The sequence below is a fragment of the Buteo buteo genome, chromosome 9 (assembly GCF_964188355.1).
Source record: "Buteo buteo chromosome 9, bButBut1.hap1.1, whole genome shotgun sequence".
NCBI classification, from domain to species: domain Eukaryota; kingdom Metazoa; phylum Chordata; class Aves; order Accipitriformes; family Accipitridae; genus Buteo; species Buteo buteo.
The window spans coordinates 40,868,687-40,977,971 of record NC_134179.1 but is presented as its reverse complement, the minus strand read 5'-3'; the positions used below and the strand labels follow the sequence as shown (position 1 = coordinate 40,977,971).

General features: G+C 60.0%; 8 protein-coding genes and 1 long non-coding RNA gene across 28 annotated transcripts; 6 read left to right on the top strand and 3 right to left on the bottom strand.

Annotated features, from left to right (window-relative positions):
* Positions 1 to 7,589: 7,589 nt before the first annotated feature.
* Positions 7,590 to 12,075, top strand: LOC142034616 (uncharacterized). 3 transcript variants are annotated; one of them, XR_012651709.1, is made up of 4 exons: positions 7,590 to 7,726; positions 9,447 to 9,617; positions 9,959 to 10,035; positions 10,643 to 12,075. It is a non-coding gene; the product is annotated as an uncharacterized LOC142034616 (long non-coding RNA). The 3 variants fall into 3 exon arrangements; XR_012651708.1 differs by lacking the exon at positions 9,959 to 10,035; XR_012651707.1 differs by having other exon boundaries at positions 9,959 to 12,075.
* A 479-nt stretch (positions 12,076 to 12,554) lies between these two features.
* On the bottom strand, positions 12,555 to 13,910 carry HEXIM1 (HEXIM P-TEFb complex subunit 1). Its single transcript, XM_075036192.1, has one exon. The coding sequence runs from the start codon at positions 13,813 to 13,815 to the stop codon at positions 12,901 to 12,903; it is 915 nt and encodes a 304-aa protein (XP_074892293.1). The 5' UTR covers positions 13,816 to 13,910; the 3' UTR covers positions 12,555 to 12,900.
* Positions 13,911 to 15,847: 1,937 nt separating this feature from the next.
* Positions 15,848 to 24,579, bottom strand: ACBD4 (acyl-CoA binding domain containing 4). Of its 3 annotated transcripts, XM_075036188.1 has the most exons (10): positions 24,461 to 24,579; positions 24,232 to 24,352; positions 24,064 to 24,148; positions 23,871 to 23,991; positions 21,135 to 21,248; positions 19,827 to 19,933; positions 18,881 to 19,031; positions 17,276 to 17,424; positions 16,808 to 16,852; positions 15,848 to 16,455 (listed from the first exon to the last, which is right to left on the bottom strand). In XM_075036188.1, the coding sequence occupies exons 1-10, from the start codon at positions 24,528 to 24,530 to the stop codon at positions 16,345 to 16,347; spliced, it is 1,074 nt and encodes a 357-aa protein (XP_074892289.1). In that variant the 5' UTR covers positions 24,531 to 24,579; the 3' UTR covers positions 15,848 to 16,344. The 3 variants fall into 3 exon arrangements, with proteins under 3 accessions (XP_074892289.1, XP_074892291.1, XP_074892290.1); XM_075036190.1 differs by lacking the exons at positions 18,881 to 19,031; positions 19,827 to 19,933; XM_075036189.1 differs by lacking the exons at positions 15,848 to 16,455; positions 16,808 to 16,852 and having other exon boundaries at positions 17,275 to 17,424; positions 18,778 to 19,031.
* Positions 24,580 to 30,332: 5,753 nt separating this feature from the next.
* Positions 30,333 to 42,043, top strand: PLCD3 (phospholipase C delta 3). Its single transcript, XM_075036169.1, has 16 exons — positions 30,333 to 30,562; positions 33,387 to 33,548; positions 34,746 to 34,974; positions 35,063 to 35,192; positions 35,731 to 35,956; positions 36,629 to 36,830; positions 36,929 to 37,073; positions 37,154 to 37,306; positions 37,382 to 37,537; positions 37,811 to 37,846; positions 38,376 to 38,535; positions 39,327 to 39,443; positions 39,540 to 39,688; positions 40,187 to 40,322; positions 41,097 to 41,246; positions 41,329 to 42,043. Exons 1-16 carry the CDS (start codon positions 30,460 to 30,462, stop codon positions 41,415 to 41,417), a joined length of 2,343 nt encoding a protein of 780 aa, XP_074892270.1. The 5' UTR covers positions 30,333 to 30,459; the 3' UTR covers positions 41,418 to 42,043.
* Positions 42,044 to 43,463: 1,420 nt separating this feature from the next.
* NMT1 (N-myristoyltransferase 1) lies at positions 43,464 to 61,340 on the bottom strand. Its single transcript, XM_075036170.1, has 12 exons — positions 61,198 to 61,340; positions 54,191 to 54,302; positions 52,694 to 52,838; positions 50,284 to 50,402; positions 49,624 to 49,715; positions 48,845 to 48,961; positions 48,186 to 48,356; positions 47,701 to 47,809; positions 46,433 to 46,603; positions 45,975 to 46,142; positions 45,417 to 45,554; positions 43,464 to 43,812 (listed from the first exon to the last, which is right to left on the bottom strand). Exons 1-12 carry the CDS (start codon positions 61,323 to 61,325, stop codon positions 43,792 to 43,794), a joined length of 1,491 nt encoding a protein of 496 aa, XP_074892271.1. The 5' UTR covers positions 61,326 to 61,340; the 3' UTR covers positions 43,464 to 43,791.
* A 1-nt stretch (position 61,341) lies between these two features.
* DCAKD (dephospho-CoA kinase domain containing) lies at positions 61,342 to 70,969 on the top strand. Of its 16 annotated transcripts, none has more exons than XM_075036179.1 (8): positions 61,723 to 61,738; positions 62,160 to 62,180; positions 62,691 to 62,805; positions 63,555 to 63,673; positions 65,077 to 65,194; positions 67,149 to 67,352; positions 69,268 to 69,355; positions 69,889 to 70,969. In XM_075036179.1, the coding sequence occupies exons 5-8, from the start codon at positions 65,083 to 65,085 to the stop codon at positions 70,172 to 70,174; spliced, it is 690 nt and encodes a 229-aa protein (XP_074892280.1). In that variant the 5' UTR covers positions 61,723 to 61,738; positions 62,160 to 62,180; positions 62,691 to 62,805; positions 63,555 to 63,673; positions 65,077 to 65,082; the 3' UTR covers positions 70,175 to 70,969. The 16 variants fall into 16 exon arrangements, with proteins under 16 accessions (XP_074892272.1, XP_074892277.1, XP_074892276.1 ...); XM_075036177.1 differs by lacking the exon at positions 61,723 to 61,738 and adding an exon at positions 61,746 to 62,053; XM_075036171.1 differs by lacking the exon at positions 62,691 to 62,805 and having other exon boundaries at positions 61,342 to 61,738; positions 63,555 to 63,684.
* Positions 70,970 to 78,862: 7,893 nt separating this feature from the next.
* On the top strand, positions 78,863 to 86,026 carry C1QL1 (complement C1q like 1). The gene is made up of 2 exons (XM_075036866.1): positions 78,863 to 79,616; positions 85,122 to 86,026. The coding sequence occupies exons 1-2, from the start codon at positions 79,050 to 79,052 to the stop codon at positions 85,299 to 85,301; spliced, it is 747 nt and encodes a 248-aa protein (XP_074892967.1). The 5' UTR covers positions 78,863 to 79,049; the 3' UTR covers positions 85,302 to 86,026.
* Positions 86,027 to 87,585: 1,559 nt separating this feature from the next.
* On the top strand, positions 87,586 to 98,654 carry KIF18B (kinesin family member 18B). Its single transcript, XM_075036865.1, has 15 exons — positions 87,586 to 87,901; positions 90,035 to 90,192; positions 90,682 to 90,786; positions 91,039 to 91,149; positions 92,658 to 92,855; positions 93,073 to 93,249; positions 93,636 to 93,710; positions 93,819 to 93,931; positions 94,236 to 94,353; positions 94,612 to 94,727; positions 95,475 to 95,689; positions 96,462 to 96,993; positions 97,780 to 97,875; positions 98,079 to 98,169; positions 98,538 to 98,654. Exons 1-15 carry the CDS (start codon positions 87,586 to 87,588, stop codon positions 98,652 to 98,654), a joined length of 2,538 nt encoding a protein of 845 aa, XP_074892966.1.
* Positions 98,655 to 102,279: 3,625 nt separating this feature from the next.
* On the top strand, positions 102,280 to 106,972 carry GFAP (glial fibrillary acidic protein). The gene is made up of 9 exons (XM_075036728.1): positions 102,280 to 102,746; positions 103,417 to 103,477; positions 103,644 to 103,739; positions 103,836 to 103,997; positions 104,853 to 104,978; positions 105,193 to 105,413; positions 105,618 to 105,661; positions 106,366 to 106,451; positions 106,773 to 106,972. The coding sequence occupies exons 1-9, from the start codon at positions 102,280 to 102,282 to the stop codon at positions 106,812 to 106,814; spliced, it is 1,305 nt and encodes a 434-aa protein (XP_074892829.1). The 3' UTR covers positions 106,815 to 106,972.
* Positions 106,973 to 109,285: the final 2,313 nt, after the last annotated feature.

Here is a 109,285-nt window from a genome sequence, read left to right as displayed (position 1 = left end):
AGCCTGCCTCCACCTCCTTCCCCACCCATGGGTGGGTTCCCACTGAGGGGCTGAACACCCACACCTGCTCCCCTATTCCCAGCTCCACCTGCATCCAATACCCTGCCAGAGCCAACGCTCTCCCTGAAACCCATCCTGGGCTTCAGGCTTCCCTGGGTGAGCTCAGCTCCCACTTCAGGGAAGCCAGGATGAAGGTGAACGGGATGTTGCAAAACTCCTCCAGGCCTCCGAGCCCAGCAGTTTGGAGGAAAAATGGGGTTATCCAGCCTTTATCCCCAAAAAGCCGGACTGCGTGCCTGCTCTGGCACCCAGCACGCTGCCGTGCCTCAGTTTCCCCTGCTTTAAAATGGGAATAACACCGTGATTTCCTCCTGGAGCTGACTCCACACCCGGTGATGGTTCAGCGGCACAACGGGGGACCCGTCCCCCCCCCAGGGAGCCCCGTGTTACAGCATTCCCCCGGGCAGTGGGGATGTCACCCTGGTGTTACCTGCTGTCCGAAGCCAGGTCTCACGGGTGATCTGGGGCTCTGCCAGCGCCAGCAGCCGCATCACCGCCGCCGCTCCCGCACTCGGCACAAAGTCCACGGCTGCCGGCAGGGTGTCGGGGACAAGCGTCCCCAGCGCCGGGGCGGTGGCAGGGCCACCACGACCTTGCTGCTCGCCCGTCACCGTGACCTTGCCACCGGCAGGGCAGAGCCACGGGAGGGGGCTGCCGTGGTCGGGGGGGGTCCCCACCAGCACACCGTGGGCGAGGGATGCGGTGGACGCTGCCCACTCGGCGATGCCGTCAGCGCGCTTGGTTCGACCCTGCTGGAATATCGACTGCTGTGGCTGGGCATGCCGGGGACAGGAGTAGGACACAGTGGTGGCCTGGCTGGGGACAAGCAGCGGGGTGATGATGGAGTACAGCTGGCCGTATCCTGCCTGCCCGGCGAGGGGTGATGGAGACCCGGTCGGGCTGACGTCTGGCACCGCCGGCCACGGCTCCTGACCCCGCTTGGCTCTGAGTCCCTCTCTGGGGCAGGATGAGGCCGTGCGGGTGATGCTGGGCTGCTCCCAGCACAGGGAGAGGCAGGATACGGCCCAGGCGTGCGAGGGATCCCAGCAGCCACTTGATGTCAGTATTGGCCTGATGCTCGTCCTGGTGATGAGCAGCAAAAATGAGCAGAAAAAGGCCAGGAGGGGAAAAAAAGATTGGGGATCTGGGGGACCTGTGGAGGGGTGGCAGAACCCACCATTCCTGGGAGGACACGCTGGGATGCAGCGCTTGGCTGGAGGGTGAATCCCTCAGGAGCTGCTTCCCACCCCACCCCTCTGGATGGAGAGTCGTATCCATGGGACAGCCCCACGACACCAGCCCGGACTCCCTGGGGATGCCATGGGCCACCTGGCTGACCCCCCACAGCGACAGGCCACCACCCTGGGCACCATCCAGACTTGACTTCTTGCCACCAACAGACATAGATATATTTTTTTTCCCGGCATCCAATGAGCATAACGAGTGGGTCGAGGCCAGGCACAGGTCTGGGACAACATGGCCTTTCCCAGCTCCATTCCTCCATTGCGCAGCACCAGTGGTTATCCCGCTCCCAGCCTTTAATTCCCATGGGACCAGAGCCTGGTTCAGCCTTGCCCAAGCCCACATAAGGACCGTGTTTAATTTTCAAGCTCTAACCCAAATTTCCCCTCAATCTCATCTACTGGAGCATCCCCAGGAGTTTAAGGTCAACAGCGGGAAAAGCTGAAACAATTTTAAGGAGTGAGGGTAAATGAGCCAGTCCAGGGATGGACGAGGAGATCCATCCATGCTTCGGTATTTTCCAGCCTTCAAGATGAACGTCATTACTGACAGCGCTTCGTTTAACAGCCACCGACCCCCCGCACTTTCTTGCACCTTTGCTTTCAGGTTTGGGAAGGTGCCCTATCCGAAATGTCTTGCGGTGCATTATCTGCCACAGACATCCTCGTCTCGTGCCTCATAAAATTAATTAATATAATTCATCATTAGCACTCATACCCAGGCTTCCATGGGTTCCCACTTGGGTGATCAAGTTGTCTCCATCTGCCTGGAGGACCCTCCAGCAAAGCCAGGATGGGATTTCCAGGTGACCCCCGCCATCCCAAACCCCATCCTCCCCATGGGGTGCCCCACCAGAACCCCCAGTTCACCCTGACCCCCCCCCCCCAGCCCTCCCAGCCTTTGGGCTGAGTCAGGCCCCCTTTGTGCGGGGCGCTGGGCAGATTTAGCTGCCCCTGCTTTTTTGTAGACCCTACAATAAAGTGTCGCCGCAGGGTTCAGCCGATGGAACTTGACACTGGGTGACAGCGTGGCTTGGGGGGACAGGGTCACCTCACTGGGTCCTGGATCTGGGTGTCCGTCTGTCCATGATCCCATCGTGCCTGAGGGATGGGCTTGATGTCTCCGGCGGGGGGACACAGCCCCTGCTCCCCATCACCCGGGGAGGGATGGACATGGTCCCTATTCCCCATCGTCTGGGGGGGACACTGTCCCTGCTCCCCATTTCCCCAGGGAGGGGGGGCCAGTCACCATTCCCCATTGTCTGGGCACACAGCACTCAGCGTGTGCACCGGAGCCAGGCCTGTGGGGACATGGGTGACATGGGTGCATGTAGGACATGGGGACATGGAGGACACAGAGGACTTGGGGGGAACAAGGGTCATGGGGGGACATGGGGTGCCTTGGGGACCTGGGGACACAGGGAGGATATGGGGACACGGGGGACACCATGGACATCGGGACACAGCAGGGGTACTCAGAGGACACGGGGGACACCAGGGGGAACATGGAGGGGACACAGGAGAGGCAGGGGATGCTGGGGTGGGGGGGACATGGGAGCCACAAGGGCCCACAGAAGTCATAGGGGGCAGATGAGGGGATGCAGAAGACATGAGGGACAGGGGGGACATGGGAGGAACATGGGGGGCACAGAGGACATGGGGGCACCCAGGGGGACGCAAGAGACACCGCCAGGGACAGGGGCATGTGGAAGCCACAGGGGATCTGGGAGGGTCCGGCGACACCTGGGGGACACAGAGAGACGCGGGGGGGCACACGGGGGACCTGGGAACACAAGGGGGGACACAGGGGATGTGGGGAGCACTCAGGGGACCTGGGGACACACAGGGGGGCATGGGGACACCCAGAGGCCATGGGGACACGTGGCGACTTGGGGACAGGGCGGGCCCCAGGGGACACGGGGACACGCGTGGGCCCCGGGGGGGGGGGGCTGGGCCAGGCACGGGGGGCGCCGCTTGTGGGCGGGGCCGGCTGCGCACGCGCTGTGGGCGGGGCTAAGGGGGGCGGGTCACTAGAGCGGGGCGGGGCGGGGCCAGGCCGTTGCGCAACGCAGTGGGCGGGGACAGAACCTCGTTCGCCGCGGTGGGCGGGGTCATGCCCGGCAGTGGGCGGGGCCAGACTGTGGCACACGTGGCCGGCTCTGGCGCCCCGCTGCGCTCGGGGGGGGGGTGGGAGCAGCTTGGTACTGGGAGCACTGGGAGGACTGGGAGCGGGGTGGTGGGGAGACGGGTGCTGGTAGCGCTGGGAGCTGGGAGCTGGGTGCTGGGAGCTGGGTGCGAGGTGCTGGGAGTGATGGGTGCTAGAGAAACGGGTGCAGGGAGTGCTGGGATGCTGGGAACTGGGGTGCTGGATGCTGGGAGCTGGGTGCTGGGCACTGGGATGCTGGGTGCTCAGGTGCTGGAGAGCTGGGTGTTAGTCACTGGGGTGCTGGGAGCTGGGACCTGGGTTTCTAGGACCTGGGTGGTGGGATCTGGGCGTTGGGTGCTGGGCACTGGCTGGCCTTGCTGTGGGAAGTGGGTGGGAACGCCGTGCCGGTGCTGGGGGATGTTTCACATCAGCTTCGGCTTAAAGAGAGAAATAGAGCAAAGCCAACCGCACAAGGCCACAGCGGGGTTACAGGCTGGGCTTTTGGATGCCCTGGGGACAGCACCAGGAGACCTGAGGGCAGCCAAGGGCACCCAAGAGCAGTGTGTAGGCAGAACGTGCAGGCTGTCCTCAGGCAGGGCTTCATGTCCCCGCCATGCCACTGGCTCCCACGGCACCCGTTTGCCTGCGCCAATACCAGGAGAGGTACATCTGGGAGCTGGCTCTGGGCTTGGGCCTGGGTCTGGGGTTGCAAGGGCTGTCTGCAGACCTCGGTTGCCAGCGTTGGGCTCCCTTCTCTCCACTCCTGCCCCAGCCGCTGAAGGCTTTGCTCAAGCTCGGGCCCGTCTCAACAAGCAGCTCCCTGCCCCATCCAGCCCAGCAGCCGCCCTGCTTCACCTAGGGCAGCACTATCCCGGGACTACAGTGTGATAAACCCCACTCCGACTACAAATCCAGACCCAAAACTGCTCTGGAAGGAGACACCCCCTGCCATGTCCCTGGTTTAAATCCAGCCCACAGCATTTCTCCCCCCTGCAAAGCCTGCCCAGAGGCTGGGGGCAAACCCAGCCGGGTCTGCCATCCCGTGGGAAGCCAGTTCTGCAAGATCAGAGTTGTACAAACAACATCTGGTGTCCCCAAAATATTCCTGAGAGGTGTGGAAAGGGTCGTGGCACCCAGGCTTTTGGGTGCCAGGAAGGGCGGGAGGACCCATGGGTAGCAGATGGGACAATGTCTGTGCCCAGGCCTGGCTGGTCATGCTCAGCTGGACACCCTGGAGCATGGAGGAGGCTGGAAAACACCCAAATACATGGAAAAAATAATCAATCTGGAGCTATAAACCACAAAAACCTCTGGCACCAGCAGCTCGGGGATCAGCCTGTCCCTGCACGGGGTTGATTGCCAAATCCTCCGGCTCCTCCATGCAGCCTTGAGTCCCCAGCACTGCTGGGACCTTGAACCTGTTCCTCCAGCCTGGGGAAAGCAAAGCAGCTCAGGGACAGGACTGACGGCACTTTCATGGTGCACAGAGCACCCCGGGGGAGCAGGATTGCCTCCAGATCCTTACAGCAACCCCATGGGCCAAAAGATAATCGCACTTGGTGACCTCAGAGAGCTTCACCGACACTCCTGCTGTTAAATACGCCGCGTATAGCGTGACCAAGGGGCCGGAGCTGGGCACTGGCTGGTGTGTCTGTGTGGCTCAGCTATGCCGGGACAGCCATGGGCTGAAAGATAAGTTCAATACCCCAGGAGGTGTGTGGGGCTTATCAGCACGCCAGGCTGTTCCCCTGCTCCTGCAAACCCCTCTGTGTCCACGCCTTGCACTCCGCTTGGGGCAACAGCAGGCAAGGGAAGGGCAGGAGCAGGCAGGGGTGTCCCACAGCAGACACTCATGACCTGTTGTCAGGCTCTGACCCTCTGAAGGCACAAAAACCCAGGAAATGGGACATGCAGGGAGTCAAACCCCATCTGCACTTGCTGGGCACTGTCATGTCCTTGAGTTGCCAATGTCACAGCTACCAAAACCTTGCTCCCAACACAGAAAACCCCCAGAACAGGGGGGTTCCTCTGGCTTGTAGGGATAGGCTGGCACCGGGAGCGCATCCAACTGCTCACCGTGAGCTCAGGGTGTGCCGAAGGGGTACAAGGAGCAACGACCATCTCCGAGGAGCATCCCGACATCTCCCAGACAGGGAGGGGACAGGGACAAAACACTCCGGAGGAGGCAAGGGGCTGCGCCAGAGCCCCTCCTGCTCCCTGGCACCGTGTCAGCCATTGCCACCACCACTGCTGCAGAGCAGGGCAAGCCCGGGCCTCTCGCTGGCTGCTGGCCCTGCCTGCACCTCCCGGCACGGCCTGGCGCTGCCTCCCCGGCACGGTGCCCGTTGGGGACAGGGAGAGTCCCAGAGGGGCTGAGGGCACCCAGTCCCACGCCAGAGGTGACGCCGGGGAGCTCCCTCCCCAGAATGTGGCACCAACGTCACCAGCCTCCTTCACAGCCCCCCTGGGTCTCTGCAAAAGGGGTTTCTGCCCCCCCCCCCCCATCCCCAGTATCTACAGCAGGGTCATACTGGGACAGTCAGAGGGGGAGAGCTGGATCTGTCCCCTTTCTCCCCACCCAAATCCCAAGATTTGGCCCATTTTACACCTTCCCCATCCCCTTTTCCATTCAGGAACAGCCAGACCATTTCCAGCACCAACTCTCCAGCTGGAAAATGTTCAGCACAATTAACTCCCACTCGTTAAAATCATAAACAACCCAGGGGGCGGGGGGTGTTTGCGATTTTGGGGTTTAGCAGCCCAGAAGAAAAACCTCCTTGTCTTTTCGTAACAGCAGAACTTGATTCAAAAAGCTTCAAGCAGCTGCGCAGGCTGATTCGTTGCATCGTTCTCCCCAAAATCAGAGGGACATGGCCAGGGCCCAGCCTGCCCCACGCTTCCCTCTGAGAAAGGAAAGTCCAAGACATCTGCCTCCGTATAGAGAGCCTTTTTTTTTTTTCCCCTTTATGCAGGATTTGTTGCTTATTTTTTGCCTTTTATGTGTCCTGATCCCCAAAATACACATTATTCCCTTCCATACTTGCAGACTGAAAAACCCATCTGTAACACCCACGGCTCAGCCATCAAGGCTGCCTGCGAGGAGTGTTACCAGTGCCAGAGGTGAGAACGGCGGCTTTGGGAAAAATCTGGGGGAGACGCTTGAGAAAGCTCATCGCCTTTGCTCTTTGGGTCGCTCCTCTCCTTGAGATCCAAGATGGAGCCTAAGCTCACCCTGGGAGGAGGTGGCAGAGCTGGAATTGGGCAGAGAGGCAATTTGGGGTGAGAACTGCCACCTCGGGAGTACACTGAGCTCTCGCCGGCCAAAGGGGCCACGCTCCCCACGGGCAGACATGTCCGGTAATTGCCATCCGTGTCTGCTAATTGTGATCCGTGTCTGCTAATTGCCATCCGGGAACAGTTCTGAAGGAGGAGAGAGGCATTAAAGAGTTAAGCGCCAGACGGCTGAAGCAGAAGGCCTGGCCTAGAGCTGGGGTCCCCCCATTTGGAGCCAGGCACCCCCCATTCGAGCCAGGCACCTTCCTGGAGCCCCCCCCACCCCCGCACAGGCCGCTTGAGCAAGGTCTCGGCTCCCTGTGCCACCGCCGAGCCGGGCCGCAGCCAGGGCCGGATTTCAGTGTCTCTATCCCGGCCAATAAACCTCCTCCCTTGGAGCCCGACGGGTCCTGACCGCCCAACCGAGGCGCTGCCCCCGCCGAGGGGCTCCGGGGAGCCCGGGCAGGGCCCACAGCGCCCGGCCCCCGCCGCTCTGCAGGAAGCCCGGTGGCACCGGGGCCTGGGGGAGCTCGCCCTCGGTACCGGGTCCCCCGCCCCCGCGGCGGCGGCTGGGCCGGGAAACGGGGACCAGGAAACGGGGACCGGGACCGGCCCCCTCCTCAGCCCCCGGGCGGCCCCGCCCCGCCCATCGCCATGGCAACGCGCCGCGCCCGGATGCGGCGCTCTCGGGGTGGGGCCACTCGGCATCATGGGACAGCGAGTCTGCAGCCGCCCTGTGCCGGCCGCCCTGCCGCGGCGGGGGACTACAACCCCCAGAAGGCCGCGCGGCGGAGGCGCGCCCCTCCTCTTCCTCTGCGCTCTCCTTTCTATTGGCTCCGCCAAGCCGTCAAGCAGCGGCACGGCGGTACGTGATTGGCGGAAGGGCGGTAGGGCCGAGGCGCCGGCTATGGCGGTCGAGCGGCGGCCGCCATTTTGTGTGTGTGGAGGCCGGCTCCGGGCCTCGCTGCCCGCCGCGGAGGCGGGGGTGCGCGGCGCGGCGAGGCCGGTGAGCGGCCGGTGGACCGGCGGGGGGGGCTCCTCCGCGGCGCCGAGCAAGGGAGCGCGGGGCGGCCCGGCCGGGTCTCCCTTTCCCCGGGAGTGGAGCACGGGTTTCCCCGCCGGCCCCGAGGTGGGCGGCGGCGGCGGCACCGCGCCCGTCACCGGCCGCTCCCCCTGTTAGGGCTCCGGGGACGGGGCGGGGGGGACCCCGTCCACTGCCGGGAGCGCCTCGTCTGGAGCCGGGGGAGGCTCGGACCGGCGCCGGGGCCTCGTCCGGGGTCTGAGTGCGCGGTGGGGCGGGGGGAGGCCGGGCCCGTCCCGGGCTGCGCGGATTTTCACGTCGTGGCTCCGCTGACAAGCGTCGCCTCGGCTGCGGCCTCACCTGTAATGCTCTGTGTGTGTGTGGGGGGGATGTTTTTCTAGCAAAACCCGCGTTAAACAGTAGTATTTGAACGTTGCTCGACAGCAGCAGCCCGAGCTCCCGGCAGGGCTGGTTTTATGACGGACCCCCAGTAGGCACAAAGTGGGGAGGAGCAGCGCAGTTTTATATTGAAAGTGAAATTTGGGTTAGGAAACACATTTCCTGGAAGGCTGAAAGCTGCTTGTTGTCTGCCGTGCCATCGCACAACAGCCTTTTAATACACCACGTCCGGGGAAAAAGATACTCCCTCGAATTTAATCCTTTGTTTCACACATTTCAGCCAAACCACGGCTGGATTCCCGGAGGGGGTTCTCCCTGGCTGGATCCAGTGGATCGCAGTTAATATGGCCTCCCCTCGCCTGCTGCCATCTACCAAGGCAGCAGTTACTGCTCTGGTGCTTGGAGACACTTAAAAACAAAAGCGTTTGCCTGTTGCCAGGGCCGAAGGGATAACTTTTCAGGCTGATAATAAACTGGAGTGAACCTTGTCTTTGAGTTATAAATGCCACTCCTCTGGCTGGTGGAAATAACCGAGTGGGTTTTTTTCCCTGTGCAAAGTCAAAAAAAGCCCGTTTTTTTAAAAAAAACAACAACAACAACACACCTTTTTTTTAAAAAAAAACAACAACAAACAAACAAAAAAACTCAGCACCAAGGAGTTTTTTGAGCTGACAGCAGCCTCTGTGCTCAGTTCTCTGATGAGCGGTGAGGCTGGGGGCAGCTGGTAGCCTGGGTTGAGTTCCTGGCTGCGTTACAGGCCGAATTTCTTTAAGCGAGTGACTCGGCCACGTTTTCTTCCCTCTGTGAAAGGCAGATAATGCCAGCTCATCCCCTGGTATTAACAGGACTTGGTTTAGATGTAAAACAGTGAGATTTTGGAGGCTTCTGGTATAAGCGCGGATTGCACTGTCAAATGTGGACTTTTCCAGTTAAAAACCAGATTATTTTACATTTATGCTCTTGGTGTTCTTTTTTTTGAAGCAGATGCTTTGTTGTTATGACTCTGCTGACAATTTTCAACTCCCACATTGCTTTATTAGGTCCTGAACTCTGAAGCTTCATGTTTTTATAAATTGCTGCGTTGTAAAGGCTGGGAGGTTTATTGTCGTGTGTGTCTCTGCACGCGCACGACAGCTGAAGATCTCATTTCAAGTTGATTTTGCCAAACTAATCAGGGCTATGCTTCATTCAAGCTGCATGCCTTGGCACCTACCTGGGTTGTTAGAGGGTTTTTTGTAGGGTGGGAGCAGGAAGGGAGCGAACATGATGGGCCTGATCCTAACAGCCAGGGTTTGGTGTGTTGCAGATGGACCAAAAGCTGCCAGCCTTTCGTCAATGGCCTCGTTGGTGAGCACCGTAAAACCTCTTCCGTGTGCAGGGCTCACTGTGCCGCAGATTCTCCTCTTTTTTTTTTTTTCAACAAAATGCTGCTTACCTTGTGACACAAGAGAATCACCAGGATATCCCAAACAGCTGTGTAAGTATATCCTCAGAATGTAAAGCTAACAAAATTAAATGCAATTAGTGCAAGTTAAGTTGTAGGCAGGACAACAGTGTTATTGTCAGCACCATGTCCCTGCTTTATAAAACCTGGAACATCAAACGGCTGGGTTTAACGGACTTCAGGACCTAATTGCCATGCCAGTGAGTACCAGCAACCTGCTCCTTGAAACTTCTTCAGACCGTGAGGGAAGGCAAGCTGCACGTTCTCTTCAACCAGTGTTAAGGGGCAGGATTTGGGTTTCACTTCACACCAATGTTGCAGCACTAACGGGCTGTTTAAGATGGACTACTTCCTTTTTTTTAATTTTCTTGCAGCCAGCAGTGTTTTCAGGGAACTGGTCTGTCCATATGCCGCTTCGCCCCGCATCGAAGAGGAATGGCCGTAACCACTGGTGGGATGTTTTAGTCCCCTTTTCTTTTGTATTAGTGCAATAATTTCTACCTCTCCCTAGGACAGAAATGCAGTCTTTTCCTCAGCAAGTGGGAAACCCTTTAGCCAAGAGGGTCTCTATACACCGCATGTTTCTGAGGCTGCTTGCTGCAAAGCTGGCGTTGGTGTTCTCCTACAGCCAGCAGAGCGGCAGCGAGCCTCTTCCTACTGCTCGGCCCCACAGTCGGGACAAGCAGGAGCTCCGACAGGCAGATTCCTGCAGCCACGGGCTCTGCGCCAAGGCGCAGCCCGTTCACGGAGATCGGAGGGGTGCTGCTGTGCCAGCGGCATTCCTGGGCTCACTGGAGGAGCCGGAATAAAGGCCAGTTGGCTCTAACAACCCAGGAAAGACCAAAGTGTGGCAGCGAGAGAAGGGATGTGCTTCAAAGGTTTGGCAGGCGAGGCTGCCTTACCCTCCAGGGAGGTACTTGCCCTCAACTAGTTAAGACAGCGCGCTGCCTTCTTGTCAGGAGGGACTAATTGCTGCCCTTTGATACCACATCACAGCCAGCTCTTCGGCACCTTTATCTCTGACGATCTCTAAGATTTCATTTGTTCCTCTCAAACAGTTGAGCTGCAGTTGAACTCGTCTCCTCCGGACCAACTCTGAGCCAGGCTCCAGAACTCACAGGGAGACTCAGGCAGGCAAGCTCTTCCCTCGGCTGGGAAGGCGAAGTGGGGACGAGCTCCCCATCTGTTACTGATCCACTCAGAGGTTTCAAAGGTCCCGAAATGCCATCGGTCTACGTCTGCCAGGAGGTTTGGATGCAGGAGCTGGAACGAGCCTATGCTGGGAGACCTGCCGTTCTTAAACACCTCCTGAAGTGGGGATCGGAGGTAACCTGGTTCATATGAAGACTCATTCTCATTAGAACAGAGCACAGAATAAAGTAGAAAAAGTTGGTGGAGTCAAAGCAGGTTGGAGAGTTGATCATTATGGTATTTTGTTTTGTTTTTTTTTTTAAAGTTCTGTTTGTTAAAGCATTTGCAGATAAATGATTTATTCTTAGGAGTTAAATGTAACAAGTTTGGGGTAAGTAGATGGAGGGCAAACCCTGTGGGTGTGCTAAACTTGGTAACAGCCATCACTCTGTAACAACCACCATGCTACATTTGACTAATCATATTTCCTTGCATTAAGTTTTTCACATTCACCAGGTGCTAAGAACTACATTTCATGGTACTTGTGAAGTGTAGCACCCACCGCCGGAGTTAGTGCTGCTGGACACACGCCTGCAGTTGTCCTGCCCCAGAAGAAAACGAGAATCGCGGGCAGGACGGATACAGAGGGGGAATCGCTCATTTGGGAAAATATATCGCTGGAAAGAAGTGCCTGGGATGAACGAGCAGGACGCAGGGTTCGGCGCTGCTCTTCCCAGCCAGCGAGATCCTGATTAACTCGTTACCTCTCGCCGTGCCTTGCCGCTGGTCTGGCTCGGGGCGGCGCGGCAGTGCCTCCCTCCGCAGCCGCACCGGGCGCTGGCTCTGCCGGATGATGTCATGGCAGAGGGGAAGGGAGTGCGGGTGGCTACTGGGCTCTTGAGTGAGTAGCCCTCGAATAGCTTCCTTTTTTCCTGCCCGTCGATGCCAGCGTACGCCCAAGAGCAGGCTGCTTTTTGCCAGGCTCGTGTTAAAAATCTGGCGTATCTGTATTCTCCTCCCCCAGATCTCAACTCCTCTATTTTTTTCATAAAAGGCCATTTTTCCCTCCTGCTGTAGCCTGAAGCGGGGGGTTCCCCCAGCTGATCCCCTGGCTCTCCAGGTACAAGTTTCATTAACGCACACTCCCAGTTCTGAGCCCGACTGCCATTGATTACACCACAGCACAAACCAGAGCAGACTCTGGCCCCTCCATTATTTTGCCCTTTGAATTTACCTGTTTTCCCTTCAAAAAACCCTGCAGCTGCCTAGACCTTCTCCTGCTTTTTTTCTTCTCCTTCTCAGGTACAGCAGCAGGGAAGTAAAAGGTTGAGCTGTCACATTCACCTTCCACTGATCCCTCCTCGTCAGCCATTTCAGAGGCCAAGTGCTGACTACCAAAACTTTTCCCTGGGCTGCTCCAAAACTTTTAAGTTTTTTCCCCTCACTTGTAGCTTAGAAGTATATTTTTAGGCAGTTTTTGCCCAGATCTCAGTTAACTGACCTGGGAGGAAAGAGAGTGAAGTTTAAGCAAGCCTTTAGGCAAAGAAACATACTTTGGCTTAATAGGTTAGAGAGGTGTCAGCAGCATCCATCATACACATTAAGAGCTGTTATCGCTTTTTCCAGGTATTTTTAACCATTGCAGCTGACTGAGCAGGCTTAGAATTTAAAATAAGCAGGGAAAAAAAATAACAAAAAGGGTTAAGTGAGAAACTACGGCTAGTTTTAATCAGACACCACCATAGACCAGTTATAACATCACAAAAATAACTCAAAATATATTCCCTTCTGGAATGCCATTCTGAATATCTTATAGAAATCACACCAAAACCGTTACAGTTACAAGTAATTAAATTTATTAGACCTCTATAATTTTTTATAGTGAGTTTTGGCCAATTTACAGCTTTCCTGGGGATCTTTTTTTGTTTGTTTTTGTTTAGACACAAAAAAAATAAATCATAAACCAAGTATCACCGACACATCAACCCCCCCCCCTCGCCCCCTCACAGCCACCTAAAAAAGAGGGGGGGGGAGGCCTCGGCAGCTCCCGGGCCCCCCGCTCCCCAGCTGCGCTTTCTTCCCGTTAAAAAGGGTCCGCGGCGTCTCTGTACAGATGTATAGAATGTTACACCCCACCACTGTAAAAAGCCCCCCCCCATACCCCCCGCCCCCCCACCCCCCAGCGTCACTCCCCCAGCTTGCAGGGGCCTTTCTCCTGCCGGGGCAGGTCCTTCTCCTTCAGCAGCTGCAGGTTCTCCGCTCGCAACCTGTCCACTTCCAGCTCCAGCTGCCGCAGCCGCGCCGTCTCCGCCGTCTCCCCGCCGTGTTTTTTGCTCTCCATCCTCAGCCGGTTGTTCTCCTCCTCCATGCGGGAGAGGCACTTCTCCAGCTCCAGGTACTCCTTCACCAGCTCCTGCTTGCTCATGTTCTGCAGGCTCTCCACATGGTACCGCTCGTAGGTCTCCGAGAAGTCCCTCTGCAGAAACTCGCTGCCGTCCCCCCCCATCCCGTCGCTGCCCCCGTCCTCCTCCGCCGCCTCCTCCAGGAAATCCTCCTCGCTCGTGTCGTCCGACTTGGCGGCCGCTCGCCGCGGGTACAGCCCGGTTTTCAGGTCGGGCTCCTCCTGGTCGTGGTCCTCCATCAGGAACTGCGTGGTGTTGTAGGGAGCCACCGGCTGCCCCTTGGCGAACATCTCGGCGCGCAGCCGGGAGGCGCGGAGGCTCTGCCGCTCGTCGAACTGCTGCTTCTCCTCCCAGCTCAGCTTCGAGTAGGGCTTCCAGCGCCGCTTCTTCTTCGACGGCCGCCGGCGGTGCTTCTTCTTCACCGGCCACTCCTCGGTGCGACCCACGGACGACCGGTACCGCGGGCCCAGGCCGGGACGCGCCGCTCCGCCCGCCGCCGGCCGCCCCTCGGCGCCGCCCGCGCCCTCCGCCGCCGCCTCCTCCGCCCCGGGGGGCGGCAGCCGACCGGCCTCCCCGTCCGCCGCCGGCGCGTCACCGCGCTCGGGCTCCGGCTGCGGCTCGGGCTCCGGCTGGGGCTCCGGTTCGCTCTGGGGCTCCGGCCCCGGCTCCGGCTCGGCGGCCGCCGCCGCGTCGGCCATGGCTCTCGGCTCCGCTCCCTCGGGGACGGGAGCTACCCGCGCCGCATGGGGCCGCCGCCGACCCTCGGCCCCCCCCACCCCCGCCCCTTACACCCCCACTCCCCCTCAGGCCGCCCGGGCCATGGCTCGGGGCCGAGGCCCCGAGGGGGGGGGGGGTCGTCACCGCCGCCGGTCGCCGAGGGGTTAACGCCGCCGGGCCCGCCCCCCCGCGCGCATGGCACGCGCCGCCGCCGCCGCCGCCTCCTCCCCCCTAGCCGCACCCCTCCCCGCGCCTCCACCCGCCGCCGCTGCCGCCTGCTCCCGACTGCCGCTCCCCGCCCGCTCCCCCGCCTTATGTACCCCCGCGCGCCCCGCCCCGCCCCGCGCAGGCGCGCTGCCCGCCCCGCCCCGCGGCACGCCGGGACCCGCAGAGCCCCGCCCCCGCCGCTGCTCCGCCGCGCGCCCGCCGCCGCCACTACGGCTCCCCGCGCGCGGGCGGTGCCGGCCCGCGGCCCAATCGGCGGGCGAGGAGGGCGGGTCCGCCCGCCAGCCACCGCCCCCTGGCCGCCGCGAGGGGAGGGGAGGGGAGCCGCGATTGGCGGCGCCGGACGTCACTCGCGCGCGGCGGCGCCAATCCGGAGGGGCGGGGGCGGGGCCGGGCCGTACCACGAGCGGAGGGGCGCCCCCGTGCGCGGGGCCGCGCGCGCCTCGCGACCTTCAGGGCCGCGCCGAGGGCAGCGCCCCCGCCTCCCCCCCCCGCGGCGAGCTCGTGGGGCGGCCCGAAAGGAGTCCCCGCGCCGCGGAGGGGTCGCCGGGCGGTGCCGCGGATCCTCCGCCCCGGCCGCGGCCCGGCCCTTGGCCGGTGGGGCCGTAACGGGCCGGGCGGCGGGGAGAGGGGGGGGGCTGAGGGGGAGGCCTGAGGGGGGAAGGGGGCGGGCGGAGGAATCCCGGAGCCGCGCTGGGTGCGGCGGTACTGCGACCGCGCGGAGGAAGATGTAAACAAACCTGAGCGGAAAGAAGTCCCTCCTTAAAGGCACCGCGTCCTTTTTTCCAGGGGCGGCGCGGAGCTGCGCTCCCGGACGCCTGGGTCCGCCCGCGTCCGCGCTGGGAGGGGGGTGACGGGGGAGGAGAAGTGGGGGGCAGGGCGGCCCGCGGCCTGGTCCTGGTCCTGCCACCCCCACAGTGTCGCTGTGCCCCCCCGCCACGGTCCCTGGGGCCCCACGGCCGGGGGCGGGGCTGAGCTATGGGGGAGTCATGGGGGGGGGGCAGCCCCGGGGGACCCACGGCCTTGAGGGGGGCTACGGGGATCCGTGGCTGGGGGGGGGTGGGGGCCATGGGGGGACCCACAGCTGCGGGGGGGGCCATCGGGGGGCTCCCCTGTGGGACACGCGACCTGGGGACCCAGGGAGGGGGTGGGTCAGTCCACGGGGGATCCGTGGCCAAGGGGGTGGGGGACAGGCCGCCGGGGGGGGGGCCATGTCACCCTCTGTGGCAGCAGCACGGGGGCGGGGGGCCCGGCCCTGCCCAGCCCCCCCACCCCCTGGCCCGACGGCGGCGGGAGGGCCTGGGGGAAGCGGCCGCCGGGGACCCCCGGGGTGGCACCGCCGGGGCGAGGGGGGGTCCCCGGCAACCACCCCCCGGGGGGGCAGGAGGCCGCAGCCTGCCCGGTCCAGAAGCGCGGCCCGGCGGGGTGGGCCGGGCGGAGGGTCGCCCCGGTGACAGCCACCGGCGGCTGCTCACCCGAAGGGGACGGGAGGTGCTGCCAGCGGCCCAGCGGCACCAGAGGCCTCGGCCTGCGGGATCCCACCTGCGCCGAGAGCCGCCCCCACCCGCGGTGACACTGGTGACAACGTGGGGACGGGGACCGGCGTGGGAGGAGTGGTTGGGGTCTGGGGACAGGGCCCCCCCCCCTCCTCCGCCGCACCGGGGGGGGGCAGGGACGGGCAGCTGCCACCTCTGCCCGCTGCGGGGACAGCGGGGTGGCCAGGCCGGAGCGGGGTGACCCTGGTGACGGCTGTCCCCTCCCCACGGCAGGGCGGCAGGCAGCCCGGGCTGGACTGAAAAGGCAACTTTAATTCAGGCAGGTTCAGACGTTCAAGCACTTCATGGAACTGGACTCTGGGGACAGGGACGGTGGCTGCGTTGTCACCCCCCCCCCCAAACTGCCCAGCACCGGGGCGGCAGTGCCAGCGGGCGACCTGTCCGTCTGTGCGCGGTAGCGAGGGGATCCCCCGGGATCCCGGTTGGGGCACTGGGGCGATCCCATGCCCCGCTCCCTGTGGACGGCCGGTCCCTTTGCCATCCCGGCAGTGCTGGCGAGACCCTGAGAGTGACGGTGGCTCTCGGCGGTGCGCGGTGGCTCCCCTTCCCTCGGGGTTGGGGTCCCGGCCTGCAGGAGACCCCGTGGCTGGGTGAGGCTGTTCCCTCGTCGATCCCATGGTGCTTCCCCAGCTCATGCTAAGCAGGATGGGGAAGGAGGGGTGGTGGTGGCCCGGCGGGGCTGTCCTGCGCCTCGTCTCGGGGCCGGCAGTGGCAGCAGGGACACGGCGGTCACCTCTTCCTGCCCTGCCAGCGGCGCAGCAGCCACTGGGTGATGAAGGGCCAGGTGACGAGGAAGAGCAGAGTGCGTGGGGAGACGGGCAGGGGCCACAGGGACGTTGCCTGGGGAAGGGAGGGAGAGAGAGAGAGAGGCAGCGTGGGGAGGGGGACAAAGGTGTCACCGGTGTGACCAAACATCCCCCCAGCCCTCTGCTGAAAGGCAGGTGGCAGCAGGCCACTGTCACATCCATCATCCTGTGGAGATCTTGCATCAACGCCGTCGTCCTTGGTGCCCAGACGCTGGGGACGTGCCAGGGATGTCACCTGCTTCCCAGCTGAGGGACCTTTCCCTGACCTGCCCCCCTCCACGCTGCATCTCCAGGCCCCCAGGGGCCATCGGGCAGCCAGGCCCCTTGGGGCAGGCAGTGTGGGGCAGCATGGCCACCACCCAGCGCCGCCCCCACCTCCAACTCACCTGCGGGGCAAACGGCTGGCCAGGGTCAGTCCCAGCTGCGTCCCCCTGCAAGACAAGAGAGGGTTTGGGGTGCAGGTGGGGCTGGGCACCTCCCTCTTCCAGCCCCCACGTCCCTGTCAGAGGGAAGGAACGGGGAGAAGCGAGCCCACTTAGGGCTCCTGCGAGGGATCCGGACACTGCAGCCAGGCTGGGACCCCAGGGGCAATGGGAATGACGGGGGCAGCGGCTCCCTGCCTGCACCTCGGCTCCCTGCCTGCACCTCGGGGCAGATCAGAGCAGCACCAGCCTCCGCCCTGCCAGGATATGTCACCAAACCCCGAGGTCTCTCCGCACCTGGGCCACCCCAGGCTGCTTGTTTGCAGGGACCGGAGCCAAGCCCTGCTGGCTTGGGCTACACCAAATCGGGGAATCACGGCCCTGCCAGCCAGTGTCGGCGTGCGGTGGCTCCCTGCATGGCACGGCACGTACCTGTGCGGATGCGAGCATCTCCAGCTTGCTCAGGCGCTCCAACACTCGACGCATGTCATCCTGCAGGGCTCGGACGGTGCTGGCCACGCGGGCATCCAGCTCTGCCGGCAGCCCCAGGGCGTCCTGCTCTCCTCCGGCGAGGCGGAGATCTGTGGGGCACAAAGACGGGCACTGCTCAGAGGTGGCGGGGCAGGCACACAGCACACGTGGCAGTGCTGCCTGGATCGGGCAGGGCAGGCTGAGCACGGCCTCACGCTCCCTGAGGACCTCCAGGCCTGGCATGGCTCGCTCACTACGCCGTCGCCCAACGGCCAGCAATGCATCTCCTCAGGTGCCTGCACCGCACCGTGGGCTGCCCACGCGCTGCCGGCTCTGCCCACACCGCAGCTGCTTCAGGCAGAGGTGGGAGCTCCCAGCCCAGCCTGGTGGCCCACATCCCCCTCCACCAGCCGGCACCGGGCCTGTCCCTGGGGACACGGACCACCATGTCCCCCCAGCGCAGTGGTGGTGGCAGTGGGGGACCTCTGGCCCACCGATGCGGCAGTGCACGTGGGTCACCTCGCTTCACCTGGCGAAGGCGGGATGCTGAACGCCAGGCAGGATGCCTTGCCTGCGCGGCTGCCTCCCCGCCAGGCCCTCGGGCTCAGCGAAGGCCCCAAACCAGCCTGGCTGCAGCCCGGCAAACACCCGGATAATCCGCCCTGCGAGCGGGAGGCAGGCAGGGGCTCGCTGCCAGGCCCTGTGCACGCCGGCACCCCAGGGGACAGCCCAGCCCGGCTTTATCGGCCTCGTTACAAGTTAACTCCCAAGGTCAAGCAGCCCAGGATGGTTTGCAGAAACGTCAACGGGGGGAAGATAAGGGTGAGACTGGTGGGCTGTGCCCAGGTGAGGTGGTGGCAGCACCTCTGCCATCCCACGGGTGAGAGTGGCGATGCCACCCTGGAACAGAAAGCCCCCCAGGACGTGTCTGGGGAGAGCCACAGAGGTTGGCAGGAGGCTCCTCGTCGCCGCTCCGCAGCGGTGCAGCTCGGGGCCTGGTTGTCCCCAAACACCGGCAGCAGCAGCGGGTGGTGTTAAGCGAGTGGTACCGCAGGAGCAGGGCGTCCCAGGGACCCGCACCTCGAGGGCCCAGCTTCACCCGCTCCCCTCCCGAGGAGAGCTCACCCCCCACCCAGCACCACCCGCATCCAAAGGCACCAGGCAGAGATGCGGGCAGCAGGGACCACGGGCAGGAGCTGGGCACAGGCAGCCGGGGACCTGCACGCCCCACCCAGCTGCTGGAGAGGAGCCAGCAGAGCGTCCTCCAAATTTAGGCAGTTTAGCAGCATCGCGAGAAACAGGCAACACGAGGGATGTGTCCTGGAGGGGAAAAGAACCCAAACTGCTTGGGGACCAAGGGGTGAAGAGAGGGGACGCTCAGGACTTCTTGTGGCTACTGAACGATCCCCCCCCCATGGGTGCTGGAGCCAAACTGTTCCCTGTTGGTGGTCGCAGACCCTCACCTCTCCACTCAGCCCCTGCACAACGCCCGATGTCCAGCCCTGCTTGCCGGGAGGTGGGGAGGGAGCAGCGGGAAGGCGCGCAGGAGCCAAACGCTGCACCCACCTCTCTCGGAGCCAAGGGCTGTGAGGCCAGCGCTGCTCCTCCCCTCTAGTCTTCTTCCTTCACCCCGCTCTCCCTGCCCAGCGCTGCGGGGCATTGGGGGCTCAGGCCCGGCCTGGACGCCATTCGGGGAGAGACCCAGCGGCTGCCCAGCCTGCGCGAGGGGAGAGAAGAAGGGCCCTGAGACCCTCGCACCCCTCCCCGGGGGCTGCGGGGTGACGGCAGGTGATGCCAGGGCAGTGGTGGCGTCTCTCCCCCTACCCCTGGTGGCATTTTTGCTGGTGGAGGGTGCACGGGGCTGAGCAAAGCCAAATCCCACCGGCAACACCAGTCAGCACCCGGTCTGGGAGGCAACAGAGCTCTAGAACCTCAGAGGGAAGCGAGGTGCCCAGGCTTGAGATGGCAAAAGAGCTCCAGGAAGAACCCAGGCAGCCAGGCGGCTTCCTCCCTCCTGCCCACCGGATCCGCCAAGCCTCACCATAGCACCTCAAATGCTAAGCACTGCCAGCGGCAGACGAGTTGCCCGGTAGCAGGGAGCAGAGAGCGAGTGGCAGGGGTGCAAGTGAGGCGCCTGCACCAGCCCCGCTTGGGGCTACCGGCCTTGCTCAGCCCTGGCAGCCCACCAGTGCCCCACTGGAGCCGCACCGCAGGAACGAGGGGGGCCACGCGTGGTACCGGGGTGCACCACAGGCTCCTCAGCCTCCCCTCGGTGACAGGGACCAGGCTCCAAGAGGGACACAAAACACAAAGGGGTGCAGCCAGGTGGCCCCATAGGTTCTGGGAGTCTCACTGGGCTCCCAGGATGGCAGTGCCGTGGTGGCGTGTGGAGCTGGGGGAGCTGACAATACGGAGAGATCTGCCTGTACAGTGCGGGCAGGGCAGGGCTGGCAGCAGGCAAAGCCTCCGCTGTGGTGCAGCAGGACTCCAGTGCTTCCCAGCCCTCCGTTACCTGCTCAGGCTCCATCTGCTCCAGGGTATCGCAGTACACGTCCCCCTCAGAGTCACTGGTCACCTGGCTACCCTCAAGCGCCTCGGCGGCAGGAGCCAGCCCACCTCCTGGAAGGGAAGCACACAGCTCAGCCATGGGCAGCGCCGGCAGGGCAGAGAGGCGTTCTGGCAGTGTCTGGAGGGCAGCAGAAGCTCAGCACAGCCGCAAGGCAACAGGTCCACAAGCATTCAAGAAGGCAGCATCTGCATGCATGGGGCGAGGCAGAAGGAAACAGAGGCACAGAGGGGGAAGGAACGGGCTGTTACGAGCACCCGGATTGTGGCCATGAATCCAAGGACCAAATTCCCCCTTCTCCTGCCCACGGTGTCACAGAGCCCTGCTCACAGGCAGGCATGCCCTGACACAGTGCCATTTTAGGGGGGGGTTTATCTGCCCATGTGAAGCTCCCACCTAGGGAGAGGGCTGCCAGGGCAGCCAGCCAAAACCCCAGCACAGTGGGGAGCCTCTCCAGCAGGATCCACGGCCCTGGCTCTGCTGGCAGGGAGCAGGTACCGTTCGCACAAGACCAACTGCCACCGGGGTGGCAGTGTGCCCGCTGTGCAGGCAGGGACGCTGCCCAGCTCCCTGCGTGCTGCCAGCCTGGGCACACTCAGATGGGCACAGCCTGGATGCAGGCAGCTTGCTCAGTGACTACATATGCTCCTCGGGGGAGGGCCAGGCCGGCGGCCCCGGAGCACCCTACCCAACCCATAGCACAGCGAGAGGCCCCCCGGGCCGGGAGAGCTGCCTGTGCCCTTGAGGGAGGCACACTGCCATGGGTGGGTGAGCATACAAGGGGCCGTACAAGAAAAGCCAGGCCCAAGGCGTTAGCCACAGCACAGGCAGGGAGGGCCTGGGCTAGGCACCATGGCTCCCAGTGCCGTGGAAGGGGTGGGCTTGGCTCGAGCTGAGGGAGATCATCCCCTCCCGGAACATGAACCTTCCAGGGCGGTGTTTTCCCAGTCCACAGGGAAACACCCTTGCCTTCTCTCTGCGGTTTAGCAGAATCAGGCCCCTTTGCACAGGTAAGAGCAACGCAGAGTCGAACCAACACACCCAGGGTTACCCTGGCATCGAGAATGGCGCCGAGAGCTGGACCCATAAAAAGCTCCAGCTTGCCGTGACTCAGGCAACGCCTGAAACAGCAGCAGGGTTGGACCAAAGGTGCCTGAAGCCAACAACTGTGTGGGTGGATGGAGGCCCAGCCCTGTCACTGGTGACTCCTCTGTGGGGTCTCTGCTGGCTGCTGGCCGCACCAGGGAGACCAACCTGGCACGTTCTGCCCATTCTGCTGCTCCCCAGGCAGGGTGTCTTCCGGGCGCTCCGTAGCTGGGCTGCTTGCTGGGACGTCCTGGCTGGTGTTGGCCGTCTGCTCCTGACTGCCTGCAGAGAGGGGAAGGGGCAGAGGAGAATTAAAGCGTTGTGGGTGATCCTCGCAGCGCAGGCTCTCTGCGGGCTGGGCTCAGTGCTGCTTTCCTGCCAGCATGGCTAGGGGACATGCAGAAGTGGGGCCACCTTCCTGCCAGGCAGGCTAGCAGCCTCCAGACATGCGCAGCGGCTGGCAGAGATGGAGAGGGGCCATCTCCGTTTACTGGCAGCCCAGGAATCAACGCAAACTCTACCCCATGCAGACCATCTTGCTCACCCAGGGGTGGCAGGGGACTCCCTGTCCCCCCGGCCGCTGCAGCAGCAGGCAGAGGGATCAACACTGGCCAATAGCTGGGAAAACATCAACGGGTGACAGCCACCATCCCCTGGCAAGGCACAGGGCGCACCAGCAATAATGAACAGAGCCCAACGCAAGAAGTGTTGGCTGGGGAGAGCCTTGTCTAGGCACCGCACACCGCCATCGCCTGCAAGGGCTTTCAGCAGGCAGCAGCACCCCAGAGAAGGCCTGAGACAGCTGCCTGCCCAGGGATCCAGCCCTCCCCACCGCCCCGCGGAGCCCACGGGGTTAAGCCCAGCCACGTTTCCAGCAGCCCCCAGGACTTTGCTCCCTGCTTCTGGCCAGGCAGGTATGTGGCAACGCTGCCCTGCCTGCGTCTCGCCTGCACATCTCCACCATTCCCAACCTGCCTTTGCCATGACAGCAGACCCACGGCCGTGGGACCCCCCCTGAAGCCCAGCCCAGATGACTGAATCCCCTGAGGGGGACAAGAGCAGCCCACACCCCACACAGGAGTTAGCGCCAGGGCTGCTCTGCTCGAGGACTGTCACTGTTCCCAAATCTCTCCTCCATGTGTGTGCTGTGACCCACAGGGGTGGGTGGGTACAGGCACGGTCCCGTCACCTCACACATCACCACGCCAGGGCAAGCTTGGCTTCAACACCGGCCCCTCCAGTGCCTATGGGGCTGGCAGAGCAGCACCGGGCCTGTGTGTCGGGGCTTAATCATTGATTCCCAATTGCTTCAGTGTCTTGGCCTATGTCTACAAGACACCAGTGAAAGCTCCACTGACTGGAGATCCTTTGGGACCCTGAACCATTCACGATTTGGATTCCATGTGCCACTTTACGGTGTGTAGACTTGGTAAAAAAACAAAACCAAACCTGCCCGTACTCTGCCCACGCAGCACCTCTGTCCCCCTGCCTGCCACGCTCCACTCTCACCCGCCGCAGCATCTGAAATCACCTCTGGATTATCGGTAACAAAAGCTGCAATTGCACAAAATCTGAAGGTGGGTCTGAGAACCTTTAACACAAATGACTCAACAGCTTAAGAAGTTCAGTGGTTTAAACCACCGTTTCAGGCACCTCAGGCTCATTTGCTCCACAGATGCTGCCAGGTTTAGATTTAAGTGACAGCATCATTTATAAGTGACACTAGTGCAGGAGGACACTCCCAAGTGGGTAATGACCAGGAATTTAGACCCAGATTTTACATTCCAGAGAAAAATCAAATCTATTTGCCTTTTAAAGGGATTCAGCATCAAAATGGAGAACAAAAGCGCCTGGGTACCACAGGAAAGAGCAGCCATCCTGAGGCCAAGCCTTACAGGCAAGGCGTTTTCAGCATCCTTGTTGGAAGCAGGGGGTGACAGTAGCTGTCAGACACAGGACAGATGCCTGGGGACAGTTGGGGAGCGAGTCTATTTGTCAACGCTCTTCCAACATTAGCAAAGCACTGACAATTTACACACCCGCTGTGAATATACCCTGAAAGCTCATCTGCTGCTGAGCTTATCTACTGGAGATGCGGCACAGCCAAACCTCCAGATGTGCAGCTGACAGGTTTGCTCCACAGTAGCCGACACCTTTCTGAACCACCACGTCCAGCCCCTCACTCCCTCAGATGCTTCTCATAAGTCAGACACACTGAGGACTGCCCTGCTCCAGGGGTGGGACAGGTCCCCAGCCACCACCCAGCATGAGGCGGCAGCCACAGGCATGGAAAAGGCTGGGAAGGACTCTTCTCTAGCACAGGGCGGTCTCAGTAATCCTGTTTCTCAACCCCAGTTTCTCCACATCCACTCCACTGCAAAAGCTGGCTGGCCTATCCAGATGTTTACATCAGATGACCTGGACTCCCTGTACACAGCCTGCCTTGCCCGGAGGTGGACCGGCGCCAAGAGAAAGCACAGCCTCCCCGCCGCAACACTCCACAGGAGCTGATCCCTGCTCTACCGTGTACAGGGATTTGGGCCAAGGGGCATTTGGAAGCCAAATCTCAAGCTCTCGCCTCAAAGTTTTGTGAAGAGAAAGCCCAGACTGAAGAGACAGCTGCTTCGCTTGAAGAGACACTGGTTTGGTGGTGCCCAAACAAGCACCTCTGCAGCAGCTGCGCCACGGCAGGGGAGTTGGATGGGAGGTGGTGCGTCCATCCTGTCCCCCCCTCAGGGAGCAGCAGAAGGATGCGCCCTGGGGAAAAGCAGCGCCCAGAGGTGATGGCCATACCAGTGCAGAAGCAAGCAGGGAACAGCAGAAGTGATGTGCCAAGAGAGAAGAGTGTGGCACAGAGGTGAGGGATGTGCTGGGCACGAGCAGGGAGCAGCGGCTCCCACTCACCCCCTTTCCTCTTGAAGAAGGCCTCGGGGGGCCGGGGCATGTCGTGGATCACCTCGTAGAGCGGCTCAAAGTACCCGAACATCTCCTCCGTCGTCTCATCCATGGGCACCGTGTCAATGATCTGGGGAGGGGCGCAGCTCATGACGGGCACCGCCGAGCGCCTGACCCCAGCCGCTCTCCCCCTCCCCGTTACCTTTTGGGCCACCTTCTTCATCTCGGCCACGTAAGCCGCCATCGCCTCCTCCTTGGACATCCTCCCCAGGCTGTGCCAGGCATCCCTGCGGGCGACAGCAGCCGTGAGGTGGGAAGGAGTGGGGTGAACGGGTCCCGAAGTGGGCAAACTCCCCCCCGGGGACCTTACCACTTGTACCGGCCGATGGGGTCCCAGAAGCCGGGCCTTGGGCCTTGGCAGCGGCCCGCCGTCGCCTGCTTGTAGTAGCTGTAGAAACGCAGCATCTCCTCATAGGAGGGCCGGTACGAACCTGCGACGCGACACGGCCTCAGCGGAGCCGGGAGCGGGGCCGGGGCGCTGCGGCCGCGGCCGCCGCCGCGGCCGCAGCACCCCGGCCCCGTTCCCGGCCCCTACTCACCGCTCCGGGGCAGCCCTTGGATAACCTGAACGGCGGCGCGGAACTGCGCCCCGCAACCCGCCTCCTCCATGGCGCCGGCACCGGCCCCGACACCGACACCGGCCCCCGGGCGTCCCTCCCTGAGGGGAGACCGCAGGGACCAATCAGCGCCGGCCTTCCATCGGCCCCTCCCCGCCGCTCCCAATCAGCGCGCCGCTTCCGAAACGGGCCGCCCTACCCCTTTCCCGCCTCCCCCCCCCCCCGCGCTCCCGACGCGCCGCATCCAATGGTGAGGCGTGGCGCGCGCGCCCCCTGCTGGATGAACGGAGACCGCGCCGCAGCCCGGCGGCGCGAGGGGCGGTCCCGCCGCAGCGCCCCCTTGCGGGCCGAGGGCGGAACGGCAGCGCGCGGGGACCCGCCACGGGGCGGCCGGTGCACCTGGAGGGAGCGACGTGTGCTCCGGGAGGGTGACGTACCTGCACCGCGACAGTGACGTGAGCTCCGGGGGAGTGACGTGTGCTCCGGTATCTCCGGTATCTCCTCCAGGACAGTGCACCGGCAGAGGGACCTGTGCACCGGGATGGTCGTATGTGCACCGGGATGGGAGTGCACCAGAACAGTGCACCGGAACACTGACCTGTGCTCTGCGACAGTGCACCGGGAGAGGGATCTGAGCCCTGGGACAGTGACCTGTGCACCGGGACAGTGACCTGTGCACCGGGACAATGCACCGGGAGAGTGACCTGTGCACCGGGACAGTGACCTGTGCACCGGGACAGTGACCTGTGCACCAGGACAATGCACCGGGAGAGTGACCTGTGCACCGGGACAGTGACCTGTGCACCGGGAGAGTGACCTGTGCACCGGTACGGTCATATGTGCACCAGGACAGTGCACTGGAACAGTGCACCGGTACAGTGACCCGTGCACCTGGACAGTGACCTGTGCACCTGGACAGTGACATGTGCAGCGGGATGGTGCACTAGGACAGTGACCTGTGCACTGGGGAAGTGATATGTGCACCAGGAAAGTCACCTGTGCACTGGGACAGTGCACCGGGACAGCCATGTGTGCACCAGGACAGTGACCTTTGCACTGGCAGAGTGAGCCTGTGCACTGGAACAGTGACCTGGGCACCAGGACAGTGCACCGGGACAATGACCTGTGCACCGGGACTGTGACCTCTGTGCCAGGAGAGTAACCTGTGCACCAGGAGAGTGATATGTGCCCTGGGACAGTGCACCGGCAGAGTGACCTGTGCACTGGGACAGTGCACCAGGAGAGTGACCTGTGCACCAGGACAGTGACCTGTGCACCGGGTGAGCGATATGTGCACCGTGACAGTGCACCAGGAGAGTGATGTGTGTACCTGGACAGTGACCTGTGCACTGGTGCTGTCATATGTCCACCAGGACAGTGCACCGGAACAGTGCACCAGGACAGTGACCTGCGTACCAGGACTGTGACCTGTGCATGGGAAGAGTGAGCCTGTGCACCAGAACGATGCACGGGGACAGTGACCTGTGCACCGGGACAGTGCACTGGGACAGTGCAACAGGGCAGGGCTCCAGTGCACCAGGACAGTGGCAGGACAGTGCTGCAAAGCACCTGGACAGTGCACCAGCGCAGTGCTCAAGTGCATTGGGAAAGTGCACAGGGACAGTCCACCAGGACAGTGCACTGGGCAGTGTATCGGGACAGTGCTCCACTGAGACAGTGAACCTGTGCACCGGGATGGTGCTCCAGGGCAATGCACCAGGACTTTGCACAGGGACAGTGCGCCAGTGCACTGGGATAGTGCACTGGGATAGTGCACCAGTACACCAGGATAGTGCACTGGGATAGTGCTCCAGTGCACCCGGTCAGTGCAGTGAGACAGTGCACCAGTGAACAACTGCGCGGGGCCATGCTCCAGGGCAGTGCAATGGGAGAGTGCTCCAGTGCGCCAGGGCAGTGTACAGATATAGTGCACCGGGATAGTGCAATGGAACAGTGCAACAGGACAGTGCTCTGGTGCAATGCACCAAGACAGTGCTCCAGTGCTCCGACACATCGCACCAGGGCACGGGGCAATACACAGGGACAGTGCACTGGGACAGCACTGGGGACATTGCACCGGCCCAGTACAGCGCAGCAGGACAACGCAGCCAGGCAGTGCCCTAAACAGTGCAGCAATGCCGTGGGGTGATGCAGTGGGGCAGCAGGGATGTGCCCTGGGGCAATGGGGCAGGGCAACGCTCTGGGGCACTGGGACAATCATCCAGGATACTGGGGCCACGCATGGGGACACTGGGACCATACAGTGTGACATCAGGACAATGCACTAGGACCATGCACCAGGCATAGGGACAATGTGCTGGGGCCACGTACCGAGGGTCCCAGGGAAATGCACCGGGGAACTGGGACATTGCACTAGGACACTGGGATGTTGCATTGGGACACTGGGATATTGCACTGGGACAATGTCACCAGGGTACTGGACAGGGGCACAGTCCCATTGCATGCGGCAGGGGACAGCTGGGTCTAGCAGAGCAACTGATTACTGTTAAGTATTAAAACTTTATGATAGTAAGGAAGGGGCAGAATTTGGGGTCCCCAAGTCCCCGAAGAAAAGCTCCTTCACCCTTTGCTCCAAGGACTTTTCCCGAAGGCAGGGTGCTGTGGGGACATGGGTGACCTGGAGGTACAAGGTGCCCTGGGGATCGCCTGGATCTGGCCCTCGCCCAGGGCTGGGTGCTGGGAGGGGGATGCAAAGCAGCTTTCAGCAGCCCTGTGCCATGCTTCATCATCGCCCTATGCTCCAGCTTTCCTACATTTTGGGGAATTTCCCTTAATCCTACCTCCAAATCCAAGGGGGGACACACCCCTCCCCCCCAAGCCCCCCTAATTTCCATCCCGCGTCTCCTGGGGAACCATTTCCTCTATAAATTCAAGATCCAGCAACAAAAGCAGCAAAGCTTTTTAAACCTCCTGCCATTTCCAAGCTCTGACTCAGGATTTCTGCTTGGGGACGGCGCGGCGGGGCCTTGCTGGCTCTGAGTCACTGCAAAAACCAACCCCAAATCCCGAGCGGTGATTCACTGGGACACGTGCTGTGCTATAAGTGGCCGGGAATGCAAGTTGCTGCTTTCCATGGGGCTCCTTCCAAATCGCTCGCGGGCGGTAGAAAATAGCAATGCCGCGGGAGAGGGGGAATCGCAACCGGGATTTATTTTTGCTGTGGATTTTGCAACGAGAGGTGTTTATCCTGGTTGTTTCACCGGGTCAATGCATTGTTGAATTCCTGGCAATGCAATTCCCATGGGAAGAAGAGGACTCGGAGCAGAGCCCAGTTAGGGGGTTGCACGTGCATTTTTGGGGTGGCTGCAGCTGCTTTCCCTAAGGGTTTTTGGCAAAGCAAGATACATTTTGCATAAATAAATTCAATATATTTTGCAGCTCCTGGGGTGATAAAAGCCTCGACCCAAACAGGAGGGAGCATTGCCCTGAGCTGGGCTGTCCCTGTGAAAAGTCCTTGTGCCCCATGTCCCCAAAGGATTCAGGGATGGCTGTACTCCCCCAAACAGAGCCAAGGGGCTGCCCAGATGTAGCCCCAGCTGTCCAGATGTTGTGTGTGTTGCACAGGTCTTGAACTGCAGCACCCAAATACCTCCCCAGGCTGCTTGGATGTTGCCCTGCATGTACAGATGTTGCTCTGGGATAACCAGAGATTGTCCCAGGGATGCCCAGATGTTGTTCTCAGCATCCAGATGTTGTCCCAGGATAGTCATATATCACCCAGGATGTCCAGATGTTGCCCCAGGGTGCCCATATGTTGCCCTGTATGTACAGATGTTGCTCCATGATAGCCAGAGATCACACAGGGTGATGAGATGTTGGTCTGGGTGTCCAGATGTTGCCCCGGGTGTCCAGATGTTGCGCCAGCATACTCAGATATCATCCAGGATGCTCACATGTCATCCCAGGGTGCCCAGATTTTATCCCAGGATACTCAGCTATCGCTCAGGGTGCCCAGATGTTGTCATGGGTGCCGTGGTGTTGCCCTGCATGTACAGATGTTGCTCCAGCATACTCAGATACCACCCAGGGTGCCCAGATGTTGCCCCAGGTGGCCAGACATTGCCCCAGGCTGCTCTGCTGTCACCCCTGGGTGCCCAACTGTCCCACCTAGGGTCTGGCAGCCATTGGCAGCGCTGCTGCCACCCTGGCGAAAGTCACCACCTGCAGTTGCAGTTTCCTCTCCCTGTGCTGCAGGTCCTGGTCCCCTCAGCCCAGCCAGACCTGGGGTGCCCTCCCCAGCCCACTAGGCACTGCGGATTTTTGCAAGAAGCCATGCCGGGCTGTGGAAAATAACCCCTTGTTGCAACCCCATGGCCCTATGCCACGCTATGGGCTTGAAATCAAAGCACAGCTCTGCCCCTGCTCCATCATGCATCACCCTGGCTGGGCTGCAAGGTTGGGGACCCTGAGGTTGGGGACAGGGGGTCTTCTCCGCAGCCATGCATTCCTCCCTGCTGTCAGCAAGCAGTGGCTGTGGGAAAGGTGGGGATGTATGAAAATGCAGGGATTCAGGGTAAAATTGTGCACATGCTTTACACAGGCATGTGTGCAGGTACAGCTGCACAGGTGTATGTATGGCTGCACAGATGTGTGTGCATGCAGCTGTGCAGCTACACATGTGTACATGGCTGCGCACATGCCTGCCCGCACTCATGTGTGTCTGCACACACCTACCTGCATGCATACATGTCTACATGGCTGCATACACGCACGCATGTGTGCCTGCATACACACACATGCATATGTGTGTACATGGTTGCATACACACATGCACAGAGGTGTGTGTACCTGCACACACGCATGCACGTGTGCCTGTGCACACAGAGACATATGCATACACATGTACACAGCTGTGCTCACACATGTACAGATGCACACATCTGCATGAACATGTGCATTTATGCACAGGGATGCACACACACACAGACATGCACAGGCCCACACACACGTGTGGGGCTCTGGGACTGGGGAATAACTGGAGATATCACCGTCCTCTCTGCCTGGCTCATGTTGCTGCCAGTCCCTGGATCCTGCTGCCATCCCACCAGTGGGGACGGTCACCTGGGGGTCCTGGCAGCTGGTTGAGGCCCCTCCGCCCCAGTGCCACCATGTCCCCAAGGCAGGGATGTAGAGGGCATAGCAGGACTGGGTCCCCTGCTGTGATGGCAGAGGGGGTCCCATGGGTCCCTGCTGTCCCCAGGTGTGATGGCAGAGGGGGTCCCGTGGGTCCTCGCTGTCCCCAGGCTGGTGGAGAGGGTCCCCTGGGTGCCCACCGGCAGCAGGCAGCTGTGCCCCCCGGGCAGACCAGGTCGCCCAGCGGTGACCGGGGTGTCCCCTGGGCCGGTCCCCGGTGCAGACAGACCTCCGCGGGGGAGATGGGAACCTCCGGTCCGTTCCGGGGCGGACCGGCCCTTCGAGTTATAGCCGGTGCAGAGCGGGCCCCCCCCCCCCCCGTGCCGTTCCCCCGTGCCGTTCCCCCGTGCAGAACAACTCCACAGTTCCCCGGCTGCACACCCGTTCCCGGTGCAGATCGCATCCCCGATGCAAACCCACTCCCGGTGCAGACTGGTTTCCCGGTGCAGACTGGTTTCCCGGTGCACACTCATCCCGGTGCAAGTCAGACCCCCCCCCCCCGGTGCTTACCCACTCCCGGTGCGGACCGGTTTCCCGGTGCAGACTCATCCCGCTGCAGACCCGTCCCGGTGCAGACCGTCACCGGCAGCCACCTCTCGGCCCAGGAGGGCATAAACAGTTAAACACCGTCCGGGCTGAAACGTGGCTCCTCCCGGTACTTCCCAGCGCCCGGCCCCGGTCCCGGCGGGGCCGCCCAGCCCCAGGCCAGCCCCAGCCCCGTTCGCCGCCGCCGCCCAGCCCGGCTGCACCGGCCGGGGGCACCGTCGGGACCGGGAGCACCGGGAGAACCGGGGGTACCGGGTGTACCGGGGCACCGGCCCCGCACAATGATCTGCGGCAGGAAGGCTCGTCCCGCCGCCGAGCAGCCCCGCTCCCCGTCGGACGGCTCCGGTGGTCCCCGCCGGCCCGGCAGAGCCTTGAAGAAAATGGGTGAGTCCCCGGGGTCGGTCCCGCCTGGGGGGGGGGACACACGGGGGACCCGACGGGGCGGGCAGGGGGGGACCTGGCAGAAACTCCCGGGGGAGCCGTGCCAGAGGGGGTCCCGGGAGAGATCTCCGTGGCTGGGAGTGTCCCCGAGGTGGATGGTGACCCCCATGGCAGGGATGGGGTCCCCCATGGCAGGGAGGGGTCCCCAAGAGAGCCATGGTCCCCGTGCTGGAAATTGTCCCCATGGCAGGGATGGGTCCCCACGGCCAGGAGGGTCCCTGAGGCGGATGGGGTCCCCCACAGCAGGGAAGGGTGCCCGTGGCCGGGAGGGGTCCCCAAGGTAGCCCCAAAATAGCTATGTATTGCCCCAGATGTTGGGGGGCAGCAGGGTCGGGGTTCGGCCACATGACGGCTGATGGGAGCCCTCCTGCTTGGGGGATTTATTGTCCCCAAGGCTCAGCTCCAGCTCGCTGGGACCCTCACCTAATACCCTGCCTCGGTTTCCCCACACAAGGGTGCTGCCCGCAGCGCTGTCGGCTCGGGGCCCTGCTGACCCCATAGCAGCTCGGGGCAGAGCTGCCCGTGAGGCGCGGGCAGGAGAAGCGGGTGCCCGAGAAGGTCGGGGTGCGCCTGCCGGGGCGGCCAGGCCCGATCCTGCGTGGGAGCAGTGGGCAGGGCAGGGCAGGGGCTGGCCCTGTGCCACGGAGGGAGGGCTTTGCTCCCACTGCTGCGCTGGCCCGCGTGTGCCTTTGGGCGTGTGGCCGTGTACCCGGAGCTGCACGGCTTGGTGTGGCCGTGTGCCTGCTGCAGGTCTGTGTGTCCCTGTGGCCGTGTGTCTGTTTGTCCCTGTGTCCATGCATCCATGGGTCTGTGCACCCATATGCTTGTGCACCCGTGTATCCGTGTGTCCATTTGTCTGTGTGTCCTTGCATCAGTGCATCCATGCATCCATCTGTCCCTGCATCTCTGTGTCCGTGCATCCATGTATCCATACATCCCTGCATCTTTATATCCATATCTCCGTGCATCAGTGCATCCGTATGCCCATGCATCCATGTACCTGTATGTTGGTGCATCCATATGTCCATGCACCCGTATGTGTCCGTGCATCCATATGCTTGTGCATCCATGTGTCCACATGTCCTTGCATCAATGCTACCGTGCATCCATATATCCATACGTCCCCGCATCTGTGTATCCATGCATCCATGTGTCCGTGTATCAGTGCATCCCTGTGTCCATGTGTTCATACACTTGTGCACCTTTGACCCCATGTGCTCATGTGTCTGAGCACCTGTATGTCTGTCTGTATGCCCATGTGCCCCTATCCATGTGTCCATGCATCTGTGCATCCATGTATCCATACATCCCTGCATCCGTATATCCATGTACCCATACATCCCTGCATCTCTGTATCCATGCATCCATGTGTCCACGTATCAGTGTATCCATATGTCCGTGCACCCATGTGCCCGTGCCTTCATGTGTCCATGCATCCATACACTTGTGCACCTGTGACGCCATGTGCCTGTGTGTCCGACAATCTGTGTGTCCATCCATCTGTGTACCCATGTGCCTGTATCCATGAGTCCATACATCTGTATATCCATATGCTCATGTATCCACGCATCCGTGTGTCCGTACCTGCCCTCTGAAGTTGCCCTCAATCCTGCACCGCCGGCAGGATGTGACCATGCAGGTGGTGGTGGCAGCTGGTGGCCACATCCCCGAGACCGTGGCCAGCTTGGGATGTCCCTGCTCGGCCCCAAACCTGCTGTTTCCCAGCCCAGGAGCAGTGTCTCAGCCGGAGCAGGGACACAGGTGCTGGGGCTGTTCTTTAGGAGTGGTTGCCAAAACAAAAAAGGGAGGAAATAACTGCTCTTTGGAGAATAGACGGAAAAGTCCTGGCCCTGCTGTGAGCCCGGGTGTGGGCCCGCGGGTCCCCCGAGGCCACCCCGTCATCATTCCCAGCCTGACCTCTGCTGCCGGCACTGTCCTGGCACTCCCGACGCTAGATTTGGGCAGTTTTGTGGGATTTAGCAGCTGGGCTCTGCAGTGTGAGCAGGGCTCTGCCACCGTGCTGCTGTGTGCTGTGTCCCCCCGGTCGGCCACACGGTTCCCCACAGTGGCCTGATGGCAGTGTCCTGTCTGTCCTCTCCTGTCTGTCTTGTCCCATCTCACCCCACCCTGTCTGTTCCATCCCATCCCGTCCCGTCCCATCCCATCCCATGGCATCTGTCTTGTCCCATCCCATCTGTCCCATCATGTCCCATCTTGCCCTGTCTACCCTCTCCCATCCTGTCCTATCCTGTGGTATCCCATCCCATCCCACCCCATTCCATCCTGTCATGTTTTGTTCCACCCACCCTGTCCCATCCTGTCCTGTCTGCACCACCCTGTCCTGTCCCATCCTACCTGTCCCATCTCATCCCACCATGCCCTGTCTGTACAGTCACACAGTGTCATGTAAGTCCCATCTCATCCCATCCCATTGTCCCCTCCTGTCCATCCCATCCTGTCCTGTCCCATCCCTCCATCCTGTCCCGTGCCATGCTGTGCCATTCTGTCCCATCCCATCCCATCCCATCCCATCATGTCTGCCCTGTCCCATCTGTCCCATGATGTCCTGTCACTCCCATGCCATCCCATCCCATCCCATGGGATGTGCAGGGATGTACACATGCAGATGTGCATACACATGCGCACCAAGCTCCCCCCACTCCCACCCAGTATGCCCAGTACACCCTCAGAGCCTCCAGTACCAGCCAGTGCCCCCCAGTACCACCCAGTAGCTGCCACAGGGTGCCCACGGGCTGGTTCCCTGCAGGCCTGACGGAGGACGAGGACATCCAGCGGATGCTGCGGGGCTCCCTGCTCCGGAAGATCAAGTCCCGGGGGGGCCCCAGGGAGCGGCTCTTCTGCCTGCAGGAGGACGGGGTGACTGTCTGCTTCGAGGGGCGCTTCGGACGCGCTCGCTCCCAGCAGAGCTGTGAGTGCCGGTGCTGGGGAGCGTCCCCAAGGGGCTCGGGGACCCTGGACCACATCCTGCACAGCCTCGAGCTGTCGGGAGGGGTTGGGACCTGGGCAGTGCCTCAAACCTGCCTGTGGGGACCTGGGCATGAGCTGGGACCCAGACCCCCACCCAGGATGTAGACCCCCACCCAGGATTCAGACCCCACCCCAGGACCCACATCCTAACCCAGGACCTAGCCCACAACCTGGGACCCCAGTCCCCACCCAGAACCCGGACCTCCACCTGGGACCCAGGCTGCGCCCCAGGACCTGGACCCCCATCCAGGACCCAGACCCCAACTGGGCACTCAGCCCCCAGCCAGGGAGCCAGACCACCCACCTAGGACCCAAACCCCCCTCTGGCACCCACACCTCAACCCAGGACTCAGCCCCCAACCCAGGACCCAGACCTCCACGTGCAACCCAGACACCCACCCTGGGACCCGGACCCCAACCCAGGACCCAGACCCCCCACATGCAACCCAGATGCCCACCCTGCGACCCAGACCCCAATCCAGGAGCCAGACCCCCACCCAGAACCCAGACCCCACTCTGGGACCCAGACCCTCATCCAGGACCCAGACACCAACCCAGGACCCAGACCCCCACCCGGGATGCAGACCCCAATCCAGGACCTGCACCCCCAGCCTGGGACCCAGACCCTGACTCGAGATGTGGACCCCAGTCCAGAATACGGACCCCCACCCAGGACCTGGATCCCAACCCACTGCAGCCAGGGCATCCCATTACATCCCAGTGCCTCCCAGTGCACCCCACCCTGAGCCCCCAGAGCCCACACCCTTCCCCATCCCCCTCAGGACCCCCACAAGGTCCTGTCTCCATCCCAGCCAGACTCTGTCCCTGCTCCCCAGCATCACCCGTCTCCTTCCACCCTCTCATCTGGGATGCATGCCCGGAGCTGGCACCGCCGGCATCCCCATCCCCATCCCCGCAGGGGTCAGCGGCAGTGGCTCCTGTCTCGCCTGGGATTAGTGGCTTAAGCCCAGCTGCAGCATCAATAGGAGCTGAGCCCCTGTCCCCTGGGGTGCCCCTGGGGACACGTAGGTTGTCCATCAGCAGTCAGGATGTCTTGCAGGATGCTCATGGGTGGGAGAAATGCCGAGGGACCACCTCCATCCCCGGGGTGGCCCCATCACCGCGCGTGTCCCTGCAGTCTCGGTGATGCACATCGAGGGGGTGCGTGAGGGACACCAGTCAGAGGGTCTACGCAAGTACGGTGCCGCCTTCCCCGAGCGGCACTGCTTCACCCTCGTCTTCAAGGGCAAGCGCAAGAACCTCGACCTGGCTGCGCGGGGCGAGGAGGATGCCCGCCACTGGGTGCAAGGTCTCACCAAGCTGATGGGGCGGCTGCAAGCCATGAGTCAACCGGAGAAGCTCGACCAATATCCTTTTTCAGAGCTATGGGGGTTTGGGGACAGGTTGGGGATGGCCGTGGGGGTGACGCCAGGTGGTTTCCTTACCCTGCCATAGCTGGATCCATGGGGTCCTGCAGCGAGCAGACAGAAATAAGGACAACAAGATGTCCTTCCGGGAGGTAAAGAGCATGCTGAGGATGATCAACATCTACATGGATGATGTCTACGCCTACAAGCTCTTCAAGGTACCCATCCTGTGCTCCATCACTCGCTGTTCCCCATTGCTGTCACCAGGAGGGAATGCTGGCTCCTCCTCTGCGTTCCCAAGTGCAGAGAACTGTCAAACTTGTCACACCCAAAGCCTCCTACCATCACCAGTGACTGGGTCCACCACCAACGGTTGGGTCCCCTCATGAGCAGGAGCTCATGATGTGGTGGGGTGAGCTGCCCCTGCCACTGCTCTGTGGGTCCCCAAGGTGTGACATTTTCCTCCCATGGGGTGCTGTCCCCATGGGCATCTCCCAAGGTCCCTTTCTGCCCGGGGAAACTGAGGCATGGCACTCTGCTCTACTCCATCCCAGACTGGAGGGTCAGAGGGTGGGGGGGGACAGAGGGGACATGCCCCTGCACCCCCCCTAGGCACAGCCCATCCCTGAGCCCTCATGCCCCCCCAAAACTCATCACACACGCTGCCAGCCCCAAGGGGCAGGCAGGACGAGGCAGGGGATGTCCCCTCCCCACGAGCAGGGGACGGTCCCCGAGGTTGGGCTGCGGTCCCATCAGGAGTGCGACCACTCGGGTGACGAGCGGCTGGAGGGCCGGGAGGTGGAGGAGTTTTGCCGACGGCTGCTGCGGCGGCCGGAGCTGGAGGAGCTTTTCGGGCGTTATTCGGGCGAGGACCGTGTCCTGTCGGCTGAGGAGCTGCGGGATTTCCTACGGGATCAGGGCGAGGACGCCAGCCTGCGCCAGGCCCGTGCTGTCATCCGCGCCTATGAGCTCAACGAGAAGGGTAGGGCTGAGGACAGTCACTTCGCTTCATGGGTGGTGGTTGGATGGGCACTGCTGGAGCCAAGGGAGGTCATGGATGGCGTGGGAATGGGGCTCTGCTTGGTGGTGTCACCCCCCAAGGTGGTATGGGGTCCTCCAAGGCTTGGGTGAGTGTCCCTGTGTCCCTTCCCTGGGGTGGCACCGGGTGTCAGCAGTCCAACACGTGGCCTTGCTGATCCATGGTGGATGTGGCACTGAGGGGACGGGACGTGAAGGTGGAGATGGACAGCAGGTGGACATCCATGTCTCCTGGGTGATGCAGTGCCAGCCCTAGCATGAATGTGACACTGCCAGGGGACCTCCACATCCCCTGGGTGCCACAGTGCCAGGTCTGGGGTGAACATGGCACTGTGAGGACGGAGGATGTCAGGGTGGGGACAGGGAACCTCCACACCTCATGGGTGCCACCATGCCAGGTCCAGGGTGAATGTGGCACTAGCAGGATGAGTGACATCAGGATGGAGATGTGACACTCAAGGGAACTTGCATGTCCCCTGGGTGCTGCAGTGCCAGGTCTGGGGTGAACATGGCACTACTGGGAGACAGGGGACATCCAGGTGGGGACAGTCCCCGGGGTGCCACCCTGCCAGCGGCGTGCCAGCCCTCTGCGACAGCCCGCCACTGTGTTCCTCAGCCAGGCAGCAGGACCTGATGATGCTGGATGGCTTCATGATGTACCTCCTCTCGGCCGCTGGTGACATCCTCAACCAGGAGCACACCAAGGTGCACCAGGACATGAGCCAGCCCCTGTGCCACTACTTCATCTCTTCCTCCCACAACACCTACCTGACCCGCAACCAGATCGGTGGCACCAGCAGCACCGAAGCCTATGTCAGGTGGGTGCCCCTGGTCAGATGCTCCGTGCCTGGATGGTCCCGTGGCTTGAGGGTGCCAGGGTGGTGCAGGGACTAATCCGGTGATGGTGTGGTGGCAGGGCACTGATGGCGGGATGCCGCTGCGTGGAGCTGGACTGCTGGGAGGGCTCTGATGGGGAACCTGTCGTCTACCATGGCCACACGCTCACCTCCAAAATCCTCTTCCGCGATGTCATTGAGAGCATCCGTGACTATGCCTTCAAGGTGAGCCAGGTGCCGGCAGCCCTGGGATGGGTGCTGGCTGCTGGGTGCTGAGCACTGTCGATCCCTATCCCCATCCCCAGCAATCGCCCTACCCAGTCATCCTGTCCCTGGAGAACCACTGTGGGCTGGAGCAGCAGGCCACCATGGCCTGGCACATGAAGGCCATCCTGGGAGACATGCTGCTGACGCAGCCGCTGGAGGGGCAGGACCCCCACAACCTCCCGTCCCCAGAGGTAAGGCCACCCGCCTGCCCACCACAGTGTCCCCATGTCCCTTCTGAGCCCTGAGCTTGGCCCTTCCTCCCGCAGCAGCTGAAGGGGAAAGTCCTGGTGAAGGGCAAGAAGCTGCCAGAGCCATGGCATGAGCACCAGGGTGTCACCTCCCTTCCAGACCCTGAGGAGGAGGAAGAGGAGGATGAGGAAGAGGAAGAGGAGGAGAAGCTGCAGGAGAAAAACAGCCGGCGGGTAAGGGGCTCTCCCAGTGCTATGGTGCCAGGGGATCACAGCATCCCAGGGGTGCTGGAGGACCATGGTGTTCTGGTGGTCCTGGAGGACCACAGCATGCCGGAGGTGCTGGGGGATGATGGCATCGTGATGGTGCTGGGGCACCATGGCATCCTGGTGGTCCTGGAGGACCCGGCAGTGCCACGGGACCACTGTGTCCCAACAGTGCTGGGGCCTGGGGCAGGTGAGCACTGCCAGCATCCCCCAGTACAGCCCTGCTCTCTCCTCTTCCAGTCGCTGCAGTCGCTGCAGGAGATCAAACCTCTGCAGGTGGGTCGTGTGATGGAGCTGGGTGGGCTGAGGAGTCGGGTACCACGGGGGCGGTGAGTGGCTCTCACTGGCTGGCAGAAGAGACTGAGCTTGGGGGCATCTCAGCTTTACCTCCCTCCTCCCCTGTTGGGCTGGGTGCTCCATTTCTTGGGTGTCCATCACCTCAGGGTCTCCATTGCCTTGTGGGGGGGATTCTCCATCACCTTGGAGTCTCCATCGCTTTGAGGTTTCCATCACCTTGGGTGATGGAAAGATGTCAATCACCTTGGGTTGTCCATCACCTCGGGTTCTCCATCATCTTGGGGTCTCTAACATCTTGGGGTCTGCATCACCTCAGGGTCTCCACCTGCTTGGGGTCTCCATCACTTTGGAGGCCTCCGTTGCCTCAGGTTCTCCATTACTTCGGGGTCTCCATGGCCTTGGGGGTCTCAGCGCTTAGCACCAGCAGGGTAGGGGGGTCTGTAGACCCTCAGGCAGGCAAGTGACCACCAGAGCTGGGGTGGCCCTGACACCAGGGTGGCTCCCGCAGGCCAAGGATGCATCGCAGGTGGCCCCAGAGCTGTCGGCCGTGGTGGTGTACTGCCAGGCTGTCCCCTTCCCCGGCCTGGCCCATGCCCTGCGCCACCCCCGGCCCTGCGAGATGTCCTCCTTCAGCGAGAGGAAGGCTCGGAAGCTCATCAAGGAGGCAGGTGAGGGTGACAGGACGGGGATGGAGATGGGGACAAAGTGGTTGCATGCTCCTGACCTCACTGGGATGCAGGATGGGGCTGAGACAGATGGGGTCTCTCAGAGGGGTGGCTCCAGGGGGGATGGCTGGGGACATGCTGGTCCCAGCTGGGCTGCTCTGGTCTGGTGGGGCTGGGGGCTGGTGTCAGGGTCTGGGGCCAGAGGCCAGGGTGAGGGTCACAGGTCCAGTATCAGGATCTGGGTGTGGGGTCTGGGTTTGGGATGTGATATCTGGGTCCAGGGTCAGGTCTGGGGGCTGGGGCTGGGATTAAGATCTGGATCGGGGTCCAGGGTCTGAGGTCTGGGGTCAGGGTCGGGGTTTGGGGTTTGAGTTTAGGGTCTGAGGTCCAGGGTCAGGATCTGGGGTCAGGGTCTGGGATTTGGGGTTTGGGCTCGGAGCCTGGGGTCCAGGGTCAGGAGTCAGGGTCTGGGATCCAGGGTCAAGGTCCAGGGTCAGGGTCTGGGGTCTAAATTCAAGGTCTGGGGTCAGCATCCACGTTGTGAGGTCTGGGGTCCAAGGTCAAGGTCCAGGGTCAAGCTCCAGGATTGGGGTCTGAACCCCAGGGCCCAGTTTTGGGGTCTGGGTCATGTTTCGGGCTCCGGACCCTCCCAGCCAGGCAGGCTCGGTCCACGTCCCCAGGCACATGGGTGCAGGCAGGATACCTGTCCCCACCGGCAGGACCCTGTATCAGCCCCAGGGGTGCACATGGCACCCGTGGGTGCAGCAGCCCCGCTCAGCCGTCCCCCCTCCCAGGCCCGGCGCTGGTCCAGTACAATGCCCAGCAGCTCAGCCGCGTCTACCCGCTGGGGCTGAAGATGAACTCCTCCAACTACAACCCCCAGGAGATGTGGAACGCCGGCTGCCAGCTGGGTGAGACCCCATGGCCCCCAGGGGACACCCCATGACCTGGCACACACCCCCCCCGAGGTGTCACCCCCCCGATACCCCATCCTCCTGTCCCCACAGTGGCCCTCAACTTCCAGACACCAGGCTATGAGATGGACCTGAACGCCGGGCGCTTCCTGGGCAATGGCTGCTGTGGCTACGTGCTGAAGCCCCCCTGCCTGCGCCGCCCCCCCGGAGAGGGGACCCGCCGCCTGGCGCTGCACGTCAGGGTGAGGGCACCCTGCTCCCCCCGGCCCTGCATCCCGGTGGGTGACACCCGTGACATTCCCATGCCTGGCCAGGTGCCACCTGCATCCCTTTTCCCAGGTGACACCAACCCCACGCCCAAACAGGTGCCACCCACACCCCTTCTGGGTGACGCCAACACCATGGCCAGCCAGGTCCCACCCATGTCCCTTCTGGGTGACACCAACCCCATGTCCAGGCATGTGCCACTCGCACAACTTCTCCTGGGTGCCACCAACCTCTCTTCTCCTGGGGACACTGACACTGGCCTCCCATCTCTTTGGATACCATCCATGTCCCTACTCCTGGGTGACACTGACCCCATCCCCATGCCTGACCAAGTGCCATCCACGTCCCTTCTCCTGGGGGCACCAGCCCTGTCCCCACACCCAGCCACGTGCCACCCACGTCCCTTCTCCTGGGGCTCGCCACCCCGCGGTGCCCCGTGCCGCCAGCCCCCACCACCGTCTGCCCCCCCCCAGGTGATCACGGCACAGCAGCTGCCCAAGCTGAACAGGGAGAAGGGGAGCTCCATCGTGGACCCCTTCGTGCGGGTGGAGATCCACGGCGTCCCGGCCGACTGCAGCAAGCAGCAGACCCACCACAAGCTCAACAACGGTGAGCGCCTGCCAGGCCACCACGGCCCGGCCACCGGCCCCCAGGGACACCCCAGGGCACCCAAACCCTGGGGACACCCCAGGGTACCCTGATCTCCAGGGCACCCTGATCCTGGGGGGTGGCAGAGCTCTCGGGCATCCAACACCCCGGGTACCCGCTGCCCCCTGCACCCCAGTTGCCACCCCCTGTTGAGCCAGTGCCCAGGACACCCCAGTCCCCCCAGTGCACCCCAGTCCCGCAGTGCCCCGTCCCCAGCACAGCCTGGTCCCCACCAGCGGCAGGGCCCCAGCACGTCCCAGTTCTCCCCAGTGCTGCTCCCTCCTGCCTCCAGTATATCTACCCCATTCGCCCAGTACAGCCCAGCCTGGCCCCAGTATGACTCCCATTCCCCCAGTATACCCCATCACGGTCCTAGTATGACCCCCATTACCCCAGTATACCCCATCATGGCCTCAGTATGGCCCCCATTCCCCAGTCCAGCCCAGTCCAGCCCCACTATGACCCCCATTCCACCAGTAAATCCCATCACGGCCCCACTATGACACCTCTTCCCCAGTATACCCCATCACAGTCCTAGTGTGACCCCCATTCCCCCAGTCTAGCCCAGCCTGACCCCAGTATCACCCCCATTCCCCCAGTCCCCACAGACCCCAGTGCAGGATGGCAGCTAAGCTGGGGCAGGGGTGAGCGCAGTGGAGGGTCGCGCTGGTCCCCACGCCCAGGGCAGTGGGTGGCCCTGGTGGCAGCGCCCACCCCCCCGTCCTGGTGCCATAGGCTTCAACCCACGCTGGGAGGAGACGCTGAGCTTCCAGCTGCAGGTGCCTGAGCTGGCCCTGGTGCGCTTCGTGGTAGAGGACTACGACAGCACCTCCTGCAACGACTTCGTGGGGCAGTTCACCCTGCCCTTGGCCAGCATGCGGGAAGGTGGGTGGGTGCCCACCCCGCTGCCCCCCCGGGGACGGGGACGGTCCCCCGCCACCCACTCAGCCCCCGTCTCTGTCCCCAGGGTATCGTCACATCCATCTGCTCTCCAAGGACGGGGCGTCCCTGTCCCCCGCCACGCTCTTCGTGCACATTCGATGCAAGAGCCTGTGAGGTCCCTGCGGTCCCAGTGGGAGGGACGTCGTGTCCCCGTGCAGGGGACAACATGTTCCTCCATGGGGTGGGCACCCTCCTGCGCCAGAGACACCCCGCTCCCTGTGCAGGGACAGCCTGGGGACACCGCTCACCCAGCCGCAGGGACAGCAGGGCTGATTGGGGGACCCAAGGAGGTAGGGGACCCCCTCCATGTCCCATAGTGCCAACCCATCTGCTGGCCTGCGTGCCCCGCTCCTCCCCTCCCTGGCTGTGACCCCGAGGGGACAGAGATGCTGTGACAACCAGGACGGGGTGGCTGGGCCATCAAAAGCCCAGCACAGCTCGGGGAGGGGGGGGGAGATAGGTGACAGCAACCCCCAAACGTCACCACCCCCCGGCCATACTCAATCGCAGCCCCCACTTTGGGCTGCAAGGACAGTGCCATCACCATGAGGTCCCCAAGGAGATCCTGCCACCGTGCAGTCCCCGAGGGGACCCAGCCACCATGTGCCCCATCATGCCCACAGTGTCGAGCCTCTGCTTGGCTGGGGGCCACGTTCCCAACCCCTGCTCCAGCACCAGTGACGGTCACAGATTTATACCCCAATGTCTAGCCAGTCGAATAAAGTTTTTATTTTAACAGAGCCTGTCCCCGTGTCCCTGTCACCTCCTGGGGCCCCTTGGAGGGGTGTGGGGAGGAAAGTCTGAGGGGGATAAGGGCTGAGCCCACCCCCAAACGCAGCACTGCCCCGGGGAGGTGCCAAGCACCCAGGGGTGCTGCACCCATGGGGGACAGGGTGGTGCTCATTGGAGGAGCCCGCAAAACTGCCGTGGGGACAGGGGGAGGGTGCCGCCAAACAGCCCCCCCACCCACGCTCAGCCTCCCCCAGCCCAGGACACTGGGGACACAGGAGGGGACGCAGAGGTACTTGCATAGGTGACAGGGGACCCTGAGCAGGGGAGATGCGATGGCGCTGCTGGGGGGGACACATGACTGGGCTCCTGGTCCCCCACTGAGGCCCCATAGGTCCAGACCAGGGTGGGCAAAGGCCCTCGGGGTCCATGGTGTACCACGGTGCACAGCAGGGGCACAGAGAGACAGGGAGGCGCAGGAGTGCATAGATGGGGTCTTGGTCTTGGTGCGCAGCTTTGGAAACCTTTGGCTGGGAGGGCTGGAGCATCTCAAGAGCTCTTCATGGACACGGTTCACATCACGGTAGGAGGCAGCAGGCTGCCCAGGCGCTTGTTTGCCAAGATATCTTGATGCAATAAAGGTTTTCCATGAAAGAAAACATTTCCTTTACCTCAGAGGTTCCCACAGCACAAGATGATGAGCCTGGTGGAAGAGGCACTGGGCTGGCTGGAGAGGCTGAAGCCCTGAGGCAATGCCGATGGCATGTTGCAGGGCAGTCACTTGCATGTGTATCCGTATTTCCATGCTTCCAGAGAAAAGCAGCTGAGCAGAGAGCCCTGAGGTGCAGCAGCACCGATGGATCATCCCCCCAATGCCCACAGCCCCAGTGTCATGAGGGGTGGTGGAGATGAATGACCCTGAGGAGTCCAAGCAGAGTGGGGCGTGCTGGACGAGCTCCAGAGGCAGCGAGGAGCCGAGTCCCCCCATGTCTTCGGGCGTTGCTGCTCCTCAGTTCAGCACTTGCCCCATTGAGCAGAGAGGGTTCAAGTCTCCGAGGCTGGGGAGAAGGGACAAGGCATCGCTTGCACAAATAGCCCTTAGAAATTTCGACGTGCTCCCGAGCTCGCGGGGAGGAACGGTGCCATCCTCCCTCTCCAGGCACCCGCGGGAAGGACCGAGTTTAACAGACGAGTGAGCAAACTGGGGGAAAACAGCCAAGCAGGGGACAGAGCCCAAAACACCCTCCAGGCAGGCAGGAGGGCTCGGCAGCCTGGCCACCGCATCCCGGTGCTCCACCACGCCGGTGCTGAGCCGTTCGGCGCAGTAAGCATCTACCTTGGTTGGCCCCGTTGAAAAAAGTCACGGTCCAGCAACCTGGAGGTGGCCTTCAGCAGATGAATGCAACTCATGTCAGTTTGGAACAGGAAAGATTTAAAATATATATAATATATACTTTTATTATTCACCCGTTAACTCCATTATATGCCAATCATGAGCTAGTTTCAGCAGTTACATTCCCTTGATCACGTCTTTACGAGGATGCAATTAAATCAAAACAAAGGAGACCGCTGATGCCAGCGGGGGAGCGGCGGCCGGCGCTGCAGGACACGATCGGTGAATCCAGGCGGTGGGTGGCTGTGCGGCTGGTTCAGTTCCACCTCTCCCGGCGTAGGTCTGGCTTTGGCGGAAAGGACGAGGGCAGCACCTTCACTGGGCCTGGCTCCTCAGCGGCGGCCCGCTCTCCTGGCAAGGGCTCGCTTACTGCAACACCAGTCCAACCTGGGGGAGCCAACAGAGACACCAGGTCAAGATGTGCCAAGCACCAGCATCCTCTGCCCCAGAGCCAGCTCCAGGCAGATGCAGTTCACAAGCCCTTGCCGTGCTGGCTGGGAGGGCTCAGCATCATCTGCGTCAGTTTTCCCACCAGCTTTGGGATATTTGGGAGCACAGAGAGCCCTGGTTGTGCAGCCAAATGAGTGCACAGATCCTGTCGAGCTCCAGTCTGGGGAGGTGACCGATGTTTGGGGTGTGACAAGCCCGGGCAGTCTGCAAGACAGCCTTGATTTACAAGCCAAGGTTGTTTCTAAGCTATTAACAGATCTGGGAGAAGCTGTTTCCTGAGAGCCTTGTACCAGGACAGGCCCCGCTGCAGGCAGCTGGCACTGCTGAGTGCTGTCCGGCCACTGCATGATAGGATGCACTGGTGGCCGGTCCCAGGCTCCGACCCGCTGGAGCCACTGGCAGCCTCAACACAGGGTATGGCCGGAGAGCAGCTCCCAGCACCAGGCTCACCAATCCACCACCTCTCCCAGTGAGAAAAGGGATTGCTGAAACCTTCCGGCAACCTCCTGGAGCTTTCTGAAAGGCTCAGCAGTAGGGCAAGGCTGGTTTAAGGCACGTGGGCTTGTACCCACAGAGGCAGACCTGGCTTCATGCACTCTGCAAAGGGGGAACCAAAGCCCCGTTACTGTTGTTAAAGCACTAATTAGCTGTTGTGACATAGCGCAGGCAGGCTGCAGCGCTGATGCAGCTGGGCAGCTTCTGGCTCTCAAGCACTGTCCTCTCCAAGATGGCTGTGGACTGGACAGATGCTGAACCCCATCTTCAGGGTGGAGATACAGTAGCAACCGGGTGCTGCCTAAAAATGGCCCAGGGAGGGCAGATGGGGTGTCTACAGCTGCAGCACTTGGAGCAGCTGGGTGGCGAGCGATCTGCTGGCTGTAGGGACAAGGTGACACCCCTGCAATCCCGTGGCTCAGCCCCTCTGCACATGCTACAGGCGACCATGCTGGCAGAGCTCCCCATCATCACGGGGTCCTGCTCAACAGCAGCCCAATGGCTCTTGAGCACGTCTGTTCTCTCTAGAGGGGTTGTTGTTTGTCTCACCCCACCACAACAGACTGACACGCAGGCTGCAGGGCTGCGCAGTGACATCCAGGTCCTGCACGGGCTCGCAGGGCACAGTAACCACCTCCCAGGTGACTGTCGCAATTGCTGGTGTCACATCTGTCTCCCTGCAGCCCTCTGCCTGTCTCCTCTCTGTACCTGGCCTCCTTCCACAGAGGGAAGAGGTCGTCCGTGCAGATGTGCCCGAGGTAAAGGACTCTGAACCTGCACTAGTCCAAGAGTAAAATGAGCCTGGGGAGGCAAGTGGCGAGTGCTTTTCCCCAGGGACACCCTCTGTGCAGGCATAGCGGGGAGAGCACAGAGGAGCCATCACTGGATTCACCTGTTACTGTGTGTAACACTGCACCAGACAGCAGCTGGCCTGGGAACACCAAGGTGTGTGTGACAGCAAACTCATCTCCCTGGGGGTTGTGGAGACAAGACCCCTTCCCGTGCACTGGCCGGGCTGGAGGACCCCACCACCCCAAGGCACTGACCTTCTCTGGTGCCATGCTGGGACACTTCCAATTGTACAGGTAATACTGCAGGTTCCCGTCCCCAATCCCAAACTTCAGCTTCTCCAGGAAGGTTTTGTTTTCCATGAGATCCAGTGCATTGAAGACGTCGAATCCTTTCTGCATGGGCAAGACACAAAGCCATCAGCTCCTCCTGCTTACGTGCTAGGGAGTTCCTCCCATCCATGAGCTGCTTGCCTCCTCTCCTGCCCAGCCTTGCACCCCAAGAGGGGACCGAGACCGCCAGAGAAGAACTCGGCATCGGCGTACCCACCCTCAACTGAAGTGCTACGGACATACGGCAATATTGTTCGCTGTAAGAAACGAGTAGACACCCTGAGCTCAGCTCAATGCTAGCTGGAAGGTTCAGGCTACCCCTGCGTCCCTCTCCCGGGCAGCAGATCCTTTAGGATTTGGGTTTGTACATCCTTGTACAAGCCCTGCCCCATGGCTGGCCCTCCCCACAAACCCAAGGGTGGTCAGGCGAGCGGTGAGCTTCCCAGTGCCCAGCGGTGCTGCCCCAGCCCTGCCATCACTCACCGACTTGGCGAGTATAAGAGCATCGCTCATGAGGTCGATGAGAGGCGTCTTGGTGTGAACATTGTAGAAGGAGTAAGCAGCTTTCAGGCTCTTGTGAGTAGGGTGGTTCATGATGGTGGAGGGCAGCGTGTAGAAGCTCAGGAAGTCTGTCACCTCCCCTGGGGCACTCTGGAAGCCAGAAGTGACACCGCAACACATCAGAGCCAGGATAAAGCCCGGCCAGAGCCTTACAGGGGCTCTGCCAGTCTGAGTGATGTGTGGGCTCCCTGCGAGGAGACTCGGGGCAGCCCAGAATGGAGAGGCACCATCCTCCAGCAGCTCAACCCTCCCGCCGTGGAAGAGCATTTCACTGTCCAGGGCAGCAAACTCCCCAATCACTCCCACAGCTCACTACACACTCTTCCAGTGGAGGCAGAAGCCCAGGAAAATACCCCATTGTCTTGCTCCTGCTCTCTCACCTCTACCACAAAGGTGTCAATGATGTTCTCCTGAGGTAAGAACCAGTGTTCCACCTCCTCTCGGCTCATGACGGGTGTCAGGTGGAACTGCTTCAGGTAATCGGTCAAGAGCTTGTGCACTGCAGAGATATCTCTGTTCTCCATTGGCCGCAAGCCGGGAGTCTTGGGAGTCTACAGAAAGCAGGACAAATCACTTTTGTTGGTTGCACGGTGGCTTTTATCACCCAAGGGCTCTCCAACAAGTGGCATAGAGATACTCTCTGCTTAGATCAGCCGATTTTCAGTCCCACAACCCAGCACTCTTCCCCCCAGCCCTGCTTGTCTGGCAGAAGAATGGATGCGATTGGCCATGACATTGATGGCAAAGACCACAGAGAAGCACAGCGGGTCCCAAAGCCCCACGTGCCAGGTCAAGTCCCGCTGGAAGTGGCCTCCTACCCACTAATGACACAAGATCTCTGCCTCACTCCAGGTCTCTGCTCCCGCTCGCGGCAGGGGCAGGGTGGGAGACGTGCCCCAGGCACCGCAAGGAAGCGCCTGATGTTATTTCCAGTTGGACTCGATTTCTAATCTAGGGTTGGGATCGCTCAGCAAAGCCCAGATCAAGCAGCACGCACTGCTTCTGGGTCTGGGTTTCTGCGCAGAAATCGGTAAGTACAAAACAGCAGCTGGTGCCTTTGCTGCGGCGGGAGGCAGGAGACAGGAGCCATGTGCTGCCCAGCACTGAAGCAGCGCTCTCCAACCGAAACAAGCAGCTCTGACCGACAGAAGGAAGCCAACAAGGTCGGGGAAGGTGGTGGCAATTTTAATGCTTTGTTTGTTTTTTCTCCCATATCCAGCTGGGGAACTTCCCCAGCAGGACAACTGCAGTGACAGAACCGATCAGTTTGACTGAAGAATGAGGGACTAACCAAATTCAAGGTCACTCCGAGGCTGTGTTTGGACAGATGAAGGCTGTCATATCTGCGTTCTCGTTTTACCAGGAGGACAGGATATGACTCACCATGAAACAAAAGCTCACAGGGTCCTCTAGCTGCAAGAATTTGCCCTTAAAATGCAGGTACCCAGGCAAAAATAAATAAAGATTAAATAAAGCGCAATGGCTTGACAGAGTCATTTACTACATGAAACAAACCCGAGTTCTCCAGGCAGAGGACTTGACCTCGGCCGAGACATTTCTGTCTCCAGTTCCCAGCCTCACCCCTTGCTCAGCGAAGAGCAATTCATGAGCTCTGCCTTCGTGGTTCACAGCCCCGGCTGGCACCCACCTCGGGCAACCGGTAAAGCTTCATGGTACGTTGCATAGTCATGTTCCTGCTCAGGTGAGAAAATTTGACCTCGATGAGTTTCCGAGGATTCAGGGACCGGTGCCAGTACCTGCAGAAACACACGGTGGGAGACTTGTTCTTGGGCAGCAGGACAGCTGCATGGGCACGAGGTTCTCGTAGCTGCCATGAGAGGGCAAGCGAGAACATCACACCGGCTCGTGAAGAGGCCAGCAGCTCCCGCAGCGAAAAACAAGGGCGGCCTGAAGCACTTGTGCTGCAGAAAGTCTCCTGTCTTGTGATATATGAGCAGCTTAAGCAAAGCTACTGGACTTAATCCTGGAAGGACAGTGTGGGGAGGAGAAACCTGGGCTGGAATTGATCTCTCCTGACCCAGGGAATACCACACATGCTAAATGCCACAGAATGGTTCCCAGCAAGGGAAGGTCTGCAGACAGAAATCTCTTTGGAGAACCACAGACACTCACCTGCAAGTCCCCACAGGCTTTGGCAGCACCACTCCTGCAGTGTAAACAGCCTGAAAGATCCCCTCCAGATGAACCCGCCGCGTGATCTCACGGATCAGAACTGGAGCCACCCGTTTTGAGCGCAACTTTTTGTGGACGCACAGGAAGTTTATCTCTACCATCTTCTTCTCTCTTGGGAAAGAAACAATGCAGAGCATGAGACCCAACTGTCCTGACCTGGGAGGATCAGTCCAACGCCCTGGGCAATTTACCTCCAGCCCCTTCAACAGAAAGAGGAGTCAAAGCCTTGGGGAAGGCCAAAAGGGCAAGGGCTGGGTTTGGAGAATTCTCCCTTAAGCTGTTACTCAAGGTTTTCCCAGGGAAATGGTCTCCATCCAGTCCTGGAGGATTTATGTAAGCCAGAGCTCCAAGCTGACCTCACTTGTTGAGGAAAACAGCCTTCACGGCTGCTAACTACAAGATGTCTTTGCACAGAACTTCACTGCCCACCTTAAATATCCCCCATCTTCTCCAAGCACCAAAGCATCTCCATGGCTGAACAGCGTAAGTCTGGCTTGGCTATTTGGGGAGGACAACATAGCCAGACCTCCTCAGCGCTCCCAGGAAGCCCCACATGCCATCAAGGGGCAGGATGAGAAATGCAGCCAAGCAGCACTCACGTGTCATAGATGTGGATAGTGGCTGGAATCGCGCTGATAAATCCAACCAGCTTCTTGCTGGAGACAACTCTGACTCCACAGTGCCACTGGGGCAACCAGCCTGGAGGACGCAGCGCCCTGGAGAAGAGACACACTTCAGAAGTCACGTCCCATCAAAGCTCCCCAGTGTACCTGCTCCTGCCTCCCCACCATGTCCTGGGATGCCCTGTGTCCTGCTCCAGGCTGCTCAACGCAGCTGTGGATTTGCAGGCAGGAGGACGAGAGGGTGACAGTGATGTGACAAGGCAGGACTGCTGGGATCCAGGGCAATTCCTGCACTCTGTGGCCAAGGCCAGTTTTCACTAGCGACACAGGAGGAAATAAATCCGTGTTCCTCGACTCATGAACACCCTGAGGAAACAGCAGCTCTGCTGCAACAGGTCTCCAGGTGTTATTGCTGGCAACATTACTTGGCAACCGCCTTCATCCTACAGCTCCAGGGCGCTGAGAAGTTCCTCAGCTACCGGGATTTTCACAAACTCTCAAGGGATCAAACCAGAGGGGAAAAAAATCCTGGTTTAGGCTCCCATATCTCAGAGAAGCCAGAGGCAGGTAGGGCTGGGCAAGAGACCCCTCTTGCAGTGTACCTGGGACACTGGACACACGCACGGTGACAGATGGGGAACGGAGATTTCAGAAAGAAGTGAGATGGGATAAGTAAAGGCAGCTGCAGCGCTGTCACTAGGATCAGGCTTGCCAGCATCCAACACCCTCTGCTCCGCGGTTGTGGTGCCACTCACCACAGCAGGAACTCAGGAGAGTAATCGAACCGGAACATGTTGTCATCGTCCTCCACGTAATTCTCATTCAGAAGTGTGTACAGCTCTTTCAGCTAAAGCAGGAGAGACCAAGCAGATTAAGAAAGTTATTCAGCCATCACACACCCCAGCTGCCCTGAGACAGGACTGTGAACACTTTTTGTGTGGCCACAGCAATGGGCGCCATGTGCAGCCATGTCCCTGCTACCAGCATGTTCCCCTGCTCTGGGCTCCTGAACTGGTGCCACTGCAGATGGGGGTAAGCAGCAGGACATACAGGTTAAGTCCTGCTGCCCTCAGGTCACGTCCCAGGGTGGTGGGTCACAGTCTGGAGGGTCTTCCAAAGGGAAAACTCCTGGCTTCAGGCATCCTTACACTTAAAGAGCATGTGGAGAAGTCCCTGTTCAGCCCCATGAAGAAACCAAGCCAACCTTGGATGGGTGAGAGGTAACTGCATGGTGGGGGAAGCCAGACCCACCTAAGTCCAAGGAGATGATGTGACCACTGAGCTGGAGAGTTGCCTGGTGTGGTAAGGGACATGTTCCCGTTTCCAGAAGGATCTTTGGCAGTCCAAGCATGGAACTGCCAACAGGCAACAGAGACGCCAACCTAACATGTGTGTGCCAAGCTGCTGGTACTCACCACGCCTCTATCTCCAAGGTCCAGGGCATCCCAGGTGAAGCCCTGGGGCAAGGTGTATGGCTCCTGACGGATATTGTCTTTGTCTGGCTCAACGGGACCGTGGGTGTTCACCACTTCTCCTGTGAGAGACCAGGGAGACGTGAAGATGCACTCTACTGTTTGAGGCCAAGTCCCCAACACCTCAATCTGGTGACCAACATACCTCATGTCACCCACTCCAGGTCCCTGGTGCAGGCAGCCAGTGATCACCATTGCACCCACTCAGTTTGGGATGTGCCACACATTCGCCGTGACACAGGGGCAGAGAATTCAAACCCCTTCCACGGCAATGGTGGAGCTGATCAGGCAGCAGAGAGGAGGTGACCAAACTGATCAGAGCTTCAGGGCCACCGCTATGTCCTCCAGGTCCATATTCAATGCCTTATCCTTCCCCATCCCCACAGTCCCAGCTTTGGCCAGCACTTTTCCATGAGCCACACCATCAGATGGTGGCTCTCTCCCTGCCAGCTCTGGCCTCTGCCATTTGGCAAGCATCAGGGTTTCCTTCCCACTGTGCTTAAAGAAGAGCTGCAGTGAACAAGACAACTTTTGTTGAAAAAACACTGACTCCTAAAGCCCCCAATTCAGCCAAGAGATGTCGGCTCAAGCACGAGCTTTCTTGGGGATGTCAACACAGCGGCATCACTTGAGTGCTGCCAAGAGAAGCAAGCTGTGCTAATTAGGAATTCCCTTAAAAAGGGATTGAAAACATTTCCAAGCAATGGGGAGGGGAAGAAAGCCCAGAGCAAGAACTGCCCCCATCACACCCACCAAGGGCAGCTTCCAGAAATGCTCACCCCTGGCCGTCCTCTCTGTTCTGAGCAGGTGCTGAACCGCTCTGAAATCTGGCTCTAAAAATCCCACAGCACTTTTGTTACCCGACTCTCAGTAGCCTCGTGTATGTAACACTGTGTGCCAGAGCGTGCTCCTGAGCAAGGACCACCAGAGATGCTGGGACCCAGTGAGTGGCCGGCAGCCAGAGAACAGCCAGAAATTTGGTGTGCGGAGGAGCGGGCTGTTTTGTGCCTCTCCTTTCTAAGAAGAAGCAGAAATGATGTTTGCCATGTCCAGGATCCTCTGGGAAAAAGGGCAAATGCAAGATCAGGCTTTGCTGTCTCACCTAACCCTATGCCATCTCACTATGACTTTCCCAGCACAGAGCTGAAACCATCGCTTCCAGCAAACAGTCTTTGAGACCAAAGAAAGCCTCAGACTGGTGCTGACAACATGAAAATGGAATCAAATAGCGTTTGCAGCAAGAGGGGTCGGACACAACCCCATGAAGAAAATTACTGAAGAGCAGCTAATCTGAAGCCATAACAAGCTTTGGGTAATATGGGCTCAGACTCATTCGTTAGTTCTCCTGAGCTCTGCATGGATTTTGCTGGGGGATGCAGGGGCGAAGAGACTAAGTGAAGCAATCCCGGGCACTCTAGGAGCGCTGCAGGTTTGCTCCAACTAGCTCAGGAATGAGTGCCTTCCAGCCACACAGCTCTGCGGCAGTGCACCCCTCTTCCTTTCAGATCTGCTTAGCTGCCAAGCACTGCTGCCACACTGAGAAACGCCTCGTTACTGACAGCAGATCACTTTTGATGCAGGCTGAGAGCATCAGGAGCAAACTGGAGAAAGGACTGGAGCAAGGCCTAGAGCTGGGAAGCACAGCCAGGCTGTTTGCAGGGGGAAGAGGGGACGAAGAGATAGTATTCCTGATCTTTAGATGGTCATGGCAGCTTGGGGGTGCAGATGCTTGTGAGGTTTGTGCCTCTCCTCTCCCAGCTCTCCTGGCTCAGCCCCAGTGCCTGCCCATGCCAGAGGCTGGTGTGACCCAGCAAACCAACAATGTGGCAGCTCAGCAGATGGACCTGCTTCCCTGAGTGGCTCCCCTCACTGGCTGGCCCTGTCTCGCCCCGAGTTACCTTCCCCACCAAGGACCCCTTCCTGGGAAGCTTCAACCCCCAGAAAGGGGAGAGCTGGTTAGCTCCAAGTCCCTTAGAACTTGGCAAGAGGAAGGCTGGCAACACTCCACATGAAACTTGGGCACAGAGGGCTGAGGAGACCCAATTCAAGGGCTAAAGCCTGAGATTAAGGGATGCCCAAATGCAGGAGGCATCAAATCTGATGTCTGAAATGGCTCCTCGTCCCTCTTTACCCCCCCCAGCCACCTGTACAGCTCTCCGGTGGCAGGCCTGGCCACTTAGTCCATGATGCTGAATGGTGGAGAAGTGTCACTGATGCCTTGGAAGCCCAGACAGGACATCAGTGAGAGGCTGTCCAGGGACTTGCTTCCTGGCCAGAGACCGGCTTCTTTGAGCAACCTGGGGACCACAAGGCTTCTCCTAAGGAGCACAAAACGGCGAGAGGCTATACGTACCTAGTTTGGGCACCGGCTGCGTGTCCCAGAACTGGTAGCTCCTCTTGCTGGCTTCCTCCATGGTTTTGGCAGGGCCTTGACCTACAGAGAAGAGCTCAATGGCTTTTTGAATCTCCTGGATCCTCTCAGCAGGTAAAGAGTTCACCTGAGGACAGAAAAGGAGGGCGGAAAGACAAAATGAGTAAGCTGTGCCACCAGATCTGTACTTCAGCTTCTCATTAGGGGAACCTGGAGCTAACCCTGCCTCAGGGCGCTGCCAGGAAGGGGACAGTGAGCAGGAGACTCCCTTCCCAGCCTAGGTCCTCTTGTAACCCTCTACAAGATGGATGAACCCTTTTACCAGCCACCTGCCACACACCTAGACCTGGTTTCTAGGTACTCCTGGGTCAAAGGAGATGGATGAACTGCCTTAAAATGCTTTAAGCTCCAGTTAAGAGGGTGCTGCAAGCCCCAGGAGCAAACCTCCCTGCCTCACCTTGGCTAACACCCATGCAGACACATCCTGGGTCAACCCACACCCAGCGTTTGGGCTTTCTGTGGTGGCTTTTCTCTCACTGCTTCAGCCTCCTCCATCTAAGCTGGATCTGTATCTGCAAACTGCAGCTTCCAGAGGAGTCCCTGAGCACCACAGCCCAGGACAAGGCAGAGAGGCTGAGTCAAGATGAAAGACACTTTCCTCCTCCTCCCCAGGGAGACCCTGGCAGAGTGGGCAGCTCTGCGCTGAATTCACAACCCCACCTCCTCTCCAATTCCAAGTGAAGTTGGTTTAAAACACCCAAAGCCCCAGTTTAATGCTCTGCACAGTGAGAAGGACAAAATATTAGAAATATTTGGATGGGCACTGGTCATCAGACAGAAGACAGCCTCTGTTGATGTGCAGATCTGTGTGTGTGTCCCCTGCCACAGGACCAGAGGGGACAAGAGGGGTGACTGCCAGTGCTGGGAGGGACAAACCTTGCATGTCCCATGGTCCTTCACGAAGCACCAGCTGCTAGTCAGGATGAGGCAAAGCCAAGAGGGGTAAGACAGACCCTGCTCCGACCCGGCTGCTGTTCTTATGTTAATCAAGCAAAAATCAACAACATCAGATGTCGCCCAAGAATAGCAAAATGCTTTCGTTGTGCTGGCTGTGGGCAGGAGAGGAAGCTGGCAGGTGGCAGAGTGGCGGTTCCCTGCCTGCAAGGAGGCAGCTGGTGTCTGGAAAGAATAACTTGGAGGCGCCAGTCTGACCCTTTCACCGCAATGCAGGAACTGGCTGGGATATCCAGCCAAGGACCGCATTTACCCTGGAGTGCTTCACAAACACCTTCCGCAGCAATGGGAATTCCCACGCACAGAGCCAGGCTGGGAAATTACTCTAAATCTTAAGTTTTTTGAGCAGCCAAGTGCCTAAAACCAGGAGCGGGAGACTCTTTCCTTGCCCTAAGCTATACTGGAGCCGTTCAGGATGGGGCTGACTGTTGTGCAGGGCTACGACTCCAGGAAAGGGTCGATCACCTTCACCGGCTGATCCTGAGCCTGGTCGGGCTGATCTCCTCCTTTCTCTTTCTTCCGTTTGGGTTTCTTTTTCTTCTTTTTGGCTCCGCTGTCATTTGCTGGACTCAAGCCGCTAGGGAACAAAAGAAACATCATTGGAGCCTTGGGGTTTTCTTTTGGAGAACATTTATAGGGTTTCTGAAGCTCTCTAAAGAAAACACAAGCTCCCTGCTCTGAGTCCAAGGCTCCAGGAGGCGGAATACAAGGTGCACGGGGGGTGCAGCCACGTGTCCTCTCCCTGGCATCCCTCCCAGCAGTGAGCTCCCAAAAGCAGACCAGCACCAACAACTCCCACCCTGCAGGTTTGCTCAGCGGTGGGGAGTGAGCCCCACACTGCAGGTGACTGCATTTTTGTCATCACATTACCCTGCTCAGCCCCACACGCCCAAATCCACCCCATGGAGCGGCAGCAATGCCCAGTGTAGGGATTTTCCTCTTCTCTGAGCCCAAGGATGGACATGGGAGCAGCAAATGCTGGTCCAGCCCTGGAGATAAGGCACCACAGCAGTTCCAGGTGCCATGGAGGGGCCAGTGGCCAAGGACACTGCACCAACTGTCACCCAGCCTGCAGAGGTGATGATCTAGGGAGACGGGTGGCTGTTTTATTAGAAAATTATTATATTGTTATGCTGGAGCTGGAAAATCGAGATCGAGCAGCAAATCTCTTTGGGAGCGCAGGGTGGGAAGCGCCTGCGCCAGGGCATTGCTTCTCCTTTCATGGATGCAGGGCAGCCCCAGACATCCAGATGATGACCACCCCAAAGCAGCCATAGGCATGAAACCCTGCACCAAGCCTGACCTCGCTGGTGGGCAAGTCCAGGGCAGCAACCTGACACCAAACACAGGAGAGGTGCCTACTCCTGGCATAGCATATGTGATCTCACGCGTGACTGAGATACCCCAATGCAGGGCAGGCAATGCTACTGCTGCGGAGCTGGAGGACCCCAAGCTGTGACCTGCCAACAGCCCCCAAAACAAGGTTACAGTCTCCAAGAGGGTCGTGGCTCAGGTGGAAATTCAACCCCAGAGATGGGCGAAGTGGGACGGAGCAGAGGGATGAGAGGGGGAAAGGGGGGACACCGGGCCAGGGGTGCTTTGCCAGCATCCAACACGCATGAGGGATCTTCTGCAAAGCATGTTGTGGCGGACAGTGTGTACAACACCAGTGTTGCTCAGCTCTGCCCTGCCTCTGTCAGCACTGCCAAGTTTATTTTGCAGTAAAACCACAGCACCTTTCCTCTTCTGTTTTCACTGAGCACCATAACCCCTGTCTGGCTCAACGGGGAGAGGACGGAGCCATGGAGGATCCCAGGTGGGAGCTGTTCTTTGCATCAAGCGGCACATCCACAGCACCTACAACCACAAAGCCCACCACCGGCAGGCACCATCGCCCATACCAGAGCGGGTCTGGCTGGAAACCAGTATGAGCTCTGCAGGACTGGGCCTGCCCCAGGGACGCCCTGCCAGCCCAGATGCTGTAGTATATGTCCCTGCCCTCCTGTGCCTGGGGAACCTCATCCTCTTCTTTCCCCAAATCTCAGCTCAGGGATCCAAGCCAGTATATTTTTTACTCTACAATATAGAGGTGGCTCCTTCCTTGCACCCCCAAAACGACTGCTGTTTTCACAGCAGGGACAACCGCACAGCTCTGATCTGCCCAGAGGCAGACGGTAAACTGAAGGCACCAGCCAGCCTGGAACCCCCGCTCCGAGTGCTGCTTACTCCTGGACCGGCTTAATGTCTTTACCAAACACAAGATAGCAGCGAAGAGGGTGGAGCAGGGAAAGGAAAGAAAAAACACACTGGAAAATATGTTGGAGCAGCATCCAACTATTTATTTCAGCAAGGCCAAGAAAAGGAGAGAGCCGGGAGAGGAATAAGTTTTAAAAAAATCCCTGGGCTGAGCAGCAAATGAATCTTGAAAGCAGGGAAAAGTGGATAGAGAAATGGTTTTTTTGAGGGATGAAGCTGGGAGGGGCTGGGTGTAGAGAAGCCTGCGGATGGCAAGGCCACTGACACTCACGGAGCAGAAACCTGACGTGACGGGCAGCCATCGCTCTGCGGAGCAGAGACGTCTGGTTTGCAGGACACAGAGCAGCTGAGCTGGGGAAGGCTTTCCTCCAGACAAAACCTGAACAGCAGCAGAGACTCTGCAGATGGCATTTGCTGGGGAAATAGATTCCCATCTATTGGCAGAGCCCCATGTGAAACACTGGGAAACAGCAAGCATTTGTTCACCTGCACAGGGAACAAGTAGTTGCGCAGGGTGAGCTGCTCCACAAAAGGGGGCTTGATGAGAAGCCCCCCTCTTCTCCAGAGGCACACTAAGTGCTTGCAGCAGAGCAGAGAGAGGAGCAGCCGTGAAGCCGCAGCTCTGTGCAGATCAGCATCCCGCGGCGCTGCTGAACTGTTCCCGGGGGGGTACATCTCACCTTTCCTCCCACCACCGGGAAAGGGCTTTACCTCCACCCAGTGAGACGTGAGCTCTGACATGACAGCAAAAGTAATTACGGCAAAGCGGTGCTGACACCGCTATTGATTTTAGTGACAAATGTGTGATGGTTTTTTTTTAACTCCTTGCAGAGGAGCACGGGCAAGACCTGGCAGATCCCCAACCAGCCGGGATGGCCACACCGAGGTCCTGGGATGAGCCAAACCATCCACCGCGGAGCTGCAATAAACACATCCAACTGATTTCTTGCCAATTTTAACACCACAAACTGATGGCACGAGGCAGGTTCATGAGCATATCTGAGAGCAGATGCTGGAAGCTGCCCCTTCCAAGGGGGATGGACACGTTTTCCCAGGTCACCTCCAAGTCAGGATGCTGCAGGTGTCAGATGCGACAAACAAAATCCTCCCAGCCCCTGTGTATTCAGTCGGCATTGCTTTGCTTCATAAATCAGAGCTGCCAACTCCCAGCTTGCTGCTAATGAGTTCAGCCCAACCAATATCGCTTCACCCCCACACCGGGCTTACAGGTAAAAGCGCTGAGAAAAATCCTCCCTGATTTATGAGTAAAGCTGTCGTGACCTGGAAGAAATCAGGGTGGCATAAGGTGGGATGAGGTTTTGCATTCCCAGGTGCTGTGGCGTGGGGAAGGGCCCTGCTCCAGCAGGAGATGAAAACCAACCCAGTAGAGGAATCACCAGCATGTAGGAAAATGCTGGAAAACCAGAAGGTCCAACTTGTTACACCTAGGGAAGCAACAATTATAGGTATTTTCTATTTTAAAGTCCATTTAAGAAAGCAAATATATTCTTCTTTATGCTCCAGTGTAGCTGCAGCCCCTCGGATGCTCCCCAAGTTAACGGCAATGTCCTACTGGTGTCTTGGGATGAGCCACCACCATCCAAAATCCCAGCTACCATAGCTGATGTTACCCATGAAGCTGCAAGGGCTGAAACTGGTTTCATCCCCCAGGAAGGGTTAACCGCCAGGCCAGGTCCTGTCCAGCCCACGGCCCTCCTTGGCTGTACTTATGGCTTTTTTCCTCCTGACTTTTCTCCTCCTGTATCTCCTTTCCAGCTCGAACTGCTTTGAGAGATAAAGCGGGTGGAGAAGGGCGCGTTGGCTGCGCTATGCAGAACATCTTCCGATTACCTGCAGGATTGCAGCAGTCCATTTTCTGACTAGGGAAAACACTTCTCCCTTCTCCTGGGAAAGGCATTGCTGCCATCATGGCCATTACCCTCTTCCCCACTACCGGATGGCTCCTGGAGCTCAAGTGAAAGGAGCTGGTGCTAACCATGATATAGAAAATAATACCCATAATCTGAGCAATCTAGAAAATAGACTTTCAGAAGTACCTAAATAAACCGGGTGGGCTCAGACTGACTGTCCTCCACCAGCTCAGCTCCTCTGGAGGCTGACAAACACCAGACGCATCCAGTAACAAACTGGTTCTCAGCACCCACTTATCTATCACCTGGATCTATACGTGCTCCTGCTGTATTCCCAGATCCGAGAGCTTTATTTTTGCAAGGTGGGGGAAGAAAGCACAAGGGAGGACAACTCCAGCTGCGGCTGGCTCCCCACAGCTCCCTCAGCTCCTGAAGCCCAGTGGGAAGCTCTGGGTCAGCATGGGGGGATTTAGATGGCAGAGGCTGGGAGTTATTTCCCGTAGCGTACACACTGCGGCGATCAAAAAGTGTCTTTCACTACACAAATTGAAATGCCATGCTCAGGCTCTCAGACCATCTCACACCTACGGTAGCAAATGGTACCAACCAAACACTGCTCGTTCTTCCTCAAACCCAAACTGGAAATGCAGATTCGGGCAAGGGCTTGTGCAGTTTGCAATTCCTCCACTGCACAGCCTTGCTTCCTAGCCTGAAAGGTGTCAGATGAGAAATAGTAGATCCCTGCTCCATATTTAGGTGCTGGAAAATCTTCCTGCCAAACCTGGGGCTAATCGGGTGCGGTACTTAGGCTGTAATCTCATTAGGGGACAGAGTGATGAGGGAGGCTCTGCAGATGGCAGAGCATGGGTCCTGAAGCAGAGTGTGCCATTACTGTGCTCCATATAACACCTAAAACTAAATTCTGCATGTTAGAGCACAGCGGTTGTCCCAGGAACATCCTCTCATGGTGTAAGTGCAGGCAGGGATTGCCAAACCAGGCAGTTGCCCGCTGTCCCACCAAGAAAAGCCCCTTTGCTTTCCCCACACCCCATCCAGCAACAACCCAGTTCACGACACAGGACTGTCCCCAAACTTTTTGCACCCAAACCCACTTTTCCCAGGTGGTTTTGCCAAGAACAGACACATTTCACGGGGCTGGGACACTCAAGTGACATTCACTGCCTGTGAACTGACAAATCCCACCGGGCTTGCAGCAGCTCCGGGGAGCAAAGCCCGTGCCGGTGTCCCTACCTTTCCAGTGTCTTCTATCTACAATGGTAATAAACCCTCCACAGACAGTGGAGACACAACAGAAGCCCTCTCTGCACAAAGGAAATTGCAACAAATATGAAAGTGGGATTTTTTTTCTTTGGGAAATCAACTTGGACAGCTGCAGCGGAGAGCGGTGCAGCCACTTCCCAGTGCTGACATGGGACCGAAGTGGAGGAAACTCAATTCCTCTTTCCTGTCCTTAAAAGGAAAGGAAGTATTGCTCTCGCTAAGTAGTACTTTTATGTTTTAAATCTCAGAGCCAAGATCCAGTGACGCTTAACACGAACTGGGCAGAGGCAGGACTCTGAGCATTGCTCTGCAAACCCCAGCAGCTCAAGGCACTTCCCCTGCCCCGTTTTTGGGGATGGCATTCAGCTGCGGTGACCAGAAACACTCCCACATCCCAGCATAACAAAACAGTACAAAAATCAACGGAACCAATGTGCATCAAGAAAGAAAACCACCACCTTTCCTACTGCTTGGTCTTTTCTCTCCTAGGTGGATCCTCCATTAAGTTTTGGAGAGGACAGGAGATTTGCCAGACAGCTCCAAAGCCTCCCTGGCTTGCACTCATTATCGCTGCGCCCATCAGCCACGCTTTTAATGTTATTTCCCGAGCAATCCAAACTCTCTAGGTGTATTTGTTACTGGACTTTTCCCAGGCTGCCCGGTTAGCTTGCTGCACTTCAACGCTCAAGCTAGTCCAGGCAGGTAACTGCATTTTAACTCCTCAGGGTTGCAGGTGACGCAATGCCCATGCTAAGACACGATGAGGGCTCAAGAACACACCTTTTCCTGGCAAAGGGCAGGCTGAGCTACTCGGCTGGGAAATAACGGTGATTAAGCACCGTGTCTCCTCTCTGCTTGGCTCTGGTTTCCACAAACCTAATCATGTCAGAGGGAAAGAAAAGAAAAATCTCCCCAAGCACGGCTAAACCTATTAAACTGAGACACGGTGCCACACCCGGGAGGCAAATAAAATATAAACAGGCATCTGTGCTGTCATAAAAAAAGCCTCTGTGATATTTCTTGCATGACCTTTTATTCACTTTGGTTACTGGACAGGCGGGATTGCCTAGGAAAAGCTGCCGATGGAGGGAGAAGAGCTCTTTAAGCCGACGGTCTCTGCGTCACAGGGTTGGGAAAGCAGCTGCTGGGGCATGGGGTGAGCAGGAAAAGGAGGCCGGTGAGGCTCAGGTGCGTGACACACAAGGTGCAAAACCTCTAGAAAACTCTGGAAATCTGCAATGTGGCATAAGCCACGTGATGACGTGCCCTGCTGCATGCAAAGCCAGCAGGAACGAGGACGAAGCCTCTCCTGCAAACCACAGGCACGGTGAGGCAGCTCTGTGCCTTATTAATTAAGGCAGTGAGTAACGCGTGTACTACGTTAGGGATTTCAGATCTCTCCTACGTAGACAAGGACCTGCCTCGCCGTGCGCGGTCACTCCCAGACTAATTGTTGCTGTTGCACCATTTCATACCTCTGGACACCATCGGCCGAGCTTTGCAAAACCCTGGGCTGCGTTTAGGAAAACGACGGGACGGGCGTGCAGGAGCCTGGCCTTCTTCCAGGGCGCAGGGACGGCGGCCGGAGGCCACAAGCCTCGGGGGGAGCGGGACAACGTGCCCGACCATGCCACCGCCCCGGGTACCACCGCGGTGCCGGGAGGGGGACGGGGTTCGTGCTGGAGGACCGGGGGACTGTGGGGAGACACACCCTGACGCAAGGACAAGGAGAGCTGCGAATTGGGCGCATTTCTGCCAAAAGAAGGCACTCGCGGCCGCTCTCTGGCTGCCCCGCAGACACCGCGCGGGCCGTTACCCATCCACGGCACGGACGGGCCCGACCCTGCTTAGCTTCGGGACACGCTCCCACAACAGGCGTGAATGGGAGCCAGCGGGCCCCTCCCCCCCGCCAGACCGACGGGCAGCTCGACCAATCGCAGCGCGGGATGCTGCCTGGCGGCCAATCAGCGCGCCCGTAGGGCGGGGTGCCGCTCACTTCCCGGCCGCTGCCCGCCTCAATGGGCCCGGCCGCCGCCGCGGCGGGCGGCCCCGGCCGGCGCTCACCCCCGGTTGGACCCGTGCTCCGCCTCGTTCTCGCAGTCGCTGCAGTGCTCGTGGTCGTTCTCCTCCGCCGACGGCCGCGGAGGCCTCGCCGGTGGCCGCCTCACTGCTGTCTCACCGTCGTCCGCCATCTTGAAACGGGGCCTCGGCGCCTGCCGCACCCCCGCAACAAAGCGCGCCGCGATTGGGCGGCGGGCCGCGGGGCATGCCGGGACCGGTAGTCTGCGCGGGCACACGGGGGCCGGGCCGCGCCGGGACCGGGACTGCAGTTCGCGTCGGTCCTTCGGGGGCGTCCCGGGGCGGGGCTCCGGGGGCGGAAGGGCTCGCTCACACCGGGGCAGCCGTGTGGAGCCACCCGCCGTAGCGGAGAGCCACGGCCCGGGCCCCGCCGCCGTCGCGGTGTCCACGCCCTCACCCGCTTCCTGCCCGAGGGGGGCGGGCCGAACCCAATGAGGGCGGCTCCGATTGGCTGGGAGAGGGACGCGGCTTCCCACCAGCCAATCGGCGCGCGGGATACTGCGGCGCGCCTGAAGCCCGGCCGAGGGTGAGTGGGTGAGGGCGCCGTGAGGGGACCCGCTCCGGCCCTCGCTCCCCGCGGGCGGCGGCCAGGTTCGGCCCGGTGCGGGCGGTCCCCCCGGGGCCTGGCCGGCCCTGCCCTGCTCCCCAGCCCTGCCCCGCGGCCCTCCCTCGCTCGGGGCGGCCCAGCCTGACCCACCCCCGACCGTGTCACAGGCCCCGGGTTTGGGGAGGCCGCGGGGGGTGGCCAGGAGGGGGGCCGGGTTCGGGACCACCGGGAAAGCGCCGTTGCGCAGTCAGGACCCTGCCCGGCGAAAACCATCAGCACAGGGGGATTGATTCGGTACCAGCCAGAAGGCCCGGGGGGTGGTTTGTGGTAACAGTTGCAGTGGTGGTTTTTTCCCCACCGAGGTAACGATGTATTTTATGATTTTTCCTTTTAATTGCAGCCTCCTCAAGCCAAACACCAGGTCTGTCAACATGCTGCGCCAGGCCCCAGTCAGAGCCGAGGATGGGAGCTGGAGGAGGGCTGGCTGTAGCATGGTGCTGGAGGACGCCTTTCGGCTCGGTCCTCAGCCCTGTGGCGTGCTGAATGGATGCCTTGAGGCGAGCAACTTGTGCTGTGCTCAAAAACCAGAGGAGTCGAGACACAGGGAAAATTCGGGCACCTCAGTCTTTAAAAGCCCGTTCCTCAGGGCTCTGGGTTACATCTCCCGGGGCACCATTCCTCGCAGCAGGAATAACTTGCCGAGTTTTCCACTCTGACTAGCCTCTTTGGCTTGCATTTTGGCTTTCCCCACATTTGATTTAGTTGGCGCAGGCCACATACACCAAAATATGGTGTATTTTGGGGAAAACTGGTTCTGGCTCCTTCCTGTAACATCTGCAGGAATGGGCTGGACTCCCTACCCTTGTGTACAGTTCAAACCCAAGCTCGTTAAATATTTATACCTCATACCATGGATCTTATATCTGTACAGGCCCTGTGACAGCACAAGTGTTTTCAAGCCCTGTTTGGCTGTGGTTTCTAGACTAACCCTTCCAAGTGCTTTTACCCCTGCAGTAATTCTCACAGCAAGCCGCCTGCCTGCAGAGGTATGTAACAGAGGGACAGAAATAGCAGGTTTTTTTGGGACCAAGTCCCAGCTGAGGCTGGAGGCCAGAGCGTCTGGGTTACTGCAGTTAAAACCCTGTATTTACTCTACATGGGCAGGAGAGTTTTTTATGTGTATTTTTAAAAAACACGTGAGTGGAGCCTCTACCCGTGCAAGACAACACGCCAAGGGCCTGATTCTCCTCATGCAGTGTTAGCCCTTGCAGACTGTTGCAGAGGGTGTATAAAATCCTGCCGGGGAGGGCAGAATTTTAACCTTCTGCGATAAATAGAGAAACAGCCCCTCTGTCGCACCAAGCCCACTGTAAAGCCAGGAAAGGCTCCCCATAGGCACTGGGTACTTGCTTGGCAACAGAGCTTGGGATTTACATAAGCCTCCTGCAAACCACTGGTGTTTATTATACATGCCCTTTCTGATTCCTTTTGAATTCCCCCTTGTTGTTGCTCAAGTTAACCCCATCGAGTTAACGTGATCCATTCACCTGGTGTCTTGGAATGGAAAAGAGCACGTGGTGCTGCTGCGGGCTGGCATCGGCTCTCGACAGCCATAAAGGAAAGTCACTTTGCGATGCTAGTGGCAGGTGCTGCTGGGTTTTGCTCTAACTCCTGGTTCCTCCCTCTGCTGAATTGCCTCCAGCTGCCACAGGACTTGCCCACCTCCTCTTCCAGACCGTGGGTCTGGGTCCTGTTTGTAGGATCAAGTTATGACAAAAGTGTCTTTTTTTTCTAGCATAAAGAAAGCAGTGCCGTGTTTTCGCCCATCTTCAGCCATCCTGCAGGCCCGTGTTCCTAGCTGCTGCCCTTGGGTGCAAAGTGGCACGGTCCCCATTCGTGGGGGACAGTACAGCAGTAGGTACCTGGTTCGTGTATGTACAGAGTTTTTTGGGGGCTAGTGGCCATGGTGTCTGGAGAGGGGTGTGACACCAGAACCAGGTTAGGCAGAGCAATGGTTACTGAGATCAGTGGGCTTTAGGGTATTTGGCTTGCTGGGAGAGATGGTGGGAGCTAGGTCTCCCTTCCTCTGGGCAAGAGGAAGCTGAGGGCTGTCTACCAGCAGCTTGTGGCTCCTGGCCAAAGATGGTAGAGCCAGTTTCTTCTCAGATGCAAGGGGCAACAGCCACAAGCTGGGGCTTGGGAGGGTCAGGCTTCTCACCCATGAGGGTGGCATCACCCTGGACAAGGTGATGGCAAAGTCAGGGCCTCTGTCCTTGGGGATTTGCAGAGCTTGGCTGCACAAAGCCCTGAACGCCCTTGGCTGGGGCTGATGTTGGTCCATGGAGGCTGGAGAGGGGTCACTGGGGTCTGTTCCCAGCCTGCTGTGGGTGTTGCCTTTTTGGGGATGTAGATACCACCTTGCTCACAGGGGCACCCACTCCTGTCCAGAGCTGCCTCTGTGTCGCTGAGCCTTTTGGTTTTGAAAGGGTGCAAGTGGGATTTAGAGGCTTGCGGGGTTTGGACTGAGTGGGGAGAGATCTCAGTGCAGAAACTGTGAGAGAAGTCATCTGCTCTGGGTTGGCTGGGGGGTTACCTGCGCCCTCCCAGCCTCGAGGCCATCGGCAAGCACAGACTCTGCATTTAGTGCCATATTTGCAAGCTAACAGACACAAGTTTGCTGCTCAGAGCCATGATTTCTTCTGTCCATTGGGCTGTCAATGACTGCACTGGCTTCCAAGTAGCGTGGGGATGCAATTTACTTACTGGCTTGTGTGCTTTGCATCCTGCTTATGTCAGAGGTAGCTTATCTCCTCGTACACCCTGGCTGTAGAGATCAAGCAGGGCTCTCCCTCTCAGTCCTCGTATTTCTTGGTCCGGGCTGAGATGTTGTCTGAATTCTTCCCCTTTGTCACTGATCCTGACTCGCCCTTGACAGCCCTGCCAGAAATGTCCTCTGATTTAGGGTACTGTAGGTGAGACTGTGGCTTGATGGGTGCAGATACTAAAAGGGAAACAAGTTTGGTGGAGCTGCAGGTAAACCAGCTGGAGGAACTTAGGGCTGGCTCAAGTTGCACATCCAGAGTTAGCAGGGTCCAGGGAAGCCTCATTTAACCCAACACTGCTCTTCAGCCTGTAAAACAGGGGTACCGAGCTGAGAGAGGTGCCAAAATTGTGCTAATGTCTCAGTGATGCCCTGAGAACGTATGAAAATGAGCTTTGAATGAAGTTGCCTGTTTGGGATAAATATTCGATGTGCACAGCATGAACAAAACAGCCCTGTCCTGGCATGTTTTCAAGCTCTTTTCTCTCTGTTTCAGAGCACAATGTTCCTGGTCGGACTCTCGGGTGGAATCGCATCGGGAAAGAGCACGGTGGTGGCCGTACTCCGGGAACTGGGCTGTGCCGTGATTGATGCCGATGTTATTGCCAGAGAGGGTGAGTTTTGCATAGTTGATCTTTCTCCCTGAGGTTCCCCTGACAACTGGGATTGATGCGGGGAAGCGCAGACGGCAGAGGGTGCTCTGGGTACATTAGATAAGTGTTGCCCTCCTATTCCCCAGTCGATGAGGCTGTGTGGAGCTGCTGTCTTGGGGAGGATTGGAACTAGGATATATTTTTAATAAAGAAAAAAAAAAAAAAAGATCTTGTCCTAATAACAAACACTGTCAGGAGATCTTGCCCTGAGTTTCCCTCTCCTGAAGTGCAGTGCTTCCCGGCTTTGAAAGCCAACTCTGGGCAAAATAAATGCAGTTCTCTGTAAAGCGGGTTCCCTCAGCTGATCTGATGTCCCCTCTAAGCCCCAGGACACCCATCCTGTAACTTGATTACGTTCGGTGGGATCGCTAACACACTGAAAGAGAATTTCCCTCTGTGCTGGATGTTGCTTGGTTGTAAATACTGAGAGATTGGTCCACAAAATTACTTGTGCCTTAATGCGCTCAGAAAAAAGAGGCTCCAAATATCCCAGATCAGAGGGAATTCAGTCTGTGCTTCTGCACAGCACACCTGTCTCTCACTGCTCTGGAAATGTGCTTTCCTGGCTATAGAAGAAACCCAGAAATCCAGACCCTGCCTCAGCAGGACCGGAACAGACCCTACTCTCCTCGATTACGTGTGCGATGCGGGGTGAGACGTTAATTGCTCCATACCACTGGGATAACGAGGAGAGCAGTGCTCGCTCTGGGAAGGGCTGCTGATTTTGTATGCAGAAGGTTTCGGGTCTGCAGCTGAGCAGTGGTGCAGGCGGTGTCATTTTGAAGTGCCTGCGCTTTTCTATTTGGTGAAGAACTTACTGTGTAGCCGCTCAAAGCTGTGATGCTCTTAACATTTTATTGCACTGTAATTCCCCTCAAGGTGCGGAAAATTTGCTGGAGGCGCTAAAAGCCCTCAGAGACGATAGGAAAACACTACAGATACTCAGTGTCGGTTTTCTACCAATCACTTCATTTTTCTCCAATTCCTTTTTTATATGTGTTTATTTACTATATGGATTTCACTCATCCTGAAACTGCCTCAATGTGAAATTCCACGGAAGAAAGAAATTGGTCTTAAAGACTTTTATTAGGTTGGCCTGAGGTTACAACCTGTGGCAATGTTCCTGGATTTTGGAAAGAAAATTATATACGGTCTGTCATTCTCTGTGGTTAGCCTCAGCTTGATCTTAATTATGGTTTTATTACTGCATCCTTTTTGTTGGTGATTTTTTGGTGGCTTTAAAATTATATGCTCATGTAACATCGGAGTCCCTGCAAATACCTATTGGGAATTGATCTCTTAGGTTTCTGTGTTCATTCTCATGAAGAATTTGGTGACTGAGGTGAAAGACAGTAAAAAACCTTAGTAGCAGCCAGAGCCAACTTGTAGCAGCCAGGCTGTATTCACCTAGTGCTGAAGTTTGCAGCTAAAATAAACCTGATGCTGGTCCTGGTCCCTTTAGGATCTCCCTGCTCAACTCCTCGCCCTGCAGGTGGTGGGAATCAGCTCAGCCCCATTCCTGCCTGTGCCTTGGCTGGTAGCTGTCAGTGAGTCCTCCCGCCTGCCCTGCTGACTTCTAACCCCAAGCAGCAGCACGCACGAGGGAGGGTTGTGGCGCTGAATTAATGTTTGCAGGATGCTTCGATCTCTTGGGTGTCAGCCCTCAAAGGGACCTTGGGCTGAGAGGGTTTTTTACAGATGCTTTCCTGCAGCACCAATGCCAGGTGTCTGCCGGGCTGCAGTGCTGAGCCATGCCGGTCTCGGTTCAGCATGCGCTGGCAGGCAGATGTGCTGCCCGCTGAGGAGAATAAGCTCGGTTATTTAATGAACAAAACTCATTTGAGGCCAATCGCTGATGCAAACACCAACTGTGCTGTAGAACTGGCTCTAACCTCCGGCTGTTTAATGTTATCAGTGGTGCAGCCCCACTTCAAGGCCTATCAACAGATAGTGCATTACTTTGGCACTGAGATCCTCTTGGAGAATGGAGAGATAAATCGCGAGGCTCTGGGAAACATTATCTTCTCCCACCCGGAGAAACGGCAGCTGCTGAACTCCATCACACACCCAGAGATCCAGAAGGAGATGCTGAAGCAGATCTGGAAGTACTTTGTGCTAGGTAAGAGGCCGTGTCCCAGCACACGGGGACTCTTGCTTAGGCAGGAGCTATCCCTGCTTGCTCTGCCTTTGGTTTTAAAGTGGGGAGAGGGACGGGGAAGGAGAAGGGGAGCTGACGTTGAGTGACGGCCTTTGTGCTCTGCCACCGGTGGCCTTTTGCGTCGGCGTTTGGAGGATTCAGTCCTGCCTTTCACTGCTGCCCTTCACCACCTTCTTTTTCTATGGTTCAAAGTACATCTGTAGGGCCTGAGAAAAGCATTGTGAGGCCTCTTCTGAGATTACTTGCTGGATAATGTCATACCTTCTGAAACGGCCAAATATTCTTCCCTGCCCCCAACCTCCCCGGGCTTCAGTGAAAGCTGCGGAGCCCTTTTAGTCTCGATAAGGTGAGAAATGGGCTGACAGCTGTGGTTTCCAAAGTCCTGCTTTTTCCCCTGATAAATATAACAAATACAGCTGTCAAACTTGGTCTAATCAAATGCCAGATAAGATCACCAGCTGTTTTGGAGGTCTCCATGTAGACAGAAGGATGTCTTAATAGAGTCAGTCTGGTTTCGCGGAACTTATCAAAGCTGAGCCCTGTGACAGCTGAATAGGCCTGTGCTGGGGCACTGTGGGGCCGTGCTGTGCTGCGGGGTGAGGAGGAGGAGGAGAAATCGCAGAGAAAGCAACAGGCAGGAAAGCCGGGAGCCAGAGATGGAGTCTTGAACCCGGGGCTGTGGGCTCAGGAGGCAGATGCTGTCCTGCCCCTCAGCAAGAGCGCCGTGTGTCTTCAGCAGGCTGCTTTGTCCTCATTAGTCAGGTTTTAATGATTTGGGATAGCTGGATGTTGTCTCTAAGGATCACTGTGTAAGGAAAGCTCTTATCGATCAAACCGTAGGGCAGCAAGAAGTCTCTGTGGGCGGAGATGCTGGTAAAATGGTGGCTTGTTGGATGATGATGTCTTTGTCAAGGCTTTTGTTGCTGTGGCCAGCTCAGTTAGGGGGTTTGGGTTATAAAGAGGGGACACCAGCAAAACTGGATGTGTCCCCTCGGCTGGGGGACACACAGGGGAGCGAGGTCCTGACTTACAACTTTCCCCTACCCTTGCCCGCTCCCCCAGGCTCAGCAGGGCATACCCCCACATCCCCAAATGCTGCTATCTGCCAGGGGCGTTGGTGCTCGCGAAGGGCAGAGGCACGTGGAGAACCTGGGGAGGGCTGCAGGGTCTGGGAGGATGGCAGCTGGCGGTTATGAGCTCTCCTCCACTGGCTGCTCTGTGTGGTGGCGGCAGTTTTAAACCAAACTTCGCCAGGTTCGGTGAGGTTTCAGGCCCTGGGCTGTGCCTGGAGGCACCCCTGTGTTTCAGTGTCACAGCTGTGAGAAGTCCACAAGGATTTCCTCGGAAAAATGGAACTGTTCAGCCAAAGCTTTCCATAAAGGGAAGAAAACTGAGCTGGGAAACATCGGCTCAAATGACCGCAGCCTGGCGAAGTCTTGGACAAGTGAAAGAGAGGAGAGCAAATTCTGCTGTGGGCACTGCTCCCCTGGAGAGGCCAGCAATGATAGCGCGTGACTGCTGCTCTCACCAGCCAGGCACAGGCACTTTCATTTGAGCTTCTTGTTTCAGCTCCTCATTATATTTCTGCAGCTTCACCTTTGGTCTGAGATCATCCAGGTTAGGGTTTTTTTTTGGTTTGGGTTTTTTTTTTTTTTTCCTCTGGAAACTTGGAATGAAACAATTTCCTCCCTCCGAGAGGGAGGAGGACAAACAGGCTCTGCTCTCCTCTTGGCTGTAATCGTGGAGCTGTAGAGCTCTCCCGCTTGCTTTGCTGGAGCAACTGTGGCCATGGTGTGCGTGCAGCACGAGGGATTTGGGAATCCAAGTAACGCTGTTCCCTTTTTTTTTTGGGGGGGTGGTGGTGTCATTTCTGCAGGCTACCGCTATGTGATCCTCGACATCCCTCTGCTCTTTGAGACCAACAGGTTGACCAAGTTTATGAAATACACGGTCTTGGTTTATTGGTAAGTGCCATGTGAACCTTGAGGACTGGGATGCTGCCACCTCTCTTAGAGGCTGGAGGGGACCGTCACGTCCCTCTCGCTCTGGTGAGGATTTAGCTGCAGCCCTGGTGTGAAGCCTATCAATAATGCCACATCTTTCCTGTAGGCGTGAGAAGCAACACCTTCCTTTATCCTAGTGTATGAGGGGCTCCTTACTGAGGTTTTCCTGAAACCTGGCACCATTGTATAGGGGAAATCGCTGTCTTTGGGCCATCCACAACCTGTGCTCTGTTGCCTGGGGCAGGGTTTGGGGCACTGCTCTGGTGTTACGGGCTGTGGGAACGCCAAAACCACAGTGGGGTCAGCCTGGGCAGTGCTGCAGGGGTGTCTCTGCTGACCCGAGTGCAGGATGCCTGTGCCAGATCTGAAATGAAGCGTGGCACATCTCTCCCCCTCGCTTTACCACAGCTATTGACCCTCGTGCTGAGGAAGGCAGGTAAACCCCCTCTTCCTTCCCGCACCGCCATCTCAGTGCCGCCCTCCCATCCCGGCAGCGACCCGCCGACGCAGCTGTCTCGGCTGATGAAGAGGAACAGGCTGTCCCAGGCCGAGGCAGAAGCTCGCATCGCCTCCCAGCTGCCGCTGGACGAGAAGCGCAAATTAGCGAGTCATGTCATTGACAACTCTGGGGACCGGGAGAGCACACGCCGGCAGGTCCTGAAGCTGCACGCGCGCCTGGAGGATTCCCTGGATTTCCTCTGGGCACGGCTGGTGGTGGGAACAGTTGTCGCTGGGCTTGGAGGGCTGGTGTACCTTCTCCTCCGGCGTTTCATCTCTTAATTCACCTTTTCTTTTTGTCATGGAAGAGGCCTGAATTTCCAGGTTTGAAAAGGGCAGTGAAAGGCCACCTCTTTTAATGAGCTTTGCCAGCTGAATGCAGACAGTGGGATGAGGTGTCTCCTTGCAGACTTCCCAAGGTGAGCGTAGGGGTTTTTTTCTGGCACTGTCTCCCCTCTCCTTTCTTCCTGCTCAGGTTCTTACCCACCAGCTATGCCTGTGGGATGGGACCACTCCCCTTGCGAGGCTGTGGCCTGTGGAGGGGATGAAGTCCTTGTTGTCCCCCCATGGGTCTGTACGGTGGGACTTCAGTGAATTTAGGCACTTTAATGTCTTCCAGGACAATCTCTTCACTGGGGGAGTAGGTGGCCTCTCAGGTCCTCTTTCTGCTAGCAGGTGTCCCCAGGTTGATCCCCTCCTAGCTTACAGCTCTGGCTAATCTGAATTTAGCCATGGGATTTTCCCTTCTTTCATGTTGATTTAATGGAAACATGTTAAATCTGCCTGAGTGGGGGGGCAGACAGCACCTCATTTCACATGGGTTAGGTGTTCAGCTGACTGCTTGCCCTCCTTCCTGCCCTCTATTTCTGCAATCATCACTTGTGGGTCACCCTTGGCTTTGGATCTGAGGGTCTGATACGTCCCCCGAGCTGGCTGAGACCTACAACCTGCCTCACTGAAACTCATTTACTGCTGTTTGAGTTTTCCTTCGGCGGCAGTTTCCCCGTGGGAGAGCACAAGTTGGGGCGAAGCGAGTGTTGCCTCTTCATGTTTGTTTTAATAAAGTGCTAAACAGCAGCTGGCTCCCCACGGCTCTGCAACCTGCAGGCTGCAAGCGCTGCTTTTTCCTGCCCCTCTCCCAGGTTGTTCCTGTGCCAGGGCACGGCTGTGCTCTGTAAAGTTCACCGCATGCAAGCAGAGCTGATGAGCACGCTCGTGCTTTTTCCCCGAGTACACATCCCTGAACCAGTCCCAGGGAGCTTCTCAGAGCATTGGCCCCTGCTATGAGCTTCCTTTGGGGGCGGGATATGGCTTCGTGTTGGCTCTGGGCACCCCATGGTGTGAGTCTGGCTTTCCCCTGAGGGCACCCCCCAACCCCCCCATCACAACGTTTTGAGAAAGGTGGGTGTTGCTAGCCCCTGCCCGCCTCCTGCCTGCGCACAGTGGTCCCCGATGTCCTGTGGGATGCTTGGGCTCCGACCCACCTTCCCACCCTCCTGCCTGGGCTTATTGGCCCACCAGGCAGGGATGCAGCGAGCGAGGCAGCATCCCTGCTGTCCCCAGCGCCAGCCTTTGGGCACAGGGACCTTTCCCAGGGTGTCACAGCCCTACCCAGCCAGTGCGTGCCCCTTTTCGGGACCAGGCACCCTTCCCACCCCCTCCACCCTCCTCTGAGCCCAGCTGTGCACCCAGGGCTCCCATGTCTCACTTGTCAGGGGAGACCCGGTGGTGCCTGTACAGCTACAGCCACAGGAGAGCATCCCCGAGCTGGGGTGCCCGCCCTGGGTACCCAACTTTTCAGGCAGTGGTGGGGGGAGCTGTACATAAGTGATAACACTCTGCCGGTTCCCTCCCCTCCTTTTTAATGCTCCCTTAATTGCGGTGGTGATGCCGGGAGTCCCTCGCAGCCGTCGATAAATCAGGGCTGGAGCAGGACAGTCTCAGCCCGAGATAAGCCCTGATTGCCTTCCTCCCTCCCGGCTCGCCGCCTCCGCGATAAATGGGGCTGCGATGAAGCCCGGGGGAGGGAAGAAGAAAGCGAGGGCACCGTAATTGCATTTGGCGCTTCACTCCTGCCCTGCTGACGTTTGCCAGCCGCTAACGAGTTTAGCAGGGCCGAGGGAGCGAGCGGTTTCAGGGGGACAGCGAGACACAGAGCTCCCCACAGTGCTGGCTGGGGCTGGCATGGCCTTGGGGTGCCTGGTTTGGTGCCCTGGGCTGAGCTGGAGGTCGAGCCCCCTGGGTGGGCTGTGTGCCCAGGCATCGGCACCCACTGGGGAAGGGCTCCTGACCGTGGTGCTTGGCCACAGAGTCCTTCCCGTGGGTGCCGCATGGTACCCCGCCGTGGCAGCTGCCCCAGCGCCCACAGACCTGCCCAGGTCCTGCTCCTGGCCACTCCCCAGCCAAAACCCCTTGGGGACAAGCCACCAGCATGTCCTGCATCCACGGTGGTGGCCGGGTGGCTCAGCCTGCAGCCGTTTCCCCACCGGTGACGGATGGCTCCGCTCTGTGGGCTGCTGGGTGGCATTGACAGCTCAGTCGATGGCCGTGGAGGGGACCTGAAGGGCAGCACTTATCCAGCCAGGGGGGACACCCTGGCTGAGAACCCTGTGCTCGTGACACAGATGCTGCCCCTCTGTGAGCTGCCTCCACGTGGGCTCCCATGGCCCGCAGGTGCCGGCGGAGGTCCCAGGGTGCCGCGCCACGTACCCCAGCACCGAGGCATCCCCTCGGCCCCGCGCTCCGAGGCCGCCCCAGCTCGCCGCGCCTCCCGCCATCGATCGGGTAACGTCTGGAGCAGCCGCTCGCCGCGGCCCATCCGTCTCCTCTCACCCGGGGCTGTTTGAGCAGCGAGCCAAGCCCCCGCGCCACGCACAAGCCAAATATTTAACTGCTGCAAATTGGCGGCTGGATCAATTACGCTGCGGCTGTCGGGGGCTCGTGACAGACGGCCGCCCCTCCCGCTGCACCCCCTCCCTGGAGCACCTCATCCCCAGCACCCATCATGGGGCACCCACCGGGCAGGTGGCGGGGGGGGGTTGCAGATGTCCTGGAGCTGGCAGGTCGCCCCCACGGGGCTGTAGGGACAGGGTGACATCCCCCAGTGGGGACTGTCCCCAAGCGTGGGCTGGGAGGGGGCCCCAATACCCACAAGGGAGGGACCCCTGGGAGGGACAGGCTGGGGAGCCTGAGTGTGGTGTCACCGTATGGCACTGGTGTCCCCAGTGTCACTGCATGGCCCCTACTGTCACAGGTGTCACTGTCACTGCATGGCCCCCGGTGTCACAGGTGTCACTGTCACTGCATGGTCCCTGGGGTGTGGCACAGTGTCACTGTCACCGCACGGACCCCGGGGCATCACACAGTGTCACCGTGGCTGCACAGTCCCACTCGTGTGACACGGTGCTGCCGCGCAGCCCTGCTGTATTGCGGAGCGTCACTGTTGCTCCCTGGGGTGTCACATGGTGTCACTGTCACCGCGCAGTGCACGGGGTGTCACTGTCACTGCGGGGCTGCGGGGTGCCACGCACTGTCACTGCAGCTCCCGTGGGTTGTCGCACAGAGTCACCGTCAATGCCTGGTGCATGGGGTGTCACGCAGCGCTATGTCACTGCATGGCCCATGGGGTGTCACCCCGTGTCACCGTCACTGCATGGCCTGGGGTGTCACACACCGTCACTGCGCAGGATGCTCCCCAGTGCCACCCCCCTGCACGTCCCGTGGGCTGTCACCCAGTGTCACCGCGCACCCCCCCCAGCTGTGTCACAGCCCGTCCCCACCGGCCGTGGGACACCCTGGGGACAGCACAGCAGGTCCCAGCAGCCCAAGTCCCTGGGGGGACACGACCCTGAGCCCGTCCCCTCCGCCCCCCCCTCGGCTGGATCCTGCTGCCAGCCGAGCAGCCATTTCCCATCGCTCACCAGCCGGTCCCATCAACCGGGCTCTAATTAAGTAGCGGTGTTGGCAGCCCTTAATTGCCGTGCGGCAGGAGGGTGGCGGGCCCCGCCGTGTCTGTAATGAGAGGCAGCGTGTCGGGGACGGGGGGGGGGATATGCCACCCCCACCTTGCCCCCCCTGCCTGCAGCTGGGCTCCCCGCATTGGGCAAGGGACAGTGCCCGGCATTGGGCTGGGACATGCTGGCATGTCCCTGTCCCCGGGGCCAGGGCTAACCCAGCCGGCCGACTAGCCAATCAACCTGTCGCTGGCCAGCCAGCCAGCCCCCTGGGTCAACTAGTCAGCCACTAGCCAACTGGGCAACTGGCCAGCCAGCCTGTTGGGCAACTGGCCAGCTAACGAGCCAGCTAGCCAAACAGACTGTTGGTCAACTGGCCAGCCAGCTAACCAGCCATCTAGCCAACCAGGCAGCCAGGCAATCAACCAGCCAACTGGCCAGCTAGCCAACCAGCCAGCCAGCCAACCCACCACCTAGCCAACTAGCCAGCTAGCCAACTGGCTAGCCATCTACCAACCAGCCAACCAGCTAGTTGGTCAACCACACTGCCAGCTAGCCAATCAGCTACCAACCACCTAGCCAACCAACTGACCAGCTAACTAGCCAACCAGCCAGCCAACCAGCCATCTAGTTGGCCTTCAAGCCAACTAGCCAGCTGCCCAACCAGCCAGCCAAGCAGCTGACCAGTCATCTAGCCATGCAGCTACCCAGGCAGCCGACTGGCCAACTTTCGAGCCAAGCGTGCGACCAGCCAATGAGCCATCCATGCATCCAACCAGCCAGCTAGCCATCTGGCCACCAGCCATCCACCCAAAGAGCCAGCCAGCCAACCAGCCAGCAGTCAGACAATCAACCAGGAGCACTGTCTGCCCACATCCAGCCAGGCGCTTGGACCTGCCCTGCTCTCATCTCTGTCCTGCAGCCTTGTCCCCGTGTGTCCCTCATCTCCTGGGCTGTGTGTTGAGTGGGGACACGTCTGCATGTCTGTGCCTGCACCGGTCACCTCCCTGCTGCCCCGCTGAGCCCTGACACACTCATCACAGCAAGCAGGGCACTGGACACCTCCCAACCCTGGGGTTTTTGAGCCTTCTGGCCAGAGGCACCTCCTGCCCTGGGGATTTTGAGCCCATTTTCTCCCCAGCCTGGCACCGAGAGTTGAGTGTTGGCTCCTGCCAGGATCATCTCCACCTCGGGATCGGTCCATGGGACCTTCCCTTGCTCCTGTGTTGATCCATGCTGGCACTGCATCTCCCTGGGCATCCACAGCCTGGAAAACTCCTCATTAATTCCTCCTTTTAGTAATCTCTGCCTCGCAATGAGGTGGTCATGGTGTCCTTTCTCAGGGACAGAGGTGACACAGGTCAGGAGGTTGCATGGCTGGGGTGGCTGGTGTCCTCCCTTGAGATCAGGGGACAGCCTGGACAGGATGTCCCAGCCTGGTCCTCCTGCTCTCCTCCTGGGGGGCAGCTGGATGAATGCGTGGATGGATGCATGGACATGTGGTGTTGGATGGATGGACGGATGGATCTGTGAATACATAGATGCATGGACGCATGGACACCTGTGTGGACGAATGCATGGATGGAAGGATGCATGAACAGATGCATGGATGCAGGGACACAGGATGGATGTGTGGATGAATCTGTGGACAAATGGATGCATGGACACACATGTGGATGAATTCATGGATGCATGGATGGATGGATGGATGGATGCCACCAAGGTGGTGGGAACCAGCAGAGGAAGGCCCAGGTGGGAGTTCAGGAGACATGGCCATCTTCCCAGCTCTGCCCCCACCTAGGCAGCACAGGCTTGCGTCACCCCAGGGTGTCCTGCCCACCCTGGCCGGGCGGCGAAGGGCCCAGCCCTGCCCTCACTGCCCACGGCCCCTCCCAGGCCCCATCCTGGGGACACAGCGTGATTTGGGGGGAGAGCACCCAAAATCACTGGGGACACCTTGCAAATGCCAGCTCCCTCCCCGAGCTCATCAGCATGGGCCGACATTGGGGTCGTTAGTTATTTCTGGCTCTGAGTCCTAATTACTGTTGAGCCATCAGCACTGCCTGCCCAGGCTAACCACCGGCTGCGGGGCCGGACGGCGGGTGCCACGGTGCCACGTGGGTGCAGTGTCCGTGTCCTCCCGTCCCCAGCCACGTGTGGTCCTACGGGCAGCATCTGTGGCGCAGCTGCGGCAGCAGCTCCCACCCTGCCACAGCACTGGGAGGGGAAACTGAGGCACGGCACAGCGCTGACCCCACGAAAGCCCCTGTCCTGACCCAGCCGCCCTCGCCCTTCCCCAAATCCTCCTTAATGAGCTCCCCAGCGAGCAGCAGATGGGGGGGGGGTGTTACAGCCACCCCCCCAGGCCAAACCCGCGCCCCCGGAGCATCGATCGGGATGCCCCTCCACTGGCCGCCGGCGTCCCCTCGGCGTTGCCCACCCACCTCCCCACGTCACGCTGCCAAAGCAAACAGCCGTGGGCTCGGCCGCGCATCGATTCTGCGGGAGCTGCTGTTTGCTTAACCTTTGCAGAGGAACGGCGGCGGCTGGCGTCGAGCGGAGCCGCCGCCGCAGCCGCCGCCGCAACCACTGCAGCCACCGCTGCCACGGCAGACGCTGCCACCACTGCTGCCACTGCTGTCACCTCCCGGCTTTGTCCCTTTTCCCCCTCCTGCGATCCCAAACACGGCCCTTTGAAGGTTTGCTGATTAGTTGTTTGTCCCCAGGTGGATGGAGCCGGCTTGGGGGGCTGCGCTGCATCCCCTTCTCTTGCAGGGGTTGGGGACAGGGACAGGGAGCACCTTGGGGTCTCCAGCCAGGGTGACCTGGTGTGTTGTCCCCATCCATAGGGTGCTGCTGCCCCAAGGTCACCTGGTGTGTTGTCCCCATCCGTAGGGTGCTGCTGCCCCAGGGCAGCATTGAAGCCATCCCGGCTCTGCAACTGGGCTGTAGGGACATGGCCTGGGGACACGGTGGACTGGGGCGGTGGCCATGCCATGGGGACATGGTGGCCCAGGGTGGAGAGGTGGTCTGGGGTGGTGGCCGTGCCATGGGGACACAGTGGACTGTGGTGGTGAGGTGGCCTGGGACTGGAACATGATGGCTTGGGGGGGTGAGGTGTGTCCTGGGGTGGCAGCCATGCCATGCGGACAAGGTGACCCCGGCTGGTGAGGTGACCTGGAGTGGTGGCCATGCCATGGAGACACAATGGCCTGTGGCAACGAGGTGACCTGGGGCTGTGGCCCCACCACAAGAATGTCCCCTGACCCTCCAGGTGAGACGAGTGCCCTGATGGAATCGGGGCGTGCCTGTACCCCCCCGCTGTGTCCCCACCACGGCCACCGCCTCCCCACACAGAGCCCACTGCCCACCCAGGCCACCGCAGCACCGTGCCGGTGGGTGACTCACGCAGCCCGTGACCTCGGTGAGGCGTATTTTTAGGCGCTCGTTAAAAAAGAAAGATAACAAGGAGTGGGGGGGGACGACACAAAGATGGAGAAAAGAGCCAGGGAAGCAGCCGGTGACATGACTGTGACAGCTTGGGGGGACATGCAGGGCTGGCAGTACCCCCACCCCAAAATACTCTGCCTCCCCAATCCTCGTTAAGCCCCCAGGAATAATTGCCTCCTTAAAGCTGACTAATTGATTTTTGCACGCTGATTAAATTAAAGCCTCTGCGGGAGCTGGGGGGGGACGCGGGGGCGATCAATGGGCTGCCAAGTGTCCCCTTGGTCCCCTCCTCTTTTGGGTTGGGGGGCTGGGGTCTGTCCCCCGTGTGTCCACTGGGGTTTGGGGACACTGCATGGGCGTGGCACTGGAAGGGGACATGCCCCCAGAGTGGGGTTTTTTGGGGGGGGACGATGACGCCATGGACCCCATAGGTGCCACCGGGTTTGATGCCACCTTGGTGTCGTCACCCAGGGCCACCAAACCGCTGCAGCGGGCGGCACTGGGAGCAGCCCCCAGGCTGCTCTACGCCTGTGTGTCCTACCCCCCCATCCCTGCTGCGTGTCCCCCCCCCAGCCCCGCGTCCTTCGCTCACCCCCGGCGCTGGCGGCGGCTGTCACTTGCCATCGCGTCCTGCTGTCCCCGCCGAGGCTGATGGAGATGGCAGGCGACGGAGCGGGCGCAGCCGCGTGTCCCTGTGTCACGAGCCCGCCGGTGCTCAGCCCGCCGGGGACAGCTCTTTCGCGTGGCCGTCACCCTTTAGCATGGCCCGGCCGTCCCCGTGGTGACACCTGTGGGTGCCCCGTTGTCACCGCGGCCTTTGCCACCGATGGTGGCATCCTGTCGCGCAACCCCACGCTTGACACCGGTGGGTGCTCCTGGGTGGTGGGTGCTTGGCCACGCGGGTGTCACCCGGGCTGTCCCGAAGTCCGGTTCCCCTCAGATCCAAGCCCCTGCGGGAGGGGAAACTGAGGCAGGGAGGAGGGAAGGGCCCTGGGGGTGCTCCGGGGACCGTCCCCCGTGGGTTTGCCCCCGTGGGGACACAGGTGCCAGGTGACAGGGGTGTCCCCAGCTCCGGGGACGTGGCCACCGGCTCCTGGGCGCGGAGGTGACGGAGCTCCAGACCCCGCGGGGACGTGGCCGCCGGGTACTCGGGGACGGAGGTGGCGTCGCCTACGCCCCGTGGGGACAGGGCGGGGCTCGGGGTGGCCACGAGGGGACGGTCCACGCGTGGACGGCGAGGGGGCCACGGAGGGGTCCCCAGCGGTGGGGGGGGGCCCTGGGGGCAGCCGGGGCCGGCGGGACCGGGGTCCCACGGAGAAACCGGGGGTCACGGGTGGGGCGGGCGCGGACGGCACCGGGGCCGGGCGGGGGGGGGGGGGCGGGGGCCGCAGGGGTGGGCGTGTCAGAGGCGGGGTGGGCGTGTCTCCCCGCCCAGCGCGATGCGTGGGCGTGCCCAGGGGCGGGACTAGGCGTGTCGCTAGGCGGAGCCGGGGAGGGGAGTGGGCGTGTCGCTGGGCGTGACCCGGGCGGGTGGGCGTGGCCTGGGCGGGAGCGGGGCGCACCGGAGCCAGCGGAGCGCAGCGGAGCGGCCACCGCCGCCGCCACCCCCGAGCCCCCCCCCCACCCCCGCCGCCGCCGCCGCCCTGCTCCCCCCCACCGGCACCATTCCCACCCCCGGGCGACAACGCGCCCCGGCCGGGCGGCGGCTCAGCCTGGGCCGGAAAACTTTACTGGCGGCCGCGGCGGGGGTGGTGATGGTGCTGGTGCTGGTGGTGCTCATCCCGGTGCTGGTGAGCTCCGCCGGTACCGACGGCCGGTACGAGATGCTGGGGACCTGCCGTATGGTCTGCGAGCCCTACGGCCCCGCCGCCGCGCCCCCCCCGCAACCGGCCGAACGCGGCCCCCTCCCGCCGCCCTCCACCCTGGTGCAAGGTCCCCAAGGCAAACCGGGGCGACCGGGGAAACCGGGACCCCCGGGACCGCCGGGAGAACCGGGACCACCGGGACCGGCGGGGGCGCGGGGCGAAGCGGGACGACCGGGACCCCCGGGATTACCGGGACCGGGGGCTACGGGTGCGGTGAGCGCGGCTACCTATAGCACGGTGCCGCGCGTCGCCTTCTACGCCGGCCTCAAGAACCCCCACGAGGGCTACGAGGTCCTCAAGTTCGACGACGTGGTCACCAACCTGGGCAACAGCTACGACGCCGCCTCCGGCAAGTTCACCTGCGCCATCCCCGGCACCTACTTCTTCACCTACCACGTCCTCATGCGCGGCGGCGATGGCACCAGCATGTGGGCCGACCTCTGCAAGAATGGTCAGGTAAGGGCTGGCCATCCCGGCTACCAGCCCCACCGCGGGGACGGGAGCTGTCGCTGCCCCCCAAGCACCGGAGAAGGGTGCTGGGTGCTTCCTCAGGGTGCCACATCCTTTTCCCGGCCCCAGGGATGTACCCCCAGGGTGCTCCATCCTTCTCCTGGCCCCGGAGGTGAGCCCTCAGGATGCCGCATTCTTCTCCCGGTGCTGATGACGGGCTCTGGGCACTTTCCCGGCATGCCCCATCCTTTTCCCAGCCCCAGGGATGCATCCCTAGGGTGCCACATCCTTCTGCTGGTGGCAATGATGGGCTCTAGGTGCATCCCTGGGGTGCCACATCCTTCTCCCAGCCATGGAGATGCACCCTTGGAGTGCCCCGTCCTTCTCTTGGCCCCAGAGATGCAGCCCCAGGGTGCTCTATCCTTCTCCCAGTAGTGACGATGGGCTCTGGATGCATCCCTGGGGTGCCCTGTCCTGCTCCCAGCTCCAGAGATGCATCCTCAGGATGATCCATCCTTCTCCCAGTAGCGATGATGGGCTCTGGGTGCATCCCTGGGGTGCCCTGTCCTGCTCCCAGCTCCAGAGCTGCATCCCTGGGGTGCCCCATCCTTTTCCCATCCCCGGAGATGATCCCCCAGGGCGTCCCATCCTTCTCCTGGTGACAGTGATGGCTCTGGGTGCATCCCTTGGGTGCTCCATCCTTCTCCCATCCCCGGAGATGCTCCCCAGGGTGCCCCATTCCTCTCCCAGTGCTGGGGACATGGTCTGCCACCATAGCCATGCTGCCCTGATGTGTCCCCAGGGGTGCCCTCGGTCCTTTCCTTGGCCCCGGAGACATGCCCTGCTGTGCCTTCAGGGTGCCTTGGGGTGTCCCTGCTGTGTCCCCGGGGTGCCCTGCCCTCCCCAGCCATGTTGGCATCCCTGCTGGGACTTCCCGGGGTGCGACAGGGCTCCTCCGCAGGGGACAGTGCCTGCGGTGGCCTGGATGGGGGTAGTGCCTGCCCTGCTCTTGGGGTGCTGCACTCCCAGCCCAGAGCCGGCTCTGCTGCTGCTGTGTCGGGAGAGATGTCCCCATCCCCGGCCAGGCTGCATGGGGACACCATGAGGGGGACACACCCCGAGGTTGGCTCTGTCCCTGTCCCCCACCCTGCTCTGGTACCCCTCCCAGACCCCATCCATCCAAAAATCCTCCCAATCCAGAGATGCAGCCTCTCCATCCCCGCAGTTTTTGGGTGATGCCCAAAATGCTGCCCCTTTCCCACACCGTGTGTCCCCCCCGGCCATGACTTGAGGCACAAGATGTGCCCATGACCCCCTAAATGTCACCCGAGCTCAATTCCCTTGGGTGTCACCATGGCCGGCGTCCTCGTCAGGATTCATCCTGCCCCGCTCCCACTTCCCATCATTTTCTCCTGTCACCAAGCCCCACGGTGCATCCCTGTCCCAAGGACGGATGACACCAAATTAACCCAAAACTGAGTTATCAGCCCCCCCAAAAAGCCAGGGTGGGGGGGAAACTGGGAACCATGGCACAATCACCACGCTTCACCCCTCAGCTCCAAAACCTCTGAGCCAGGAGCGCAGCGGGGGCAGGAGCCACTTGGCATTTTTTCTCCATCTGAACAGTTTAAATTTTCTTTTATTGGGGATATTTTTGTCTCTCTTTCTCCCCCCAGTCCCAAATTTGTGGGGGGGTCCCAGTGATGCTTGGCACCACCGACTCTTTCACGCAAGCAGCATCCATGTAACTCTGGACTGAGCATCTCCCAAAAACGACCTCACCCCCTTTTTCCTCCCCCAAAATATTTTTAGGGACCCCCCCCAAACCATTCTGCCTCCTCCTGCCCCCCGCTGAGCTCCGACCCCCCCCCCCCCCGGCTCAGTGGGGGATCGATGCACCCAGGCGCTACCGGATGAATTTCCAGAAGATACGGAGCCCCTCATCGAGAGGAACCGTGCTCGGTCGGGCGCGCGATGCAGCCTAATTAACCGGTGGTTAATTACTAACGCGGTATCGCCACTCCAATATTTATAAAGAAGCGGCTCGGGAGGCAGGGGAGCACTTCAGCGGGCTGGCACTGGCGGGAGAGTTTAAAAAAGGTACCCCAGAAATGCCCCAAATAATTAAAAACTGGGGGTAATTAGGGTTTTGTTGCCAAAAATACCCCGTCTCTGGCAAGGCTGGGGGGGGGGCGGGGGGACCGGGGGGTGGTCCCGAAAGATAAGGGTCGATCTCGGCATTGTCTGAGGGAATTATAACTTGGGAGGGCCCCTCTGACCCCCCACTTTCCTCTGGGTGTTGCCAGTTTTGGGTGCAGCCCCTCACCGCCGCATCAGGGCTGGAGTTAATGAGAGCCAGGGGAGCCCCGGCTCTGGGAGGGAGCTGGTCCTGGTGGTTAATTAGCATTAATTATTCTTATTTGTATTAGCCTGTAGAGGAGGCGAATGGGGCAGCGGGATGGGGGAAGATGCTGGATGGACGGCTGGGGTGGTTTTGGGGTCCCTGTGGTGGGGGTCCCCATGGCGGGGTGAGGGCCGAAGGGGTGTGTGGCCGTGCCACGGCTTGGGGAGGGACACAGACCCGGGGGGGTCCCCGTGGGTGGGGGCCTGGGGACGGTCCCCAAGGGACCCTTTCTGTGGGGACACAGGGCTGCACTGAGGGGTCCTTGGGGTACACCCGCTACTGCACCCGAGGGTCCTTGGGGGGCACCCACTGCTGTGCCCGGGGGTCCTGGGGGGGCACCTGCTGCTGCACCTGGGGATGCTGGGGAGGCACCTGCCATCGTGTCTGGGGGTCCTTGGGGGGGCACCCACTGCTATGGTCAGGGGGTCTGTGAGGACACCCACTGCTGTGTCTGGGGGTGCTGGGGGGGCACCCACCACCATGTCTGGGGGTCCTGGGGGGCATCTGTCACTGTGCCCAACTGTCCCGTGGGGGCACCCACCACTGTGCCTGGAGGTCTTGGGGGAGCACCCACTGTCGTGCCCAGGGCGTCCTGGGGGGACACCTGCCGCTGCACCTGGGGGTCCTGGAGGGCCACTCGCCGTCAGGCCCAGAAGTCCTGGGGGGCACCTACTGCTGCACCCAGGGGTCTGGGGGGGGGGGGGCACCCGCTGCCGTGCCTTGGGCATCCTGGGCCATGGTGACCACAGTGGCTGGGACGTGTGGGGCACATGGTGTCCCCGAAGTGCCAAGTGTCACTGTGAGTGGCTCAGCTTAGACATGGGAGCACCCCGCTGCCCCGTCCCCCCAACAGACCCAGGCCCTTGGGCACAGCCTGCCACGTTGGGGACCATCCCCATCCCACAGTGTCCCCAGGGCTGATGACACCACCCCAGCAATGTCACTGGTGTCAGTGACAGCGGCTGTAACAGAGCCAGCCGCCAGGGCCCGGGGCCATGTCCCCCCCCTGGTTCCCACCTCCAGGGTCTGCGCCTGGCAGCTGCATGGGGAAACTGAGGCACGGAGCAGGATGAGTGGGATGAGGCCATCACAGGGGGGATGTAGGGGCAGCCCCCACCTCCTCTGCCACTGCGGTGCTGGGAGAGGCTCAACCCGGACCTGGCGCTGCCATTTATCTTCCCTGGTTAGTGCGAAGGGCTGGCGGGCGCGTGGTGACGAGGTGGCTCCTTAATGAGGGAAGATGGATGGCACTGGGCGGCTCTGGCTGCAGTGGGGGGGGGCGATGGCAGCAGAGCCCAGCGCCAAACAGCTTTTCCTGGTTCTCCTTTCCTCCTGCTTCTTCCCTGCCTCCTCTTCCTCAGCACAACCCCAAGCAAGGCAGCATTCCCCGGAGACTGGGACACTGTGACCGACTGTGATTCACCGTGTCCCCACCCTGGGGACAGGGACCCTTGTGGTGGTGGGGTAGACAGAAGGTGACTTTTAATGAGGTGTCACTGTTGGTGATGGCATGAGGGATGTGGCTTCATGGGTGAGAGCAAGCCCTATGGGACCGCCTGCTGGGCCATCAGTAGGTTCCAGAGTTAACAGTGTCTGACCACGCCATCGCAGGCTGTCTGTGGGCTCAGGGAGATGCAGCTACGTTCCTGAGGAGGAGGGGACCCCTGGGCCCCCTGTCCTGGTGGCAAAGGACAGGAATCCATGGGGACACCCCTCCTTCCCCCGCCAGCTCTGGGACCCCTCAGCTGCTTGGCAGTGCCTCCCTGCCCAGCATGAGCCAATTAAAAGCCCATTCTTGTCGGTTGTAATTAGGAGCATCTTCTCCCCAGTGCATCGCTTTTGCATTTCACTTGGGATTTTACCTGCCGGCTTGTCACTGTCACCCAGCGCCACGCGATCTCCCTGCAAGGCGCCAGCATAGATTTGATTACTCAAATAATTCTGCAGCGGCAGCAGGCTCCAGCCATAGAGCTTCTTTTCCAGGCAGTTACGGCACCTCCGGCGCTGCCGGCACCTCCCGGCCTTGTCCTCCGGCACTGAGGAAATGTTTACTGGGGGGAGCATCTAGCCCTGCAGCGGGTAGGGATCTGGGTGAGCAGTGAGGCTTCGTTTTGGGGGATTTGAGCTCAGCCGGCTCAGCCCTTGCCACAGGCTCATGGTCCCTGTGAAGCTCATGGGAAGATGTGTGGGGATGTGCTGGGTTCATCAAGTTGGTTCGGGGCTGGACTGGGAGATGGAGTCCTGTGTCTGAGCTGTAGTCCTGCATCCGAATCGGGAGATGGGGTCCTGTGCCTGTGCCGTGGTCCTGTATCCAAATCCAGAGCCAGGATCCCAGGTCTGAGCCGTGGTCCTGCATCCAAATCAGGAGATAGGGTCCCGTGTCTGAGCTGTGGTCCTGCATCTGAACCAAGTCAGGGTCCAGGGTCTGAGCTGTGGTCCCGTATCCAAATCCAGAGATGAGGTCCCATGTCTGAGCTGTGGTCCTGCATCTGAACCTGGAGTTGGGCTCCCACATTGGAGCTGCGGTCCCACATCTGACTCCGGAGATGGGGTCCTGTGTCTGAGCCATGGTCCTGTGTCTGAGGCATGGTCCTGCACTCCAGTTGGGAGGCAGGGTCCTGTGTCTGAACCGTGGTCCCATGTCTGAGCCACGGTCCTGCATACAAACCTGGAGTCAGGGTCTCATGTCTGAGCCATCATCATACATCTGAATCCAGAGATGGGGTCGCGTGTCTGAGCCGTGGTGCTGCATCTGAATCAGGAGCCATGATCCCATGTCCATGCCATGGTCCCCATCCAAACCCAGAGCTGTGGTCCTGTGTCTGAGTCGTGGTCCCACACCTGAACCCAGGGCTATAGTCCTACATCAGAGCTGTGGTCCCACATCTGAGCCTGCCAGGTCAGGGGGAGGCTCTGGGTGATGCTGAGAGAAGCCACCTCCATCCAGGACCCATTCACCCATGGGTGGGGATCCAGGGCACCCCATGCTATCCCGGGGCTGGCGGGTGGTCTCCCTGGCTGTGGGTGATTTGGGACTCTGGGTGTCCCATGGGATCCGAGGGCTGAGTTGTCCCCTGAGCCGGGTAACGTGGGTGTCCCCTGCGCAGGTGCGGGCCAGCGCCATCGCGCAGGACGCCGACCAGAACTACGACTACGCCAGCAACAGCGTCATCCTGCACCTGGACGCGGGGGACGAGGTCTTCATCAAGCTGGACGGGGGCAAAGCCCACGGCGGCAACAACAACAAGTACAGCACCTTCTCCGGCTTCATCATCTACTCGGACTGAGCCTGGACCCACGGCATCGCCCCATGGCCCTTCAGCCCCATGGCATCCCCCTACTGCTGTCCAGCCCCACAGCATCCCCCCGCAGCCGTCCAGCCCCACGGCATCCCCCCACCGTGTCCTCCAATAACCACCCAGCCCCACGGCATCCCTCTGCTGTGGTTCAGCTCCCTGCTGCCATCCAGCCCCACAGCATCCCCCCCAATGACCGTCCAGCCCCACAACACCCCCTGCTGCCGTCCAGCCCCACGGCATCCCCCCACTACTGTCCAGCCCTATAGCCTCCCCTTGCTACTGTCCAGCCCCACGGCATCCCCCCCCCAGTGGTCCAGGCAATCTACGGTGCCCCAACCCCTCCCCTTTCCCATTAGCTCACCCCATGGCCGCTAATTCAGGGCTGGGGGGGCTACAGGGGGCTGGGGGTCAGCAAGAGGCTGGGGGACCCCCCTGCACTGCCCCACTGCACCCCCATCCCCTGGCCGCGCACCCCACTTGGCCCCATGGCACCCCGCTCCCCGCTGCCTCCCCACACCCGGGGCGATGCCGGGGGCCGGCGGGTCCCCGCCAGCGTGTATATATGTACAGGACGCGCAGATGTCTATACGGGTGGCCCCCCCCTCCCCACATCTCCGGCCGGCCCCGTGCTGGGGGGCTGCGCTGGGGCCGGGGCGGGGGGGAGACGCCTTGCTGCCCGACCCCGGGGCGACTCCATGGTAAAGCAGAGCTGTGACCTCTCCCCGTCTGCTGTCTGTGTCCCCGCGTGGGGCAGAGCCTATGTCCCCCACCCCGGGGACGGGGTCCTCCTGCCGACCCCAACACAACCGACCCCGCTTGGCTCCCCAAATCGGCCCAGCAAGCGCTGGTGTCCCTTCGGCCACCTCCAGTGTGGGACGCTGGAGATGCCGCCACCGCCATGTCCCTGTCCCCAAAGCCCAGGTGGGCCCACGGGCGGGTGATCCCTCAGGGACATGGCGTCCCCACTGCAAGAGGGGGGTGGGATGCGGTCAGGCCACGCAGAGCCGTGGGGACCCTCCGGCACGCGCACCCGTCACCGCTGCCTCGGCGCGGGCAGGACGTGTCCCAATTAGAGGTGACAGCGGGGGCCCGGGGCCACCGGCCGCCTCCTGAGCGGCTGCGGTGGGGTCAGAGGACAGGAGCCGTTGGGGACGCGTGGGTGGCCCTGGGGATGGGGTGCGGGGGTGGCTGTCCCGCCCCAGGCCCCAGCTGGTCCCCGGTGCTCGTTTCTCAACGCTAATTAACGGGGATGAGGCGGCGGCCGGGCAGCGGGGGCTTGTTGGGGCTGGGGCTGTCAGCTCTGATCTGTGAGGAGAAGGCTGCCGTTAAGGCCCCTGGGCCCTCGGCTGGGCTCTCTCCGTTAGACAGCGCTTGGGCCGCCGGTTCTCCCCGCCTCAGGGGCCGCCCCGGCCCGGTAGGCGCAGCAGGGATGGGGATGGGGCAGGGGGAGAAAGATGGCGGCCAGCCCAGTGTACGGGGAACACAGACACACACGACTACAACTCCCATAGGGCACAGCGCGGGCGGGTGGGGCACGTGACGCGGGCGGGGAGCCAATAGGGAGGGAGGCGGGGGCGAGCAGCCAATCAGGAAGGAGGGGCGGGGCCTGTCGGACCGTTTGAGAGCGGAGCGGCGGGAACGGCGCGTGAGTGGCGTTAAGGGCGTTGAGGGCAAGATGTAGGGGCGGGTGTAGGGGCGGATTTAGGGGCGGATTTAGGGGCCCGGGGTGGAGCTACAGGGGCCAGGAGGCGGAGATAGGGCTGGGGAGCATCTATAGGGGCTGGGGGAGTGGTGCAGTGTTCGGGGGGAGGCGGTTTGGGGGTCCGGGGGTGGGGCGGAATAAGGGGCTGTAGGGGTGTGAAGGGGGAGTATGGCTGGGGGAGGCCTGAAGGGGAGGGGGTCGAGCTGTGAGGGGGGGCTTTGGGGGCCTGAAGGGGGGGAGCAGGGCTGTGAGAGGGGGCTGCGGGGGCTTGAGAGTGGGGAGTATGGCTGGAGGGGGCTATAGGGGCCTGAAGGGGAATGTAGGGCTGTTGGGGGGGGTCATAAGGATGGCTATAGGGGCACCAGTGGGGGTTAGGACAGGGAGGGGGTGGGAGCAGGGCCCGGGATTGGGGTGGGAGTCCTTGCTCAGGCTCCCCCTCCACCACTTCACCCCCCAGCTGACACATTCCCCCCCCATCCCCCAGAGTGCCTGAGACCCCTGGGACGTTCGAGCCTTGAGCTGTGTTCTCCAGCCATCGCTGTGCCCCTACCCCAGCTCCCCCCTGTCCCCATGGCGCTGGCCCCCCCGCCCGAGGAGGGCACCGTGGCTGTCATGGTGCGTGTGCGGCCCCCCGGCCCCCGTGAGCAAGAGCAGGCCGTGCACCGCATCCTGCACGTTGTCGACCAGCACGTCCTCATCTTTGACCCTGAGGAGCACAGTGGCCCCCCCAGCAGCATGCTGCCCACCCACAGGCCCAAGCAGCAGGGCAAGGACCTGAAGTTTGTCTTTGACCGGGTTTTTGGGGAGGGGGCCACGCAGGAGGAGGTGTTCAAGCACACCACCTGCAAGATGTTGGACAGCGTCCTCAATGGCTACAACTGCTCCGGTAAGACACGGCAAACGACTTCAATCCTTGCAGGAGCTCCTGCCCCATCCGCTCCTGGGCTAGGTGGGCTCAGTGGAGCCATGGATTTATTTTGGAAGCCCCCAGGCAGCTGGGGAGATGGGGGGGACACAACAGCAATGCAAAAACATGTAGCCTCAAACTTGTTGGTGGCAACAAGCTGGGGCGATTGCAAGTGTGATCAGGACAGGGATTATCTGGATGTGGCAATGTCATCTATCTTGGTAGGTAAGTGAGGGGAAGCAAAACATGCAGCGGTCTTATAGAATCACAGAAAAAAAAAAAAAGCAGGTGAGCAAGAAAAGCGTGAAGATTAACACAGATGAGTGCAAAGTCTTGCACTTGGGGTGGGGTAACTCAGGAGCCCAGTACAGGCTGGGATCTCTGTGGCTGGGGAGCAGCCTTGCTGGGAGGGACCTGGGGGTCCTGGTGGACAATGACCTGAATGGGAGTCAGCAGCGCACTGTGGCAGCAGCAAAGTCAAGTTGCATCTGGGGCTGCATCCACAGGGGCATTTCTAGCTCAGATAGAGATGTGATCATCCCACCCAGTGCTGTGTCCAGCTTTGGTGCCCGCAAGGCAAGAAGGATGTGGGCAGAATAGAGACTTTCCAAAGGAGGGCCATGGAGATGATCCGAGGGCTGGAAAGCCTGCCCTAGGAGAAAAGACTGAAGGAGTTGGGTCTCTTCTCCTTGGAGAAGACATGGGGGGAACCTCATCAGTTTTTGAGTACTTAAAGGGCAGCTACAGAGGGGGTGGAGGCTCTCTGGTCACAAGAAGACAAGATGCAACAGGGGTTGCATCTGGAGAGGTTTCATCTCGGTATAAGACAGACATTTTTTACAGTGAGAACATTCACTGGAACAACCTCCCCAGGGACGTAGCAAAGTCCCCACGGCTGGAGGTGTTCAAGATGCCACTGGACAAGGTGTGAGATGATCTAATCCAGGCTCTCTTTCCTACGAGAGCTTGGACCAGGTGGTCTCTCCATGTCCCTCTCAGCCTGGGCAGTTCTGTGATACTGGGGGGCTGCAATAGTGCTTGGTACTGCAGGACATGTGATGTAGAGGATGGAGGTGGGTGTTGGGATAGAAAATGAGGCTAGGCAGGTGCTTTTCAGGCATTTTGAGGGACAAGGGTCACTTGTGCTCTGCTCTCCTGGGGCAGGAAGGATGGGAAGAAATCAGGTGGATCCTGTGGCACAAAGAGCACCTTGGTTTTTCCTTCCCAGCTCGAATTGCCGTGATAGGCAGAACTTTGAGAGGATGCTGAGTTTCAGAACGGAATCTGGGGTGAAGCAGACATGTCTTGGGGTGCTTTGGGGGTTGCCATGCCCCTCGTGAGCATCTCCCAGGCTGGCAGCTCCGTAAAGCTGGGTCTAAAAGTTCCTCATCTGACACCACAGACCTCCGTGCCGTTCACAGGCTGTCAGCAGACAAGTGGCTTAACGAGCATATCACTTCTGTGAGGCAGGCACCGAGCGGAAGACAACCGCTCTCCTGTCTAATCATGGGCCGGGCACTGGGACTGGGGATGCTATTCCTGGCTCTCTGGTGTGCTCTGTGAGCTGCTGAAGGCTGCCTCTGTCACAGTGCCCACCTGGCAGGCATGTCTCGTGTCTCTATATGCATAAAATAACTCTAGGATCATCAAATGAGAGAGTTGCGAAGCACCGAGTGCTGCTAATGGGGAGAAGGGCTGAGGCTCTCTAGATTAGTGTGTCCTGCTCTGATGGTGGTGCTTCAAAGAGAGTGTTGAAAGATGGAGGGGAAAAATGAGATGAATTACAAGAAGCACCTTCTGGTGAGAGATGGGAATGGCACTGCTCGGCTTGTTAAAGGGAAGGTTTGGGGGTGACTTGAGCATCTAAGCAGGTGATGGTTTGGGGACTCGTTCTGTCTCTGCTAAATTAGGCTGAAACGAGGAAAAAATTTCACTGAAGGATAGCATGGCTAGTGCGGAGGGTAATTAGCTTTGCCTCGTCTCCGCAAAGCCCACGAGCGACCCCCACCACAGGGGTTTCTGTGGGAAGCTCTCCTCTCCAGCAAGGAGTGGACGTTACTCCACTCCTGTTAATTAATGATTGTTTCAACCGTCCACCCTTTCTCCTCACAGTGTTTGCCTACGGTGCGACCGGAGCAGGAAAAACCTACACCATGCTGGGCTTGGAGAAAAGCCCTGGCATCATGTACCTCACCATGATGGAGTTGTACAGGAGGATTGAGGCCAGAGAGGGGGAGAAGAGCTACGAGGTCCTAGTCTCTTACCAGGAGGTATGCTGTGGTTGAGCCATGCCCCCTCCTGCCTCTGGCTCACCATTGCCAAGATTTGGGGTTGATCCGGACCTTGTAGTGCCATGTTCGGGGTACCTGCTGTGCTGTCAGCTCTGCCCAGTGTCCCCAACGCAGTCCTAGAGCCCAACTGGAAGCAGGCTCACCTGCCCAGTCTGGTGAACTGGTGCTGCTGGTTTCTCCCATCTGGAGTCGTGGAATTTTCTCCTCCTCACTGTGGTCCACACAGCAATGAGGGCTTGCTGGGTGAAAGGGCTTTAGAGGAGTGGTGGCACAGTGACTTGCCCATAAAGCCCTCTGGAGCTGTCCTCTGCATTTAGAGCACCGTCAGCCGCTCTTGGTGTAATGAGGTCCCGGAGGTGATGTTGGAAGGGACATCAGGTTGTCCGTGACCCTGGGGTACAAAAGCTCCTCTCCCTGCTTGCTGCTGGGGAACCAGACCTCAGCCTTACATTGAGTTCTCCGCTCCAGGTTTACAACGAACAGATTCATGACCTGTTGGAACCCAAGGGCCCTCTGGCCATCCGGGAGGATCCTGAGAAAGGAGTTGTAGTTCAGGGTCTATCCTTCCACCGGGTGGGTATAAAAATGGGCACAAGGTCTGGGCAATGCTGCAACTACACCAGTTCTGAAAGCAAAGCTGGGGGACATGGAGGGGTGTGAAGACACAGGGCTGCTATCTGCATGGCTCCTGGCTGGCAGCAAATGTGACCCTGAGCTGAAACAAGCCCTGCAGAGCTGCAAGATGCCTCAGCCTAAGTTGCTGTGGCTGCTTGGTGCCCGCGTACGGGGTGTGCTGATGCCTGCCCTCTGCATGTTCCCTCTCAGCCCACATCGGCAGAGCAGCTCCTGGAGATGTTGGCCAATGGCAACAGGAACCGGACGCAGCATCCCACCGATGCCAATGCCACGTCCTCCCGCTCACACGCTGTCTTCCAGGTGAGGGCTGGTGGTTGCAGTATTGCTTGAGATTTGTGCGGAAAAGGGGGCTAGGGAGCAATGTCATGCCAGGACTGACATCTCGGGGTTCCTGCCACTGCTCCTGGTGTGCCAAAGGGAAAAACGGAGTGGTTGTGGTGCTGAAAAGGGAGGTACAGGGCTGGGCAGGCCACTAGCCAGCACTGTAGCAGGACAGCACGTACTGGTCATGCTGGTGGCCATGTCTCCCAGACAGCCCCGTACTCCCAGCTTGGTGTTACATGTCCCAAGGGCTGAAGTTTCACTTTGTGCTTTCGACTCATGTCGACTTAGCATGTGGGAACCATACCTAAAACCTGACCCAGAGAAAAGGGGGGCGTTTATTGCTGGCTCATGCTTGTGCCTCTCCCCAGGTGCTGTGGGCACACTGTCTCCTCCGTTTTCATGTCCCCCTTGGCACTAAACTGGGAATTACACTCCCCCGGGGGCTCTAAATTTGCTCCCTGGTTTCTCAGTGCTCTCCTATGCAAAGCTGCCAGTTGATTTCAATTCCAGCCAGGCCCTTCCCCGAATTAGCAGGGCCATCACGGCTGCATGGGGAGACGGAGGGCTCTGACTGTAATTTCAGTCTGAACCTGGTGCCTTGCCCGTTGCTGCTTGCAGGGGGGAAGTCCAGGTGTCTGGATGCTTTCCCAGGCGGCTTCCCAGCTGGGCTTGTTGGTGGGTGCTGGATTCCTGCCTGCTGTGAATCCATTAGCTGTGCTGGAAATCTGCCCTTCCCACTGCCGGCTCTGCCTCCTGGCAGGCGAACTGCAGTCTGGTGAGGATGCAAGACCGGTTATGGGCCTCCAGCATCCCCGTGGCATGTCTAGTACTTGCAGGAGTTGCTCCTGGGGCATTGAGGGTGTTATAGGATGGTGGGGGAAGCATTTGCTTCTCCTGGGAGATCTTTAGGGATGCAGGAGGGGAAGTTACAGGGCAATGCTGCCAGGTGAGTCTTGGTGGCTGTGGCCCTCCTTGCCTCCACCAGCTGGGAACTGGACGGTTGGTACCAAGAGCCCTGGCTTTATGCCACCCTGGGGGCACTGTAAGGCTGTGTCTGGGGGCTTGCAGCCGCTGTTGGAGTCTGGATTGCTGGTAACATCCACAGTCAGAGTCTGGGCTGGGGCTGCCACTGTGCGTGAGCACTTCCTGGGTCATGCCGGCACTCTAGGTTGGCATGTTGCCCTTCAGGGTCCCAACCAGCTGTACCCCACTTGCTCACCAAGCGTAGGAGATGCTGATTATTTTCTGTAGCTCTGTCACTTCTTGCGAGAATTCCTTCCGTGGCTTTGCTACTCATGTCATCACTGAGTTTTTGGCTTGTCTTTTTGGCACGCCAGGGTCCTGGTTTTCCCCTGTTTGATCTGGTGGTCTGCATGATCCACTTCGCCACCCTTTTGTAAACATTGAAACTGGTGATGCTGGCTCCAACGAGCAACCCCGTGTGCCTTGTTGAGCTGCAGCCTCACCAACCTCTGTCTTTGCAGATCTACTTGAAGCAGCAGGACCACATTGGTGGCCTCACTTGGGATCTGCAAGTGGCCAAGATGAGCTTGATCGACCTGGCAGGCTCGGAGCGAGCTTCGGTCACCAAAACCAAGGGAGAGCGGCTCCGCGAGGGTTCCAACATCAACCGCTCACTGCTGGCCCTCATCAATGTCATGAACGCACTGGCCGATGTAAAGGTAATGCTGTTTGTGTGGACCTGCTGCGCTCTGGCTCTGCAGGGTGGGTGAATGTGAGCAGTATCAAGTGATGGTCTAGCTGGTGCAGTGAGGACGGCAGCCTGGGCTGGACTCAGAGGTGCTGTGGGATGAGCATGGCCATCCCCTTGTGACACAGGATTCAGAGCTGAGCACCCAAGGGCCAAAAGCTGAGCAGACCCTTGATCTGTTGGTACAGAGCAAGAAAACCCACATCCCGTACCGGGACAGCAAGCTCACACGCTTGCTAAAGGACTCCATTGGTGGCAACTGCCGCACCGTCATGATTGCTGCTGTGAGCCCCTCCATCCTGGCCTATGAGGACACTTACAACACGCTCAAGTATGCCAGCCGGGCCAAGGAGATCAAGCTGTCGGTGAGGCTCTTGTGTTGCGGTGGTGATCTGTTGTGTGTTTCGGAGCTGTTGGGGATGGGTGGGAAGCAGCCTGGTCCATGGTGGGGTAGATTAGTGGGTGCCTCCCTTCTCCAGCTTGAGTTTTCCAGCAGTGGGCATGCTGCTTCAGGCAAAGCAGCCGGTGAAGCTGCAAGACACTGTGTGCTCGGTCTTCTGTTAAAGCCCCTCAGGCCAGAGGCCAAAAAGGCTTGTGACTGTGGCAGCAGACCCCTGAGTGCAAATTGTGCCCAGTACAGCCACCCTGGGGACACTGGAGGAAGCTGAGTAGCTGTGCTGCTCCAGCATCGCAGAGGGGTATGTGTTGCCCCAGTGCTTCTGTAACCTCTCCCTCATCCCTGTCTCTGCAGCTGAAGAGCAACGTGCTCAGCTTTGACTGCCCTGTTAGTAAATACGCTGTGATCTGCGAGCAGCTGAAAGCAGAGGTGAGATGCTGCTGGGGAGGGGAGGGCTCTGTCTTTAGCTGTGGTTTGCTTGGGATGTGGACCTCTGAGCACCTGGGGGTCATGAAACTGTCTCATCCTTCCTCACAGGTGGCAGATCTGCGGGAGAAGCTCCGTGCCTATGAGGATGCTGCCCAGGAGAAAGAGAACAGGGTGCCGGCACCACTGGCTCCCATCAGCTCGAGCACAGTGGGGCTGCTCAGGTGAGGCTGCTGGGGAGGAGGGACAGAGCTTGGTGTGACCTCCTGGTGACCCCGTGTCAAGGAGTCTGCAGGGTTTTAGTGCTGGTCAGAGCCCAGATGTCCTTCTGAAGATGAACTTCTCTCCTGGTGTGCACCATCATCTCGACTGGTCAGGTGTAGTTATGAGCCTGATGGACCACAGCAAAGCTGGGCTGCAAAGGCCAAATGTTCTTCTGTTTGTTCCATCTCCAAACTTCTTAGGTAATATGATGGCTTCCCCAGAGGATCTTCTCTGGCTCAGTGGCTTCTTCTCTGGCTTCTGTAGGTTGGAGGAAGCTGTCCCAAAGACATGCTTGGCCCCAGATTTTCAGAGGGAGAGTGATGGAGAGCAGCAGAAGCTGGAAGCTGGATGGCCTGTTCAGCTGCAGCTGGAATTGGAGAAGGTGACAGAAGGGGTGGACAGCGCAGGAGGGCTTGGCATGACGAGTGGTGCCTGGTGGGGGGGCTCAAATACCCTTGTGGGGTACACTGGGCATGCTGGGAGAGGGCAGGAACTCAGCCGGTCTACAGGGTCCTGGCTCAGCATGTGTTGGGCTGTGGATTGCTAGCAAAACCCCTTAACTTCCCAGCTAACAGGGAGTTTGGGGACCAAACTCAGCTTAAATATGGGCTAATCCTGGACTTTTGGGCAATTGCTCCAGGCTCCAGAGGAAATACCTCCCAGCAGCCTCAGAGCAACCCACCAGACAGATATCCAGCTGGAACAGAAGAAACCAAGCCATCTTCTACGGGGGTTGTCCGGCAGCCAGCCAGAGACGTGAGTGTCTTTGTGCTGTCCCCACATACCGCTTCCTCTTGTTTGCCTGTACACGTAGCCTTGTTTGCCTCCTGTTGCACATAGCTGTCCTAAGGGTGGTCTAGATGGACGTGGGACCAGGTCTTTGCTTGCAGATGACTGCCTGCCCTCCAAAATAAGGGATTTGGCTCCTGGGGATCTAATCCTATGGGATAATCTCTCCTGGAAATGCCAGCAAGGAAGGTTTCCAGGCACAGCAACTACGTGAGCCTTAAGTGCTTGTTGTTAGTCCTGAAATTACCTCCATGAAGTCTTTTCTCCTGCTTCAGCTCCCCCAGGTCCTGCCCTGGCAGGGCTCCCATGGCACCATCTGCTGATGTCTCTGCCCCAAGCATCTTGGCAGAATGAACCTCTTTAGAAAGGTCTCTTGAGGGAGGCTGGCCTTGACGTGTTCCTGGATCTCTGTCTGCCTCTAGCTGAGCTAACGAGTGTCTGAAGCCCAGCAGAAAGTCTGTAGATGCCATTTGGTCCCTTGTAACCAACAGGTGAACATGCAACTCACAGCTCAGGTTCTCCAGTAAGAGATTTACAGCTTGGGTATCTCATAGCTTCAAAGTTTGCCTCTCTTCCCCCAAAACTCTGCGAACAGGCTCTGCCCTACCCAAGGAGGTGTCTTGGAGGCGATGCTCGTGGTACTGGGCCTTTGTTACTGGTGACACTGGCACAAGCTCACCTGTTAACTGGTTCTTGGGTGTGTCTGTGTCCCAGGCTTGTAGCTGCCATACTGAATGTTGCCCAAAAGCAGTATTCCCTCCTGAAGGATGCCAACCTCCTTACTCCTGACATGGTCTCTGAATTTGAGGAGCTGGAGCGCCTAGTCCATCAGGGGGCTGATGTAAACCTGGAGCAAGCCACATCTCTGAACAGACCCACAGAGGTCAGCGGGGCCACCCCAGCCCAGAGGATGCAGCAGGACTGTGACGGTGAGGATTTGGATTTGGGACAGTGCTGTCCCCTCTCCTTTGTCTTGACATGTGCCAGAGGAGCCGGTGGTGGTGGGGGACAGCTCCCAGCCATGGGCCCAGGGCAGGGAGATGCGTTTCTCCTGATGTGGTGCCCAGTGGCTTATGCCGAGAGTGGTTCCAGCCTTGCTTTGTATAGCGATTCAGGCTAGCCAGCATATCTGGCAGCCTGGGGCACGGCAAGAGCCGTGAGCAGCCCTTGTCTCTGGGGAGCTCAGCATGTGTGTGCAAGTCAGCTTAAATGTGAGTGATATTTCTGCTCCAGGAGACCAAAGCAGCGTTCTGATCATAATTTTTTCTCGTCTTGTTTATTCCTCCATGGTACATTTGCCCAAGTCAGCCCGGCTGCAGCCTCCCGGCTGGCAGCCTGCATCTGACCAGGGCTGAGCTCTTCCTCCTCATCCTCAGTGCCAACACATTAACCTGATAGCAAAGCTGTGGGCTCTGCAGACTGTGTTTTCTGGGGACAGACCAGGCACTGCCACGGGGCACTTGCTTTGGGACCAGTGTGGTGCCTTTAGGCTGGCAAGGCACAGGATTATTTGTGCTGGCTCTTTTCCTCTGGGTTTAACGTGATTTGATGAAAACACCCGCTGGCAAATAGCTGCTGTAGGGCTTGCTGGGCAGATCTCTGCTGAGCTGTGAGGGGGGGCAGATGGGGATACTCCAGGGTTTGGGGGTGTCTGGGAGCTGCAGACAGGGAGGTGACTCTGTTTCTTCTCTGCTCCTTTAGCAGAGGCATCTGTCGCTGTGTCCAGTACCCCTGTGACAAGCACCACCCTGCAATGCTTGCAGCAGCTCACTCCACTCCCCAGTTCCATGCCGATGGCTCCCAGCCCAGTTCAGAAGAGGAGGAAGTCTGAGAGGAAGTTGGGAAATCCCGACAGCCTCAAAACACAGAAGAAACGCCAGCGGGGATGTGGGAAAAAAGCGGAGACTCCTAGGGCGATGCAGAGCCTAGGCATCTCCTGTCTCAAAGCAGCAGCCCAGACACCCCCTGTCTCCCCGGTGCCATCGCGTTGCACCCCCAAAATCTGCACACTGACAGTCACCAAAAGCCATGCGCCCCTGGCAGTGTCAGCTGCTCAAAACTGCTCCACCTGCCCTGCCCTGCCCGTCCATGACCTGAATGTGACTTTCGAGATCTGCAAGGGCTGCGATTCACCTGGCATGGCCAAGCCAGCTGCCTTCAGCACACCTGAATTCTCTGTCTGGGACAATGTTCAGAGCATCCTAAACAAGCAGGACAGACCCTTTGTGCCCAAGTAAGTGCTGCCCTGGATGGGTTACCCATGTTTTTGGGGAGTCCCCCTTCATGGTCTTGCTGTCTGGGTGAATCCTTTGTGGATCACTGCAGCTCTGCTAAGAGGGGAGACTGGGCAGAAGACACTTGGCCTGCAGACGGGCAGCCAGTGGACCAAGCTTGTGTGTGAATCACTTGCAAAGATATAAAAAGCATTCCAAGAAAATCTATTTCTCCTTCTTCTCTTCCCTTTGGACATGGAGGAGCATCCTCCACATGGCTTCTGAAGCCCCATGTGCTGGTTGGGAAGCAGGTGGGATATTGCCTCTCCTCCCAGAGAAGTTGAAGCGAGGGTCAGGACTGTGCAGTGTGGTGTTTTTAGGGTGTTTTTTTTTTTTATTGCTGGTGCTTCAAAGCTTCTGGCTTTTACAGAGCTGTGTGAATTTGTGTGACCAGCCAAAAACAGAGATCAGCATGCCCTTGGTAATGCAGGACACCCTTAGGTCTCCCTATCTCCTCCTATAGCTCTAGGAAATCATTCTTGTAGAGGGTAACTGGGGAAACTGAGGTACAGGGGAATGGCCTGACCACCTTAGGGAGCAGGAGTACCCAGGCAGCTGCTGCCACTTGTGCAGATCCCCTGAGGATTCACCCCTGTTTCAGTCATCTTCCCCTGCAAAACCAGACACGTTTCCCGTGACTTCTGTTCCCTGCAGGTGGATGGTGTTGGCCCAGTTGCCTCCCAGCCTTGTGAGAGTGAGTGGTCGGGATCTAGCCCTGGCACTAACCCTCTTTTCCTTGGCTGCAGACCCTGTGTCCCAGTGTTTGCCATGAGGGGTTCCTCCATCCCCAAGCCCTCCTCTGTCTCCAAAGCATCTGCACAGAAGCGGAGGCAAGTGGAGAGGTGAGACAGCCGCTGGCACCCTGTACCCTAGAGCTCTCCATGCAGGCAGCAAGGATTGGCAGCTCCTGCCTGTGCTCACCTCTGGGACTTGAGCCCCTATCCCTGCCTGTGTTGGCTCCACCTTGCCTGTAACATCTGGGGATGATGGGGGGGCCTCTGCCCTGAGCCTTGAGGGTTTAAAATGGCCCCTTTCTCTTTCACAGCACCACTTACCCCTCCCTGGGTAAGCTCCAGAGCCGCATCGCCCAACTCCCGAGCAGCAGCCAGAGATCTGTGAGCCCTCCTGCATCCCAGGTGAGCTCTGTGCCCTCCACACCTGGCCAGGTGCCTAGGGAACACCTCTCCCTACAACATGATGGGCTGCGGGAGTGATCCCTGCCTCGGGACAAGCAGCAAACTGGTGTTGTGCCAGCCCCATTCCAGCTCAGGGGGTGGAAATACCTGGGAATTGGGATGCTTGGTGCTGGTGGAAGATGCTGTTTGGGGTTTGCTGCTTTCGGGCTGCAGCCACAGCCTTGGGGAAGGGCGGTGGGTGTTTGGGGAGGGGTAGGAAGGAGGAGGGAGCTGGTGGCAGCGCCTGGATGCCCATCACGAGGGGACCTGGGTTTGCTGCTTTTACGCAGGAGCTGCTTCATGTGCTTCTCTCCTCTTTCCATCCTCAGAACGTCCTTCGTCCTTCGGGCACTCTTGCCTGGAAGGGCAGCAAGAGGACCACCAAAGGGCTTGCGGCACGTGGCGGCACAGCCCCTGCTCCCACCCCCCAGCCAATGAAGCTCTAATGCTGATGGCTCCTCCAACCAGGATCCCTCCCAACATCGAAACCCAGTTGTCAAACTTCTTTGTTTCTCTGAGAGCCCTATCCCACCCCTCCTGCAGCCCCACAAGTTTGCCCTTAAACCCTTCTTCTACCCCTAACATCACCCCCAGGGTCCCGGTTGTGTCCCCCGTTGCGTGTTATCCCCCCTTGGCGCAGCCCTGTATATTTTTTGCAGCAGATGGATTATTGCTGTTCCCTCTCAGCCCCTCTCTAATCGGCGCCAGGGTGTCGAGTGCTAACAGATGGGTGATGCTAAGAAATAACACGCGCTTTTAATAAATCCTTTCGTTTCAAACCAGAGGGGCGAGGGGAGACGTGCGGCTGTTTCTTCTCGCCTCCCCCTCGTGCAGGGAGCTGGGATTGGGTAGCGGCTCCTGTCTGCGGGCCTGGAAAAGGCCCTTGCTTCTGGGGGTGGGCTCCATAGTGGCTTCCCCCTATCTCCCATCATCATAGGGGCCCCATGGGTGCCTCCTGCCCCCTTTGCTGTGCCTGTGGGGGTCTGGGCTGCTTGCTCAGTATGCCAGGGTGCAGGCCAGGGGCAGTGGAGGCTGCCTGCCCTCCCAGCTCCTGCTGCTTTGTGTAGTGATTGGGGCAAAAGTTCCTGTGCTGTTTACTCCCCGCTAAAACCCCATCGCTGCCACCCCTGTCTTCTTGTCCCCCTGGGATCCTCACTCCAGCTGCCTGCAAAGCCCCAGTCTGGGCGCAGAGAGCTCTGAGCATCCCTACCCAGGGACCACACCTGTCCCCTGACACCCCCGTGACCCCTTTTCCTGTCATGCCAGGGCACATCTGGGTACTGACACATCTGGCTGCCTGCCCAGCTCCTTGTTGCCACCCTCAGAGGTGACCAAGGGTGGCAGGAGCAGGATGGGAAGGGTGGACCTAGCTCCGGGTGTGCTGCTGTCCCATGGGGACCAGGGTCACCGACTCCTCCTGTCCTACTTTCCTGCCTGACAGTGGCAGATCTCGCCTTTGTCTTCTCAGAGGCTGGAAGCTTCTAATTAAAACTTCCAGCCCGCTCCCAGTTCGTTTGTCTCATTAAGAGGGGGCCTGGGAGGAGGAGGAGGGAGAGCCTAGCTCTACCTCCACGCAGCCGCCGGGAGTGACAGCTTTCCGTGCTTTGATCCCGGCTGCGTAGGAGCTGGGAGAAAATAAATCTCTGGGGAGCGGCTCATGTAGGACCCCGAAGCCCCCGCGCCCCCGCTCCGTTCCCCCCGCCCTGCAAGGGCTGTGCACCCCAGGGGACTTCAGGCAGTCTAGAGCGATGGAGGTCCCCTGTCACCACGGGCTGTCACACAGCATGGGTCCCCAGGGATGTCACTGTTCTGGCAGGCTGGGGACGCCAAGCGTCACGTGTGGGGTATGTAGGTGCCCCAAGCCAGGTGATTCTGTAGGCAAAACCCCTGCCTGTGGTTGGTGACACCAGTCCAGGACAGCAAGGGGGACATGGTGTTGGCTGGGGACAAGGAGCTTCTGGGGATAAAAGGGGGATGTGGCAGCAAGAGGTTGTCCCTGAGCACTGTCTCAGTGCCACCAGTATGACCCCCAAGTGGCTCTGGGTCCCCACAGATTGCACCCATGGGGACACGGCTGTTGCCACAACCCTTCCTGACCAGCCGCTGTCGGTGGCCCAGCGATGGTGGCCGGTGTCCAGTGGGGCCTGGCTGCCTGTCCCTGTCCCGAGCGGGCAGGGAGCCTTTCCCAGCCATCGGCTGCCATCTAGCTGCCGGCTGGTGAGACCTGTCCCCATCCCTGTCCCCGCAGCATCCTCACCAGCACCCCAGGGCCCCCCGTCCCCCAGCTTCCTCCCAGCTGCCTCTTGGGGAATCCACTGCATGCCCCTTATGTCCCTAAAACACCCCCGTCCCCTGCCTGCGCTGTCCCCAAGGCCTGGCTGTGCCTCAATTTGTGGCCAGGATGCGGTGGCTCGGAGGGGACAGGGCTGGTGGTGGCCCCATGCCCATCGCTGCCACCGCCCCTGGATCCGTCCCCCCGTGTTTCCCGGCAGCGTGGTGCCCCAGCACAAAGGCACCCCACGGCTGTGCCGGGCAGCGCCGGCTCCGGCCCTGCACAAAGCCCCTTTCAGCCGCCTGGGGAAAGCCCCTGGCACTTGGCCCCCACCTAGGGAGGGGTCCTGGCCCTCAGTCCTCCCCCACCGTTGGCCAACAGGGGGCAAAAGACCCCCCAAACTCAGTGCACAAGTGACCAGTGACATGGCCATGCACACGCAGCCGTGGCCATGGCAGGATCAGGCCCCCTCAGAGCTGGGAAGGGGATCCAGCGTCCTGAGCTCCGGCCAGGCTCCAGCGGCGACCAGCCAGCGCTTTTACAGACCCACTGGGGTGGAAAGGACTTTGGAGGCTTCAGCCACTTAATTAGCAGCCTGCCTTAATTAGCAGCCTGCCCGCGCTGCCAGACTGCCTGCAAAGTGCCTCGGCCCGCTGGGGAGACGAGGCTTTGGTGGCTGGTACTGAGCTGCTTGTGCCGGGGCTCGTCCCGGGGGGATGTAACACGGGGAGCGTGGGTGTGTGTGCACGTGTGTGCGCACACACATGTGGATGTGCACGCGCGTGCACAGCAGGATGGCCGTGCATGTTGTGTATACATGGAAGGGTAGATGGGCTTCTGCAGCTCTGTGCGTGTGCACGTGCACGGGTGTTCAGGGAAAGCAGCATGCGTGTGCGGATCTGTGCATGCTGGGTGTGCACATGTATATGCAGCGGTAGGCATGCGTGTGCGTGTGCATTGCACGTGGCGTGTGTGCACATGGGCATGGAGGGACGGATGTGCATGTGCATGGACGTGGGTAGACATATGCGTGTATCTGTAGGTGCATGTGGATGTGTCCATGCATACAAGTGGGTGTATATGTGCCTATATGTAGATGTGCACACGCACGTGTGCGGATGCCTCCTTATGGGTGTGTGCACAGGACGGGGAGGGGGTGGGGTGTGTGCACACGCATGCAGGTGTGCGTGCACGGGGGTGTGTGCACGGCAGAGTGCGTGCACACGCATGCAGGCGTGTGTGCACGAGGGGGTGGCCGTGCACGCGTGCACCCGAGCCTGCCTGGTGTGTCTCTCTGCCTCGAGCACCTCAGACGCTGCCGGGGCCAGGGGTGTCGTGGGGACAGGTTCCCGGGGTGCAGATACAGCCTGGGCCCTTGCAGCGGGCACCCTACAGCACCGCACCCGCCCTCGCACTCAGCACCCACGGTGCCCCGTGGTGTTGTACCCAGTCCCTCGGTGTTTACCCAGCCTTGCACCCAGCACCCACCCACCGGCTGCCCCATGGGTGCCCGTGGCCACTGCACTGCCTCCCCCCTTGGCGTCTGCCCCAGGCTCCCCCGAGCCCTGGCAGTTCTTGCCTTGGGGCGGGGGGGCAGGCAGTGGGCAGGGGGCCGTGCCGCGGTGCCCGGGCTGGGTGCCAGGGCGCATCCGTCCCTGCCGGGCACCACAAAGGCTGGCTTTTGTGCCGGTCCTCCGGCTCCTTGGCTGGCGGCCGGCGTGGGGGCGGCCGGCAGGGCCGGGGGCCCCCGGGCTCCATAAAACTCCCCAGGCCAGGCACATCGCACGCACCCCTTCAGCATGGAGAGCCAGCGGCTGTCCTCCTACGGCCGCCGCTTCGGCCCGGCCACCCCGGTGTACCGGGTGCTCCCCGCCAGCCCCCCAGCCCGGCTCCGGGCTCCCCGCAGCACCCAGCCGGGTCCCCGCGTGGGTGCCCGCCTGGGGTCGGGCAAGATGGACTTCTCACTGGCTGCGGCGCTCAACTCAGAGTTCAGGGAGACGCGCACCAACGAGAAGGTGGAGATGATGGAGCTCAACGACCGCTTCGCCAGCTACATCGAGAAGGTCCGGCTCCTGGAGCAGCAGAACAAGGTGCTGGTAGTGGAGCTGAACCAGGTACGGGACCAGGAGCCCTCGCGTCTGGCTGACGTCTACCAGGAGGAGCTGCGTGACCTGCGGCGCCACGTGGAGCAGTTGGCTACCGCCAAGGCCCGTCTGGAGATCGAGAGGGACAACCTCACTGAGGACCTCGGCAGTCTCCAGCAGAAGTAAGATGCTGCCCTTCTTGAGGTAGTCCTGGGGACCGATGTGGCCACCACAACCAGGATGATGATGGGGACCAGGGTGGTGATGGGGACCAGGGTGGCCACCAGGAGCAGGATGGCTCCAAGGACCAAGGTGGCCACCAGGACAGGACTGAGAGTGGCCACCAGGATGGGCATCAGGGTGACTACCAGGATCAGAGTGGCAGCAGGGACCAGGAGGGCCATGAGGGTGGTGATGAGGGTTGTCCTGGGGCCCGTGGTGGTGGCAGGGCCCATGGTGGTGGTAAGGACCTGGGACCAGAATGGGGACTGGGGTGTCCCCAGGATCAGGGTGGCCGCTAAGACAGAAACCAGGGTGGCCACCAGGACCAGGGTAGCCCGGGGGACCAAGCACTGATGGGTAGCAGGGTGGTGATGGGGACGTGTGTGGCAACAGGGACAAGGATGACCCCTGGGAACAGTATGGGATGGTGGCACGGGGTGTGGGATGGGCACAGGCACCGATGCGGTGTGCGGGTGCTGGTGGTGTGGGGCTGTGTCGACCCGGTGGGTCTGTCCGTGGGACTGAGAGTAACAAGTAACGGCGCCAAATGAGTAACGGTGCCCAATGAGTAACGATGCTGAATGGGTAGCGATGCCAAATGACTAAGGGTGCCTCTCTGCTCCGGCGCAGGCTGCAGGACGAGGTCACCCTGCGGCTGGAGGCCGAGAGCAACCTGGCTGCCTACAGGCAGGTGAGAGCAGGGGCCGGATCCTGCGTCCCCCATCCTGCACCCCAGGGGTTCAGCTCAGGGATGGGGCAGGGATGGGCAGGAACGGGCAGGGCCAGGCAGCTCAGGAGGGAGCAGACCCAGGTGGCCAGCCCTGGGGACAGTCCCTCCTGTCCCCCCGCGGTGACAGGACGTGGATGCCGCTGCCTTGGCTCGCCTGGACCTGGAGCGGCGGGTGGGGACCCTGCAGGATGAGATCGCCTTCCTCCGCAAGGTCCATGAGGAGGTAACCCCCGGGGGGACTCGGCGGGGGGGGGGCCTGGGGCTTGGGGGGGGCCCTGGGGCTCAGAGGGGGCCAGGCTGACCCTCGCTGTTCCCCCAGGAGCTGCGGGAGCTGCAGGAGCAGCTTGCCCGGCAGCGGGTGCACATCGAGGTGGACACGAGCAAGCCGGACCTGACGGCCGCCTTGCGCGACATCCGCAGCCAGTACGAGGCCATGGCCGCCAGCAACGTCCAGGAGACGGAGGAGTGGTACAAGTCCAAGGTGAGGTGGGAGTCGGTCACCCAATGGATGGGTGGCTTGGCTGTCCCCTCCTGGGATGTCACCTGCTTGGGGCTGGAGTTGACCACTCCAGGGTTGGGTGGCTCTGCTTGGTGGTGGTGCATGGGGTTTGGGATCCCCGCTGTCCCTGCTCATGTCCCGTGTCCTGGTTTGGTCCCTGTGGGGAGCAGGAATGTGTCCCCTGTGACACCCCAAGGCACCATCCCTCCCACCCGCAAAGCAGGGACGTGCTCCCAGCAACACCTGCCATCAGGGATGTCCCCCGTGTCCACTGTCTTATCATATCAAGGGAGCAGGGACATGCCTCCACAATACGTGCCATCGGCCACGTGTCCCGTGTGCACTGTCCCTTCCACCCACGAGAGCAGGGACATGTCCCTAGCACCACGTGCCGTTGCGGGCACATCCCGTGTGCGCTGTCCCTTCCTCCCATGGGAGCAGGGATGTGTCCCCACGACACGTGCTGCTGGAGCCACAGCCCTCCCACAGGAGCTGGACATCCCCAGGACACATGCCTTTGGGGATGTCCCACATGTCCCTTCCTGCTATGGGAACAGGGATATGTCTCCAGTGCCACACCAAGTGCATGTCCCATGTGCACTGTTCCCTCCTGCCATGGGAGCAGGGACATATCCCCACTGACACATGGCACTGGGGACATGTCCCATGTGCACTGTCCCACCACCCCGCAGGGTCAGGGACAGTTCTCCGTGCCACATGCTACTGGGGCTATATCCCTCCTGTGGAGCAGAGGAGGGTCATGTCCCCACGCCATGTGCCACCAGGACATATACCTGCCATGTGGTCCCATCCCATGGCACATGTCCCCCCACCCAGTTTGCAGACCTGACGGACGCGGCCGCCCGGCACGCGGAGGCCCTGCGCGCAGCCAAGCAGGAGGCCAACGAGTACCGGCGCCAGCTCCAGGCCCTCACCTGCGACCTGGAGGCTCTGCGGGGTTCGGTAGGTGATGGCTGTGGGGTGCAAGGTGGGGGGACACGGCATCGGGGAGCTGCCACCACCACGGCGTTCTCTGGCACAGCGGTGGGGACCACCACCCAATGCTGGGGTAATGGCTGGTCCCCAAGGATGGGAGATGGATGGGGACTGTGGAGAGCCCCTAGGTCCTGGGAGAAGGTGGCCATGGAGGGTGTCACGTCCCCTTGTGGTTCCCCAGAACGAGTCCCTGGAGAGGCAGCTGCGGGAGCTGGAGGAGCGCTACGCCCTGGAGACGGCCGGCTACCAGGACACGGTGGTGCGGCTGGAGGAGGACATCCGCACCCTCAAGGAGGAGATGGCCCGGCACCTGCAGGAGTACCAGGATCTGCTCAACGTCAAGCTGGCCCTCGACATTGAGATTGCCACGTACCGCAAGCTGCTGGAGGGCGAGGAAAGCAGGTGAAGGCAAAGCTGCAGCTCGATCCTGCCCCCCTCCCCATCCCCAGCCGTGCCCCAAACCAAGGCCAAATCCTCGTGGTCCCTCTGGGGTGTCCGGCTCGGTTGGGGACCACCCTCCAGCCTCCTGCCCCAGCCCTGGTCAGGGTGCAGCTAGTGGGCAGCAGGACCCCGTGCTCTTCCCAATGCCCCCTGTTGCTCCTGCAGGATCACTATCCCTGTGCAGAGCTTCTCCAACCTGCAGATCAGAGGTAAGGCTGTGGCCACGTGTGGGGTGGGTTGCGGGGGGGGCAGGATGCTCGCACAAGCAAGGGTGGCTTCTGGGGGCTCCATGGGGGACATGCCATCTTGGCCATCCCTGCCCCATCCAGAGGGATCAGGAGGTTTTCCTCTGAATCTCAAGGAACCAGGATTCCTGGGTTCTCCCAAGATGGGGGGAGGAGTGTGCCATGGCCACATCCCCAAGGCTGAGCATGTCCCCAAGGCCAATGACATCCCCAAGACTGACCATATCACCATGTCCATAGTGCCAGCCACATCCCCAAGGCCAATTGTGTTCCCCAGTGCCAACTGTATCCCCAAGAACAACCCTGTCTGCAAGCCCAATCACATCCTAAAGCCACCCATGTCCCTATGGCCAAACACATGCCCATGGCCAACCACACCTCTAAAGCCAAACATGTCCCCAGTGCCAACTGTGTCCCCAAGGCTAGTCACATCCCCAAGCCAGCCACATCCCCAAGGCCAATCATGTCCCCAACCGCATCCCCAAGCCAACCATGTCCCTGAGGCCAACGGTGTCCCTGAGGCTGGTCATGTCCCCAGGGCCGCTGTCTCCCATGGTTCAGGGCTTTCCAGCCCAACCTGTTTCCTTTGGGCCCCTCCACTTGTGTGTAGCTGGAAGGGCTATACCCCAGGCACCAGGTCACCACCATGTCCTGCCCGTATCCCCTAGAGACCAGCCTGGACGCTAAATCTGTGTCAGAAGGCCATCTGAAGAGGAGCATCGTGGTCAAAACTGTGGAGACCAGAGATGGAGAGGTAGGAAGTCCTCATCCGTGTCACCCATGCTGCCTTCCCTCTACCCCCGCCTCCCCATGGGGTGTCCCTAAGGGGGTCACTCATCGTGCACATGGGGCCACCATCCCTCAGCCCTGGGAGCAGCCCAGGCGGGGAGCCAGTGATCCCAGTGCCCTGAGAGCACAGCGTGAACTGGCTGTGGAACATGGTGGAGCTGAGCCTGGCAGCTCATAGAGAAAACCATCCCTGTCCCCATCCCCAAGCTCATTCAGAGCCCAGGCAGGCTCAGCCAGGGAGAAGAGCCTGATCCTGGGGTGATGGTCCCTCTCCCTCTGTCTCCAGGTGATCAAGGAGTCCAAGCAGGAGCACAAGGAGGTGGCATAGGGTGGGCGAGCCACAGCAGCCACATGCTTGTAGCCGTAGCTCCGTAGGTCCTGTCCGATGCTGCGAGGGAGCCCCACGGCCAGGCATGGGTCGCGGGAGGAGCTGGTGGTGCTTTGTCAGGGACCATCTCCCTCTCATCAGCCCCTTGCCTATCCCACGTCACCCCGTGTCCCAGGGACCCCACTGACACCCTGTTTAGGGCTGGCTGTCAGCAAAGCAGCTGTTTGACTGGGCACTGTGTGGGGAGGGGATGGGCAATACCTGGGGGAGCTGAGCGGTACCAGCCAGAGCCAAGCTCCCCTGCTGGGATGCTACCACATTCCCATGGCACGGAGGGGCCAGTGGTTTTGGGGTTGTGCCCATGCCCATCCTGGGTCTCTGGCTTGCCAATGGCCAGGGAGAGAGTCAGTCCTGTTCCGATCTCCATGCACTGGTCAGACAAGACGGTGGTGCCAAGAGCATTTCTCCCTGCATCCCACCTTGCTGCCCTCTCTCTGGTCTGGGAGGCCACCCTGAATCTCCCCAGTGTACCCAGCCCCTGAGCACCCTTGGGGTGGGGGGCTGCAGGGTGCAAGGTAGCAGCTGGTGAGGGATATTTCCCCATCACCAAGCATTGGGTGGGCTTAGTCAAGAGGCACGGGCAGGAGGAAGGGGAGGATGGAGAGGCAGGGTGCTGTCAGGATGGTGTCAAAGCGTGATGAGATGGGGATAATGAGGGGTTCCTGGGGACACTGGGGTGTCCAGGGTGGTTTGTGGGGCCAGAGCAGTGGTGGGCAAAGCAGGCTGGGTGGCCTCAAGGGTTTCTCCTGGCACAGAGCTATGGGGCTGTTCTGACCCCCACTGGGTGTCTGCCACCAAGGTGTCCCCATCACCGTAGTGGGGAAAAACAGTCCCGAGGGGCTCATGGTGAGGGGTGACCCACAGCTGTGCACCTGGCCCCTCACCTGGAGGGGTCCCATGCAGGTGAAAATGGAGAGGAGGGGAGTGCAGAGAAGGAGGAGGAGGAGGGTGTTGGGGCACCCACGGGTGTTCTCACAGTAGGAGGTGCCTCCCGCACCCCAGGAGTGATGGGGAAGGACAAACAGAGCCATCTTAATTCTGCCTGTCCCTCCTGGGGTCACACTAGGAGCCAGGGGGACTGGGGACCGGGGCTGTCCCTGGTCACAATCCCTGCCATGCATGGAGCCCAAGCCCACCCTCCGCATGGGCATTCAAGATGGGGTTGGAAGAAATCCCTTGTTCCTGGGCTCCACGTGGCCCTGTCCCCCATCTATCCTCCCGTGCTCCCCCCAGACCAGCACATGCCACCGGCCCACCCAGGACCATTGCCCAGCCTGGTGCTTGCCCGCAGCCCCTGTCCCCACCTTCGATTTAGCTACTGACCACAAGCGAAACCTGCCCTGATGCCACCTAATGTAGGAGCAACGACCCAGCAGAAATTCCTGGACCCTGTAAGCCCTTCGGGATGAGCACATGGGATGCCACTTGGATGCCATCCCCCCTGTCCCCTCTGTCCCCCTCATCGCTCAGGTGCTGAGCATGCTTTGCAGCTACCGACTCCAGAATGGCCAGTCCCGGGGGCAGGAGATGTTATAGGAAACCTGGGTGCTGCCCAGGTTTGGCATCTGGAGTGGGATGGCAGTGGCCCAGGGGGCTTGGTCCCCCTGCGAGCAGCCTCCGGTTGGAGCTTTGCAGCCCACGTTGCTACTGAATTAATGCACTAACGCCCGCAGCAGCTTGAGATGAGAAATAAAGCTAACGCAAGTGCTGTGCTTCCACGGTCATGCCTGCAACCTGCCTCTCCGCAGCCAGTGCTGTGGGTTATTTGGGATTAGCTCAGGTGGCGAAGCCCTTTGGGAGCCCAAACCGAGCTCAAAATTGCCGGGGGACTCAAGCTCAGTGCTGTACCCCAAGGCATGGCCAACACTTCATGGGTCAACACCCATAAAGGACTGCAACGCAGGGGAGAGGGGTGCAGGAATAACCCCCCCCCAGAACCGGCAGCTGGGCAGTGGGGTGGGAGAGATCCCCTTCCCAGGAGGGAGGGAGGGGAAACAGGGATCTGCTCGGGGTTCTTCAACCTCAAACTCAGCTCCTTCCCCACAAAAACCCAGGCTGTGGCTCCTTGGAAGCTCCTGGGATCAGCTGCAGCTGTTAGGACTGATGGTGGATTTGAGATCCTGCACATCATCTACATGGTTCAAGTGCCTGAGCATTGCTGGGCCCCCCAATGCTGCCCTCCTGGACAGTGGGATTTCTCTTGGGAAAGCTGAAATCCCCAAGCCACATCCTTGAAAAAAGGAGTGGAGATGAGCTCCATGGGGAATTCCTGCTCCATGCTGAGGAGCAAGCAAGTGGCCACCTAAACCCTACAGAGATGCCATCCTCTTTGGAGGACATGCATATTAATTTTGTCAGGCATAAATATTGACTCTTAAGTCTGTGCTGAGTCGGGTGAGTTAAGTAACACA

Coding starts and splice junctions, on each gene's coding strand:
- HEXIM1 (XM_075036192.1), bottom strand. CDS start 13,815: ATGGCCGACGCGGCGGCGGCCGCCGAGCCGGAGCCGGGGCCGGAGCCC.
- ACBD4 (XM_075036188.1), bottom strand. CDS start 24,530: ATGGAGGAGGCGGGTTGCGGGGCGCAGTTCCGCGCCGCCGTTCAGGTT. Junction 23,992..24,063: donor TGAAGAAGGTGGCCCAAAAG/GTAACGGGGAGG, acceptor GCCCCTCCCCAG/ATCATTGACACGGTGCCCAT. Junction 19,934..21,134: donor GAATGGGCAGAACGTGCCAG/GTTGGTCTCCCT, acceptor CTTCCCTTCCAG/GAGGTGGGCTGGCTCCTGCC.
- PLCD3 (XM_075036169.1), top strand. CDS start 30,460: ATGATCTGCGGCAGGAAGGCTCGTCCCGCCGCCGAGCAGCCCCGCTCC. Junction 30,563..33,386: donor CAGAGCCTTGAAGAAAATGG/GTGAGTCCCCGG, acceptor GGTTCCCTGCAG/GCCTGACGGAGGACGAGGAC. Junction 37,307..37,381: donor ACAACCTCCCGTCCCCAGAG/GTAAGGCCACCC, acceptor TTCCTCCCGCAG/CAGCTGAAGGGGAAAGTCCT.
- NMT1 (XM_075036170.1), bottom strand. CDS start 61,325: ATGGCGGACGACGGTGAGACAGCAGTGAGGCGGCCACCGGCGAGGCCT. Junction 52,839..54,190: donor CTCAGGATCAGCCGGTGAAG/GTGATCGACCCT, acceptor TTCTGTCCTCAG/GTGAACTCTTTACCTGCTGA. Junction 48,962..49,623: donor TCTCCTGAGTTCCTGCTGTG/GTGAGTGGCACC, acceptor TCTCTTCTCCAG/GGCGCTGCGTCCTCCAGGCT.
- DCAKD (XM_075036187.1), top strand. CDS start 62,548: ATGGTGTATTTTGGGGAAAACTGGTTCTGGCTCCTTCCTGTAACATCT. Junction 62,806..65,076: donor CAAGCCGCCTGCCTGCAGAG/GTATGTAACAGA, acceptor TCTCTGTTTCAG/AGCACAATGTTCCTGGTCGG. Junction 67,353..69,267: donor CTGGAAGTACTTTGTGCTAG/GTAAGAGGCCGT, acceptor TCATTTCTGCAG/GCTACCGCTATGTGATCCTC.
- C1QL1 (XM_075036866.1), top strand. CDS start 79,050: ATGGTGCTGGTGCTGGTGGTGCTCATCCCGGTGCTGGTGAGCTCCGCC. Junction 79,617..85,121: donor ACCTCTGCAAGAATGGTCAG/GTAAGGGCTGGC, acceptor TCCCCTGCGCAG/GTGCGGGCCAGCGCCATCGC.
- KIF18B (XM_075036865.1), top strand. CDS start 87,586: ATGGCGCTGGCCCCCCCGCCCGAGGAGGGCACCGTGGCTGTCATGGTG. Junction 93,250..93,635: donor CCAAGGAGATCAAGCTGTCG/GTGAGGCTCTTG, acceptor CTGTCTCTGCAG/CTGAAGAGCAACGTGCTCAG. Junction 94,728..95,474: donor TCCGGCAGCCAGCCAGAGAC/GTGAGTGTCTTT, acceptor TCTGTGTCCCAG/GCTTGTAGCTGCCATACTGA.
- GFAP (XM_075036728.1), top strand. CDS start 102,280: ATGGAGAGCCAGCGGCTGTCCTCCTACGGCCGCCGCTTCGGCCCGGCC. Junction 102,747..103,416: donor CTCGGCAGTCTCCAGCAGAA/GTAAGATGCTGC, acceptor GCTCCGGCGCAG/GCTGCAGGACGAGGTCACCC. Junction 106,452..106,772: donor TGGAGACCAGAGATGGAGAG/GTAGGAAGTCCT, acceptor CTCTGTCTCCAG/GTGATCAAGGAGTCCAAGCA.